General features: G+C 41.3%; 3 protein-coding genes across 8 annotated transcripts; all 3 read right to left on the bottom strand.

The window, feature by feature from the left end:
* Positions 1-77,837: 77,837 nt before the first annotated feature.
* On the bottom strand, positions 77,838-93,249 carry LOC139367544 (PAT1 homolog 2). The gene is made up of 19 exons (XM_071105791.1): positions 93,218-93,249; positions 92,779-92,935; positions 91,948-92,207; positions 91,707-91,772; positions 91,569-91,622; positions 91,234-91,389; positions 90,980-91,051; positions 90,676-90,824; positions 90,389-90,463; positions 88,168-88,291; positions 86,798-86,915; positions 86,573-86,670; positions 86,422-86,475; positions 82,578-82,717; positions 79,075-79,231; positions 78,689-78,835; positions 78,456-78,553; positions 78,158-78,298; positions 77,838-78,024 (listed from the first exon to the last, which is right to left on the bottom strand). The coding sequence occupies exons 1-19, from the start codon at positions 93,236-93,238 to the stop codon at positions 77,991-77,993; spliced, it is 2,121 nt and encodes a 706-aa protein (XP_070961892.1). The 5' UTR covers positions 93,239-93,249; the 3' UTR covers positions 77,838-77,990.
* Positions 93,250-93,584: 335 nt separating this feature from the next.
* LOC139368270 (transforming growth factor beta-1-induced transcript 1 protein-like) lies at positions 93,585-115,448 on the bottom strand. 5 transcript variants are annotated; one of them, XM_071106993.1, is made up of 13 exons: positions 115,147-115,392; positions 112,587-112,637; positions 112,041-112,198; positions 111,572-111,636; positions 102,863-103,002; positions 102,506-102,605; positions 98,746-98,830; positions 97,954-98,046; positions 97,181-97,363; positions 96,664-96,837; positions 96,299-96,380; positions 94,944-95,092; positions 93,585-94,760 (listed from the first exon to the last, which is right to left on the bottom strand). In XM_071106993.1, exons 1-13 carry the CDS (start codon positions 115,157-115,159, stop codon positions 94,494-94,496), a joined length of 1,560 nt encoding a protein of 519 aa, XP_070963094.1. In that variant the 5' UTR covers positions 115,160-115,392; the 3' UTR covers positions 93,585-94,493. The 5 variants fall into 5 exon arrangements, with proteins under 5 accessions (XP_070963094.1, XP_070963095.1, XP_070963096.1 ...); XM_071106994.1 differs by lacking the exon at positions 112,587-112,637 and having other exon boundaries at positions 115,147-115,448; XM_071106995.1 differs by lacking the exon at positions 97,954-98,046.
* Positions 115,449-116,421: 973 nt separating this feature from the next.
* Positions 116,422-138,854, bottom strand: LOC139368272 (elongin-B-like). 2 transcript variants are annotated; one of them, XR_011626941.1, is made up of 5 exons: positions 138,575-138,854; positions 120,892-121,026; positions 119,445-119,553; positions 117,740-118,828; positions 116,422-117,655 (listed from the first exon to the last, which is right to left on the bottom strand). XR_011626941.1 is itself a non-coding variant. In XM_071106998.1 (4 exons), exons 1-4 carry the CDS (start codon positions 138,575-138,577, stop codon positions 118,716-118,718), a joined length of 360 nt encoding a protein of 119 aa, XP_070963099.1. In that variant the 5' UTR covers positions 138,578-138,829; the 3' UTR covers positions 116,422-118,715. The 2 variants fall into 2 exon arrangements, 1 of the variants encoding a protein (XP_070963099.1); XM_071106998.1 differs by having other exon boundaries at positions 116,422-118,828; positions 138,575-138,829.
* Positions 138,855-144,179: the final 5,325 nt, after the last annotated feature.

The raw sequence follows: 144,179 nt of genomic DNA, 5'->3' as shown, positions 1-144,179 counted from the left end.
TCACATTCTTAAAATAAAGTGGTGATTCTAACTGACCTAAGACAGGGAATTTTTACTAAGATATTATAAAAAAAATTAATTATTTTAAATATATTTGGCTAAGGTGTATGTACACTTCCGACTTCAACTGTACATACTGGCACATACACTAAATGCATACGTGCATGATTACATAAATACATTGAGATAAATACATACCAGTAATCAACAGACATGCATACAACACATTATATAAACACATGCATTTAGAATGTTAACATTAAAAAAGGTACACTGACATACAGGTAACTGCCAAAACGAAGGAAACACCAACAAAGTGTCTTAATAGGGCGTTGGGCCACCACGAGCCAGAACAGCTTCAATGCACCTTGGTACAGATTCTATTTTTCAACAAATATTTAACCTTGATTTAACAGTGAAGAACAAATTCTTATTTACAATGACGGCCTACCGGGGAACCGTGGGTTAACTGCCTTGTTCAGGGTGCAGAATGACATCTTTTTTTGGAGGAATTCGACACCATTCTTCCAAGTGAAATTCCATAATTTTGTGTTTTGTTGATGGAAAACGCTCTCAGGCGCCGCTCTAGAATCTCCCATAAGTGTTCAATTGGGTTGGGATCTGGTGACGGAGACGGCCATGGGATATGGTTTACATAATTTCCATGCTCAAAGTTTGGAGCCACCAAGACTCTTCCTAGAGCTCGCCGCCTGGCCAAACTGAGCAATCGGGGGAGAAGGTCCTTCGTCAGGGAGGTGACCAAGAACCCGATGGTCACTGACAAAGCTTCAGAGTTCCTCTGTGGAGATGGTAGAACCTTCCAGAAGGACAACCATCTCTGCAGCCCTCCACCAATCAGGCTTTTATGGTAGAGTGGCCAGATGGAAGCCACTCCTCAGTAAAACACAAGGCCCGCTTGGAGTTTGCCAAAAGGAACCTAAAGACTCTCAGACCATGAGAAACAATTCTCTGGTCTGATAAAAGCCAAGAGTGGCGTCTGGAGGAAACCTGGCACTATCCCTAATGTGAAGCATGGTGGTGGCAGCATCATGCTGTGGGGTTGTACTTGAGCATCAGGGACTGTGAGACTAGTCAGGATCGAGGAAAAGATGAACGGAGCAAAATACAGAGATCCTTGATGAAAACCTGCTCCAGTGCGCTCAGGACTTCAGACTGAGTTTGAAGGTTCACCTTCCAACAAGACAACCACCCTAAGCACTCAGCCAAGACAACGCAGGAGTGGCTTCGGGACATGTCTCTGAATGTCCTTGAGAGGCCCAGCCAGAGCCGTACTTGAACCCGATCAAACATCTCTGGAGAGACCTGAAAATAGCTGTGCAGCGACGCTCCCCATCCAACCTGACAGAGCTTGAGAGAATCTGCAGAGAAGAATGTGATAAACTCACCAAATACAGGTGTACCAAGATTGTAGCGTCATACCTAAAAAGACTCGAGGCTGTAATTGCTGCCAAAGGTGCATCAACAAAGTACTAAGTAAAGGGTCTGAACCTATGTAAATGTGATATTTCTGTTTTTAATATATTTGCAAACATTTCTATAAACCTGTTTTTGGATCATCGTTATGCGGTAATGTGTGTAGATTGATAAAGAAAAAAATGAATGTTATCAATGTTAGAATAAGGCTGTAACGTAATAAAATGGCAAGGGGTCTGAATACTTTCTGAATGCACTCTGTCTGTCTGTCTATGCATGTATATATGTATACAGTACCAGTCAAATGTTTTTATTTGTACTATTTTCTACATTGTAGAATAGTAGTGAAGACATCAAACTATGAAATAACACATACGGAATCATGTAGTAAGCAGGAAAGTTTTAAACAAATCAAAATATATTTTATATTTCAGATTCTTCAAAGTAGCCACCGGGTTACCGGTTACCAGCTTTGACAGCTTTGCACACTCCTGGCGTTCTCTCAACCAGCTTCGTAAGGTAGTAACCTGGAATGCATTTCAATTAACAGGTGTGCCTTGTTTAAAATGTATTTGTGGAATTTCTTTCCTTCTTAATGCGTTTGAGCCAATCAGTTGTGTTGTGACAAGGTAGGGGTGGTATACAGAAGATAGACCAAGTCCATATTATGGAAAGAAAAGCTCAAATAAGCAAAGATAAACGACAGTCGATCATTACTTTAAGACATGAAGTTCAGTCAATACTGAACATTAAGAACTTTGAAAGTTTCTTCAAGTGCATTCGCAAAAACCATCAAGCGCTATGATGAAACTGGCTCTCATGAGGACCACCACAGGAAAGGAAGACCCAGAGTTACCTCTGCTGCAGTTCATTAGAGTTACCAGCCTCAAAAATGGTCAATTAACTGCACCTCAGATTGCAGCCCAAATAAATGCTTCACAGAGTTCAAGTAACAGACATCTCAACATCAACTGTTCAGAGGAGACAGTGTGAATCAGGCCTTCATGGTCAAATTGCTGCAAAGAAACCACTACTAAACAACAACAATAATAAGAAGAGACTTGTTTGGACCAAGAAACACAAGCAAGGGACATTAGACTGGTGGACACACACACACACACACCACACACACACACACACACACACACATATATATATATATATATATATGGGGGATTGGAAATGATGCAGACGGTTACATTGATGGAAGCTACAATTTATCTTCAGTATTAAAGCTGATCTACCCATGAAAAAATACATTTAAATGCTTCAAACTTGAACCAGTGCCTGCAACCTGTAATGGGTGGTGGAGCACATAATGTAATTTATTTGGAACCTTTTTCCTGTATGTGGGTGGCAGAAATATTCACACTTCATGATATTGTTTCACTGTGCGCAACCTCTGCATTTATAGCTACCATTCCGAAGAGGGTATGGACCAATTTATCGCGGAAATTGTGACCTGTTCTATATACAATAAGTGGTGGATTCTTAAATTCAGCTGGCAAAGCTGGGTCTGATGGTAAAACATGCCAGTTCCTCTTGTCAGCATCTCCCACTTTGCGCAAAATCAACATATATGTTGTGGTGAACATTAGTGTTCTTTAGCGCTTATTTTTTTGTAGCATTTCATCTCGTGTTTTCCCCAATGCCAAATCAAGAGCTTCATCCACACATTGTGGAGAGTAGCTTCATCTTAGAAAGCTATTGCGCATCTCCGTTGCTTTTTCTAGATTGTGCCATATATGCCACTCCCACAGAGGACCATCTGAAAAACTGGGTTCTTGGAAGTCCTCTTTATAATTTCTCAGGGAGGAAGCTGTTCCCCTGCACTATACTATTTCTGTCTGTTTCTTTTCTATACAGAGTTGTAAACAAGGTTCCATTTGATTTTTCAATCCACATAGAAGTAATGAGTATCACATTCAATAGTGAATTTTAGATTGGGGTCAATGTCATTGAGTAATGCCGTAAAGTCTGACAACTCTTCTCCCATTCCTCCCCAAATGGAAAAAAAATTAAATAAAGTTTGTTGGTGGGTATTTGTTAGTATCCCGGTCTCTCAAATAGTGAGCACAAAAGCTCTGACGAAGTCCTTGAGGCCGATATGTAAAACTTCTTAAAGAGCAGTGTGTGGGTTTCTTTTTTTTTTTCTCAATTGAAATAAAGTAAAAACGAAACGAAGTGCAGCTAGTTTGTAGTCTTTCCAGCTTGAGTTTGAAGTGATTGTGCTAGCTGTTTGTTGGCTAGCTCTTCTGAGCAACAGTGTCCTGACGAGAGTGCACATTTTCTATGCCAGGCGAAATCGTGTCTTATTAGCTCATTGTTATGGACGTATCCAAATAAATGTTTCTAGAAAACAGCTTAAGCAAATGCAGCTACTTTGGTGTGATTCTGAATGCACTTTTTGACGTTACTGTAAGTTAGCCGTAGTTGGCTAGCTAGCAAGAAAGGGATAAGAACGTTGCCAGCCAGTATGGCAATGGAACATTTAGAACGAATGACTGGGTTGCGTTCATAGAGGCAGAACAAAAAGACAATGACTGGGTCGAGTCTCTAGCAACCAAACCAATAGAACAAACGACCAGCCGGTTTGGGTAGCAACCCTAGATTTGTGTTGGGACTATATCTTGTGGAAGGATGAAATAGTATGAATAAATGTATTGAAATAACATTAATGAAAATGTCAATCATTATTTGAATGTGTTGGTAACCCGTTGTATAAAAGTTATAATACCCTCAAAGCCGGTGTTTTGAGGATATATTGGCATGGTTTGCTGCTAACAACACCCATGCCAATATATCCTCCAAACACTGGCTTCTCAGGTATTATCACTAAAATGGAAGCCCCTCCAACATAATCGAGGTAGAATCAGGACTTCCCCGGGGCAGCTGTCTAGGTCCCTTATTTTTTTAAATCGTTACTAATGACATGCCATTGGCTTTGAGTAAATCCAGTGTGTATGTATGCAAATGACTCAACACTATACACGTCAGCGACTACAGTGAGTGAAATCACTGCAACACTTAACCAAGAGCTGCAGTCAGTTTCAGAATTGGTGGCAAGGAATAGTTAGTCCTAAATATTTCAATTTTATTTGGGACAAATCATTCACTAAATCCTAAACCTCAACTGAATCTTGTAATAAATCATGTGAAAATTGAGTGGACGTGACTAAACTGCTTGGAGTAACCCTGGATTGTAAACTGTCATGGTTAAAACATGTTGATACAACAGCAGCTAAGATGGGGAGAAGTCAGTCCATAATAAAGCGCTGCTCTACCTTCTTAACAACACTATCAACAAGGCAGGTCCTACAGGCCTAGTTTTGTCGCACCTGAACTACTGTACAGTCGTGTGGTCAGGTGCCCCAAAGAGGGACCTCAGAAAATTGCAATTGTCTCAGAACAGGGCAGCACGGCTGGCCCTTGGATGTACACAGAGAGCTAACAATAATATGCATGTCAATCTCTCCTGGCTCAAAGTGGAGGAGAGATTGACTTGATCACTACTTGTTTTTGTAAGAAGTGTTGACAAGCTGAATGCACTGAGGTGTCTGTTTAAACTACTAGCACACAGCTCAGACACCCATGTGTACCCCACGAGACATGTCACCAAAGGTCTCTTCACAATACCCAAGTCAAGAACAGACTATGGGAGGTGCCCAGTAGTACATAGAGCCATGGCCACATGGATTTCTATTCCACATCATGTAAATTATGCCAGCAGTAGAATCAGATAAAAATACACCTTTATGGAACAGTGGGGACTGTGAAGAGACACACACAAGCACACATAAGACACTCACTCATACACATGGATTTTGTATTGCAGATACCTGTATGTGATAGTAGAGTAGTGGCCTGAGTGAACACAATGTGTTGTGAAAAGTGTTGTGAAATGTAATGTCATATTTAAAATGGTATATAACTGCCTTAATGGTGATGGAGCCCAGGAAGAGTAGCTGCTGCCTTGGAAGCAGCTAATGGGGATCCTTAATAAATACAAATCCTCAAGTGTTTACGTTATTTTGGCTGTTACCCGTAGATGCAGCAGGCGTACATATACCATACACATACCATACTTGCCTGCACCATCAGTCCCCAACCCGAGGGGTTGACCACCAAATGGCAACCCCCCAATGCCTGAGTCAGAGCAAGATAATGTATTAGGGCACGAAGCAAGAGAGGGAGTGGACTACTGTTCATTGTGAGTCACTCTGCTGTGATGTTAATGCGAAGCCAAAGACAAATTTCCACATTATGTGGACAATTGCGAATTTCTAAAGCTTGATGAGAAAAAGGTCCACAAAGCGAGGCAGCATCAGTTATACACGTATCTTCCTGTTTCTCGTTATTTTCCTGTTAATATGTATTGTTGGAGAAATGCAACCCTGAGCCCCACCACAAGCAACTCACTCACCATATTTGGCCTGAGATGTTGCCTCTGAGCCCATTCCGAGGGGCTGACCACCATATGGCCCACCCAATCCTGTGACCGACAGAGCAAAAGGGTAAACTCCATTTAAATTTGACACATAAACTCAAAAAAAAGAAACGTCCTCGCACTGTCAACTGCGTTTAATTTCAGCAAACTTAACATGTGTAAATATTTCTATGAACATAACAAGATTCAACAGCTGAGACATAAACTGAACAAATTCCACGTGTATAACAGAAATGGAATAACATGTCCCTGAACAAAGGGAGGGAGGGAGGGGGGGGGATCAAAATCAAAAGTAACAGACAGTATCCGACCACCAGCTGTATTAAGTACTGCAGTGCATCTCCTCCTCATGGATTGCACCATATTTGCTAGTTCTTGCTGTGAGATGTTACCCCACTCTTCCACCAAGGCACCTGCAAGTTTCCAGACATTTCTGGGGGCAATGGCCCTAGCCCTTACCCTCCAATCCAACAGGTCCCAGGCGTGCTCAATGGAATTGAGATCCGGGCACTTCGCTGGCCATGGCAGAACACTGAAATTCCTGTCTTGCAGGAAATCACGCACAGAACGAGCAGCAGGGCTGGTGGCATTGTCATGCTGGAGGGTCATGTCAGGATGAGCCTGCAGGAAGGGTACCATATGAGGGAGGAGGATGTCTTCCCTGTAATGCACAGCATTGAGATTGCCTGCAATGACAACAAGCTCAGTCCGGTGATGCTGTGACACACCGCCCCAGACCATGACGGACCCTCCAACTCTATCCCGCTCCAGAGTACAGGCCTCGGTGTAACGGTCATTCCTTCGACGATAAACACAAATCCGACCATCACCCCTGGTGAGACAAAACCGCGACTCGTCAGTGACGAACACTTTTTGCCAGTCCTGTCTGGTCCACCGACGGTGGGTTTGTGCCCATAGGCGACGTTGTGGCCGGTGATGGCAGTTGTTGCCAACCTGTACCTGAGGTGTGATCTTCAGATGTACCGATCCTGTGCAGGTGTTGTTACACGTGGTCTGCCACTGAGAGGACAGTCAGCTGTCTGTCCGGTCTCCCTGTAGCGCTGTCTTAGGTGTCTCACAGTACGGACATTGCAATTTATTGCCCTGGCCACATCTGCAGTCCTCATGCCTCCTTGCAGCATGCCTAAGGGACGTTCACGCAGATGAGCAGGGACCTGGACATCTTTCTTTTGGTGTTTTTCAGAGTCAGTAGAAAGGCCTATTTAGTGTCTTAAGTTTTTATAACTGTGACCTTAATTGTCTATCGTCTGTTAGCTGCGGGTCTTAAAGACCGTTCCACAGGAGCATGTTCATTAATTGTTTATGGTTCATTGAACAAGCATGGGACCATATCACCTCCACCCTACCTGACACCCTAGACCTACTCCAATTTGCTTACCGCCCAAATAGGTCCACAGACGATGCAATCTCAACCACACTGCACACTGCCCTAACCCATCTGGACAAGAGGAATACCTATGTGAGAATGCTGTTCATCGACTACAGTTCGGCATTTAACACCATAGTGCCCTCCAAGCTCGTCATCAAGCTCGAGACCCTGGGTCTGGACTTCCTGACGGGCCGCCCCCAGGTGGTGAGGGTAGGCAACAACATCTCCACCCCGCTGATCCTCAACACTGGGGCCCCACAAGGGTGCGTTCTGAGCCCTCTCCTGTACTCCCTGTTCACCCACGACTGCGTGGCCACGCACGCCTCCAACTCAATCATCAAGTTTGCGGACGACACAACAGTGGTAGGCTTGATTACCAACAACGACGAGACGGCCTACAGGGAGGAGGTGAGGGCCCTCGGAGTGTGGTGTCAGGAAAATAACCTCACACTCAACGTCAACAAAACTAAGGAGATGATTGTGGACTTCAGGAAACAGCAGAGGGAACACCCCCCTATCCACATCGATGGAACAGTAGTGGAGAGGGTAGTAAGTTTTAAGTTCCTCGGCGTACACATCACAGACAAACTGAATTGGTCCACCCACACAGACAGCATCGTGAAGAAGGCGCAGCAGTGCCTCTTCAACCTCAGGAGGCTGAAGAAATTCGGCTTGTCACCAAAAGCACTCACAAACTTCTAGAGATGCACAATTGAGAGCATCCTGTCGGGCTGTATTTTCCACCTGGTACGGCAACTGCTCCGCCCACAACCGTAAGGCTCTCCAGAGGGTAGTGAGGTCTGCACAACGCATCACCGGGGGCAAACTACCTGCCCTCCAGGACACCTACACCACCCGATGTCACAGGAAGGCCATAAAGATCATCAAGGACAACAACCACCCGAGCCACTGCCTGTTCACCCCGCTATCATCCAGAAGGCGAGGTCAGTACAGGTGCATCAAAGCTGGGACCGAGAGACTGAAAAACAGCTTCTATCTAAAGGCCATCAGACTGTTAAACAGCCACCACTAACATTGAGTGGCTGCTGCCAACACACTGACTCAACTCCAGCCACTTTAATAATGGGAATTGATGGGAAATGATGTAAAATATATCACTAGCCACTTTAAACAATGCTACCTAATATAATGTTTACATACCCTACATTATTCATCTCATATGTATACGTATATACTGTACTCTATATCATCTACTGCATCATTACGTAATACATGTATCACTAGCCACTTTAACTATGCCACTTTGTTTACATACTAATCTCATATGTATATACTGCACTCAATACCATCTACTGTATCTTGCCTATGCCGCTCTGTACCATCACTCATTCATATATCTTTATGTACATATTCTTTATCCCCTTACACTTGTGTCTATAAGGTAGTAGTTTTGGAATTGTTAGCTAGATTACTTGTTGGTTATTACTGCATTGTCGGAACTAGAAGCACAAGCATTTCGCTACACTCGCATTAACATCTGCTAACCATGTGTATGTGACAAATAAAATTTGATTTGATTTGAACCCTTTACAATGAAGATCTGTGAAGTTATTTGGATTTTTAGACTAATTTTTTGCTGAGTTGACATATTATTTAGAAAAGATGTTTGTGTACAACCAACTCACCACCATATATTCCACCTGATTTCCCATCAGGACGTAGGCCAGCGGGTTGAGGTTCAAACTGACTTGTTCCTGTCAAGGAGGAGAGACGCATTTCAGCTACTGTGTATACGAGTGTACACCCACACTGTACATGAGATAAGCACTGTGTATAGATATGGGTGTAATCGTACCATCCAGTCCAGCAGGAATGATTGGTGCTCCACCATAAGGTCCGGAACCACCTGTTAAAGAAAATGAGGGGAATGCAGGCAGTTCTGATTTTGTTTTAAACTATTATTCTGATCCATTCAGTGTTGTCATGCACTAATTTGTTCTTAAAAATTTGAGGGGGCCCTTCTCACCATATTTGCCGCCATTTGCAGGCTCTCCAAGTCCTGCACCAACCCCACCTGCATTAGGATGTATGGATTCATTCGTTGGCATGGATTGATTGCTCGACATGGTGGGAGGCTAGGACTGATGTTGTATTTGTCTATGACATATAGTAGCCTACATACCTGATTTTCCCTCCATACCAGCAGGCACACCTTGATAGAAAGATGAAACGTTTGACATTCACTGTTATTTTGAAAACTAGGGCACTCTCTTGGACTCAATACTGGTTTTTAGTCAAATCAAAATGTTCTACTGTAAAAAAAATTAATATGAATGAATTGTCAAATCCAGTACTATAATCCATCCTAATTTTTCTCTGAATATCTAAAGGATCACAGGTCATTACACATTATAGTTAAATCTAGCACATACAGTGCCTTCAGAAAGTATTCAGACCCCTTGACTTGTCTACAAATTTTGTTACGTTACAGCCTTATGATAAAACTTTTTTTTTTTAAATACACCTCATCAATCTAGACACAATAACCCATAATGACAAAGCAAAAACAGGTTTTTACCTGTTATAAATATACCTCATCAATATGTTAAATACACCTCATGCCTGTTATAAATACACCTCATCAATCTACACACAATACCCCATAATGACAAAGCAAAAATAGATTTAACCTTTGCTTTGTCATTATGGGGTATTGTGTGTGGATTGATGGTGTATAAAAAATAAAAAAAATTGAATTAAGGAATACTTTCAGAGGACAAAAGTGAACACCTGTTTTTGCTTTGTCATTATGGGGTATAGCAAAAAATTAAACAGGAAGCACCAGCGACTCGGTCAATAAAAAAGTGGTCAGATGAAGCAGATGCTAAACTACAGGACTGTTTTGCTAGCACAGACTGGAATATGTTCAAGGATTCTTCTGATGGCATTGAGGAGTACACCAAATAAGTCATTGGCTTCATCAATAAGTCCCCACAGTGACTGTACGTACATACCCCAAACAGAAGCCATGGATTACAGGCAACATCTGCACTGAGCTAAACGGTATGGCTTACGCTTTCAAGGAGTGGGACTCTGCATAGCAGAAATCCTGCTATGCACTCCGACGAACCATCAAACAGGCAAAGTGTCAATACAGGACTAAGATCGAATCGTACGACACTGGCTCCGATGCTCGTCGGATGTGGCAGGGCTTGCAAACTATTACAGACTACAGAGGGAAGCACAGACAAGAGCTGCCCAGTGACACGAGCCTACCAGGGCCACCCCCATGTGATTATGGTAGGTAACAACACATCCGCCACGCTGATCCTCAACACAGGGGCCCCTAGGGTGCGTGCTCAGTCCCCAACTGTACTCCCTATTCACTCATGACTGCACGGCCAGGCAAGACTCCAACACCATCATTAAGTTTTCCGATTACACCACAGTGGTAGGCCTGATCACCGACAACGACGAGACAACCTATAGGGAGGAGGTCAGAAGAGAGACCTGACAGTGTGGTGCAAGGACAACAACCTCTCCCTCAACATGATCAAGACAAAGGAGATGATTGTGGACTACAAGTAAAGGAGGACCGAGCACACCCCCATTCTCCTCGACGGGGCTGTAGTGGAGCAGGTTGAGAGCTTCAAGTCCCTTGGCGTCCATATCACCAACAAACAAACATGGTCCAAGCACACCAAGACAGTCGTGAAGAGGGCACGACAAAACCTATTCTCCCAGGATGAGCCTGCAGGAAAGATACCACATGAGGAGGATGTCTTCCCTGTAATGCACAGCGTTGAGATTGCCTGCAATGACAACAAGCTCAGACTGAAGAGATTTGGCATGGGTCCTCAGATCCTCAAAAAGTTGTACAGCTGCACCATCGAGAGCATCCTGACGGGTTGCATCACTGCCTGGTATGGCAACTGCTCGGCCTCTGACCGCAAGACACCACAGGGGGTAAAGCGTACAGCCCAGTACATCACCAGGGCCAAGCTTCCTGCCATCCAGGACCTCTATACCAGGCGGTGTCAGAGGAAGGCCCTAAAAATTGACTCCAGCCACCCTAGTCAGAGACTGTTCTCTCTGTTACCGGAGCACCAAGTCTAGGTTGAAGAGGCTTCTAAACAGCTTCCACCCCTAAGCCATAAGACTCCTAAACATCTAATCAAATGGCTACCCAGACTATTTGCAAATGCAATACAATTTCTCATTTAGAAGGTTAAAATCACATTGATATGTTTTTACAAATAGTTTCATTTTTAATCATATAAGTTTTACAACATTTAGATGTAACTCTGACATTTACATTGTGAAATCTCCATAAAGTTTTGGGGCAGAGTCTCTGTGGGATATTTGACTTCTCCATATTGCAGTGCACAAGAGAGGAAGTTTACGACTCTCCGGTAGGAGAGAGGGGGTCTCTTTGATCCTCACCCAGGAGGTAAAGCTATGACAACTGTAATATTGAAAAATTATAATATCGGTACCATTGACTTGCATTTGTGCCACAAATTCTAGAAATAGTGGCCAGATACACAAGATCAAGGCAAGAACTGCTGCCATACCTTGTTCATAGACTACTTACAGGGTAAGGAAACCAACATATTTGTAATTTGGGTGAACTAGCCCTTTAAAAGCACTGGAGTAATAAAGCAAATGAGGGCGTACCCCTTCCACCGTAAATCGGGTGCCATTTCCTGAGCATACGTTTAGGGCTTGGCATTCAAGCTGACTAGGGACAGAGGTGGAAAGTAATACCTTCACCTCTTCCCTTTTCAATCAGATCTGTAAATGTTGTATCCCTCAAGTTACAGAGTCTGAAACTGTTATTATAAAAAGACATGGCTAAAGCAGTGTCCTGGTTTGACTCCAGACGTCTGTTCAACATCTTGTGCTCAGTAGGATGCCTCTAACGAGGTAGCATTTATGTAGCTACAGATTGTAGGCCAGATAATGTGATATAAGCAAAGATTTTTGGTGTCCATTACAGGAAAGCCCCATATAAACCGCCACTATAGATTTTTCAACTAACCTCTTCTTGGCAATACTTTCTTAGTTCTCGATTATGTGAAAAAAAGGTAGCTTGGTGGCGTTCCAAAAAATCATAGAAAATTCTGAAATATATTAAATCTATGATTTGTATCCGATGAGATATGCCTCTTGCATGTGTGTATATATCTTTGTTTGGTCACACAATGTGTGACGCTAAACTTACCAATTGCAGGTGCACCGTAGCCATTTCCATTTGCAGCTGCGTCATATCCATAACCAGCTCCATGGTAGACACCTTGACCATAACCTACAATAGTAAAACCATTTTTTTTTAAAAATAGAACCATATGAGAACTTGTATGAAATGTTCTGATGAAGTAATGACATTGTCCAAAAATATAGTTGTTTCTCTAAGTTGTCTTTATGTTCTGAGAACATCTGTAATGTCACAACATTTTGGAGAGCGCTCCCAGAATATAGTCAGAGGTTTTTAAATAGAACCTTTGGGAACCTCTAGGAAACATTACGTTGAAGTACTGAAATTCCTATAAAATAATTATGTTTCTTAAAGTTCTCTGAACAATTTGGTAAAATTAAAGTATTCAGCTCCTTGAGACAATACATGCTAGAAACACCTTTGGCAGCGAGGAGTGGGACAACATTCCACAGGCCACAATCAACATCCTGATCAACCCTGTGAAGGAGAAGTGTTGCGCTGCATGAAGCAAATGGTGGTCACACCAGATACTGACTGGTTTTCTGATCCACACCCCTACCTTTTTGTTGCAATTTATCTGTGACCAACAGATGCATATCTTTGTTCCCAGTCATGTGAAATCCAGAGATTAAGGCCTAATGAATTGATTTCAGTTGACAGATTTATTTATATGAACTGTAACTCAGTAAAATCTTTGAAATTGTTGCATGTTATATTTTTGTTCAGCATAATTTAGGCTTGCTTAAACAAAGGGTCTGAATACTTATGCAACGACTCTACTTATCACATTTTTATTAATCAAACTTTTTTCCCCTTCCACTTTGACATGAGTATTTTGAGTTCATTGTTGACAACAAATGACAAATCAATTTTAATCCCACTTTGTAACACAAAAGTGTGAAGAAATACAAGGAGCATGAACACTTTTGCAAGGCACTGTGTACTTGATCACTCACAAGCAGAGTTTCCTTTAAAAATAAATGTATGCTTCAACTCCAAGTGTATTTAGAATTAATATACTAAATTACAATTAAAGCGTTTGAAATTTTAGTACAGTTTTAATGAGTGTACGTTTAATGATAGGGAACATATCACATACACATACTTTAAGACTGAAAAACAATTAATTTGAAGTACACTTTCAATCAGTGTATTGAAGGTTGATAATTGTATATTTATAGTATACAAAAAAAAACAGAAAAAAACAATGAATTTAAAGTAAACTTTAAAGTGTGTTGAAGTGTAATTATATTATATGTATAGTATACATAAGATATACATCTCATATTTGAAGTATATTATTTTAATGTTTTGTATATTTAAGTATACTTGTAATATAATACAATTAATTGTTTTTCGCTTGGGCATGCTCTCTTAGAATGTTGTGTGCTAGCTGGGTACTCACCACTATGTTGTTTGGGTTTCCCTGCGAAAGGATTTTCACCTGCACAAAGACAATCCATCGAGGAATTTATATTAGGACATTTTAATAGCCTATATTGAATATGTTTTCTTCAGTACAAAAATGGAAAATGGTTCACACTCACAATCATTGTACAGTTAATATTGGCATTACCTGCTCCAGGTCCATATCCATAGCCAGCAGCAACAGGATTATAGCCTCCTGCAAAAGCACCATCACCTATGGATCAAAAGACAACATTTACGACACACTATAGAGAGAAAACACTGCCAGGTGTTAGAAAGGTTGCAAGGCTCATAACTTATTTAAAAACAAGGCGTTTATCTGGTTTGGGTGCATTAGCTCCCCCTCCATTCGGACGTACCCCAGCTCCATATCCTATAACAAATATATCACAAAGTCTGAATATCTTTTACTTAATATCTGAAACAGCAGAACTTAGTCACTGAGTGCAATAGAAAATGGTGCTTGAACCCTGGACAAGCATTTACATGAAATTGAGCAAAATCGGAGACGCATATGGAGATGAATTGTGGCCAATGACACTAGTAAAATGCATTTATTCGGTCAGGGCACACAGATTTACTTGAAATGAAGCCTCTAAAAAGACAATCTGTAAAGGCATTTCCAAAACAGAGCCACTGAGTGCATTGCACAGTCGATAAATGGGTTAGAAACAAATACATTACACACACACACACACACACTTAGACATTTTTTATACATGAATTAAAATTGTGGGGTAATTTAAAATATAAAAGACAACTCCTGCACACTTTATTACCTTTGCACATGTCAACATTTAGGTATGTGACCAAAGACTGAAACGTCAACAATAAATTATTTTGATAATGAATTCAACCCTGGGGGTTTTATTCCAAGAACCACATATGACTTCTTCAAAACAGTAGCAATTTACCATTTGGTTTAGCACCATAGCCATTGGGGACACCACCTCCATTTGGTACACCAGCTCCTGCACCATAACCTAATGACCGTTAACCAAAATCTTAGTGTGGAAGACCTCATTAATGGCATGCACAAGAATGATGAAAACTAAACTTAATATAAAAGTAAACTCCCACAAACCATTAAAATGTCTTATAAAGAAATAATGCCGCTCAATTTCAAAATCATTCAAATAGATAATGAGTATTTCAATCAGCCTAATCGAGGTGTAGATTACATCTCAAATTCCAGTGCTGGAATTAAGACAACAGCTCAACAAAAAATATGAACCTTCATCCTAATTGCACTGGAAAACCTGATGCCACCACGAAATGGCAAACATTTTGTTTAGGCTTAAAACTACACAAGAAAACAGAGTAGGTTTACCATTGGGGTTGGCTCCACGTCCGTTCGGTGCACCGGCTCCGACACCGTAACCTATTCACCATTAACAGAAATCAAAGTGTGTAGAAGATCTCATTGATAGCATGCACAATCATGTAAAAATGTGTACCAAAAACCCCCACTAAAAACACTTATTATAAAAGACAACTCCTGCACACACACCATTATCTCTGCCAAAGTTATTTTATAATGAATTCCGCATTGGGTATTATATCACCACATGTAGTGCACTCGGAAAGTATTCAGACCCCTTGAACTTTTCCACATTTTGTTACGTTACAGCCTTATTCTAAAATGGATTACATTTCCCCGCCCTCATCAATCTACACACAATACCCCATAACGACAAAGCAAAAACAGATTTTTAGACATGTACAAAAATGATAATATGAAAAATCACATTTACTTAATTAAGTATTCAGACCCTTCACTCAGTACTTTGTTTGAAGCACCCTTGGCAGTGATTACAGCCTTGAGTCTTCTTGGCACACCTGTATTTGGGGTGTTCTTCTCTGCAGATCCTCTCAAGCTCTGTCGGGTTGGATGGGGAGTGTTGTCCGGGCTCTGTTTCTTCCAGACGTGATGCTTGGCATTCAGGCCAGAGTTCAATCTTGGTTTCGTCAGACCAGAGCATCTTGTTTCTCATGGTCAGAGTCATTTAGATGGCTGTCATGTGCCTTTTACGGAGGATTGCTTCCCCCTGGCCACTCTACCATAAAGGCCTGATTGGTGGAGTGACGCAGAGATGGTTGTCATTCTGGAAGGTTCTATCTCCACAGAGGAACTCTGGAACTCTGTCAGACTGACCATCGGGTTCTTGGTCACCTCCCTGACCAAGGCCCTTTCCTCCCCGACTGCTCAGTTTGGCCGGGCAGCCAGTTCTAGGAAGAGTCTTGGTGGTTCCAAACTTCTTCCATTTAAGAATGATGGAGGCCACTGTGTTATTGGGGACCTTCAATGCTGCAGACATTTTTTCTTACCCTTCCCCAGATCTGTGCCTCGACACAATCCTGTCTCGGGCTCTACGGACAATTCCTTCAACCTCATGTCTTGGTTTTTGCTCTGACATGCACGGCCAACTGTGGGACCTTATATAGACAGGTGTGTGCCTTTCCAAATCATGTCCAATCAATTGAATATACCACAGGTGAACACCAATCAAGTTGTAGAAAAATCATGGATGATCAATGGAAACGGGATGCACCGGAGTTCGAGTCTCATAGCAAATGGTCTGAATACTTCTGTAGATAAGGTATTGCTGTTTTTGCAAACATTTCTAACAACCTGTTTTCACTTTGTCATTATGGGGTATTGTGTGTAGCTTGATGAGGAAAACTATTGAATCCATTTTAGAATAAGGCTGTAATGTAACAACATTTGGAAAAAGGGAAGGAGTTGAATACTTTCCGAATGCACTGTATACAGTGCCTTGCGAAAGTATTCGGCCCCCTTGAACCTTGCAAACTTTTGCCACATTTCAGGCTTCAAACATAAAGACATAAAACTGTATTTTTTTGTGAAGAATCAACAACAAGTGGGACACAATCATGAAGTGAAACGACATTTATTGGATATTTCAAACTTTTTTAACAAATCAAAAACGGAAAAATTGGCCGTGCAAAATTATTCAGCCCCCTTAAGTTAATACTTTGTAGAGCCACCTTTTGCTGCGATTACAGCTGTAAGTCGCTTGGGGTATGTCTATCAGTTTTGCACATCGAGAGACTGAAATGTTTTCCCATTCCTCCTTGCAAAACAGCTCGAGCTCAGTGAGGTTGGATGGAGAGCATTTGTGAACAGCAGTTTTCAGTTCTTTCCACAGATTCTCGATTGGATTCAGGTCTGGACTTTGACTTGGCCATTCTAACACCTGGATATGTTTATTATTGAACCATTCCATTGTAGATTTTGCTTTATGTTTTGGATCATTGTCTTGTTGGATGACAAATCTCCGTCCCAGTCTCAGGTCTTTTGCAGACTCCATCAGGTTTTCTTCCAGAATGGTCCTGTATTTGGCTCCATCCATCTTCCCATCAATTTTAACCATCTTCCCTGTCCCTGCTGAAGAAAAGCAGGCCCAAACCATGATGCTGCCACCACCATGTTTGACAGTGGGGATGGTGTGTTCAGCTGTGTTGCTTTTACGCCAAACATAATGTTTTGCATTGTTGCCAAAAAGTTCAATTTTGGTTTCATCTGACCAGAGCACCTTCTTCCACATGTTTGGTGTGTCTCCCAGGTGACTTGTGGCAAACTTTAAACAACACTTTTTATGGATATCTTTAAGAAATGGCTTTCTTCTTGCCACTCTTCCATAAAGGCCAGATTTGTGCAATATACGACTGATTGTTGTCCTATGGACAGAGTCTCCCACCTCAGCTGTAGATCTCTGCAGTTCATCCAGAGTGATCATGGGCCTCTTGGCTGCATCTCTGATCAGTCTTCTCCTTGGATGAGCTGAAAGTTTAGAGGGACGGCCAGGTCTTGGTAGATTTGCAGTGGTCTGATACTCCTTCCATTTCAATATTATCGCTTGCACAGTGCTCCTTGGGATGTTTAAAGCTTGGGAAATATTTTTGTATCCAAATACGGCTTTAAACTTATTCACAACAGTATCTCGGACCTGCCTGGTGTGTTCCTTGTTCTTCATGATGCTCTCTGCGCTTTTAACGGACCTCTGAGACTATCACAGTGCAGGTGCATTTATACGGAGACTTGATTACACACAGGTGGATTGTATTTATCATCATTAGTCATTTAGGTCAACATTGGATCATTCAGAGATCCTCACTGAACTTCTGGAGAGAGTTTGCTGCACTGAAAGTAAAGGGGCTGAATAATTTTGCACGCCCAATTTTTCAGTTTTTGATTTGTTAAAAAAGTTTGAAATATCCAATAAATGTCGTTCCACTTCATGATTGTGTCCCACTTGTTGTTGATTCTTCACAAAAAAATACAGTTTTATATCTTTATGTTTGAAGCCTGAAATGTGTCAAAAGGTCGCAAAGTTCAAGGGGGCCGAATACTTTCGCAAGGCACTGTAAGAGTGACTGTTATGTTGTGGGCCTACATGGTAACATTAATCTTTAAATAATCTATAATAAATAGCTACTATGACTGCTTCAATTAACCAGTAACAATTTACCATTGGGTTTTGCACCATAGCCATTGGGGGCACCACCTCCGTTTACACCAGTTCCTCCTCCGTAACCTAATCATCATACACAGAAAGCTGAGTGTGTGGAAGACCTCATTGATGGCATGCACAAGAATGTATGATATTAGGCAAGAATGTATGATATTAGGGCAAATTTACCATTGGGTTTAGCACCCAAGCCAATGGGGACACCAGCTCCTGGACCATAACCTTAAATAACATGGTGTGAAGTGAAATCAGGTACGAGTTAACTGTTCTACAACTGTGTAACTCCTATACATGTCGTATGATATTATTGTGTTCAAGTTAGGTTCAGCGCTATAAATGAACAATTCCTCCACCAGCACAGGTTAACCAAGTGGGACACATCGCAGGTGCTCAACGTGAACAATCTAGGGAAGAGGGGTCACAAGCAGCATGAGTCAAAGGTCATGCACTCAGAGTGAGACTCAACATTCACCGTACAATAACAAAGACATTCCAGCAGTTGTTACCATGCCAGGACAAACAATATCCATGCAAAAACATGAACTGCACAAATAGGCAAAAACAGAAAAACAGCATGCACTTTAAACCATTTAGGTTGAGGTGATTATGGCACATTGTTCAATAAATGCCATTCAGATCACCTGTGAATAACACATAGTACTCTTGGTTTACCATTACTGGGTATTTTCACCCATTGTCCATTTGGCACTCCTGATGGTCCACCGTCTAGAATATCCATGTCAGAAAAATGCAATATAAATAGAATGCCATGTGTTCAAGTAAACAAATGAATAAAATGACAAAACCTAACAAGAATTATACTAATAGCACAATACAAATGCGGTGCTGGGTTAGCAAACTATTTCTACATTAGTTATACTTTGTATTTATCTATGGGTGTATTTATACTGTATATTTTACTAGTAACTGATGTTTACCAGGTTTGGCTGGTTTAGCTCCCTGCCCATTGCCATTGGGGTTCCCAGCTCCTTCACCATCTACTAGGGGTCACAACGGTATCAATAAAACAAGACTGGCAAGGCCGACCTCAACATACATCCCTCAACTTACTCGCAGAGAATTATCAGGCTACACCACAGACTTATCAAGACAAATAACCGCCAGTAATTCAGTCATCGTACTTAAAACGTTGATTTGAAACTGATCTCAAACTAGGGAAACACAAAGAGATGTCTTGTAACAACCAACGACTTCATAGACAGACCACAGGCTTCACACTCAACATCAAACAAATACTTGAACCTACAATCTATATGGTATCATTTAGGTTATTCATGTCCAATAACATTGGATGCAGCCGTGCGCCAGCGGAAGTTCCAACAGACCAACACATGAGAAGTGCAATAAGAAAAAACACATCATGACATTAATATACCTACATTTTCTTAAATTATTTTTGCGAAAAGCCAACACCACAAGAAAGCATGCAACAAAAACATAAAATTAATATGACAACCAACACACTAAAACAATCCAAAATAAATAAATGTGACACACTCAAACAGACCTGACAGTGCCATAAATGATACCAACATGGGATGAACTTGTTGACAAGACAAAACAGAGGACTTGACATGTCACAGAGGACACATGCACTACACATCACACAGGTGCGGGACAGGTGTAGACATATGCAAGGACCAGTGTGACAAACATACACTGTGTTTATATGACAGCACTTACACATCCAAAGACGCAAACAATATCAAGTGTTAGTTTAGCAGGTGGACTCCCAACTTTAGATTCCAGCACCCCATGTTCCACTGCTGATTTTTCAGGTACAACTGCAGGCACAGCCTTTGTAACCATGGGTCCAGTACTTTTAGGCACCTGCGTTTCAGGGTCTACGCCCCAATCACCTTTCCCAGGAGGTGTGCCCGACCCACCATTTTTTTTCTCAGGGACCTCACTTCCAGTGACATAACCTAAGGGCCAAGGTCATCACCATTTACAGCCACTGGTCATTTTAGTTTGAAATTGTAAACAAATATGTAAATGGTCATCTGGTTTCAGTTATTTGCCTAAAATTAAACATTCCCAGTGAAGTTCCCACATTAGGCTCTTCTTTTTAGAACATCAATGGACAGAAACAGTTTGGTGGACACAAACTATGACAGTCCCCTAGTGAACAGCAACCATGGTGTGCAAAAAAAAACGTGCATTGTAAACACTGAAAACACACAGGGTGGAAACCCAACATGAAATCCGTACCCCTATCTTGAAACTTTTCATACATTTCTCTTTGACATCATTTCAATGCATGATCTATGCGAAGATCTGACTTGGTTGCATGGATCTCAAGTTAGGATTCAGCCCAAAATGTGTAAATACAGGCACTGTTAGAGCCTTCATTGTCTAAACTACAGCAAACACCACAAACTAAATCAGACTATGTTAAACACGGTAAAAAAACAACATGTAAACAGATTTAGACATACATTTTGCTTTGTTACAGCCTGAATTAAAAATATATTAAATTGATATGTTTGTCAATGGCCTACACACAATACCCAATATTATCAAAGTGGGATTACATTTTTCAAAATATTAAATTATAAAAAATTAGAAACTGAAATGTCTTGAGTCAGTAAGTATTCAACCCCTTTGTTTTGTTTTGCAAGCCTAAATTAATTCAGGAGTAAACATGTGCTTAATAAATCCCATAATAAGTTGCATGGATTCACACTGTGCACTATAATACTGTTTAACATCATTTTTGAATGACTACCTCATCTCTGTACCCCACACATCTATGTAACATTGCAAAGATCAGGAACTTTGTCCAAAAATGTGGCAGAAAAATTAATCCATGCTTTTGTCACATCTAGATTAGACTACTACAATGCCTTGTAGACCATTTCTAGACTAGCAAATTAGAAACAAGTGATGCAGATTGACCATACATGTAGTATAACACGGCACATGTTAAGAACGCATTAAAACATGAGTACCATAGTAGTAGACTATTATCCGATCACGGGAAAAGGGGTGTAAAAAAAAACCTCAGACTAGAGGGCTTGACTGTTGTCGGGGTTACCTGTCCACAGGATATTGCTGACCCGTCAGTGCTTTCTAAAAGGAGAAGGACCATAGATATCTAGTCCCTAGTACAGAGAATTATCACTGGCTAGACCTTTGCTGATAGAAGATTATATTTGGGAATCTACAATGTGTCAGCTTTTTTTTCACCCATATATGATGCTACTTACAGTATACCAGATTTGAGTGGTGTGAAGCTACTCACTAGCTATGGAAATGACCAGTAACGCAATGGATTATCCTCCCATGACCAGCCGTTATGGTTTGGGATGTTCAATCCAAGGGAGATCATTTTTCAACCAACCTCAACTTGGCGATACTTCCTTAATTCTCGACTTGGAAGGCACATTTGTGCTTTCGAAAAGATGGTGGCAAACATTATACCGTGGGGTCTGAAATGATTGAAACTCTTGATGAAAGATTAGCAAAAAATGACTGAATAAAATAACACATTAAAATACTGAGCTATATTGTATACTAATACAATTGCTCAGAGAAAAGGGAGAGGTAAAAATGATTGACACCCCTGTTCTCAATAGCTCAACTGCGAGGATAATGGCACAGAGTCTTTTTCTAGAACGTTTTATGACTTGGAGAACACATTAGGGGGGTTCTTAGGCCATTTCACCACACAGAATCCTTCCATATCCTTGATATATTTCATCTGCGCTTATGGACTGCCCTCTTCAATTCAATGGGTTTTAAGTCCGGAGACCGAGATGGCCATTGCAAAATGTTGATTTTTATGGCCAATTAACCATTTATTTGTGGATTTTGATGTGTGCTTGGGGTTGTCTTGCTGCAAGAGCCACTTGGAAGCAAAATAGCCCCACAACATCAAAGATCCACCACCATACTTGGATTGGAACAGGGGCTTTGGTCAGATGACATGAAAATAGAGCTCTTTGGCCACGAACACCAGTGGTGGGTTTGGCTTCTCAATTAGAATGCATGAGCAGAAAATAACCACATAGTGGTTCTTCCTTTAAAAGTTGCGGCATACAGCTTGAGGGGTGCCGCAGAATTCTATGGCATGTTATTTAAGTGTCAGCCATTGGTGCCAGAATGACGAAATTTACCACAATCTGTCACCATCTACCACAAACGGTAACAGCATAAACTCAAAACTTTTAAAGGAAGAACCACTGTACCTACTGTAAAATATGGTGGTGGATCTTTGATGTTATGGGGCTATTTTGCTTCCACTGATCCTGGGGCCCTTGTTAAGGTCAATGGCATCATGAACTTTACCCAGTACCAGGATATTTTAACCAAAAACCTGGTTGCCTCTGCCAGGAGACTGAAACGTGGCTGCAAGTGGATCTTCCAGCAAGACAACATCCCCAAGCACACATCAAAATCAACAAAGAAATGGTTAATTGGCCACAAAATCTACATTTTGCAATGGCCATCTCAGTCTCCAGACTTGAAATCCATTGAAATCCTGTGATTTGAATTGAAAGGTGTAGTTCATAAGCGCAGGCGAAGGATATCAAGGATCTGGAAGGACTCTGTATGGAGGAATGGTCTAAGATCCCTCCCAATGTGTTCTCTAAACCATAAAACATTTTAGAAAAAGTCTCAGTGTCGTTATCCTTGCAAGGTGTGGTATTGAAAGTTATTGAAAACAGGGGTGTCAATTTTGACCCCTATATTTTGTGTGAGTACACAATGAGCAATTGTATGAGTATACCATAATATAGTTTCCCAATTTTTTTTTTTGCATACAATAAATATAGCTCAGTATTTGTTGAATTACTTTGTTGAATTACTTCATGGCACAAACATTTATTTTATTTAACAGAGCATTTCCTAAATTCCAAAATGCACCTGCAACTAGCCATAGGAATTCAGAAGACAACGGTTCCTTCCAAGTCGAGAAGGAAGAATCGCCAAGTAAAGGTTGGTTTAAAAATATTCCCCCATGGATTGAACATCCCAAACCATTATCCTGTTTATGTGAGGATATTCCATTTCAATACAGGTTATTTCCATAGCTAGCTACTCACATGCTATAAGAAAATCTGATGCTTTTACACCCCTTGCCCAGTGTGATACAAATTCGAACTAAATACGAAGCATGCTATTAACATGGCACACCATTTCATGGACATGCAGAGAATAGTAGAGTTTTACCCATATCTGGTACTTTGGGACTCTTTCCTTGAGGCACGGCTGGTGCCACTGGCTTTGGACTTTTTGCCTGTGAGGCTGGCTCTGGTGCTAGTTTAGGGTACGTCTTTCCTTGTGGAACCACAGGTGCTGGCATAGGGTACGGCTTCCATTGTGAAACGACAGGTGCTGGCTCAGGGTACGGCTTCCATTGTGAAACGACAGGTGCTGGCTCAGGGTACGGCTTCCCTTGTGAAACGACAGGTGCTGGCTCAGGGTACTGCTTCCCTTGTGAAACGACAGGTGCTGGCTCAGGGTACGGCTTCCCTTGTGAAACGACAGGTGCTGGCTCAGGGTACGGCATCCCTTGTGGAACTGGCGCTGGCTTCGGACTCTTTGCCTGTGGTACTACAGCTGCTGGCTTTGGGGCTGGCTTCGGGTATGTCTTCCCTTGTGGAACTGGTGCTGCCTCTGGTGCTTTGTTAGGGCACGGCTTTCCTTGTGGAACGACAGGTGCTAGCTTTGGTGCTGGCTTAGCGTATGTCTTTCCTTGTGGAACCGGTGCTGGCTCTGGCGCTGTCTTTGGACTCTTTGCCTGTGGTACTATAGGTACTGGCTTAGTGAAAAGCTTCCCTTGTGGAACTGGTGCTGGCTTAGGGTATGTCTTCCCTTGTGGAAAGATTAGAGCTACACCCTTTGTTGGCTCAGGTACTACAAGTCCTGGCTCAGGTGCCGGTGCAAGGTTTAGTGCTTCAGGAGTAAGAACTTCACCTTTGGGGCCCTTTCCATTCGGTGCACCAACACCTTTAGTACCCTGACCATTTGACATGCTGTATCCATTTGGCATGCCGTAACCTGGGAACCAAAACACAGTAACTTTGTACCAACTAAAAGATAACTAATCAGTGAAAAAGTGCAACAGTGAAACATGCAGTATGACAGTATCTTGACATGATCATTTAGGAGATAAAAACAAACAAGGGACGCCTTACCGATTAACACAAACCACGACAGACATACAGCACATGCATAAGTAGAACAGGAAGACATGCTTGAAGTCTGAAATGCAATACTGCTCAATTATTGCTTATGAAATAAAACACATGCACCATAATACCTTAGTACAGTTACTCTGAGACAAACTGTACAGTACAGACCGATTGACACAAATTACAACATGCAAGAAGAACATGAAAACATGCTTTAAACACCATACTACTAGTTTCCCCCATATTAGATCAGAAGACACATATTGTAGGACATGCTGAGACAAACCACATACAAGATAAACTCAACCATACAGAACAAAAATGGACTCATCAAACTGGTTAAGACAGAAAAGCTGAGGCCACAATCAGACAACATGGAGCATTTACCAGTATTGACTACTTTAGCCAAATGTCCATTGGGTACACCAGCAGGAACACCATACCCTAGGAACCACAAGAGTTAAAAAATACTGGCTCACAAATCAAGTGCTCATTTACAATATTCATTGCTTACAAGTTAAGATCAAAGTGGCAATTGATAGACATTGGAAAATGACAGACATCGGATAGAGTGAGCAAATGTTTTATTTTAAATAATACAAACGTTGAAACATACAGTGCATAGGGGCGCGGATGTACACAATCTCAGCTTTTGACAGTGAATGCTTACCACCATTTGGTGCTTTAGCTCCTCCCTTGGACGCTTCAGTTCCTCCAATGGGTGCACCTGCTCCGACACCTTTAGTATTTTGAGGTTGAGGTGATCCATTTCCATAACCTACAACATATCCCAGTAACATATCAATTTGCCACAGCACAATCAAGAAGAGACATGTATTACCTGGGATGGAATCTACTTCCAGGGTAGACTCACCATTAGCTCCTTGTCCATTGGACACACCAGCTCCAGCACCATAACCTGGAAATGACAACAAACAATTACGATTTAGACCTACTGAAAATTCCTAATCGACCTACTGCAAAATCACCATAATAGTTTTAGTGTAGACACGTCCTATTCAACAGATCAGATAGTGCCTTCAGAAAGTATTCACACCCATTTACTTTATTACACATTTTTACACAACCAGAATTTTAAACAGATTACATTTAGATTCTTGTCACTGGCCTACACATACAACACCCCATAATGTTAAAGCGGAATTTTCTTCTTTTTAAAAAATTCTTTACAAATTAATTCAAATTAAAAGCTGAAAAGTGTGTAACCCAACAAGTTCCACTCAGGGATTTCACCATGAGGCCAATGGTGATTTTAAAACAGTTACAGTTTAATGCCTGTGATAGGAAAAAACTGAGGATGGATCAACAACATTGTAATTACTCCACAATATTAACCTAATTGACAGAGTGAAGAGAAGGAAGACTGTACAGATTTTTTTTTTTAAATCTAAAACATGCATCCTGTTTGCAACAAAAGCACTAAAGAAATACTGCAAAAATTGTTGCACAAAAATTTACTTTTTGTCCTAATGTGTTGTAATTTGGGGCAAATCTAATTACAACACATTATGGAGTACCACTCTCCACATTTTCAAGCATAGTGGTGGCTGCATCAGGTTATGGCTATGCTTGTAATCGTTAAGGACTGGGCAGTTTCAGGATAAAAAAAATAAGCAAAATGGAGCTAAGCACAGGTAAAATCCTAGAGGAAAACCAGGTTCAGTCTGCTTTCCACCAGACACTGGGAGATGAATTCACCTTTCAGCAGGACAATAACCTAAAACACAAAGCCAAATCGACACTGGAATTGCTTATCAAGAAGACAGTGAATATTCCTGAGTGGCCGAGTTAGTCTGACTTAAATCTGCTTGAAAATCTATGGCAAGACTTAAATGGTTATCTAGCAATGATCAACAACCAATTTCACAGAGCTGGAAGAATTCTTTAAATAATTGTTGCACAATCTGGGTGTGGAAAGCTCTGAGACTGAATCAGAAAGACTCACAGCTGTAATCACTGCCAAAGGTGCTTCTACAAAGTATTGATTCAGGGGTGTGAATACTTAGGTAAATTAGATATATCTGTATTTCTTTTTTTTCTTTCTTTTTTTAAAATTGGGTATTTATGTGTAGAAAAAATAATATTGGATACACTTTTTCAGTACTTTCAAACACTTAAGCAGGAATTTACCATTAGGTTTAGCTCCATATCTCTTGGGTACACCAGCTCCTGCACCATGACCTTGAGATCAAATATAGCATTAATATAGCATTAATATGTCAACAGTTTAGAGGTGACTCCAGGATGCTGGCTTTCTAGGCAGAGTTCCTCTATCCAATGTCTGTGTTATTTTGCCCATCTTAATCTTTTCTTTTATTGGCCAGTCTGAGATACAGTGCCTTGCGAAAGTATTCGGCCCCCTTGAACTTTGCGACCTTTTGCCACATTTCAGGCTTCAAACATAAAGATATAAAACTGTATTTTTTTGTGAAGAATCAACAACAAGTGGGACACAATCATGAAGTGGAATGACATTTATTGGATATTTCAAACTTTTTTAACAAATCAAAAACTGAAAAATTGTGCGTGCAAAATTATTCAGCCCCCTTAAGTTAATACTTTGTAGCGCCACCTTTTGCTGCGATTACAGCTGTAAGTCGCTTGGGGTATGTCTCTATCAGTTTTGCACATCGAGAGACTGACATTTTTTCCCATTCCTCCTTGCAAAACAGCTCGAGCTCAGTGAGATTGGACGGAGAGCATTTGTGAACAACAGTTTTCAGTTCTTTCCACAGATTCTCGATTGGATTCAGGTCTGGACTTTGACTTGGCCATTCTAACACCTGGATATGTTTATTTTTGAACCATTCCATTGTAGATTTTGCTTTATGTTTTGGATCATTGTCTTGTTGGAAGACAAATCTCTGTCCCAGTCTCAGGTCTTTTGCAGACTCCATCAGGTTTTCTTCCAGAATGGTCCTGTATTTGGCTCCATCCATCTTCCCATCAATTTTAACCATCTTCCCTGTCCCTGCTGAAGAAAAGCAGGCCCAAACCATGATGCTGCTACCACCATGTTTGACAGTGGGGATGGTGTGTTCAGGGTGATGAGCTGTGTTGCTTTTACGCCAAACATAACGTTTTGCATTGTTGCCAAAAAGTTCAATTTTGGTTTCATCTGACCAGAGCACCTTCTTCCACATGTTTGGTGGCTCCCAGGTGGCTTGTGGCAAACTTTAAACAACACTTTTTATGGATATCTTTAAGAAATGGCTTTCTTCTTGCCACTCTTCCATAAAGGCCAGATTTGTGCAATATACGACTGACTGATTGTTGTCCTATGGACAGAATCTCCCACCTCAGCTGTAGATCTCTGCAGTTCATCCAGAGTGATCATGGGCCTCTTGGCTGCATCTCTGATCAGTCTTCTCCTTGTATGAGCTGAAAGTTTAGAGGGACGGCCAGGTCTTGGTAGATTTGCAGTGGTCTGATACTCCTTCCATTTCAATATTATTGCTTGCACAGTGCTCCTTGGGATGTTTAAAGCTTGGGAAATCTTTTTGTATCCAAATCCGGCTTTAAACTTCTTCACAACAGTATCTCGGACCTGCCTGGTGTGTTCCTTGTTCTTCATGATGCTCTCTGCGCTTTTAACGGACCTCTGAGACTATCACAGTGCAGGTGCATTTATACGGAGACTTGATTACACACAGGTGGATTGTATTTATCATCATTAGTCATTTAGGTCAACATTGGATCATTCAGAGATCCTCACTGAACTTCTGGAGAGAGTTTGCTGCACTGAAAGTAAAGGGGCTGAATAATTTTGCACGCCCAATTTTTCAGTTTTTGATTTGTTAAAAAAGTTTGAAATATCCAATAAATGTCGTTCCACTTCATGATTGTGTCCCACTTGTTGTTAATTCTTCACAAAAAATAAAATTTTATATCTTTATGTTTGAATCCTGAAATGTGACAAAAGGTCGCAAAGTTCCAGGGGGCCGAATACTTTCACAAGGCACTGTATGGCTCAAGGCCAACATCCCGGAGTCGCATCTTCACTATTGACATTGAGACTGGTGTTGTGGGTACTATTTAATGAAGCTGCCAGTTGAGGACTTGTAAGGCGTCTGTTTCTCAAACTAGACACTAATGTACTTGTCCTCTTGCTCAGTTGTGCACCGGGGCCTCCCACTCTTTCTATTCTGGTTAGGGCCAGCTTGCGCTGTTCTGTGAAGGGAGTAGTACACAGCGTTGTACAAGATCTTCAGTTTCTTGGCAATTTCTCACATGGAATAGCCTTCAATTCTCAGAACAAGAATAAACTGACGAGTTTAAGAAGAAAGTTATTTGATTCTGTTCATTTTAAGCCTGTAATCAAACCCACAAATGCTGATGCTCCAGATACTCAACTAGTCTGAAGGTGGCCAGTTTTATTGCTTCTTTAATCAGGACAACAGTTTTCAGCTGTGCTAACATAATCGCAAAAGGCTTTTCTAATGTTCAATTAGCCTTTTAAAATGATAAACTTGGATTAGCTAACACAACGTGCCATTGGAACACAGGAGTGATGGTGGCTGATAATGGCCTCTGTTCGCATATGTAGATATTCCATAAAGAAAATTGTTTTTAAAATCAGCCGTTTCCAGCTACAATAGTCATTTTCAACATTAACAACGTGTACACTGTATTTCTGATCAATTTGATGTCATTTTCATGGACAATCTCTTTTTTTTCTTTGAAAAACAAGGTCATTTCTAAGTAACCCCAAACTTTTGAACAGTAGTGTATATAATAATACATAATACAATTTTATAATATATGCCACTAAGCAGACACTTCTATCCAAAGCGATTTACAGTAATGTGTGCATATATTTTCTTATGGTTGGCTCAACATTGTTCCATCTAAAACTCTGTGAAATATCTTTTCAATAACCAAAAATATCCTATTTTCAGCAGTTTGAAGCTGATGTACAAAACAGAATGTAAAAATAAATAAAAAACTTACCGGAAAGGGAAGCATAGAAGTATCGCTCATAAAAAGGATCTACCACTTATCAGACTTGCATTAAATGAGCATGACAGGTCTATAACAGTCGGGTCGTACACGGGTTGGGACGTGTTGTTGATATTTACCTGGTTTGGGTGCCTTTGCCCCACCATTGGGATATCCATACCCTAGGCATCAGAAACAGACAAATGCTTATGTTCTTAGATGGTCATTACAACTGGTTTCATATCAAATGACCATAACTATAGAACAAAAAAGGAATTAATACAACTGAGTAACTTTGCAGTCTTACCACTGGGTCTGGGACCATATCCATTGGGTACACCACCATAACCTGAAGTTATCCCCACAGGAAGAATACATTCAAAACTTTTTTCTTAAAGATGATTGTGACAGATTTCAAACAAAATTGGGTCCTTGAATGACATGGTTCAACAACAACAAATCATAAGATTTAGGAAACTCCTGCAAAAAAAATTCTAGGGGGGACTTACTATTGGGTTTGGAGATTTGTATTACATATTTGAATAATCTAATGTTAGAATGAAACAATCAAGGTCTTTAAACACTTTTTTTTGTAAATGCTTTTTATGGTGTCTGATGGAGTATATTTACAATGTTGTTAATATTAAGATTTGTATTTATTTATTGTGATTGTCCCGTCTTTCAAGAAACCCTGGACTACACGTAGTTATTACACCAGTTCTCATGGTGAACAGTCTCAATAGAAATGTCACTTAATAGCTGTGATTGTAGCACCAATGTAGGGGTTTACATTACCATTGGGTTTAGCTCCTTGTCCATTGGGTACACCAGCTCCAGCACTATAACCTAGAAACCAGACAAATGTTAACTCAAACCAAACTCTGAAAACACAATACTGATATAATATGCTTAAAACACTAACGATAAATTGACAAACACAGAGTTGTTTTGGTTGGACTTACCATTGGGTTTGGCACCTTGTCCATTTGGCACATCAGCTCCAGCACCATAGCCTATAAATAACACAGTTGTCACAACAAAAACAACTAGAAAATGACATTTCCTTTAAAAAAAATATTGCATTGTTGTGAAATAGTAGTAGTGGTAGTGACTCCAGTAGTAATATTAGTATTAGCAATGGTAGTAATAGGGTTGTTATAGGCTTATGGGTTAGTTGTGTGGTGAGCTGTCGTGTGGAGTTACTATAGTGAGTTAGTATAGTAGGCTAGAGGGAGTACTATGGGTGTGTTTGTAAATTCACTCTGGAGTGCCAGAGTGTGCTCAGAGTGCGCTCTGGGCATTCATAAATTCAGAGCATTGTCAGATTGTCTGTAAATTCAGAGCGTTCCGCTCTCAGAGCATTTAGAGCGCACACTGGACACTGGCCGAGGAATAGGATTGTTGATTTTTCAACATTTTGAAAGTTCTGTAGCAGTGATCTCAGTTTAGAACGTTGAAGCCTGCATTCTGCCATTGAAGCGGGAATACAACAAGCTTTATAGATGATAAATTATGAATGGTAGCATAAAGATGTGTTAAAGCAATCTAAGTTGGGTCAGTCTGCATATCTCAACGTTGGTTCGGTGTTTGTAGCTTAAACGGATCAAGAGCAGTGGCGAATTCAAAATGTGCCTTTCTGTAGACTATGGATGCACATTTAAAATAGTGCAAATTTGAAATAGTTCTAGTACAAAAAGTATCAACAATCTTTAGACAAGCAGTTGAATCAGTCAGCACGTCAGCATTGGTTTGGTGTTTGTAACATAAATGGTTCAAGAAAGGTGTCTGATCCAATTTGACCATTGAAGTCTACGGAGCATTTATTGAAAATATGAAATGGTTCGGGTTAAAAGTACAAATAGTATCAACAATCTTTTTTTTTTTTTTACAAGCAATCTAAATTCAGTCAATCTGTACATGTCAACGTTCGGTGTTTGTAACTTTAACGGTTCAAGAGCAGTGCGGAAAAGCAAAATGTGCCAATCGTAGCCTATGGAACTTTTATGTAAATGTAGAATGTTAGTGCAAAAAGTATAAATATATTCCAAAAGCTTTTTAAAACCGATGTTAGTTGAGTTAGTCTACACATTTCAACGTTAGTGTGGTGTTTGTAGAATAAACGGTTGAGCAGTGGCGAATCCAGATACTTCCCAATACTTCCCTTTTATGCAAATTTTAAATTGTTATAGTTCAAATTATAAATAGTAACAAAAAGCTGTATATAAGCAATCTAGGTTTAGTCAGTCTGCACATTTCAACATTGGTTTGATGTTGGTAGCTTAAACAGTTCAATAGTAGATGTGTCTCCATTTTTGTTTACCATTCAAGTCTATGGCCATTGAAATGCATTGGGATTTCTGCAAATATGGTTGTAGTGTGAAAAGTATAATTAGTATCAAGAAGTTTATTTCTAGCAACCTGAAGACAATCAGCTTGTACATTTTATAGTTGTTTTGGTATTAGTAGCTTTGATGGTTTTGGTGCTACAGGTAGCAGCGGAAGGTGAATAATAAATGTCAGATTTCAGCTGTTCTTGCATTCAGCAAGCACACCTAATTATAATATACTGCTAATTCAACATGAATCATCTAGAATGAACAGAAACAGAGCCAAGCACCATGTTTCCCTGACTAAAATAATCCTAAAATACTTGGTTTAACACAAAATTAGCATACCAAGAAAAAAAGGGAGATTTACCTTTGTTTTTTTTAGCACCATTTCCATTTGGCACAGCTGCAGGAGCACCATAACCTAGAGATCAGACAGATTCAAACCAATGTTCATGGTTGTACCACTTAGGCCAGGGGTTCTCAAAGTGCCCTCAGAACAGCCCACAGGGATGCTGGCCCATTCTGACTCCAATGCGTCCCACAATTGTGTCAAGTTGGCTGGATGTCCTTTGGGTGGTGGACCATTTTTTATACACACGGGAAACTGTTGAGCGTGAAAACCCAGCAGCGTTGCAGTTCTTGACACATGGCACCTACTATCATACCACGTTCAAAGGCACTTAAGTCTTTGGTTTTGCCCATCCACCCTGTGAATGGCAGTCACATATAATCCATGTCTCAATTGTCTCAAGGCTTAAAAACATGTCTTTAAACCTATCTCCACCCCTTCATCTACATTGATTGAAGTGGATTTAACAAGTGACATCAATAATAGATCATTGCTTTCACCTGGATTCACCTGGTCAGTCTATGTCATGGAAAGAGCAGGTGTCCTTAATGTTTTGTAAACTCTGTATTTTTCACATTTTATTTTTTTATGAATATTACTAAGAACATATTAAACTAATTTTGTCACAGGGGTCCTTGGAATACGTTTAGAAGGTGTAATACAATGTAATATTATTAATCTACAATTTATGTTCTTAACCTGGGGCACCATGGGTCTGGGAGCCTCACAGGGATATTGGCATCCACAGTACTCCACCAATTGTAACTTTAACTCAACACTTATTGTACTCACCAAAAACATACACAAATGCACTGTAATTTAAGCTTTAAAAAGGCAAAGTTCTCTCTCTACAGAAATGATCCCTGTATGATGCATAGTTTTGATGACATTCTAGACTATTCTGATCTTCCAACTTTTGTGGCAAAAGTTTGGGAAAGACACTTTCCTGTTTCAGCAAGACAATGCCGCCGTGCACAAAGCGAGGTCCATACAGAAATGGTTGGTTGAGATCGATATGGAAGAACGTGAATGGCCTGCACAGAGCCCTGACCTCAACCCCATCAAACACCTTTGGGAGTAATTGGACCACCGACTACGAGCCAGGCCTAATCGCCCAACATCAGTGCCTGACCTCACTAATGCTCTTTTGGCTGAATGGAAGCAAGTCCCCAGAGTAATGTTCCAACATCTAGTAGAAACCCTTCCCAGAAGAGTGGAGGCTGTTATAGCAGCAAAGGGGGACCAACTCTACATTAATGCCCACGATTTTGGAATAAGATGTTCGACGAGCAGGTGTCCACATACTTTTGGTCATGTAATGTATTTAACTCACCTTAGAAGTGTTTACTTTGCAGGCTGACTAGCATCTATTGAGTTGCAATGTCCCATAAATGTAATGTCCAATTCAAGTTTAAGTATGTACAATACATGTGTTGCAGAGACATAATTCAAATGAAAGGCAACAGCTAATCACTGACAGATTGACAAATTATAATTTTGATTCCCATGATTCGATGTACCACGATTGATCCAAACCCAAACGTCCACACTGTGGCGAAGTGAGAAATGTGGTCCTTCAAATAGTCACAAATTATGTGTATAGCCTTACTGAATATCTTAAAACATACTAAAACACAAAATGTACATATAAAGAAAAAGGGAGATTTACCATTGGGTTTAACACCTTGTCCATTGGGACCGCCGTAACCTACAGAGAGAATCACAAATGGTGTAAATAAACAAAAAACACTTTTCATATCAACAGCTGAGGAAGACTTATTCAAACACAATGCTAAGCTTACCCTGCGTGGGTCTTTTTTGGCCTCCTCCATTAGAGTATCCAGCCGAGAGGCCACCACCCAGGCCAAGGCCAGCCCTGGCATAGGCACCATTTGGCCTGTAGCCTGGTTAGACAACGGACAAGGGTCAAAAGTATACAAGGATATACTATAATATTCCAAATGATTAGTTAAAAAAAAAATGTAAATAGCTCAGATAGTTTTGTATTGACTCACCATTCATTGGCTGTGAGCCATATCCATTACCGCCATACACTGGAAACACAAATGACAACATTAATAGTTAGTTAAAACAAGCATCTATAAAAAGTGATTTAATGTACCCATACACAACTTTCAGTTTCTCACTTACCTCCCCTCCTGTTTGTAGCTAGTTGAGGTACCCCCAGACCCTTTCGAGTCCCCACTCCAAGAGAAGCACCTGGTACCAAAACAAGAACAAAGGAGCAAATATGTTGTGATAAATGATAGATTATTATGCTATAAAGAAATGGTGGGTGGTTAGAGAACACAGTACTTTACCTGCACCAAAAGGTGGTCGGCCGTAACCTTTCATGGGTCCTTTCATGCCAGCTGTGAAACACATACAATACACAAAACAACATGATGTGACCCAACTCAAACTCCTCCACCATTTAACACACATATACATGGTGTTACAGCAGTAAGCTTGTAAAATATGAAGAATATGAACACGCAACACACACAACGTGAACACAAAAAAAACACATGCTGTGACTTAACTCCAACTCCCCCCCCCATTAAACGCACACGGACATGCAGAAGTCACCTCGGAAAAGATGAGGAAAGCTACAAGCTACAAGCTAACAAGACTAGCATCCAGTGCTAGTGTAAACTCATTAATTTAGTCATGCTGAATGAATATTGGCAATATATAGGCGGGTTGACAACGTTGCGAAAACGATAACACTCGCTTCAATGGGGCAAAAGGCCGTGTGCTGTTGTGATTCTGATGGCCAGATAGTTAGCAACAATGACAAGAAACTGCCATGTGGGGAATCGTAAGTGGCTCGTTTTAGATAGCTTAACCTTGTTCTTGATACCATGTCTTGTTTTGAGGTGTTTTGACTCATTTCATGTCCACGCTAATATTACTTAAATTCGCTAGCTAACCGACAACTAACAATGTATTTGAGAAACATGGTGCAAATGTATTTATGCTTTCCATTAAACATTGGGGACAAAATATAGCTGACCTGCTGTCAACAATCTAAGCCAACCCAGTCTGTTTTGCCGCATAGTTGCGCAAGTATCGGTTTTTGATGCTAAACAACCAACCCGTCTACATGCCAATTTTAGATGTACAGACTCTGAAGTACAACACATAAAGTACAACACACACACCATTTGGATTCGGAGCACCATGTCCATTGGGTGCACCAGCTGCAGCTCCTTGACCTAGAGGTTTCAGGTAAATGACACCACACAACTTATTCTTATAAATTGATATTTAAACAATATTATAAAATTCTATTGATATTTAAACACACTTTAGAAAATTAATTTAGGCGTACCATTGTGCTTAGCTCCTTGTCCGTTGGGCACAGCAGCTGGAGCAGCACCGTAACCTATAAATAAATTATTAAAAGTAACGGAACCCGAAACAATCGTTCACAGACGGTTTGGGAACAAGTAATCATTTTCAGTCTCAATGAAAATTTACTTGGCAAAGGCATCATTATGAGCTTTGATTGCGGCACCAATATAAGAGTTTACTATACCATTGTGTTTAGCTCCTTGTCCATTGCCATTAGGCACACCGGCACCATAACCTGGAAATAACACAGTTGTCACAACAAAACAATGATTATATACTGCAAATTCACCATGAATGATCTAGATATGGACAGAAACAAAGCCAAGGAGCTTTACCATTGGCCTTGGCACCATTTCCATTAGGCACAGCTGCAGGAGCACCATAACCTAGAGATAAGGCAAATGTTAATTCAAATAAACCAAATGGTACTTGTGCCACTTACTGAACCTCTGAATACCAATATAATTACTAAAACACTAAAGTGATACTCAAGGGGAAAAAACGATTTACCTTTTGATTTTTGACCATTTCCATTGGTTACAGCAGCTGGAGCACTATAGCCTGCAACAGGGACGTCAGTGTTACAGAGAAAGCATGATTGTACCAGATAAACAAATACATCTGATATGGTAGTAGTACAGATAAGGGGATAATTTTACCATTGTGTTTAGCATAACCTAGAGATCAGACAAACTGTTAACTCGAACTGTTAACAGCAGTTAACAACAGCTGTTAACTCGAACCACATGGTAGTTGTGTCACTTCCTGAACCTCTGAAAACCTAATACCTGTATAATTACTAACACACACAATTGACACTCAAAGGGGAAAAAAAAGACGTGATTTACCTTTTGACCTTTGGCCATAGGGTACAGCAGCTGGAGCACCATATCCTTCAACAGGGATGCCAAAGTGTTACAGAAAATGCATGATTGTACCAAATCTCAACAAATAAATCCGATATGACATAGTGCAGATAAGTGGGTAATTTACCATTGGGTTTAGCACCATTTCCATTAGGCACAGCTGCAGGAGCACCATAATAACCTAGAGATCAGACAGGTTAAAACCAATAGTCAAAGTTGTATCACTTACTGAATCTCTGAAAAAGTACTAATGCAGACTACTTGCTTAAGCACAACAACCAAAAATTGGCATGAAAGAAAAAAGGGAGATTAACCATTGAGTTTGGCACCATTTCCATTGGACATAGCTGCAGGAGCACCATAACCTATAGAAATCAAACAAACATTGCATGTAGATTAAATCGCTGCACTCCACAGGTGTAAACCCTCCATATGTCATTTAGCTATTGAATAAACTCAACTCTCATGGAACAACGTGTCACACCCCACCAACCCTGCTGGACAGACACTGATGAGGTGTCATCAATTCAACACCAACCAAAACATGTTCTCCGACTGTAGTATTGTGCAAGAAACATAATGTAAACAGAGAAACACAGTGCAAAGTGAGTATTTACCATTGGGTTTGGCACCGTTTCCATTGGGCACTCCGGCTCCAGCACTGTAACCTAAACACCCAGGTGTTACCAACATATACTGTATAACATATGAAAATTATGAACACATAAAAGGTTAACATTGGCATTGCAGGTATAAAAGGTTATACATCGCGTTATGGTTCGTTCCACCAAATGAGTATTATTGGCGTAGTGTACCCTAAAAAAAGGTTTTATTTCACCTACTTTTAACATGATCATAAAGAGCACATGTACAACTTAATAAAAAAACACATTGTCCCATTTCAAGAGGTTAAATGAAAACATGACTATTGTAAGTGTCTATTAAGTGCCAAATAAAGTAACAGGATTGACGAATTCATCTTAAAATCAGCCATAAATCCCCTTGTGACAGGGGGAATGGAAGCTTGTTGGGTGCAACAGGGAGGGGCAATTGAATGCAAGCTTCACAAAAAAAACATTTCTAGCCTATACTGTATATGGTTAACATCGTATGCTCGACCCGCTCAGTTTTCCACCACAAAACATCAGAAAATGGCCCAAAAGAGTAGAACCAGCTGATCTGCTTTTACACTACGATTCAATGTTTATTTTTTATATATATATATTTAAAAAGGAATCGTGTCACCGTATCCTGAGGGGGAAGAGGCATTGTCGTGCCCTCTTCACAACTGTGTTGGTGTGATTGGACCATGATAGATCCTTACTGATGTAGACACTGAGGAACTTGACGCTCTTGACCCACTACACTACAGCCACGTAGATGTAAATGTTGGCTGTTCAGCACTCCGTTTCCTGTAGTCCAAGATAAGCTCCTTTGTATCGCCCATATTGAGGGAGAGGTTGTTGTCCTGGCACCACTGCCAGATCTCTGACCTCCTCCATATAGGCTGTCTCGTCGTCGTCGGTGATCAGCCCTACCACCGCCGAGTCGTCGGCAAACTTAATGATGGTGTTGTAGTCGTGTGCGGCCACGCATTCGTGGGTGAACAGGGAGTACAAGAGGGGACTGAGCACGCACCCCTGAGACGCCCCACGTGTTGAGGATCAGCATGGCAGATGTGTTATTGCCTACTCTCACCACCTGAGGGCGGCTCGTCAGGAAGTCCAGGATCCAGTTTCAGAGGGAGGTGTTCGGTCCCAGGGTCCTTAGCTTAGTGATGACCTTGAATGGGCACTATGGTGTTGAACGTGGAGCTGTAGTCAATTAACAATATTCTCAAGTAGGTGTTCCTTTTGTCCAGGTGGGAAAGAGCAGTGTGGAGTGCAATAGCGATTGAGTCATCTATGGATCTGTTGGGGAGGTATGCGAATTGGAGGGGGTCCAGGGTGTCTAGGATGATGGTGTTAATGTGAGCCATGGGCAGCCTTTCAAAGCACTTCATGGCTACAGATGTGAGTGCTGCGGGACGGTAGTCATTCAGATAGGTTACGTTGGTGTTCTTAGGCACTTAAAATGAGGGACAGACATTTCATGTGATTAGATGAATCACTAATCACATTAAATAAATAATCATCTTCAGAAAGGACTGTCAATGCAACAAAAATAACGAGGGCTTTACAATGATGAGAATTGGGAGACATTTTGGGGTTGTGGGTTCAAATCTTCAGAGAAATAACAGGGTACACAGTGGAACATGTCAAAATGCAGAATTTTGACACTAGCAAGTCTTCATTCATATGCAAAATCTGATTTATTTAATGTTTCCATGTGGTATGCAGTATATTAAAGGGCACTTCCTTTAATATTCAATATATTCAATACTTAAAATTTCAAAGGGACGCAATAGGTATTTGTTTGTTGGAACGACCCTTATGCTGATTTGACAACGTTTATAAGACAATGATTAGGACATGACACCTACTGGTCAATAGTCAAGCATTCAAGTTGTTGATATACAGTAGGATGTAAACTCTTAGGCTGCGTTTACACAAGCAGCCCATTCTGATCTTTTGCCCAATTATTGGCAAAACGCTGATCTGATTGGCCAAAAGAGCAATTAGTAGTAAAGAAATATCATAAATGTGTGCCTTAAAAAACACACACAAAATAGGGTGGATTTACCATTGGGTTTAGCCCCCTGTCCATTGAGCAGTCCACCTCAAGCACCATTGGGATCATACAGTGTTATACTAAACATGATTATACAACGTCGTTTCACAAACTCGACCCTCTCCGACAAATTAAAGCAGATTCACAATGAAAAAAAAGCATATCCCATTAGGTTTAGCCCCCTGATCCTTTGTTGCACCACTGGGCTCCCGAGTGATGCAGTGGTCTAAGGCACTGCATCTCAGTGCTAGAAGTGCCACTACAGGTTCGATTCCAGGCTGTATCACAACCGGCCGTGATTGAAAGTCTCATAGGGTGGCACACAATTGGTCCAGCGTCGTCCGGGTTAGGGATTGGCCGGGGTAGGCCATCGTTGTAAATAAGAATTTGTTCTAAACTGACTTGCCTAGTTAAATATCCTACAATTAGTATGGCAACTGTTATTACCATTAAACCTAGGTTTCAAATACTTGACAATTGTTTCTAACACTTAGTTTGAGCTTGTCTGACTTAATGCACCAATAGAAATGTCAAAAAATTGCACACCCTGCACTCCAGGCAGACTCAGGAAAATGTTAAAAGTAGTAGGTCAGACTACCATACCAGTTATCACACATTTACCCTAATGCACATAATGTACAGACCAAGCAGCCCACAGCAACCTCTTCACACAACTTACCAATTCCCTTGTATCCATATCCATTGGATGGCATCAACATCCTTCCAACACCCCCACCATTTCCTGAAATGGGAAAATAAAAGGTTTTAAGATAAAGCGTAACGATCTCAAATAGCCTAAGTTGAATTGAGTTGGGTCGAGGGCTACGTCCATCGGGCACAACAGCTGCCGGTGCCAGTCTATATCCTACAATTGGGAATCACAAATGACATCAGCAAAAATGTAAAAGGTGTCACATGTTGACAGTGATGTAATCTCACATTAACGAATCAACATGACATTTGGAGAAACTGATTGGCTACTTTCTAATGTCAAATATAAAAACTATGACATTCCTGTGTGAGTCTGGATTTTGCAGATCATTTAAGGGAAATGAGATCCATTGACACTAGGGGAAAATCCCTCAATACAGGGACTGTGTACAAGTAGTCAAATCTATTTTCTCACAGTGAGATGTCAAATTTAGACTGTCGCTGTCACCAAAGCTTAGCTGCCTTTGATTTCAAGAAAGAGAACCAGTGGAAAAGGAATATGTTTTTTTTTCTCGCACAATCACAAGAGAACTTGAGGGACACAGCAATGCACTTAAGAGTTTCACAGCAAGCATCACTCAGATATTTGTCTTTCTACAGTTTGACATGATCGTTTGAAATGTGACAGGTAAACACCAGCATTTGCTAGAGATTTCTCTCTTCTTTGCCTTCTCTCTTCTTCATTCAGGCATGTGGACTGGACCATTTCATGAAGTAGTACTAGCTCCATCTTTCAACAAAATGACACGTAATTGTGTAGAAACTATTTTTAGTAATACTAATTGTAATTACTATTTCGATACCACTTTACACACAGTAGTTCAAAGTGCTTTGCACACACACAAAAAAATGAAAATATTATAATTTGTAAACATACAATAAACACTTAAATGGGCAATCTGTCAAACAATAACTAGAGATTGGGGCGACAGGGTAGCCTAGTGGCTAGAGCGTTGGACTAGTAACCGAAAGGTTGCAAATTCGAATCCCCGAGCTGACAAGGTACAAATCTGTTGTTCTGCCCCTGAACACTGTTCCTAGGCCGTCATTGAAAATAAGAATTTGTTCTTAACTGACTAGCTTAGTTAAATAAAGGTAAAATAAAATTTAAATAGCATCACCCTGCCACTGATTTGGTAAATAGCTGAGGGATCGGGCTGGAGAAATTGAACCACTCTCAAACTCATTGCCAGAGCTTTGGATATAGGGTCTAACCATCCATGATATCAAGATTATAGTTTTAACCATGTTTTAAGGCTTTACAGTGTTTGTTTACGTTCACAATGTTCACAAACAAAGGAGTAAAACAAGCTCATATTTTGAGTTCTGATGGGGAATGACAATTGAACTAAGCTCATAAGTTATATTCTTCAAGAATCAATGGGTATATATATATATATATATATATATATATATACCCATTATATAAACCAACAGGTGAAGACAACATACAGTGAAACTATCAACGAGTAAAATATAAAAAGGTTAGATAAAACCCACACCAAGTAATCAATACCGTATACTATATTCACTGTGTACATGCCAATCAATTAAAAGCCATCTATTAAAAGTTTGAAAATAGATTTAAAAGAAGACAGACTTTGCCCGTTTAACACCCTTCTTGCAATCATAGGAAATAATGAACAAAAGTAAGAAGGCCTATGCAAACACCACCATCGTAAACTTAATTTATACTTTTGAACAGATCTACAGTATCTGGCATCATTAAAAAAAAAAACTTACATTGAATGTTGTCTTGACTTTCAGAATAATATATTGCATAGAAACATACACTGCATGTGCCCAGCATAATATTTTTTTAATGAATCTCCAGCACCAAAAGGAACACCTATGTGAAAATGCTATTCGTTAACTAGAGCTCAGCGTTAAACACCATAGTGCCCTTAAAGCTCATCAATAAGCTAAGGACCCTGGGACTAAACACCCGCCCCCAGATGGTAAGGGTAGGTAACAACACATCCGCCACGCTGATCCTCACCACAGGGGCCACTCAGGGGTACGTGCTCAGTCCCCTCCTGTACTCCCTGTTCACTCACGACTGCACGGCTAGGCACGACTCCAACACCATCATTAAGTTTGCCAATGCCTCAACAATGGTTGGCCTGATCACCGACAGTGACGAGACAGCCTATAGGGAGGAGGTTAGAGACCTGGCCGTGTGGTGCCAGGACAACAACCTCTCCCTCAACGTGATCAAGACAAAGGAGATGATTGTGGACTACAGGAAAAGGAGGACCGAGCACGCCCCCATTCTCATCGACGGGGCTGCAGTGGAGCAGGTTGAGAGCTTCAAGTTCCTTGGTGTGCACATCACCATCAAACTAACATGGTCCAAGCACACCAAGTCGTGAAGAGGGCACGACAAAACCTATTCCCCCAGCTGCACCATCGAGAGCATCCTGACTGTTGCATCACTGCCTGGTATGGCAACTGCTTGGCCTCCGACCGCAAGACACTACAGAGGGTAGTCCGAACGGCCCAGTACATCACTGGGGCCAAGCTTCCTGCCATCCAGGACCTCTATACCAGGCGGTGTCAGAGGAAGGCCTTTAAAATTGTCAAAGACTCTAGCCACCCTAGTCATTCTTTCTGCTACCGCCCGGCAAGTGGTACCGGAGCACCAAGTCTAGGTCCAAGAGGCTTCTATAAACAGCTTCTAACCCCAAGCCATAAGTCTCCTGAACACCTAATCAAATGGCTACCCAGACTATTTGCATTCCCCCCCTCTTTTACACCACTGCTATTCTGTTATTATCTATGCATAGTCACTTTAATAACTCTACCTACATGTACATATTATCTCAACTAACCGGTGCCCCCGTACATCGACTCTGTACCGGTACCCCCCTATATATAGTCTCGCTATTGTTATTTTACGGCTGCTCTTTAATTACTTCTTACTTTTATTTCTTATTCTTATCCGTATTTTTTAAAACTGCATTTTTGATTAAGGGCTCGTAAGTAAGCATTTCACTGTAAGGTCTACATCTGTGGTATTCGGCGCATGTGATTTGATTTGATATTGTTTGCAGACTCAAGCCGTATTTGAATCGTCATGCAGCATTACCACCCATCTCCAAGTGTTTCAATACCCATGTTACCACACCCCTTTTGTATGATAATCTAAATAGCGGTGCATCTCACATCAGGTCTTAGAGGGCACACATCCCAAATAATGTATACATGTACTGTAGGTGTCTGGCTCCTTAAAAACCAATCCATTTTTTTTTATTTTATTTTTTATGGTAACACATGGTAATTAACTGCTCCGAGTGAAACTGACATGTTTGCCTTCAAACAAATGGAAAAGACCTTTACAACAGGCTCGGTTGAAGATCGTATTTCGACCTAGATAACACGTGTAATGCCTTATAATATGGTCACAACATATAAAATGACTTGTCAAGCATCTATAAACTCCTTGTGTTATCATCATCTTGATCCTCTAATGATCCTGAGTTTTATTATCAACCATTTAGAGTCTGCTGGAAAACTGCCTCATGCTTTTTAAAAGTTGATGTGTGAGGTTTTACACAAGTGGTACTGTATACCAAGTGTAATGTTGCATAAACATGCACAGTATAATGCCTTTTGAATGAGCCATGTGTAGCAACAGGTCATTTACTTAACAGCTGTTTACTTGAACTGAACCACAGAAACCAACATGTCCACATCTTAAGAATTGTAATTGAGTGACACAAGTATACCCACACTGCAAATAGCCAAAAGGTAGTTATGTGGGACTTACACAAACATAAAACAGAGACAACCAAATCAGCGCCAACTGCTACTGAGCCACAGCATCATAACCTGCTGGCCACATGTCTCGACGCTCATAACTCAAAAGCGGTGGGTCATGGAGCGTTGCACCTTCTCATAACAGACATGCCCGTGACAAACTACTGACTTCATGAAATTCTTCAAAGAAAGTTAAATTGTACACATTTACTGTAATAAAATCTATCAGCAATTGTATACTAATCTAAATGATCAAAATGCCACCATAAAAATGTAAGACTAGTGTAGGCTAGCTACACCATTTTCCGTGCATACTGACATCCAAGGTAATAAATCAATATTAAGCCCAATACTATATTTGCAAATGAAGGTGCAATTCAAGACTCAAAGAAAAGCCTCTGTGCAAGAATGTTCAATAAATAAATAAAAAGGAATGTCTAAGAATCAAAAAGATTGTAGAAGGATTTGTAACCAATTACAGGAACAGTGGATTAGCTGCCTATTCAGGGGCAGAACGACAGATTTGTATCTTGTCAGCTCGGGGGTTTGACCTTGCAACCTTACGGTTTCTAGTCCAACGCTCTAACCACTAGGCTACCCTGCCGCCAGTAGGTTGGCATCATGTAGATACTTTTATCCAAAGCAACTTACAGAACTGGCAACATTAACAGTGTCACATACTGTATGTGGCCCATCCAGGAATTGAACCCACAACCCTGGTGTTACCAGCACTTTACTCCAATCTACTTAGCCATCAAAACCACTGATACTTATGAGAAATATGTGACAGAGCCTTTCTCTCTTTCCACAACTCTTCCACTTACCATTGTTCTTCAGGTGCGCACTATGCGCCAGCCAAAGGACCAGCAAAGTCCGTAGAAGTAGCCATCCCAACATGGTGGAGACACAACAGAATAAAAAAGCCAAAAGAGAGAGAGACACCAGCAGAAAAGGGAATGCAGCTGCTCTACTGTTGGCATATTCTGTGCATGTGAGGGCTTCATATACACTCTTGTTTCAGGTGCCCCTCCTCTCATCAGCTCTCTGGCTTTGGACGTTCCCATTTTGGAGATGCTCCTCCCTTTTCTAGGAAACATGACAGCCCCACAACCCAATTCCTTGGCCATGGTGTACACACACTTGGACAGTTAAAGTACATTAACACTTAGACTACGAGAAGGGGGTTCACCAAATAGGACAGTGACTGATGGGCTCCACATGGTGCATCACCAAGGTTGGATACATGGGAAAAAGAAGCCAACAGAGTGCACTTAAACCAAAGCAGTTGCTTAGCACTGACTTGTGGGCAATCAGCCTTAGTAAGCTTGTCTTAACAATGTTTATAATTGGACAAGACATGCAAGCTAAATTGGTCAACTGTACCTTTCTAAAAATGATATGCAGCCTTGCACCAATGAAAGACTTGCATCCCTTCAGTACAACTACAGGGAATATAACTTTTTTACAATAAGGAGCCATATCTCCCAACTACACACTCTACAACCAAGTTTAGTAATTCATATATCACAGACAAAGGGTTGACTATACACCACTTTAAAAACAATATTTTCAACATGGATCAGTCTAGACTCTCGTCTACAGGTAGGAACCTAAGGTGAGGACGTTATTTTCACCTCTTAACGTAACCCAGTGAAAGACAAACTTCCAAACAGTTTACACTTTAAATAATTTCAAATCGACTGAAACAAAACGTTCAGACAACAAGACAAGACTTACACGCAAGTAAATAAAATATACATCTTAAAATATAGTATAAACACAGTCAGGTAAATCAATCAACTATGAAGGCATAAGTCACAGACAAGGTAAATATAAGCAAATAACACACATCAATGACTCAGAAAACTGCACCCACATTTTAGGAAAACACAAATATGAAACAGGAGTTATTTCACAGTACACAGGCAGAATCGCCTATTGAGGACTTGAAAGAGACAGCATCTGATAGAATGATGATACATTTCATATAAGACGCATGGCGGGAGAAAAAACAACATGGAAAGACAACTATCAAATTACCGAAGAACTGTAAAAGCCTGACACACTTGCCTCTCCCTTTCATGGGAAGCTGTACTCTTTCCGCCTGGCTAGACCAGACGCTTAGGAAGGGTTAAACTACACAATTTCACTGGACCACTTTTTTGGGGGTCGTGGAGATGACATAACCAGAGAAGGTCGCTGCTTTAAACACAGATATTCCAGAACTCCTGGCGAAAGAGTCGGTCACAGTAGTTCCCCCAGAGGAGAGAAACAAGGGTCTTTACTCGGCTTGTTTCTTTGTGCCAAATGTAACATTCCCCAGCAAGAGAACCAAAAATTGTCACTCAAGCAGAAGGGGGGGGGGGGGGGGGGGGGACTAATAAAGAGTCACTGGCAACAACCAAAACAAAACAGGTAGGGTTTAGGTGGTGTCCACTGAAAGTTAACTAGCAACAACAACTGGGACCTAAAAGACACCCACCATGAGTACCCACTAAATTTGCCCAAGAAGAAGGAAAACAAAAGAAAAACCCACACCAAACTTAAAGACAGGAAGAAAACCAAAAAGTGGAGCAAAACAAAAACAGGGAAGATCAGATAATGGATTGTTTTTCTAAAAATCAAATAGGGATAGCCAACTAAAGGTGTCAACCCTCCAAATCTCTCAAGACAACTGGAGCACTGGGCCAGCCGCTCTTAAATATCACCTGGGCTAGCACAGGTGAAACACCTTCTGACTAACGAGATGACAAGTCAGCACAGGTGTAACACATACTGACTAAGGAGGTGACACCAATTGGTGCGCCCCACATGCTAATGTGCAACCTCAAAATATAAATGGAAAAACAAAAGCCTGGAACACGATTATGGACCTACACGTTCCAAACAAGAGTGTAGCCAAAAGGCCTTTTCAAATGTTTACGACAAAACGTCTGCCGGAATATATCCACCAAAAATACTTTTGCGAGTATATCAATCTATCAAATGTATTTATAAAGCCCTTTTTACATCAGCAGATATCACAAAGTGCTTATACAGAAACCCAGCCTAAAACCACAAACAGCAAGCTATGCAGATGTAGAAGCACAGTGCCTAGGAAAAACTCCCTAGAAAAGCATCCTTGAAGAAACCTAGAGGAACCAGGTTCTGAGGGGTGGCCAGTCCTCTTCTGGCTGGGTTGGATGGGGAATATAAGAGTACATGGCCATTAGGGCCAGATCGTTCTTCAAGATGTTCAAATGTTCCTAGCTGACCAGCAGGGTCAAATAATAATCACAGTGGTCAGCACCTCAAGAGTAAATGTAAGCCACGAATAGTCGGCAGAACCCAGAAGATGAGGCAGACACAGCAGTACTTGAGACGGTGTATTTAATGAAGTAAAAAGAGAAGTCCTTCAGGAAAACATGTAACTCCACAACCTCAAAAGGAATTCCACAAGAACAAAGGTAATCCTCCAAGCAAAAAGGTAAATCCACAAGGTAATCTCTCGGGGTGGAGGGCCCTGAACCGACGAATGAGGTCAGGGTCCAGTATGTCTTTGGCAGGAACCCAGGAGCGCTCCTCGGGACCGTAGCCTTCCCAGTCCACCAGATACTGCCAGGACCGCTGCACCCGGCGGGAATCCAGTATCCGATGGACGGTATAAGCCGGCTGGCCTCCAATGACACGAGGCGGAGGGGGAGGTCTGTCTGCCGGGACAAGGGGAGAAAAAACAACAGGTTTTAATAAGGAAATGTGAAACGTGGGATTAATCTTAAGGGATCTGGGTAAGTGTAGGCGATAAGAAACTGGGTTAACTCTCCTGGCAACCTTAAAGGGACCGATGTATTTTTGGGACAGCTTGCGAGACTCCACCCGTAGTGGTAAGTCTCTTGTGGAGAGCCAGACTCTCTGGCCGGGGCGCAGAGTAGGCCCGGGACGGCGACGTCTGTTGGCTTGTTGTTGGTACCTCTGTGAGGAACGCATAAGATTAAGACGGGTCTTCCTCCACATAAGCCGACAGCGTCTGACGAACTTCAAGGCTGAAGGCACTCTGACTTCTGCCTCCTGGTCCGGGAACAATGGAGGGGCATAGCCAAACTGACACTCGTGCGGGGACATACCAGTGGAGGAGGAGCGCAAGGTGTTGTGCGCGTATTCGGCCCAAACAATGAAGGACGACCATGTGGACGGGTTGTTACGAGTCATACATCGGAGGGTGGTTTCCAGCTCTTGATTCATCCTCTGTTTGACTGTTGGACTCCGGATGGTACCCTGAAGATAGACTGGCAGAAGCCCCCATGAGTTGGCAGAAGGCCTTCCAAAACCTTGAGGCGAACTGGGGACCTCTGTCAGAAACCATATCTTGAGGAATGCCGAAGACTCGGAACACATGATTAATTACCAACTCAGCAGTTTCCTTGGCAGAAGGTAACTTAGTCAGAGGGACGAACCTGGCCGCCTTAGAAAACCTGTCGATTATGACTAGGATAGTAGTATTGCCATGGGATGGAGGAAGGCCAGTAATAAAGTCCAACGAGATATGGGACCAGGGTCTGTGGGGAACAGGTAAAGGGTGAAGGAGTCCTTGAGGGCGGAGGTGAGAAGATTTGCCCTGGCAGCACACAGGGCAGGCATTGACGAAAGTGGCAACGTCTTCTCTTATGGTAGGCCACCAGAACTTACGCTGGATGAACTCCAAGGTGCGACCTACGCCCGGATGACAGGTGAGGCGAGAGGAGTGCCCCCACAGAAGGACCTGAGTCCTCACTGCCTTGGGGACAAACAACCGATTGGCAGGGCCTCCTTTCGGGTCCGGTTCGATAGCTTGAGCTCGTCTCACGGTATCCTCAACTTGCCACGAGATCGGAGCCACGATCTTAGCAGCAGGAAGGACAGGCATGTCCGTGTCATCTCGAATGGCAGGAGCGTAGACTCGGGACAGGGCATCCGGTTTGAGATTCTTCGACCCGGGCCGATAGGTGAGGATAAACTGGAATCACAGTGGTCAGCACCTCAAGAGTAAATGTCAGTTGGTCTTTTCATAGCCGGGCATTCAGAGGTTGAGACAGCAGGTGCGGTAGAGAAGGCAGGAAAGAGAGAAAGGGAGAGTTGAAAACAGCAGGTCCGGGACAAGGTAGCACATCAGGTGAACAGGTTCCATAGCCGCAGGCAGAACAGTTGAAACTGGAGCAGCATCACAACAAAGTAGCACATCTGGTGAACAGGTCCAAGTTCCATAGCCACAGGCAAAGCAGCAGAAACTGGATCAGCAGCATGACCAAGTGGACTGGATCGGGGACAGTCAGGAGTCATCAGGCCAGGTAGTCCTGAGGCATTGTTCTAGGGCTCAAGTCCTCCGGGAGGGGGGAGAGAGAGAGATGGGAGAATTAGAGGGAGCATACTTAAGTTCACACAGGACACCAGATAAGGCAGGAGAATTTCACCAGACTATTGTAGCATAGATAGTGGCCAGGCTACCAACTGCCTAACCAGTTGTAGCCCAATCTTGGGTGCAATGATCACGTTCCCGCACTGACTGACTGTGTGGAGGCTCATTGATTTAACGTTACATTAGCCTACACGATACACTAGCAAAGTTATAAATGATATAGCTGTCGAGTATATTAGCCATGACTTACTGTTCTTTGTGCAGCTTAAGCTTAATCTTGATATCCTAAAATAATAATTTTGGGTATCATTTTTCCAAGGGCTCCATCTGAAGTCACCCGCCGACGTTCCTCTGCTCTGCCACGCACAACTTTTTCTCACCTGGCACAATTTGATTGGCTGCTGTCCGATTCAAACTGTAATCCGTAAAATGAAGAGTTGATGCGCTGCACACTTTTTTAAATAGCATAATTTTTTATATTTGGGCTTGGAGAGGGTATCAAGGCAGGTCGAGTCAAAAGGCTCAAGTCCAAGTTAAGTCACAAGTCATTGGTGCTAAAGTCAAAGTCGAGTTGCAAGTCATAATATTTGTGACTTGAGTCTGACTTGAGTCCAAGTCATGTGACTTGAGTCCACACCTCTGGATACTGGAGGCTGACCTGAAGCATGCGTACTTCCATGTGCAGGTGCTGCCACGTCACACAAGGTTTCTTTGCTTTGCCTTTCAGGTAGTGGAGTACAACTCAACCTGGAGTATAACCTCCAATTCAGTCATCAAGTTTGCATACGACACAACAGTAGTAGGCCTGATTACCAACAATGACAAGATAGCCTACAGGGAGGAGGTGAGGGCCCTGGGAGTGTGGTGACAGAAAAACAACCTCTCACTCAACAAAACAAAGGAGCTGATCGTGGACTTCAGGAAACAGCAGAGTAAGCACCCCCTATCCACATCAACAGGACCGCAGTGGAGAAGGTGGAAAGCTTCAAGTTCCTCGGTGTACACATCACTGACAAACTGAAACGGTCCACCCACACAGACAGTGTGGAGAAGAAGGCACAACAGACATTTGTCTTGGCACCAAAAACCCTCACAAACTTTTACAGATGCACAATTGAGAGCATCCTGTTGGGCTGTATCAACGCCTTGTATGGCAACTGCACCGTCCGCAACCGTCTGCCCAACGCATCATCGGGGGCAAACTACCTGCCCTCCAGGACACCTACACCACCCGATGTCACAGGATGGCCAAAAAGATCATCAAGAACAACAACCACCCGAGCCACTGCCTGTTCACCCCTCTATCATCCAGACGGCGAGGTCAGTACAGGTGCATCAAAGCTGGGACTGAGAGACTGAAAAACAGCTTCTATCTCAAGGCCATCAGACTGTTAAACAGCCATCACTAACATTGAGTGAGGTAGGGTGGAGGTTATTTGATCCTTGACTAGTCTCTCAAAGCACTTCATGATGACGGAAGTGAGTACTACGGGGCGATAGTCGTTTAGCTCAGTTACCTTAGCTTTCTTGGGAACAGGAACAATGGTGGCCCTCTTGAAGCATGTGGGAACAGCAGACTGGGATAGGGATTGATTGAATATGTCCATAAACACACCAGCCAGCTGGTCTGAGCATGCTCTGAGGACGCAGCTAGGGATGCCATCTGGACCAGCAGCCTTGCAAGGGTTAACACGTTTAAATGTTTTACTCACGTTGGCTGCGGTGAAGGAGAGTCCACAGGTTTTGGTAGAGGGCCGTGTTGGTTGCACTGTATTGTCCTCAAAGCGAGCAAAGAAGTTGTTTAGTTTGTCTGGGAGCAAGACATCAGCGTCCGCGACGGGGCTGGTATTCTTTTTGTAGTCCGTGATTGACTGTAGACCCTGCCACATACCTCTCGTGGTTGAGTCGTTGAATTGCGACTTTACTTTGTCTTTATACTGACACTTAGCTTGTTTGATTGCCTTGAGGAGGGAATAGCTACACTGTTTGTATTCAGTCATGTTTCTGGTCGCCTCGCCCTGATTAAAAGCAGTGGTTCGCACTTTCAGTTTTGCGCGAATGCTGCCATCAATCACTGATGAACTTGCTAATAAACTCACTCACTGAATCAGAGTAAACATCAATGTTGTTGTTCGACACTATCCGGAACATATCCCAGTCCACGTGATCGAAGCAATCTTGAAGCATAGAATCAGATTGGTCGGACCAGCGTTGAACAGACCTGAGCACGGGCGTTTCCCGTTTTTGTTTCTGTCTATAGGCTGGGTGTCATGATTTCTGCCGAAGTCGGTCCCTCTCCTTGTTCGGGCGGCATTCGGCAGTCAACATCACCCGCCTTCTAGCCATCGCCAATCCACTTTTCATTTGTTTTGTCTTTGTCTTACACACCTGGTTTCAATCCCCCAATTACTTGTTCATTATTTAACCCTCTGTTCCCCCATGTTTATTTGTGAGTGATTGTTTATTGTATTGCGGTCCGTATTTGTGGCCTTGGTATTATTGACGTGTATTGTATTTATTATTGAGTAAAATTGTGACATTACTCATATCTGCTGTACTCTGCCTGATTCTTCTACACCAGCTACACACAGACGCATTACACTGGGAACAACAAAATGGAGTCGTGGTCAGATTTGCCGAAAGGAGGGTGAGGGAGGGCTTTGTATGTGTCGCGGAAGTTAGGGTAACAATGATCCAGAATTTTTCCAGTCCGGGTTGCGCATTCGATATGCTGATAAAATTTAGGGATCCTTGTTAAAATCCCCAGCTACAATAAATGCAGCCTCAGGATATGTGGTTTCCAGTTTACATAGAGTCCAGTGAAGTTATTTCAGGGCCGTCGAGGTGTCTGCTTGGGGGAGGGGATGTACACGACTGTGATTATAATCGAAGAGAATTCTCTTGGTAGATAATGCGGTTGGCATTTGATTGTAAGGAATTTTAGGTCAGGTGAACAAAAGGACTTGAGTTCCTGTATGTTGTTATGATCACACCACGACTCATTAATCATAAGGCATACACACTTCTTCTTACTAGAGAGATGTTTGTTTCTGTTTGCGCGATGCGTAAAGAAACCAGGTGGCTGTACCGAGATTCCTCTGAACATGCAGTCCTTGAAGATGGCATTGTTACTTTCCCTGATCTCTGTTAAGCATGTCAGTGACTTATGCACTCTGTCCACGCGACCCGACTGTCTCGCCTCAATGGCGATCTGAACAGGGTGGTGTTGTGTCCTAATCCTGCCTTTATGCCTAACATTATCAAGAGTCCGTACAGATCGCAGATCATTGAGCTATGGGCTTTCTCCCTCCTTTACATGGGGAGGAGAGAGAGGCCCGTTATGTGGAATGCACGGCAACGATTAGGTTGCTTGTTTGTGTGCTATGGCACTGTGGCGCTTCGACGGCCACTTTCCCTTTTGGATATGTCCTCTAGCTCTCTTACACAGTCTGCACTCGGCGTTGCTGCTGGGGCTATGTGGTGGGCTGTCATCGGCATTGCTGCTGGGGCTATGTGGTGGGATGTCATCGGCATTGCTGCTGGGGATATGTGGTGGGCTGTCAAGTGTTTTTCCGGTCAACCCCCTTTTTGTGAGGGACATGTGGGGGGGGGGGTTCATGATTACTGTCTGCAAGGTTCAGTTCCAGTTCATTACCTTTTCTTTTTTTGTGGCGGACTGAATGAGGACACAGTAAGCTGTAGCACTTTGTGTTACATTTCTGTTGAACATGGGCCTAACTTTTCATTATGTGGGAAGTGTTGGGACCGGCAGGGAAGTGCGCTTGCTCTGCCCTAAACCAATAGGAGCGAAGCCCTACTGGGTTACTGGGTAAGTAACTCCAGTTCGATGAGTGGAGCGGAGCCCCATTGGGCTTCAGGCCCTGACCGACCCCCGGCGTCTTGCTGAAGACTTTTCGGGAGGCTGATGTGTAGGGCCAGCTGGGCCCCCATTGGCTGAAGTGCGTGCATAATTATATTTTCAGGCTGTGCTGCTTAGGCAGCGGGATAAACCAATAGGAGCGAAACCCCCTATGGGGCTCCGCTCCACTCGTAGAACTGGAGTTGCATACCAAGTCGTACACATCAGGTACTATATAATCCAATCCAGACTATTCTTCGAGATACTCCGTTAATACTTTTCTGAGCTGTGCATCTCATTGATTACTAGGGAGGAAATGACAACTTGTGACAAATTGGTAGCAATATGAAATTAGATTAACTCCTCTGTCCTCTGCTTTCTTAGCTCATTTCGCATGTGAAAGAATTTCCATGATCTCAGCTTATATACACACACACAGACAGAGGATGAGTGACTCTTTGTATGCTTCCAAAAAAAGGGGCGCAAAAAGAAATATCTCACCTTCAACTTACATTCCACACTGCCTGCCCAGATCCGCATCTTATGGGGTCAAGGGAAAGTTAATGTTTGACTTCTTAACCCCCAACCCAGACCTCTCACCCGCTTGGCTTCCCACCAAGCCCAGTGCTCACCTCTACACACCCCAAGATGGTACAAAAACTCAACAATATCTTGGTAATGACCAGTTAAGGTTGGATTTGTGGATTCCACCCTGCTTCTCTGCCTTCCCACAGTCTCATTCCTCCAAACCAATGGAATAACTGCAAACAGTCAGTGGTTGCTCTTGGCTCTGGATTGATGCCATGTCAACTGGTAACAATATGAGAAATTATTTCATGTTCATTTTTATTACAAGGCACATATGAGAATGCCAGGACATGGTCATGATTTTAAATATTGTTTATATTTTTGTAATCGTGTAAACATTTTTACTATATCTATTGCCAGAAGTTAATCAACCATCATAAATACATCCAGCAATTTAAAAACATGTCAGTCAAGTACATATGGTCCAATATAAACTGGGTGGTTTGAGCCCTGAATTCTGATTGGCTGAAAGACATGCTATATCAGAACGTATACCACGGGCATGACAAAACATTTCATTTTACTGCTCTAACTACATTGGTAACCAGTTTCTAATATCAATAAGGCTCTTCGGGGGTTTGTGATATATGGCCAATAAACCGCGGCTAAGGCGTTGCGTTGTGCCTAAGAACAGCCCTTAGCCGTGGTATATTGGTCATGTACCACACCTCCTCGGGCCTTATTGCTTAAAATAGCACAAACTAAAAGCAGTGTCTTATGCTATTTCCAAAAATCATAAATTATAGTTTTATTAAATATTGCAGAAAAGGCCTGTCTGTGGAGGATGCAGCAGCACAGAGTGTGAGCTGTGAAGTGGTGTTTGGCCGAGCACTAGAATGACGACAACAAATATTTACGGCTGAATTTAAAGTCAGAGGTGTTGTGTTTAAGGTGGGCATTTGGTTTGTTTGTGCCCAATTTTAGTATGCTCGTTAAGAAGGAAGAAAAGTGACACTTACACAGCCAAAGTAAAACAAAGTCGTCAAAGACGAGATGTGTTGGTTGCAGAAGCTAGATTTCCATCCAATTGGCGACAGATTTTCATGTGACTATTATAAAATCTGCATAAAAACAATGTGCATTTTCGTTTCCATCAAACTGACTTGTTGCGGATAAAACGCTGTGGTTGAAGACATAGTACATAGAAAGAATTTGAGGTTAAATTGGCATATACTGAATCAAAAGCCATTTCAACTCTACTGACGGTTTTGTCACAAAAACTGTTGCATTATATAGCAAATGTGCCCACTCTGGTCTGGGCACGTGCACTCTAGCCAACAGCTTGCAAATACAATGCAGCTAGGCTAGCCTACATGATGAGATTATTATGGATAAGAGCAGGATTATTTCTATCTATCAAAGGGCAGCCAGGCATCGATCGCCATGTCACCAGAATAAGACCCCTGATATTTATTGTAAAGGAGCATCAAGCTCATCAACGTGCACTTTAATGACGCTGTGAAGTTCATCAGCATTTATTTAATCTGTAGCCTAAAAAACTGCATGCTCTCCGGGAGGACAACACAACATACAGTATCAGAGTGGCTCCAAGTTTACTTTGATATGAATATTTTCACATAAAGCTATTTCCACCGCCATTTCTCGCATAATATACATTTTACTGACACAAAAAGATCCCACCAAGTCGAAGGAACAAATTGCTTGTCGAAATGTAGGAAATTGTACAGACATTCCCTGTTTCCATGAGCCCGGGCTGTGACTTTGTTCATGCATCAGGTCAGTGGCGGTTCTAGTATGGTTCCCTGGGCAAACCCCCCCTTCAGCGCCAGTCTGCCCTAACTGTAATTTTTATTCAGACATTTGGAACAACACAAAAAAAATAATCATAACATTTAAAACTATATAAATATAAAAAAATATATACAAAAATAAGACTAAGAAATATCAAAAATAAATATCAAAGACAAATAGAAACAAATTTGTGTTGATTTGGCACTTCAGCATCAATACATTACCCATCCCCCAACACTGTCAATCAAGACTAAACCAATTCACCTTGGTGGTGTGCAGACTGGTTTTAAACTCACCAAAAAAAGAAACATCCTCTCACTGTCAACTGCATTTATTTTCAGAAAACTTAACATGAGTAAATATTTGTATGAACATAACAAGATTCAACAAACTGAACAAGTTTCACAGACATGTGACTAACATAAATGGAATAATAAATGGAATATTGTGTTCCTGAACAAAGGGGGGGTCAAAATCAAAAATAACAGTCAGTATCTGGTGTGGCCACCAGTTGCATTAAGTACTGCAGTGCATCTCCTCCTCGTGGACTGCACCAGATTTGCCAATTCTTGCTGTGAGATGTTACCCCACTCTTCTACCATGGTACCTGCAAGTTCCCGGACATTTTTGGGGGGAATGGCCCTGGCCCTAGCACTCACACTCCGATCTAACAGGTCCCAGACGTGCTCAATGGGATTGAGATCCGGGCTCTTAGCTGGCCATGGCGGAACACTGACATTCCTGTCTTGCAGGAAATCACGCACAGAACGAGCAGTATGGCTGCTGGCATTGTCATGCTGGAGGGTCATGTCAGGATGAGCCTGCAGGAAGGGTACCACATGAGGGAGGAGGATGTCTTCCCTATAACGCACAGCATTGAGATTGCCAGCAATGGCAACAAGCTCAGTTCGATGATCCTGTGACACACCGCCCCAGACCATGACGGACCCTCCACCTCCAAATCGATCCCGCTCCAGAGTACAGGCCTCGTGTAACGCTCATTCCTTCGACGTTAAGCGCAAATCCAACCATCACCCCTGGTGAGACAAAACCGCGATTCATCAGTGAAGAGCACTTTTTGCCAGTCCTGTCTGGTCCAGCGACGGTGGGTTTGTGCCCATAGGCGACGTTGTTGCCGGTGATGTCTGGTGAGGCCCTGCCTTACAACAGGCCTACAAGCCCTCAGTCCAGCCTCTCTCAGGCTATTGCGGACAGTCTGAGCACAGATGGATGGATTTCGCACAAACCAGAAAAAAATGCAACAATATGTCTGTGAAACTATATATTCACAGTATTATGAATGAATGAATTGTTTATTTGGTAGCATTTCATAGTGTGACTGATTTTACTAATTGCATTAGTACTGTACATAGTAAGAGGTGCGCTATTTGATAGATTCCCCCGCTCCCCCTACCTCGGGCTTCCAGTGGGGAGACTTGAGGTCAACCTACCCCCGCCCCATCTCGTACTTCTGAGTGGGAGACCTTCCCAGGCAGTAGCCTGCCTAGCTCACAAACTAGAATCAGGGCGCCCACTCCGACAAGGTTAATTGACCCACAGTTCAACAAGGTGACATGATATCATTGATGTGACGTGCAAATGAGCGATAGAAAAAAATATATTTTTAGCAGGCGGCCCGTGCCGCCCCCATCCAGATGCAGCTCTGGGCGGCTGCCCATATCGCTTATACCTAAATCCGCCACTGCATCAGGTAATTCAGCCGCATTAATTACGATTGGATGGAAACCTGGTTACTGAGACAGGAGAGGCTATATGGACACGCTTGGTGCCTAAATTGATGATGTATGTGGCGCAGCTGAGAGTCAAGTGTGGAGATGAATGGATTTGGTTGACTTCAGTCAGTCATCCTGACGTGCGGGATAAATATCATGTCAAATGTATTCGCAAATGTAAATCACCAATCCACAAATGTAAATCACTTTCCACAAATGTAAATCACTTTCCACAAATGTAAATCACTTTCCACAAATGTAAATCATGAATACACACATGTAAATAACTTTCCACAAATGTAAATCACCAATCCACACATGTAAATCACTTTCCACAAATGTAAATCCCCAACCCACAAATGTAAATCACTTTCCACAAATGTAAATCACCAATCTACAAATGTAAATCACTTTCCACAAATGTAAATCGTTATTCCACAAAGGCAATTCACTATCAAACAAACATATTTTGATTTGTAAATTGATATATTGCATTGTATTTTTTTTTATAACTGCAGATATGCAGGTCATTTCCAAGGGCCTTAAGTAAAATGACTGCCATAAAGATTTGCACATAGGAGAGATATCACTTTCTACCAGTGAGAACTTTTTTTCTGTTTGTGAGAACTTTTTTTCTATGCGTGAGAACTTCTTAACTTCTTATCATACTAACCGTACTATTTGTGACGTGAATTAAGTATATAGTATGATTTTTGGTCATATTATGGATATAGTTAGTATGCCAAAAGTTCCCAGATGTCTTACTAAATTCTCCAAAATATTAAGTATACACGCAGAGGACACTATTTCCGTACTTTAGGGCCCATAATGAAATTCTTCAGGAAACATGCGTGGCTTCACATCATTTTCAGATTTAAAGAAAATGCTGGAAAATATGCAGCCAAAGTGCAATGATAGTGGATACAAATTCATTGCTTTAACTAATTATGACAAATGTTAACAAAATGTTGAGCAATGTAATAAAGTAAATACTTTTCAAATAAGTTACCTTACACGTTGTTGGCTGACAATTTGTTAGCTACACTGTCCTTACAAACCACATAGCATATAAGTACAGCAGTATGCACCAGTATGTTAGCTAGCTACCTAACGTTAGCTGGCCACTTATACAGTGCCTTGCGAAAGTATTCGGCCCCCTTGAACTTTGCGACCTTTTGCCACATTTCAAGCTTCAAACATAAAGATATAAAACTGTATTTTTTTGTGAAGAATCAACAACAAGTGGGACACAATCATGAAGTGGAACGACATTTATTGGATATTTCAAACTTTTTTAACAAATCAAAAACTGAAAAATTGGGCGTGCAAAATTATTCAGCCCCTTTACTTTCAGTGCAGCAAACTCTCTCCAGAAGTTCAGTGAGGATCTCTGAATGATCCAATGTTGACCTAAATGACTAATGATGATAAATACAATCCACCTGTGTGTAATCAAGTCTCCGTATAAATGCACCTGCACTGTGATAGTCTCAGAGGTCCGTTAAAAGCGCAGAGAGCATCATGAAGAACAAGGAACACACCAGGCAGGTCCGAGATACTGTTGTGAAGAAGTTTAAAGCCGGATTTGGATACAAAAATATTTCCCAAGCTTTAAACATCCCAAGGAGCACTGTGCAAGCGATAATATTGAAATGGAAGGAGTATCAGACCACTGCAAATCTACCAAGACCTGGCCGTCCCTCTAAACTTTCAGCTCATACAAGGAGAAGACTGATCAGAGATGCAGCCAAGAGGCCCATGATCACTCTGGATGAACTGCAGAGATCTACAGCTGAGGTGGGAGACTCTGTCCATAGGACAACAATCAGTCGTATATTGCACAAATCTGGCCTTTATGGAAGAGTGGCAAGAAGAAAGCCATTTCTTAAAGATATCCATAAAAAGTGTCGTTTAAAGTTTGCCACAAGCCACCTGGGAGACACACCAAACATGTGGAAGAAGGTGCTCTGGTCAGATGAAACCAAATTTGAACTTTTTGGCAACAATGCAAAACGTTATGTTTGGCGTAAAAGCAACACAGCTGAACACCATCCCCACTGTCAAACATGGTGGTGGCAGCATCATGGTTTGGGCCTGCTTTTCTTCAGCAGGGACAGGGAAGATGGTTAAAATTGATGGGAAGATGGATGGAGCCAAATACAGGACCATTCTGGAAGAAAACCTGATGGAGTCTGCAAAAGACCTGAGACTGGGACGGAGATTTGTCTTCCAACAAGACAATGATCCAAAACATAAAGCAACATCTACAATGGAATGGTTCAAAAATAAACATATCCAGGTGTTAGAATGGCCAAGTCAAAGTCCAGACCTGAATCCAATCGAGAATCTGTGGAAAGAACTGAAAACTGCTGTTCACAAATGCTCTCTATCCAACCTCACTGAGCTCGAGCTGTTTTGCAAGGAGGAATGGGAAAACATTTCAGTCTCGATGTGCAAAACTGATAGAGACATACCCCAAGCGACTTACAGCTGTAATCGCAGCAAAAGGTGGCGCTACAAAGTATTAACTTAAGGGGCTGAATAATTTTGCACGCCCAATTTTTCAGTTTTTGATTTGTTAAAAAAGTTTGAAATATCCAATAAATGTCATTCCACTTCATGATTGTGTCCCACTTGTTGTTGATTCTTCACAAAAAAATACAGTTTTATATCTTTATGTTTGAAGCCTGAAATGTCGCAAAGTTCAAGGGGGCCGAATACTTTCGCAAGGCACTGTACATCAAACTTGCCAGTATATTAACTATAGGCTAACTAACTACCCACCCAATGTTTATTGACTTGATTATTCCCGCCATTCTTAGCTTAGCTAAATGGTATTGTCGTTGTGCAATGGACATTCGGGTGCTTTCGTAAATTCCCTCTGGCTATCTACTCCGATTTCAAAGCACTCTCGTCTGAGTGTACCAGAGCGCAGAATAATGAATTTATGGTTGAATATGGCCGGCGTCAGTTAACGGGAAAAGTGTCATTCAATTGTTACCAGCAACACATTTATTCACCAACTCTAACCAGCTCTGCTAGGGCGAGAAAAAATGGTCAGAGTGGTCACTCTCATTTGTGCCTAGAAGTAGATAGCAAGCTAGCCAACGTTAGCTTGAGTGCTTGACTGCTGTTGTAAGGTCAGAACGCTAAAATCAACCCTACTCCATGGCCGGAGAGCGAAACGCTCTGGATTTACAAACGGACAATCTGACAACTGAATCTACGAGTACACTCTGGCACTCCAGATTGAATTGAAGAACACACCCAAAGTCGTAAAATGTTTAACTTGTAATTTGTTATGCTACCTAGCTAGCAAGAGGTTTAAATTATTTTTCCAAGATTGCGCAGCAGTAAGACGTATTTGTTTTTGTTCCATGTAAATATTCAGTATTTTTCTTATTTTTTTGTATACATTTCATTATATTTCAAGTTCTTTTTTCCATTTTCGAATTAAATATACCTTCCTGCAACCTGCCTCACCCAATGTGGTATGGATCTGCATTTTTTTTTAGACCTTATAACAGGAAACTCCATCAGAAGCTAGTCATCAGAAGTTGGCAGCTAAATAGCTACTAGCTATTAAGTCATTGTTAGCCACTGCTAGCGGTGTTTACCTTTAGCACGGACACCAGCCGCTTTAGCCCGGATAATGCCTGCCAGTCTGCACAGCGCGATATCAGCCCTGAGCATATCGGACTGCTTTTTCCCCCCACTACATCATCGGATTCCTGCTGCAAGCTCTGGACCATTACACTGGCTCTTCACAGTCAGCTAGCTGCTAGCGAGTGGCTATTGTGGTTAATGCCCTTGTCCAGAAGCATGCACCAGTTAGCCTCGAGCTAGCCTCAAGCTAGGCCCATCTCCCGGCTAGCAAACGAAGTACACCAGCTACAATACCTCTTGCCAATTTGGCCTGGAGCCTTTGTCGAGACGGAGCCCCGCAGATCCATCACGACTGGTCTGCTGATCTGCTGACGTAACTCAGCCGATGTGCTCTCAACTGGCCTCTGCGTCGTGGATGTGGTGAAGATCCATTTGCTAGCCCCGGCCTGCTAGCTTCCTGAACACTGTGTCTCCCGCTCGCCTAGTGTAGTAATCGACTACCGAACGGCTGCGTTTCATCTGCTGCTGCTCATTGGACCCTATGATCACTCGACTACACAGCTGATGCCTGCTGGACTGTTCATTAACACGATACTAAATTTAGTTTATCTGTCGGCTCCAGTCTCGAACTCAGGCCCTATGTGTAGCTAACTGACCCTCTCTGCCCATTTATCGCCATTTACCTGTTGTTGTTGTCCTAGCTGTTTACCTGTTGTTGTCTCACCCATTGTTGTCTTAGCTCTCCCAATCAACACCTGATTGCTTTATGCCTCTCTCTAATGTCAATAGGCCTTATATACTGTTGTTTAGGGCAGCTCTCATTGTTTTATTTTACTGCGGAGCCCCTAGTCCTGCTCAACATGCCTCAGATAGCCCCCTTGTCCCACTTGCCACACATGCAGAGACCTCACCTAGCTTAACTGGCGCCTCCAGAGATGCAACCTTTCTCATCGTCACTCAATGCCTAGGTTTACCCCCACTGTACTCGCACCCGACCATACCCTTGTCTGTACACTATGCCTTGAATCTATTCTACCACGCCCAGAAATCTGCTCCCTTTATTCTCTGTTCCCAAAGCACTAGACGACCAGTTCTTATAGCCTTTAGCCGTACCCTCATCCCACTCATCCTCTGTTCCTCTGGTGATGTAGATGTTAACCCAGGCTCTGTGTGTCCCCAGGCGCTCTCATTTGCTGACTTCTGCAACCATAAAAGCCTTGGGTTCATGCATGTTTACATCAGAAGCCTCCTTCATAAGTTTGCTTTATTCACTGCTTTAGCACACTCCGCCAACCCTGATGTCCTAGCCGTGTCTAAATCTTGGCTTAGGAAGGCCACCAAAAATTACAACATTTTTCGTCAAAACAGAACTGCTAAAGGGTGCGGAATTGCAATCTACTGTAGAGACCGCCTGCAGGGTTCCTTCATACTATCCAGGTCTATGTCCAAACAGTTTGAGCTTCTTCTTTTAAAGATCCATCTCTCCAGAAATAAGTCCCTCTCTGTTGCCGCTTGTTATAGACCCCCCTCAGCTCCCAGCTGTGCCCTGGACACGATATGTGAATTGATTGCCCCCATCTATCGTCAGAGTTTGTACTGTTAGGTGACCTAAATTGGGATATGCTTAACACCCCGGCCGTTTTTGGGGGATTCAGTTCATTTGCATGGCACCCTCATAGATATCATCCTGACCAACTTGCCCTCTAAATACACCTCTGCTGTTTTCAACCAGGATCTCAGCGAACACTGCCTCATTGCCTGCGTCCGTTATGGGTCTGCGGTCATCGCGGACCACCCCTCATCACTGTCAAACACTCCCTAAAACACTTCAGCGAGCAGGCCTTTCTAATCGACCTGGCCCAGGTATCTTGGAAGGATATTGACCTCATCCTGTCAGTAGAGGATGTCTGGTTGTTCTTTAAAAGTGCTTTCCTCACCATCTTAAATAAGCATGGTCCTTTCAAAAAATGTAGAACTAAGAACAGATATTGCCCTCGGTTCACTCCAGACTTGACTGCCCTTGACCAGCACAAAAACATCCTGTGGCGTACTGCACTAGCATCGAATAGTCCCCTGAGATATGCAACTTTAAGGGAAGTCAAGAACCAATACACACAGTCAGTTAGGAAAGCAAAGGCTAGCTTTTTCAAACAGAAATTTGCATCCTGCAGCACAAATTCCAAAAAGTTTTTGGACACTGTAAAGTCTATGGAGAATAAGAGCACCTCCTCCCAGCTGCCCACTGCACTGAGACTAGGAAACACTGTTACCACTGATAAATCCATGATAATCGAGAATTTCAATAAGCATTTCTCTACGGCTGGCCATGCTTTCCACCTGGCTACCCCAACCCCGGCCAACAGCTCTGCACCCCCCGTACTGTACTGTTGAGCTAGCTAGCAGTTGAGCTAGCATGCTCAACTGAAAGGATACGGTTCCATTTACAGTACAGTCGTGGCCAACAGTTTTGAGAATGACACAAATTTTAATTTCCACAAAGTTTTCTGCCTCAGTGTCTTTAGATATTTTTGTCAGATGTTACTATGGAATACTGAAGTATAATTACAAGCATTTCATAAGTGTCAAAGGCTTTTATTGACAATTACATGAAGTTGATGCAAAGAGTCAATATTTCCAGTGTTGACCCTTCTTTTTCAAGACCTCTGCAATCTGCCCTGGCATGCTGTCAATTAACTTCTGGGCCACATCCTGACTGATGGCAGCCCATTCTTGCATAATCAATGCTTGGAGTTTGTCAGAATTTGTGGGATTTTGTTTGTCCATCCGCCTCTTGAGGATTGACCACAAGTTCTCAATGGGATTAAGGTCTGTGGAGTTTCCTGGCCATGGACCCAAAATATCGATGTTTTGTTCCCCGAGCCACTTAGTTATCACTTTTGCCTTATGGCAAGGTGCTCCATCATGCTGGAAAAGGCATTGTTCGTCACCAAACTGTTCCTGGATGGTTTGGAGAAGTTGATGTCAGAGGATGTGTTGGTACCATTCTTTATTCATGGATGTGGTCTTAGGCCAAATTGTGAGTGAGCCCACTCCCTTGGCTGAGAAGCAACCCCACACATGAATGGTCTCAGGATGCTTTACTGTTGGCATGACACAGGACTGATGGTAGCGCTCACCTTGTCTTCTCCGGACAAGCTTTTTTCTGGATGCCCCAAACAAATCGGAAAGGGGATTCATCAGAGAAAATGACATTACCCCAGTCCTCAGCAGTCCAATCCCTGTAGCTTTTGCAGAATATCAGTCTGTCCCTGATGTTTTTCCTGGAGAGAAGTGGCTTCTTTGCTGTCATTCTTGACACCAGGCCATCCTCCAAAAGTCAGCTGGTTCTTTTGTGGCAGGACTGAAATGCAGTAGAAATGTTTTTGGGGGATTCAGTTCATTTGCATGGCAAAGAGGGACTTTGCAATTAATTGCAATTCATCTGATCACTCTTCATAACATTCTGGAGTATATGCAAATTACCATCATACAAACTGAGGCAGCAGACTTTGTGAAAATTAATATTTGTGTCATTCTCAAAACTTTTGGCCATGACTGTATACTAAAATGAACTAATAGTATATAGAATGTAGTATGTACTCATTAAGTATGCAGTATACAGTATGTTAGTGTGGGTATTCGAACACAGGTCTTGTCTTTTTCTTGTCATCAAATCACTGCCAAAAGTCAGGTGACCTAAGCGCTACCAAATATGGAGTTGCAGGTTTGCCATATCTCTCCTATGTGCAAATCTTTATGGCAGTCATTTTACTTAAGGCCCTTAGAAATTACCTGCATATCTGCAGTTATAAAAATGTTTTTAATGCAATATATCGATTTACAAATACAAATCAAAGGGTGTTTGTTTGTGGATAGTGAATTGCATTTGTGGATAGCGATTTACATTTTTGGAAAGTGATTTACATTTGTGAAAAGTGATTTACATTTGTGGATTGGTGATTTACATTTGTGTATTGGTGATTTACATTTGTGGATTGGTGATTTACATTTGTGGAAAGTTATTTACATGTGTGGATTGGTGATTTACATTTGCGGAAAGTGATTTACATTTGTTTATTGGTGATTTACATTTGCGAATACATTTGGCATGATGTTGATCCCATACTGATGAGCCCTTCCAAGCTAGCTAGTTTGGGAAACGCATCAACAACAACAGCATAGCTCTAGTTAAAACTTTTAAAAGAAAGTAATGTTCATATTTTGACGGGCGTGGGAGAAATAACTTAGTATTGGTCACCATCTGGATGTCACCGTGACATGCCAATTTTAGCTAACATAACAAGCCGGTGCGAGGTGCTTGCTGATGTTGTGTCTCGCTTCCCACTGCGCAGCTGGAGGCTATCACGTCGCGGGCTGTAGCTAACGTGGCCAATTTGATGTATGTGGAAACGGCGGTATGCCTTCAAAATAAAAGTCCCAAATTGAAACAAGCAAACGGATAAAAGAAATTGTGGAATCATGTCACAATTGGAATATATAATGCTAAACAACTTTAGAATGCGATATAAATTCAACGAAATACAATAATTTGTTAATTTGACACAAAAGGGGACAAATCAGCTGAAATCGCACTGTGGTTGTACTAGACTTCAGAATTGCATTGAGGACATACTGAACAGCCATACCTATAGATATTGGGTCCATGAAATGTGGGTGTCACTTAGTAGGCTGACACCTATGGATCTTGGGTCCATGAAATGGGGTAAGGCTGACTGCCAAATTCATTTTAAATTTTATCTGAATAGTTAGGCGATTTCCCACAGTTGAAGTCATGCAATAAGAGCTACGAAGCTAATATTTGTGTAAACTCTTCAGAATTGTAATCAGGGGGGTGTCACAAAGTAGGCTTATACCCCATTTTGTGGACCCAAGATCATGTCAGTGAATACAGGTATGCCCCCAATGCAATTCTGAAGTCTAATACATCCACAGTGCGATTTCAGCTTTGTTTTTGTCAAATTAACTAAAGTGTCTTCTGTTGAACATTCCAAACTTGTTTAGCATTATATAGTCCAATTGTGGCATGATTCGATCATTTCTATCCTTTTGAATCGGTTTCAAATGGGGGACTTTTATTTTGAAGGTGAACTGCCGATTCCACTATTGTTGCTCACACTGTTGTTATTCAAGACACAGTGGTACAAATGTAATTTTGTTCTATCCCACTTGAGTAGGATAGAAGCCTACACGATAAATAATTTGTAATATTGGTAGTAACCACCTGGATGTCACCGTGATACAGTCTACTGCTCAATGGAGAGAGTTTGCGCTGCAAGCCGGCAACACAACAACACCTGGCACAGTGTCCTCCGCTCGCAGTTGCTAGAGTAAGGAGAGGGAAGTAACTAGATAGGCAATATCAGGTCAGGGTGACCGCTAATGCACATTTATAATAGTTATTTTCACCGAAAATGTACAACTACGACATTAACGTCTACATAAAAAACAAATAAACAATTCCAACTGAATGAACCTAAACAAATCTCCCATGTCCCAGCTTCGGCAGACAAGTTTAAAATTCTCAATAAAGTTTCTAGCCACAAGCATAAACAAGTTAGCTGGGAAGTGCTCATCAGGACGACTGACTGAACTGAATCAGTTGGTTTCCACTCGACTCTCGAAATACTGTATGTCCGACAAAACCAAGTCTGTCACATACCTGCTGCTGGGAGTGTCGGTCCTTTTTATTGGTGTCCTGGAAAAAGCCTGTCTGGCTTTCCCTGGCTCTGTATCTGACAGTCTTGTCTTTCACAGCCCCACTCTTAAGACTACTGTACTGTGTATCTAATACCATTTTCACCTTGAAGACATTAAAGTTGTGTACAGTTAAATTAAAGATTCACATAACAAATAGGATGTTTAGACAAAGTAATCCTACAATGACAGTTTGGTCAAGTCAATATATTCCAAAATGTTGAGGGTTTGAAAAAACATTGTCCTTCACGCGTTCATATATCAGCCTGGTCTCATAGACTAGACGTAACATTATTATTATAATTAACCATTATTTAACTAGGCAAGTCAGTTAAGAACAAATTCTTATTTACAATAACCGCCTACCCCTGCCAAACCTGGACGACGCTGGGCCAATTGTGCACCATCCTATGGGACTCACAATCACAGCCGGATGTGATTCAGCCTGGGTTCGAACCACAGCCTCTTGCACTGAGATGCAGTGTCTTAGACCACTGCGCCACTCGGGTGCCCCTCATAGTAAATGTTAATCCGGGACACTTAAATTAGTCTGTCATGTTTGGTATGGTTACATGAGTTGAATCTCATCATGGACAACTTTAGAATTTTAGCTAATGAACAACTTTGCAACTACTTAGCATGTTAGCTAACCCTTTAACCTAACTCCTAACCCTAGCCCAGCTAATGTTAGCCACCTAGCGAATTTTAGCTTTAGCCACCTAGCTAATGTTAGTCACATTGGAATTCCCAACACAAGCTTCCTGCGATCCAGGACCTCTATACCAGGCGGTGACAGAGGAAGGCCCTAAAAATTGCCAAAGACTCCAGCCACACTAGTCATAGACTGTTCTCTCTGCTACCGCACGGCAGGCGGTACCGGAGCGCCAAGTCTAGGTCCAAGAGGCTTCTAAAGGCTTCTACCCCCAAGCCATAAGACTCCTGAACATCTGATTAAAGGGCTACCTCTTTTATGCTGCTACTACTCTCTGTTATTATCTATGCATAGTCACTTTCATAACAATGACCTCAACTCTGTACAGGTACCCCCTGTATATAGCCTCTCTATTGTTATTTTACTGCTGCTCTTTAATTATTTGTTACTTTTCTTTCTTTTTAGGTATTTTTCTTAACTGAATTGTTGGTTAAGGGCTTGTAAGTAAAGATTTCACTGTCATGTCTACACCTGTTGTATTCGGCGCATGTGACAAATAAAATTTGATTTGGAATCGGGTTGAGGTCGGGTGATGGTGGAGGCCAGGTCATGTGATGCAGCATTCCACCACTCTCCTTCTTGGTCAAATAGCCCTTACACAGCCTGGAGGTGTGATAGTCCCTCTAAGAGCAAACCAGATGGGATGGCGTATCGCTGCAGAAGGATGTGGTAGCCATACTGTTTAAAAGTGTGCCTTAAATTCTAAATAAATCACCGACAGTGTCACCAGCAAAGCACCCCCACCTCATCACACCTCCTCCTTCATGCTTCACGGTGGGAACCACACATGCTGAGATCATCCGTTCACGTACTCTGCGTCTCACAGACACGGCGGTTCAAACCAAAACTCTCAAATTTGGACTCATCAGACCAAAGGACAGATTTCCACTGGTCTAATGTCCATTGCTCAGGTTTCTTGGCCCAAGCAAGTCTTCTTATTATTGGTGTTCTTTAGTAGTGGTTTCTTTGCAGCAATTCGACCATGAAGACCTGATTCAAGCAAAACCCTCTGAACAGTTGATGTTGAGATGTGTCTGTTACTTGAACTATGTGAAGTATTTGGGCTGCAATCTGAGGTGCAGTTAACTCTAATGAACTTATCCTCTGCAGCAGAGGTAACTCTGGGTCTTCCTTTCCTGTTTTGGTCCTCAAGAGAGCCAGTTTCATCATAGCTCTTGATGGTTTTTGCGACTGCACTTGAAGAAACTTTCAAAGTTATTGGAATTTTCTGGATTGACTGACCTTCATGTCTTAAAGTAATGATGGACTGTCGTTTCTCTTTGCTTATTTGAGCTGTTCTTGCCATAATATGGACTTGGTATTTTACCAAATAAGGCTCTCTTCTGTATACCACCCCTACCTTATCACAACACAACTGATTGGCTCAAACGCTTTAAGAAGGAAAGAAATTCCACAAGTTAACTTTCAATAAGGCACACCTGTTCATTGAAATGCATTCCAGGTGATTACCTTATGAAGCTGGTTGAGAGAATGCCAAGAGTGTGCAAAGCTGTCATCAAGGCAAAGGGTGGCTACTTTTAAGAATCTCAAATATAAAATATATTTTGATTTGTTTAACACTTTTCTGCTTACTACATGATTCCATGTGTTATTTCATAGTTTCGATGTCTTCACTATTATTCTACAGTGCAAAAAAACTTTTCATGAGTAGGTGTGTCCAAACATTTGACTGGTACAGTATATATATATTATCCTAAATAACAACGTTGAAACAATATTCTAACATCGGCTGATAAACTGTTAAGTACATATCTTCCCAAAGAGCCATGGACCTCCGGCCGAGAGGCAAGAAGGATGACCAAAACTTTGTTGAATCCCAAGATAATGATAACACCACAGCTAGCAAGATTAGCATTAGCCCTAATAACTCAGATGACAGTTCCACACTGTTCCTCTTAAGCAGCCTCTTTCGAGTCTTCCGGCATGCTTGTTACTCTCCTCCTAGAAATTCAAGATGTAAAAAGGTCTTTCACTGAAAAATGATAAGAAATTGTCTGAACTTCATTCTTCCATTGACTGCGTGAAATCTTCCCTGAATTATCTCCTTTTGACAATTGCAATTCGTAACATATCATACAAAATAAATGAACACACCATACGAAACGTAGCATATCATACTAATTGGAGTATCCCGGATTTACCGTTACTATGTTACGTCTACCACTGAATACAGGTTGCATATATACATCTCCAATAAGGTATGCATATACATAAACATATCATGAACATTTATGCAGACCTCAGACACAGACAGACACGTGTTGTCAGTATGGAAACTTTTCAGGCACAGTAAAGACAAATAATCATAGCCAAATTCCTTCTCCCTGACATACCCTCTCTGCACTGAACTACAGTGTGTGGTGGGTTTAGGCTGTGGGTGACAGGATGTTAATGTACCGCTCTGTGTATCGTACAAAAAAATTGGTCCAGAGAACACAATGTTACCATAGTTTGGAAAGGGATTCTCCAACTCTCCACTCCGGTCTCTTCGCTCTGTATATATAGCCAGGTGTAGGGCTTGTATGGCACTGGTGGTGGGGTTGCCGACTATGCTCTGATCCCGGAACCCTTTGGTTCTGGGCCAGTCCAGTCTGCCAGCTCTTTGAGACTGACACTAAATGGCATTGCAGAATCAGTTGAACTAGCCTGTGATCCTTTACAATTAATTGCAAAAAAGCCTGCAGGAATGGCTTTGAAAGCGCCGTAGGAGATCTGGCGAGCATTTGGAAACAAAGTCAGTATGGCTTCCATGGTATTTCCCTTAAAATTGAACCTCGGGGGGGTTAAGATGGTCATACCATGGGTAATTTAGCTCTTTTATTTAGGTATACTTAAAAAAAAAATAGGGGATAAAATATTGAATTTGGCCTTTAATACTTAGTCCATAGAAACAACACATTCATAAATGGCAAAAAAAGGTCAAACTGTTAATTATAAGGAATAATATTTTGAAGTGTCTGTCCTATATCTAAGAAAGCTCAGGATTATAAATATTTTGACACATTTAACCCCGTATTTTTGTTAGCACAAAACTACCTCCATATGTCCATTCATTTTTATGGGTTACCTTCAGACAAGTCCCGTAACACTTGTGGGGGTCCTAGAGCAATGGAGAATACTATCGTGTTCGTGAGAGTCTCCCCTTTCCACAATGAGGTCATATTAGTTTATAGCTCAAAAGGTTTGGAAGCTACAGACAGAAGTTGGCACATCTGCGTTACCGACTTCAGACGAGTCCATGGGGCTTGTAAAGGTCATAGAGCAAATCGGAGAACACCATCATGTTCGCAAGAATCTCACCATTCCATAGCGTGGTATTAGTTTTTAGGCCAAACCATACAGACATTTTCGTGGGATGACCGATTTTCAGGATGTGCCATGGCCTGACAAACACTGCTGTAGCTCGGCCACCTTTCCACCGCAGATGTAGGGAGGCTGACATAGTGGGATGCAGTGGATGGCGATTCAGGCCCATGCAAAAAAAACATTTCTAGTTTACATATTTAACTGACAGATTTTTTTTTGTTCATTTAAAAAAAAAAAATTTACCCCCTTTTTCTCCCCAATTTCGTGGTATCCAATTGTTGTAGTAGCTACTATCTTGTCTCATCGCTACAACTCCCATACGGGCTCGGGAGAGACGAAGGTTGAAAGTCATGCGTCCTCCGATACAAAACCCAACCAAGCCGCACTGCTTCTTAACACAGCGCGCATCCAACCCGGAAGCCAGCCGCACCAATGTGTCAGACCTTGGTTAGCGCGCACTGCGCCCGGGCCGCCAGGAGTCGCTGGTGCGCGATGAGACAAGGACATCCCTACCAACCAAGCCCTCCCTAACCCGGACGACGCTAGGCCAATTGTGCGTCGCCCCACGGACCTCCCGGTCGCGGCCGGTTACGACAGAGCCTGGGCGCGAACCCAGGGACTCTGATGGCACAGCTGGCCCCGGGAGGCCCTAACTGACAGATTTTGATGGGGATTATTTTATTACGCTACTTCAATTGTAGAACGGGTGCGTCAATAGACAAACGACTCAGCGTTATGACATTGGCGCAAGCAGCAGGACGAACAGCAGATATTGCAGATGAGCACGATGCAAGATGTTGCAATCGCAAACAAATATCACTGCATGTGCACGGGTGTGTGTCACGCAGCCACAATGTGATAGCTGCAGGCCCAAAAACAGCAGAGAGGTTTAGCCTGGCGATTCATTTTTAGTTGTTGCAGAAGTCAGCCCAATATTGTTGTTTATGCATCACTGACTATACCTTTAAGTTCTGTTGCACGGAAGATGATCTGCGGACGTGCTTTGAGAAGTACAAAAGAAGTTCAGACCCTGCAACTTACTTGCTCAACAAATCATGTAAAGGAATCCTTTTTCTTGTACAAACGTTTACATTTCATCGTCCCTTATGCAGATTCGCATATCATATTTTAAAAGACATTTGTTCATTTTGTCTAAACCTTGCTTAAAAAAGACCAGAGCTTTGGGTATCTCGATCCATCCATTACAGTACAGTCATGTCACATTATAGTCATTTCAAGTTGGTGATATAGGCACAACTATTTGTCTGGATGGCCACAAAACCTGCCGGCCATTGTCACTCACCCAGAGTGCCCTCTTCAGTGAAGGGTCATATTTGGGGCCAGAGGGCCTCCGTGAACAAACAATCCTATAGGATCGTCCAGACAGGGTGGTGTGAGATGATGGGATAGCTAGCTGAACACAGAGATCCAGGGGTGAGAGCAGCCATGATTGATAGCTCTGGTCAATAAATACGATAGATTGATAGGGAAATTCTTACATCAAAGACCAGTGACCGTAATCCCATGAAGGCCAAGCATACTGTACATATGAAATTTGAACCATTTGAACCAGCAGATGCTAAATGTGGTTGTCTCATCTAGCTACCTTATGATGAAGTCACTGAGTAACTTTAGATAAGTGTCAAATGCTAAATGACAAAAATGTAAATGGCAAATTCTCTAACCCAGAGCAACTTGTGTTTGTGAACGTGTCAAGCACTAGCACCTCAACCCTCACGCTATACATCTGTCAAACAGTTGGTATTAACACAATTTGTTCCCATGATAACTGTCAGAGGAGACTTTGTGCATCTACAAGAGAAATCGGGACAACAGCAAACACACAATACCTTTCAATCATGGCAACGCAGGGATTAAGAGAATATCAAAAATGTGATATCTTGAAATGTTCATTGCCTCTCTGCTGTACCTGCCTATACCCCACCATTCCAGTTTCTCCCATCTGTTCAATTTAAACATTCCACACGGATACCCACACAGTTTGTCCCCCGGTCCCACATTCCAACTCATTTCCAGACAATGGGACAATATTGTCTCTGTCTGCCAACTTAGGAATTGATCTAGACCGTCTGTAGATGTAACACACACACACACCAAAATGGGAGAGACATTATGTACATTCTTATGTCCTGAGCGATCTCAATAGGTATTTCTTACAAGAAAAGCTAGGAGTGTGTTAACGCAGTAGCCTACTTCACTTCACAGACATGGCTCAACCATGTGGCCAGTAAAAAGCTGCCATGTACCTGCTTCAGTCTAAGTATCTTTCCCATGGATTACCCTGGCCCTTTCATATCCCATCCTAGGGCAACATCATGTCCTGCCAATCACCGGTTCCCCCAGTAGAAATTTCACACAGTGGCGTTTCTGCACAGTGCAGGCTTATCACTTTGGTTAGACCCCCCCCCAGTGACCCTCTCTGCCAAAAGCAAGAGAAAGAGTGACAGGACTTGTGGGGCAAAAGACAGCATTAAGTCGATGAGATTCACTCCAAGCATGAGATTATTCAGTCACTAATGGTTTACAGAAAAACTGTTTGCGGACCAAGTTAAAGAGGGGTGCAAGTTGAGCTTTTGTTGTAAAGATGGGAAAAAAGGTTAATGACTGACAGCGCGTTACACATGACCTAACCACGTCAATGTGTTACAGTGGTGATAGAGGACTAGCATATCATGCCAAAACAAACTGAATATTATAGTTCGTACATCAGCATAGAGGGGATGTTTCACCTAGCGCCATACATAGCCTTTAACTCCTCTCTCGCTTCCCCTCAAAAACAAACAATTGAAGGCAGCGGTGCAAATGGTCAGATGTACAAAACTCTCATTTGCACTGTGTATATATATGTACACACACACACTGAACAAAAATATAAATGCAACTTTTATAGTGTTGGTCCCATTTTCATGATCTGAAATCCCAGAAATGTTCCATACCCACAAAAAGCTAATGGCACAAATGTGTTTACATTTCTGTTAGTGAGCATTCCTACTTTGGCAAGATATTCCATCCACCTGACACCTATCAAGAAGCTGATTAAACAGCATGATCATTAAACAGGTGGATCTTGTGCTGGGGACAATAAAAGGCCACTAAAATGTTGATGAAACTGTTGGTTTGCACAACTGAAGAATTTCTGCACAAACTGTCATAAACCGCCTCAGGAAAGCTCAAACTGTGGGTTTGACCCAAGTTAAACAATTTAAAGGCAATGCTACCAAATACTCATTGAGTGTATGTAAACGTCTGTCCAACTGGGAATGTCATGAAAAAAATAAAAGCTGAAATAAATCATTCTCTCAACTATTATTCTGACATTTCACAATCTTAAAATAAAGTGGTGATCCTAACGGACCTAAAAAAGGGAATTTTTACTGGGATTAAATGTCAGGAATTGTGAAACACCTTAGTCAAATACATTTAAAATCAGTTTCTCATAATTCCTGACACTTTTCAGAAGTTTACATACACTCAATTAGTATTTGGTAGCATTGCCTTTCAATTGTTTAACTTGGGTCAAATGTTTCAGGTAGCCTTCCACAAGCTTCCCACAATAATTGGGTGAATTGTAGCCCATTCCTCCTGACAGAGCTGGTGTCAGGTTTGTAGGCCTCCTTGCTCGCACACGCCTTTTCAGTTCTGCCCACAAATTTTCTATAGGATTGAGGTCAGGGTTTTGTAATGGCCACTGCAATACCTTGACTTTGTTGTCCTTAAGCCATTTTGCCACAACTTTGTTAAGTATGCTTGGGGCCATTGTCCATTTGGAAGACCCATTTATGACCAAGTTTTAACTTCCTGACTGATGTCTTGAGATGTTGTTGATGTTCAATATATTCACCTACTTTTCCATCCTCATGCCATCTATTTTGTAAAGTGCACCAGTCCCTCCTGCAGCAAAGCACCCCATACAACATGATGCTGCCACCCCCGTGATTCAGGGTTGGGATGGTGTTCTTCGGCTTGCAAGCCTCCCCCTTTTTCCGCCAAACAGTTCTATTTTTGTTTCATCAGACCAGAGGACATTTCTCCAAAAAGTACGATCTTTGTCCCCATGTGCAGTTGCATACCGTAGTCTGGCTTTTTTATGGCGGGTTTGGAGCAGTGGCTTCTTCCTTGCTGAGCGGCCTTTCAGGTTATGTCGATTTAGGACTCAGTTTACTGTGGATACAGATACGTTTGTACCCGTTTCCTCCAGCATCTTCACAAGGTCCTTTGCTGCTGTTCTGGGATTGATTTGCACTTTTCGCACCAAAGTACGTTCATCTCTAGGAGACAGAACACATTTCCTTCCTGAGCGGTATGACGACTGCGTGGTCCCATGGTTTTTATACTCGCGTACTATTGCTTGTACAGATGAACTTGTTAACGTCAGGCGTTTGTAAATTGCTCCCAATAATGAACCAGACTTGTGGAGGTCTACAATTTTTTTCCTGGGGTCTCGGCTGATTTCTTTTGATTATCCCATGATGTCAAACAAAGAGGCACTGAGTTTGAAGGTAGGCCTTGAAATACATCCACAGGTACACCTCCAATTGACTCAAATGTCAATTAGCCTATCAGAAGCTTCTAAAGCCATGACATCATTTTCTGGGATTTTCCAAGCTGTTTAAAGGCACAGTCAACTTAGTGTATGTAAACTTCTGACCCACTGGAATTGTGATACAGTGAATTAAGTGAAATAATCTGTCTGTAAACAATTGTTGGAAAAATTAAGTAGATGTCCGAACTGACTTGCCAAAACCATAGTTTGTTAACAAGAAATTTGTGGAGTGGTTGAAAAACGAGTTTTAATGTAACTTTCGACTTCAACTGTATATACACAGTGGGGCAAAAAAGTATTTAGTCAGCCACCAATTGTGCAAGTTCTCCCACTTAAAAAGATGAGGCCTGTAATTTTCATCATAGGTACACTTCAACTATGACAGACAAAATGATAAATAAAAATCCAGAAAATCACATTGTAGGATTTTTAATGAATTTCTTGCATCTTTCTGTTGGTGTTCTTACAGAATCAGTAGAAAGGCCTCTTTGGTGTCCTACGTTTTCAATACTGTGACCTTAAGACACTAACAGCTTGCAGACGGTAGGAAATTAACGACCATTCCACAGGTGCGTGTTCATTCATTGTTTATGGTTCATTGAACATGCATGAGAAACGGCGTATAAACCCTTTACAATGAAGATCTGTTAAGTTATTTGGATTTTTACAAACTTTTCTTTGAAAGACAGGGTCCTAAAAAAGGGACGCTTATTTTTTGCTGAGTTAAAAAATCTTCACAAGGAATTTACCAAGAACTACACAGAACGGTAGTATGCAATGGGTTATTTTTAAAATAAATACTTTGAAGGGCTTAACATTGAAATGTCCTCATGTAAAGCCTTCACTTTCACTGTTTATCCAGTCTTGAATATTGTCATAACTTGCCAATGTGTCCTTCAACATCCATCGGCAGACATTCTGAAAGTAGCTTTGTGATACTTGTCAACTCCTCATTGCACGGGTTCAACACCAATATGGCGTCAGTGAAAGTACCTAAGAGTATGTGTCCATGGTCACCTGAGGGGCGTGAGAAAACAGTAAAAAGGTTGTGCTTGTCAAAAGCAACCAGAGGACCTGGCAGTTTGATTTGGTGTTCAGTGGAATTAAAATCAGGGCTCTGTGCAGGCCAGTCAAGTTCTTCCACACCGATCTCTCCATTTCTGTATGGACCTCGCTTTGTGCATGGGGGCATTGTCACACTGAAACAAGGGCAGGCCTGCCCCAAACTGTTGCCGCAAAGTTGGAACAGTCTAGAATGTAATTTTATGCTGTAGCATTAATATTTCCCTTCACTGGATCTAAGGGGACTAGCCAGAACCATGATAACAGCTCCAGACTATTATTCCTTCAAACTCTGCAGGTAGCGTTCTCCTGGCATCTGCCAAACGGTGAAGCGTGATTCATCACCCTAGAGAATGCATTTCCACTGCTCCAAAAACTAATTGTGGCGAGCTTTACACCACTCCAGCTGACGCTTGGTATTGCACATGGTGATCTTAAGCTGCTTGCCCACGGAAACTCATTTCATGAAGCTCCCGACGAACAGTTTGAGCCGATGTTGCTTCCAGATGCTGTTTGGAACTGTCGTGAGTGTTGTAACTGAGGACAGAATTTGTATTAATTATTATTTTTATTTTTTTACACGCAACAGCATTCTGTGGTCCCGCTCTGTGAGCTTGTGTGGCCTACCCCTTCACGGCTGAGCAGTTGTTGCTCCTAGAGGTTTCCCTTCACACCAACAGCACTTAGTTGACAGAGGCAGCTCTAGCAGGGCAGAAATTTGACACCGACTTGTTGGAAAGTTGGCATCTTCTGACAGTGCCACGTGGAAAGAGAGCTCTTCAGTACGGCCATTCTACTGCCAGTGTCTGTCTATGGAGATTGCATGGCTGTGTGCTCAATTTTACACCTGTCAGCAATAGGTGTGGCTGAAATAACCAAAGCCACTCATTTGAAGGGGTATACACACAAACACACTCACGTTGAAAATATATTCACAGTTAATTGTCCAGTAGCCTACACAAAGAGATCTATATCTAACAGACAACACACGGGTCATCAACCCAAGTCTACTCTTGCAGAGCAGGTTTTGGGGTGTGTACACAGTTCAAACTAAAGACAAATTATTTTTAAAGAATTTTATTTCTTATGTTGCAAGTGCTATACAAGAGTGATTATTCTGTTTCCAACTAAACTGATTCAATTTGATCAAGTTACAACTTAAATATTCAAATAAATATTGAAGAAAGCATATGGCACATGCATAGAGGGTACATTTTGGAAAACCATATACATTTATCTTTTAGAAAGAAACCAAACTTCCAAATATTTTTTTTAAGTCAATTTGATTTTACGAAAACACATTTTTCTATGACAAAATGTAACCTACACACGTACTAACAAAGTGCAACTGCACAATCCTCCATGATTCAGACACCAATTTCTTTTGAGAAGACCGTTTAAATCATGAAAATGATAAATGACAGCTTACTCTTCCCGAAATGATATTACACATCGATTGATATTTTCATTTTGACTTGAATATTAGGCAGGTTAGCTGGAGAGTGAGAGCTGACGTATCAATCGCTCAGCCCCATCTACTGGCTGTTACATCATAGGACTAACTTATGTCCATTACACCACATTGTGGTACTATGGTACTGTAGCAGTTAAACCTATGGACTGGATTATAGAGTTTAAAAATGAAGAGAATTTGGGACTAGAGAGCAAATCTGAGTTGCTGGACTGGAGACTAAGAGGAGGAAAGTAGGAAATAAAAAGGAGCAGATAAAGGAAACAGATCGAGACAACGGAATGGTGCAAAAAAAGTGAGGGAATGAGGGAAGAAAGAAAGGAAGGAATAAGAAGAATGGCATTCATGTGTTCTAAGACAACACATTTTGCATACAAGGAGAATGCATGGGTAGCATGGGTAGCATACTCAGGTAGGCCAAATCTGATATTTTTTCCACTAATTGGTCTTTGACAAAATCACAGATCTTTTCACATCAAATATTTTTCAGCGCTGATCTGATTACTCAAAAGAGCAATTATTGAAAAAAATAAAATAAAATCAGAATTGGGCTGTCTGTGTAAATGCAGCCATACTGTGGTACGTCTAGGCAGAGGGAATACCTCAGGGTATGCATGCCCACTCGTTTTCATTTTGGTGCTCATTACATTCTGTACATTAGCCAAAACACAGTCTCTGCTTCAGATGTCCTTGCCTACTACGACGGAAGAGCCAGGTATCCAGTCGCAGATCTAGATGAGACAAGGTTTTTGAATGAATACACCTTGGGATTGGTTACGATTAACTATTGTTTTTTTTAATGTATGCATAGAACATCTCTTAAATAAAATAAAAACAGAATGTGCTGTCAATTCTGACACTCACTCCATATTGCTCTTCAGCTGGTGGATAGTACGCTTGTCCAGGTAGCGGCAGAAGAGTGTGAGAAGGTTCGAGGGTAGGAGAAGGGGCTCCACCAGAGCACTCTGGGATAGCTGCGAAGCCACCAAGAAGACTGTGTCTGTCCTGGAGATAAAGTTGACAAAAATGGTCAATATGAACAACAAGGGGCAAGGACCATGTACAGACACGGTTAACTGTAGCCTAGGAGTATGTCTATTTACAACTTAGGGACAGTGTTGCATGTGGACAAAGATATTGCTCGGAATGAAGGCAGTTGTACCAGGTTTCAAAGTCACCAATGCTGGGCTCCAGAGGAACATCAGAGGACAGTAGCCTCTCTCCTTGGGACAGCAGAGCGTAGAGTAAGGAGAGCCCAAACTGAAAGGTAAAACGGGAGAATGACGAACAAGACAACAGGGCAGCGCAACACACAATAGTAAAATATTGGATAGTCAAATATTGTAGCCTAGCATACCATTCTTTGTATGTGAGAAAGTGAAAAGCGTAACAAACCTTGCTTTGGCAGACAAGTGAGAGGCACACGCTGCCATCGCTGGAGTCGGGAAGTGATGCCGTAAAGTCTTTAAGGACCCCAATAAGCTGACTGAAGGTCATGCCTCCGATCACAATTCGAAGAGACGGGTACAAAACCGGAAGAGACTACAGTGATGTGTGGAACCCCACGGTTGTGTGGAAGTGAGAGTATAGATTATTCTTCAGTCAAGCAAGCAGCATTTCATACACAAACAGTGCCATGTTCATTAGGCAAAACTAAAATAACTGACTTGATTCCTTACTCTACAAGTCAGAGGCATGTTTGTTCTACATAATATATATTTAAACGTTCCACAACACTAAGTCAAACACCGGAACATTACTTTTAAATTTTTTTAACTGACCTCATCTGCGTCTCTGCTCATGAGTACAGGCAGGTGAGATGTCACCATGCTTAAGACTTTCAACGCAGCGTCATGAGAAAGGAAGGGGATGAGTCGAGCCAGTAGCTGCTTTCCTTTGGACACCAGGAGACATGGCAGAAATTCTTCCCCTGCCTCTCTAGGGTGAAATATTTGTCAAATACTTGACAAGTACTGAATCACTGTATAACAATAATTTATGAGAAAATCTGAAACTTAAGAATTTCTAAATGGATGCGGGGATTACTTGTTGAATTTGGAGTTTAAAGTAGACCAGTGCCTTCAGAAAGTGTTCATACCCCTGGACTTATTCCACATTTTGTTGTGTTCCAGCATTAATTAAAAAACAGATTAAACAGATGGGTGTGGAAGAAAAAAACTTATAATGGCAAAGTTTTCGGAAGGGGGAGGTGGGGCGCAACACAATATTAGTAAGGTGTTCTTAATGTTTTGTACACTGTGTGTAGACAGGCGTTTCTAAATCATGTCCAAACAATTGGCCACAGTTGGACTCCCTGCCATCAGAACAGCCTAAATTCATCAGGACATGGAGTCTACAAGGATGCTGGCTCATGTTGACTCAAGTTGGCTGGATGTCCTTTGGGTGGTGAACTACTCTGTTGAAACTGTTGAGTGTGAAAAACCCACCAGCGTTGCAGTTCTTGACACAAACCGGTGCGCCTGGCACTTGCTACCATATCCCGTTCAAAGGCACTTTAATCTTTTGTCTTGCCCATTCACCCTCCGAATGGCACACATACACAAGCCAAGTCAAGGCTTAAAATATCCTTCAACTTGTCTCCTCCCCTTCATCTCCACTGATTGAAGTGGATTTAACAAGTGACATCAATAAGGGATCATACTGTAGCTTTCACCTGGTCAGTCTAGGTCATAAAGAAGGCAGGTGTTCTAAATGTTTTATACAACCAGTGTATAAGGTTACAGTTGACAGTGCATGTCAGAAACATTACCATAATTATATCTCTGTAGATCTCCGAGAATTATGACGAGGCATATACTACCGTTCTAAAACTTTTGAACACCTACTCATTCAAATGGTTATTTTTACTATTTTCTACATTGTGAAATAACACATGGAATCATGTAGTAACCAAAAAAAAAGCTTTAAACAAATCAAAATATATTTTATACTTGACTATTTTGAAAAATCTCACCCTTTACCTTGATGGCAGCTTTGCACATTTGGCATTCTCTCAACCAGCTTCATGAGGTCACCTGGAATGCATTTCAATTAACAGGTGTGCCTTGTTAAAAAGTTCATTTGTGGAATTTCTTACCTTCTTAAAGCATTTGAACCAATCAGTTGTGTAGTGATGAGATAGGTAGGTATACTATTATGGGAAGAACAGCTCAAATAAGCAAAGAAAAACAGTCCATTACTTTAATGCATGAAGGTCAGTCAATCCAGAAAAATAAACTAAGTTCTTGAAGTTAAGTGCTGTCGCAAAAACCAAACTCTATGATGAAACTGGCTGTCATGCATGAGGACCACCACAGAAATGGAAGACAGTTACCGCTGCTCAGAATTTGCATTCCAAATAAATGCTTCAGAGTTCAAGTAACAGACATCAACATCAACCGTTCAGAGGTCATAGTCAAATTGCCGCAAAGAAACCACTACCAAAAGGACACCAATAAGAAGACTTGCTTGAGCCAAGAAACACCAGCAATGGACATTAGACCGGTGGGAATTTGTCCTTTGTTCTGGAGTCCAAATTAGATTTTTGGTTCCACCTGCTGTGTCTTTGTGAGGTGCGGTGTGGGTGAACAGATGATCTCTGCATGTGTATTTCCCACCGTAAATCATGGAGGCGTTATGGTGTGGGGGTGCTTTGCTGGTGACACTGATGTATTTGGATTTCAAGGCACACTTAACCAGCATGGCTATCACAGCATTCTGCAGCAATACGCCATTCCATCTGGTTTGGGGGGACTCATTTGTTTTTCTACAAGACAAAGAACCAAAACACACCTCCAGGCTGTGTAAGGAGTATTTGATCAAGAAGTGGAGTGCTGCATCAGATGATCTGGCCTCCAAATTCACCCGGCCTCAACCAAATTGAGATGGTTTGGGATGAGTCAGACTGCAGAGTGAAGGAAAAGCAGCCAACAAGTGCACAGCACATGTGGGAACTCCTTCAAGATTGTTGGAAAAGTATTCTTGGTTAAGCTGGTTGAGAGAATGCCAAGAGTGTGCAAAGCTATCAAGGCAAAGGGTGGCTATTTGAAGAATCTCAAATATATTTTGATTTGTTTAACACACGATTCCATATGTGTTATTTCATAGTTTGTCACTATTATTCTACAATGTAGAAAATATAAAAAATAAAGAAAAACCCTTGAATGAGTAGGTGTTCTAAAACTTCTGACCCATAGTGTATATCTGGGGAAGGGTATAAAACAGTGAGTGTTGAAAGTTTCCAAAAGCACAGTGGTCTCCAGCAAAGGAAAATTGAAAGAAAATATGTGGAACTACCCAGACTGCCTAGAGCTGGCTGTCCGACCAAACTAAGCAACCAGGCAAGAAGGACCTTGGTCAAGGAGGTGACCAAGGACACTGACAAAACAGAGTTCCTTGGCTGATATCGTAAAACCTGCCAGAAGGGCAGCAGTCTCTACAGCACTTCAATCTGGGCTTTATGGGAGAGTGGTCAGACTGAAGCCACTCCTGAGAAAAGGGCAAAGGACAATATGCCTGGAGTTCACAAAAGGTGCATGAAAGACAGATCATAAGGCAAACGACTGTGGTCTGATGAGACAAAATTAACTTTGGCCTGAATGCAAAGCACCATGTCTGGAGAAAACCAGGCACAGCTCATCTCCCATCTAACACCATCCCTACCGTGAAGCATGGTGACGGCAGCATCATGCTATGGGGATGCTTTTGAGCAGCAGGGACTGAGAGCCTGGTAAAGATAGAAGGAACAATGAATGGAACCAAATCCTTGATGAAAACCTGCTTCTGAGTGCAAATGACAGACTAGGGTAAAGATTTACAGTCCAACAGCAATGACCAAGAATAAAGCCAAATCAACACTAGAATGGCATTAGAACAAGAACATGATAGTCCTTAAGTGGCCCAGCCAAAGACCTGACTTGAATCCCATTGAAAATCTGTGTTAAGACTTGATTGCTGTTCAAAGAAGAATGATAAAATACCCAAATCCAGATGAAGCAAAGCTGAAAGAAACATACAAAAGACGACTCAAATCTGTACTCGTCCCAGGGGTGTAAATACTTATGTAAATGAGAGCAGATTTATTGAAAATGCTTAACATTTCTAAAAACATGTTTTTTCACTGTCATTATGGGGTATTCTGTATAGATGAATGAGAATTATATTTAATCCATAATTCAGGGTGTAACAAAATGTGGAATAAGTCAAGAGTTATGAATACTTTGAAGGAACTTTAGCTCAAGGTGACTTGATACAACCGGCAGAGAGCAGGACTCGCAGGACTCACAGGTCGGGATGCTGTAGCTGGGAATAGATGTACTCCACTTTTATCTCAGTTTTCTCCATCAGCCCCTTCTCCTCACCCTCCCCCAGCACCTGTGCCTTCATCCTCTGCCCCTCTTCTACCTCCAGCAGCACCATGAACAACTACAGGAGACAGTGGCATATTGAAATTACTTATTGATTTTTTTTTTTTTACATATGTAAATGGATTTTATAGAAGTTATGGAGAAAATTGCACTGTCATAATACTGTAATTGCATCAAAATCGATGTTTCATGCAATAAGAATAGAGGGTTCTTCACTCTGTGCAGACTGAAAGTGGGCCTCGGAGATATAGCACAAATAAATGTAGAACCTTTTGTTTGATTAAGGGTGAATTCGTGTGAGATATATATTATGTATAACCTACCTAAAAAGAGATCACTATGTGCACAGGTAAGATCAGGGATATTGCGTATTGAAACAGGTCAGTGTTGTGGTGAAACGGAAGAGGAAAGACTACGTAATTATGACTTGGATAAATTAGTTTAATTCTTCCTCCATTGCTCTTTCTACCACGATATACTCTTGCTCTAGAAAGCACACCAGATATACCCTGGCATTATGTGGCTGAGTAAGGAGGAGAAATTGAAATTGTTTTTGTTGTTTGTGTATTTCCATTTACGCAATATTTAGATGAAGCCTGGAATACATACATACACATATATATATATATCTTTTTTTTTAAGGGCTACCTATAATTGTAATTAAAAAAAATTGCTTCTGTGGTTAATGGTGTGTATATAAATTGTGTATAAGCTTGTCTACCATATGAATCTTGTGTCAGACTGGGTTCAAGTGACTTTAAAAAAAATGTATATGGTATGTATATATGCAGTGTGTATGTAAACTCAAAAAAACTATTTCAGGTAATTCGTAAAATCCAAATAACTTCAAAGATCTTCATTGTAAAGGGTTTAAACACCGTTTCCCATGCTTGTTCAATGAAACATAAACAATTAATGAACATGCACCTGTGGAACGGTCTCTGTTCCTGTGGAACGGTCCACAGGAAAAAGTATTTTGGCTTGGAGAATCTATGCGAAATGCCAGCGGAATAGATTCTAAAGAGGTAACAAAATAGAATTATTTGGCCAAACACTCCTCGCAAACTCAGAAAACCTTGGGGGGGGTTTTAATCTCGTGAGACATTTTACATCATTTTATTGTGAAATAGATTTATATAAATGGACGAAAGTGAGGAGGGGTCACGAGGAATTTGCATTGGTTACCAACACTAACATTTATTTAACATTTATTCGTTCATGAACATTGAGGTGCAGTGGTTATGGAGAATCATGGGGAAGAGAGACCAGTAAATCGTTAAATTCGGTGACAAGATAGTTGCCATGTCTAAGGGTAGTACATGCTAAATAAAGGGGTGGATTAAAACAAACATTTAATGAATGGAGTAATCCATTATCATGGATTGCTGATTAAGATGTAGCATAGTGAATGCTAACAAAATGTACACTTTATTTTCCAGAATAGGTTTCATTATCTCTTTGGAATGTTTCCCGAGACTGGTCTTGGAGAGAGCAGCGGGTGAGATTGAGGCAGTAAACTACCAAATTAAATAAAGCCTGGCCATTTTGGTTTTTACCATAAGGTTTGCAAATAGCCACACACTTATGACTATTTGTTGGCGTTATAAAAAAATACTGTTCAATTTATTGTGAGTGTTGTATTTCATTTGGGTTTAGTGATTTTTCCATTTGTCCCAATGCAAAGTCATCTTAAAAAGGTGCAGACACATCGAATTTTCTGAAGTTTTTTTTGTTCCGAGTTAACAAAATAATTTACACGTGTTTAAGACATGTAGGATACGAAAATGTATGAAATGTTTAACATTTAATTTGTCTAATATAGTAAGAAACACTTATTTGAAGGGTTTGTATGACCTCTGACATGACTTTCCAGTGTGGTTTGATCACCCTCACTGGAAAGCCATTTGGATAATGAAGGTCATTTGTAATATTGATAATTATGGATGAAGTTCATAGTTCTTAGCCATATTTGTGATTTGGACCAACAGGAAGAAGGATAGGGTGTTGCCTTTGACTAAGGGTAGGCTGTATTAAGTCTATTTTCCTATGACCATATGGGTATAAATATATACAGTTGAAGTCGGAAGTTTAAAAACGAGTTAATAACTCCAACATAAGTGGATGTAAACGTCCGACTGCAACCACACACACACATTCATGGAATTATTGAGGGTAGTGTTTATTCTTCTATTTTGACCATTGTTCCATTTTTTTACTCAAATTGGGAGTCGTACCTCCCCCATTTTGACACAAGTTTTGGATTGAAGTTCACACAGTGAAATGTAAGGAATGTATTAAGTGATGTGAAGGAGTGTACTGTCATGTTGCTTATTCTGTTTTTATACAAATCTTACCAGATTAGGACTGCTGGATTGTTGGGATTTATCCCGATGGGTTAGAGGTCTAACTTCCTGATCCTGTGGCTCTGCGATGAAGTTAAGTGTGATGGGGAGGATAAGCCAATTTGAAAAAAATTGTTTCAATAGAATGTGTTATTCTCTTTGACATATGTTTAGACACTGGTATTAAGAATTGGTTAAAGTAATCATTTAAAGTCAACGCTTGTCTGGATTTCCTGAATCGGAAATGAACTGTTATTCTGATCTTTCCTCTTGAGGTCACAGTTGGTGTCTTAATGCATGGAAGGGATAATTTGACCACGAGGACAGTGTGAGAACCGCAAAACCTGGTGTAACTGGCTGAAGAAAAGTGACAAAGGCTTTCAATATGGCCCTGTCCGCACCACTTCTACCGAGACCCGAGTCAGATCCAGCAACCGCTTACAGCATCCAATCTAAGCTATCAACAGTTTCTTCTCTCATGTCTTCTCTCCCTGTGGACTCCTGTCATACTCCTGAGAGAGATGTTGCCGGTATACCGAGAAGCAGGCGCCTCAAATCCTCAACTGGAAGCTTCATTAAATAGTAGCCGCAAAACACCAGTCAACATCAACACTGAAGTGGCTGAAGGCCAGCATCCCGGAGTCGCCTCTTCACAGTTGACTTTGAGACTGGTGTTTTGCGGGTACTATTTAATGAAGCTGCCAGTTGAGGACTTGTGAGGCGTTTGTTTCTCAAACTACACACGCTAATGTACTTGTCCTCTTGCTCAGTTGTGCACCGGGGCCTCCCACTCTTTCTATTCTGGTTAGAGACAGTTTGCGCGGTTCTGTGAAGGGAATAGTACACAGCATTGTACAAGATCTTCAGTTTCTTGGCAATTTCTCACATGGAATAGCCTTCAATTCTCAGAACAAGAATAGACTGACGAGTTTCAGAAGAAAGTTATTCGTTTCTGGTCATTTTGAGCCTGTAATCGAACCCACAAATGCTGATGCTCCAGATACTCAACTGCAGGAGGCCAGTTTTATTGCTTCTTTAACCAGAACAGTTTACAGCTGTGCAAACACAATTGCAAAAGGGTTTTCTAATGACCAAGTAGCCTTTTAAAAATGATAAACTTGGATGAGCTAACACAACGTGCCATTGGAACACAGGCGTGATGGTCGCTGAAAATGGGCCTCTGTACACCTATGTAGATATTCTGTTAACCTGCCTTTTCCAGCTACAATAGTCAGTTACAACAATGTCTACACTGTATTTCAGGTTATTTTAAAATGGATGGGGGGAAAAAAATGCTTTTCTTTCAAAAACAAGGACATTTGTAAGTGACCGCAAACTTTTGAAAGGTTGTGTATACATACATTTTTGGGATGAAAATAAAGTGGAACACTCCTTTAAGATGCCATTTGCTGTACTTTACCTTTTCTATTTTCTTTAGGACATCCAATCGCTGTTGCCTGATGTCTTTTAGTTCCTGCGGGAAGAGACCATTCAGAGAACGCACACTTGCAGTTTAACTGTTGTACTTTCTTCAAAAAGGGTTTCAAAAAGTGCCCAAAGTATGTCCTCACCTCATGTGGACAGTGGGCTGCAACTGCATTGATCGCTCGTCGAGGAGAGAAACACGTCGACACGGCGACCTGGCCTAGGGAACCCTCGATGTGCACCACTGAAAGAGCAACAGCATCACTCCGGTTGAAAAAAAAAAACATTCAGCCGTATACAAACAATGCTCACTTCCAAAGTACACTTCAGCACCATGCACAGACAAGTGCATGGGGGGTATATGGAGAAACCTGGGGTGTAAGAGTCCATCTTGGTGACATAGGGGGTGGTGAGTTTGGGTGGCTCCCTCTTGCCCCGCATGCCCAACTCCTCCTCTGCCAGCTTGGCCTCCATTCGCCGATAGTACTCCTACAGGACAATGTGAGAGGAGAGCCATCATGCATCTGGAAATCATTCCAAAAGTAAACTGTGGTTATGGTATAAAGAAAGAACATGCAGAAAGATAGCTGTGGGGATTTTAGTAGAGAATTGGGTACCAAGTTATTGGAGGAGAATGTGGAACTAAAATCCTATTTCGGAGGATTGAAGGTTAATCTTGATACTACCCATCCCGGATCCGGGAGCGTAATCATCGCCTCAAACTAATTAGCATAACGCAGCGGACATAAATATCCCTAGAAAATGTTTCTATTCATGAAAATCACAAATGAAATATATTGAGACACAGCTTAGCCTTTTGTTAATCACACTGTCATCTCAGATTTTCAAAATATGCTTTACAGCCAACGCTAGACAAGCATTTGTGTAAGTTTATCATAGCATTATGCCTTGCTAGCAGCAGGCAACATTTTCACGAAAATAAGAAAAGCAATCAAATTAAATAATTTACCTTTGAAGAACTTCGGATGTTTTCACTCACGAGACTCCCAGTTAGATAGCAAATGTTCCTTTTTTCCAAAAATAATATTTTTGTAAGCGAAATAGCTCCGTTTGTTCTTCACGTTTGGCTGAGAAATCGACCGGAAAATGCGGTCACTACAACGCCAAACAATTTTCCGAATTAGCTCCATAATATCGACAGACACATGGCAAACGTTGTTTAGAATCAATCCTCAAGGTGTTTTTCACATATCTATTCGATAATATATCCACCGGGACAATTGGTTTCTCATTAGAAGCGATTGGAATAATGGCTGCTTCTGTACTTTACGCAAGATTTTCTGGGGGAGCCATCATGTGACCACTTGCTCAATGTGGTCCCTTACGGCTATTCTTCAACATAAATGCGTAACAAGACATATTGGGGGAATACGTAGAAAGCGTAAGCTCATTCGTAGCCTATTCACAGCCATTAGGAGTCATTGGCATGCAGCGCTTTCAAAATATGAGACACTTCCTGATTGGATATTTATCTGGGTTTCACCTGTAACATCAGTTTTGTTGCACTCACAGACAATATCTTTGCAGTTTTGGAAACGTCAGAGTGTTTTCTATCCAAAGCTGTCAATTATATGCATAGTCGAGCATCTTGTCGTGACAAAATATCCAGTTTAAAACGGGAACGTTTTTTATCCAAAAAGGAAGATACTGCCCCCTAGTTACAAAGGTTAAAGACAACAAAGAATGAGAGGAGTGAGAAGTGCCAGCCAACCTACAGTACCTGGTAGTAGTAGTCGTCCAGGTGGGGATTCTCGCTCTGAAGCTGAATCATCTGTAGTCTAATGATCCACTCTTTCTCTTTAGCCGACATGAGGTTACAGTAGGGGTCCCAGCTGTCTGGTTTTCTAGAGGGCGATCAACAAGTCATTGTAAGCTTCAATTATCAAAGCAAAGCACCTTCAAATTCCTTTGGGGCAGGTTTATGGGAGACCGAGCAGGGTTTAGGCCAATTATGAATTAAAGTCGCAAATTGCTCTAATTCTGATTCAATTCTTGAATTTACCACACCCCACAGGAAGGAGAATTGGAATTAAATGAGGTAGAATTTAATTCAATGAAATTCAAACAGGCTAATTTAGTCAATACATCACTAAAAACATTTGTATTTTGACATTTGGTGACCAATACTATGTCATTTTATTTATAGACATTCTCCTTAAACAAGTTAAATCATTACAGTAGTCTGGAAATATTCTAAGACCTCTATAATGATCAATAATAATAACTCACTTACATGTTAAATACGAAGGAAAAAACTATTCCCAGAATGTATCAAATCTAATACCATGACAAAAATACAAACACTGACATCGAGTTGCAATCAAGCTAATATATTTGAAGTGCTTCCTGTATTTTTTGCATTAAGGGACAGATGCTTTTGGTAAAATAATTGTCAAAGGAATGAGACTTTCATGAATCATGTCTCAGTTTAATTACATTCTACATCATTCTAATTAAATTCAGCTTCCTGTGGAATGTGTCCAATTCGAATTTCAATTCATGCATGGAATTTAATTAAGTTCCGAATTGACCGCAACGCTGACAGACTAAAGCCCCATTTGGACAGGACTAGTATTACTAGACAACAGTGGTTACGTAATTGTTACCCCAGCATGCGTTATTCCAGAGGACGATTCACACAGGACTTGTTTTTCCAAACTTCCCCTTGTAATTTTTAATTGACTCAAGACAGAAGCCTGGAGGTTCTTATTCTAGCTGGGTTTAGACGATAATGGGCTACACCGATAACTTGTGCTTGGCTGTCAAATGTAAAGGTGTCCATAATATTTACATTTTGTGATCATAATCATTAGGGCCATTTTAGCAATCCATGGTAGTAGTCCCTCCATCCTGCTGATGTGCAAATTCACTGTTCAGAAGCACATGAGACGCATTTAAGGATGAGAAAGAGAAATTGAAATTTCCAAAATGTTTCTCAGTGGGGAGTCAGTGATGCCCTGCTTTGTCTACATCAACAGTCAGGGTTTCATTAAATGGGTACATGGGTACAATACTTTATTGCACATTTAGGCCTTACCAAACTGACAAATTAGCGATGTTGAATTTCAATACATTGGCACAAATTGTATAATCAAAAGTATTCACTGTGCAAGTTGATAATGCATGCCATTCATATGAAATTGTGCAGCACTTTGTTTTAAGAATCAATTTATCAAATCAGTTCTTATTTTCTTGCTCAAACTGGGGCGGCAGGGTAGCCTAGCGGTTAGAGCGTTGGACTAGTAACCTGAAGGTTGCAAGTTCAAACCCCCGAGCTGACAAGGTACAAATCTGTCGTTCTGCCCCTGAACAGGCAGTTATAACCCACTGTTCCTAGGCCGTCATTGAAAATAAGAATTTGTTCTTAAATGACTTGCCTAGTTAAATAAAAGGTAAAAAATTACAATTAAAAAAAACTGCTAGCAGCACCTGTCAAACTCAAATGTCTCGGAAAACAGAGGGATGTTAATGCACACAGGCCTAGTATTATTAGAGGACTTGAGGTCACCGAAAAACAGCTGGACTTGCTTCTATTCCACCATGTAAAAATGACTGACAAGGCAGATACGCACAGGATTGAAATTAAAATGTTGTGTTTTATGCTCATGCACATAATTACCCGACCTCCCCAGTAAAATGAATACCGTCCGAATAGGGCTCAAGGATATCCTGTCCTAAAAAGCTAGTACAATAGAGTATCTCCATTGAAAGCGCTTTATTCCAGGAATAGGGTCTGGGAAATAGGTTAGTTTTTAAACTAATGCATCCAAGAAGCAACATATTTGCAGAAATATTAAGCGCAACCATGCTGAATATGATAAGAGTTTCTTTGATCTCTGGACATAACTCACTCTAGGACTGGTCAAGCAACCACATTTTAGACATAGGGTAATAATATAAAATATAAGTCCATTTAAAATAAGTAGAATCACGTGCCAAACCTTTGGGATCTCTGTTGCCTTTGACTCAACAGTCGTCTGTGTTGGGGGTGAAGCTGTGTCACTGGATCAGGGAACCTGTTGGGGAGATACATATGTGATTATAGGTCAAACCTTATTCATCTCTAAGAAAACGCAGTACAATTGTAAGCCATTTGATAGAATAGTGAGATACATTCGCTCATCAGATTGTGGTCAGAGACAAAAGAACGAGAGCAGGTGTCCAACTCTTGTCCTTGTAGGTTCTTCACTCAGAAAGGTACGGAACAAAATCTAATTACGACACAGACCTGAATCGCTGCACACGATTTGACGAGGGGCTGTAGAAGGGAGAGGGTCTTGGGGAGTTTGCACCAAAGCGAAGCTGCATCATTTTCGGAGTTAAAGGTTGAGGGGTGGAGGGGCAGGGACGTGGCGAGGGCGAGAGGAAGCCCCCCACCTGAGTGAACAGAACATCTCACACCAACATAACTAGAGAATAACATCTCCCTACATGCTTCTGGTATGCAGATACATTAATAAATTCATACAAATTGTGAGCAGATCATTTCTAAATGTACACAACAGGGGAACTATTGATGGGAAGGCAGGAACCTGGTTATATGGCTGTTGTGTGGTGAAAGGTCGCCGGGAGACGATGGGAGAGCTGGGCAACATGGTATTAATCTGCAAGGGAAGTTAAACAAATACATGTACATTTGCCATCGGCCGTAGACTGGGCAGTGTGTTCCATTGTCTTTCAACAAATATTTACCAAAGATTCAGGTCAACTACCCAGCGATAGACCATCTTTGGCAATCTCTCCCTTGTGCCCTAGTCTTCAGACAACTACTCTACCAGTCAATTACCTGAGATGGGCATCTTTGCCCAAATGGTCTACTTGAGTATGACCCTCTTAGGCCCCCTCTCCTCCCACTTGAGTTGGAGAACGGGTAGTGAGAGTCCAGGTAGTTCGGTCCTCTGCCAGGGGCATGACTGTCCATCACACACACAATGGCCGGGTCCTGTCGAAAGAGAACACCCAAATGTGCTAAACTAATCATTAGGGTCTAATGCTACTAAACGTGGCATAATCCCCTTCATTTTCATTATCAGATTTCTTTGAAAAAGTGGCATTATCAGATTTATTTGAAAAAGTGGTATTATCCTGTGTTGGTAGTCTTCCACATGTAACGCCCACTACCTGCAATACTGATCCAGAGGCGTGTCTGGTTCTCTCATAAGATGATAACATCCACTGTGAGAGAAAAGAGGAGCAGAGTAGGTCAAATGACAGTAAATATATTTTGTCATCAGAACAGGGTTGTGACAAATGACTCACAGCATCTGGATCTAGATCATCCCAGTAGGAGACGCTCCCAACGTCCACTATAGCGCTGTCTAAGCTCTGAGGAAATAACAAATGGTAACGTGCAAACTAGAGACCGTAGAATAAAATGGTTGAATGAGGACATGTTTTGCAAAAGAAAACGTGTTTTATTGGACAAGTTCAGGTAGTACATCCAGTTTAAAAACATTTTATTCCTACTGGATACAACGGACCTCGCAATAGTAGTAATCACCTGCAAACTTGGTCGCCCCTCCACAGTCCTCACCACAGCTGGGTCTTCAAACATCTGCGCCATGGCCTGACCTCCCCTCTGTCCCCTTCCTCGTCGGCCCGGAGGGCCCTGGACCCGGAGTTGTGGCCGGGCCCTGGGAGAGAAGGGGGGGGAGCTAGGGGAGAGGGATGGCAAGGCAGGTGGGGCAGGTGGCTTCTCTCCAAATTGGAACAGAGGGTTAGTGGGATCCCCTTCCGTGTCCCCGACTTCTGTATCCATATCTAGAGGCCCATTGTAAAACATTTAAATAGAATAATTTACGTCGTAACTGAACCCATTTAGTTTTATTCTTGGCACTTGCGGTCACCGTTCTTAACCTCTAAGTCTAAACTGTTGGGGGGGAATAAGATTTTGAAGAGTCTAACCTATATCTAGGAGACATAAGAAATCTCAGGAAAAATCAGTTTATTTGGCCACATACTTAACCCATTTGTTTGCACAAAACTAGCTCCATACTGCCATTCATTTGTATGGGTTACTTTCAGAGGAGTCCCATGACACTTGTGGGGGTCATAGAGCATAGTGTTCGTGAGTCTCCCCTTTGGAGGCTACAGACGTTTTTGTGAAAAGACCGATTTTCAAGATGTCTCATGGTCTGACAAACACAGCCACCGCACATGCGGAAGGCCGACATAGCGGATGCGGAGGATTGAGACGCAGCCCATGAAAAATAACATAACTATTTCTAGCTTAAATTGACAGCTTTGATGGGGATTTTTTTGTTAGTTATATTGATGCATGGGTGCATCATTAAACAGTTAAAAAAATAATAAAAAATAAAAAAAAACATACCCATTCCAAACGTCTCATTGTTGTAGATATCTATTTCCTCATCCTCCTCTGCCATCTCTGCCAATCCACACTCGTCCATGCCTGCCCCCCCTTCTTCATCGCTCCATTGGCCTCCGTTCTCTGGCCACTGAGGTTGAGAGACTGCGGTTTCAGTCTCCTGAAAGAACGTACAGAGGGAGGAAAATACAAGGGTGACATCTGCTGTCGATAGTACCGCCATTGACTAACTTGACATACAATTTAGAATGAACTAGACTCGATGGCTACTACAACTTTGACGTATGAACAGTCGCGTGTATTCGACGCATGTGATGTGATGCAGCACGTGTATGTAGGCTGGTTGTTTTGAGAATGATGAGAGGTTTAGCCGAATGTACTTTAAACAACACATGTGTATCTCAGCTTGGCACACGAAGAAGCGCAACAACGGTCAACTTACTGGTTGTTCTGAGTCACTCATTTGAATAGTTTCTGAAAATATTACACTTCTATTCGTCGGTTTACCTTCCTGTTACCTTTATCTTTTTAGACATCTTTGTATGGTCATTAGCGTTTTAAATGACCACACCTGTCGGGGGCGGGGCCTCTGAAAAAAAAATATATACATGCGCATTCCCTCTGTGAATCAGAAAATGCCTGTTTGCACGCAAGATCCATAATTATGGTACAGTCTAAAATATTACTGGTAATAAGGATGTTAACAACAGTCAGAACAAAATGACAATCACGTCCATTGCTTGTTTCTACGTGCAAATTAGAACGGCTGTTTATTTCTTGAAACAGAATAAATTCCCTCAACACCAAAGTCAGGGCAGAACAAAATTGTGTTTATTTTACTCTTTGGTATTCTTTATACATAATTGCATAGCACAATGGTGGAAAAAAACATTGTAAAATCTTTGGCACTACAATTGCGATACATGGTAGCCTCAAATTTAAAATAGACAATATATCAGTATAGAAATGCAATAGCAGTGATAATTATACTTTGCAATGTAAAGCAAATATATTAAATGGGTTTTTATTAAAGATCCTTCATCAAAATGTTCATAAAAAGGTTCCATTCGATACCATCAAAAATGTCAATTTCAAATAATTCAGTGGTCAATATTCCATTTGATAGGTCATGGATTTACATACACCATGTGATAACAACTTTCTATTATTTTCTCTTTGGAAAACTTCCTCAAAAGTTTAGCTATGGCTTCTGCATTGGTCATCTATGTGTCTTGGAGATCTATGCTCCCTTCTCACCCAAATATTTTTGTTGGCCTCTGTGTACCCTGCGGACAAAACTAGTTGAAATGTTCATTATGACATAATTTCAACCAGTTTTGCCTGCATGGTACCAGTCTAATAGAGAATTGGATTGTCTTAGACTTTTCTCTCTATCCCTTTATCTTTCTAGTCGCCAATGTTGTCTTATAACCCAGAAAGAGTCCAGCTCTGATCTCTCTCTCATTCTCTGCGACAAAACAAAATGGCTGACAGATATTTGTTCAACTTCGCAACTAGAAAAGAGCTGGGTCGTATTCATTAGGCGCCAAACGCATTGAAACAGGGACGGACCTGGACTTGTCCAATAAGAAATGCTCATTTACGTTTTCTGTTGCAAAACATTTAAAATTGTTATGTGCCCTAATGAACACGACATACACCTGGTATGGGAGTTATGGAAGAAGAAAACATAGGATGGGCAGCGTCCTTCTCGGTGCTCAGCCGAAGAGTTTGATGAAGCAGGGATGGCAGTAGGGCTTGTTCTCCTGCTCTTTGAAACAGCCCTTGCTGAGGGGCTTGAGGCAGAAGTGGCACACCAGGTGGTGCGGGTGGAATTTGGCACCCATGGCGGTGACGCAGCGGCCCAGGATGGGCTGTTGGCACGCCTGGCACATGCTGCCGCGCGACTGGTGGTAGTGGGCCTCGCACAGCGGCTGGCCCTCGTGCTCGAAGAAGCTGCCGTTGACGAAGGGGCAGTAGCACTCCTGCAGACACAACAAAAGGCAAAGGGAGTTGAGTTGGAGATGAACATGTGATACAAAAAATGTGTGGTGCGTGGTTTGTGTGGTATTCGATTCACATTCGTAACAAGTGTCCATGTTAGGCCAATCTTTGTCCTTATTGACATAAATACACAGACCCCACCCCCGACACACACACACACTTACCCTGCACACAAAGCACTGCGGGTGCCACAGGGAGTTGAGGGCAGAGATATAGTTCTCCAGGATTGGTTGGGTGCATCCTTGGCAACGGGAGGCGAAGAGGGACAAGAAGCACTGCTGGCAGTACTGCTGACCCTCGCGGTCATGGAAACCTACAGAGAGGGAAGGAGACACAGGCGGTTAAGTATTATGTAAAACAAATCAAGAAACATATAGAAAATGTATTCCAAATACATGGTAGTACATTTACATTCATTTACATTTACATTTACATACACTCATTGAAATATATGCCAAAATACATGCCAAATTGGAAGTAATGAAGTAATGCGTGTGTAAGCCTCAGTAGTAGGGTCATTCCATGAAGAGGGCCTTTGCGTAGTGAAATTTGTGTAATATTTTTTTTATTTCACGTAATTTTAACATTTTGTTATAAAAATGGTAAACTTCATAAAAAACACGAACAAATTCTCTAAAATCACCCAAATACATAATTTTAGAAATGGCAACGCTCTCAGTATAGTGATGCAGGTCTTTAGATGTTGTACACATGAAATTGTGTCATTCCGAACTTTATCCGTAATGTTATATTCCATTTTGGTGGACTTGAGCGATAGTTTTCCGTATGGGAGCATGCACATGCTTTCTCATTTCCATTGTAGTGATAGAAAGCAAGCTTAACAAAAAGACCAAAGTTGTTCAAACATTTCTATCCCGTCTATCTATGGGTAATAGGGTTGACATGTTATGCTCAACGCTTTCTACCACAAAACACCAGCAAATGTCCAAAACGAGTAGAACCAGCTCACCTGCTTTTTACACTATGATTTGACTCTTACCTGTTCAATGTTTCTTTTGAATATTTTTTTTAAAGGAATGGTTTCCCTATATTAAAACGAGAGTTCAGTTCACAAAACAGGATGGACCTTAAAATGAGGGACAAATGTAAATGAATCACTTATCATATAAAATAAATGATCATCGTAAAAAATTACTTTGTCAAAGCGACAAAAGAACTAGGGCAAAAAGAAGATGAGAACCAAAGAAGATGGTGAATACTTGGGGAAATGTAGGGGTTAAGTGGGTTAAAATCTTCCTTAAGTCAAGAAAAACAGGAAAATATATTTATATTATTAAAAGACACTTCATTTAATATAACAGGCTTTTAAAATTCAATATTGGTGCACAATTTTTTTTTTCAAATATCAAAGGGCTGCAAAATGCACTCTATTTGTGGAACAACAAAGTAAGTGTGTTTTCTGGTGTTGTATTGCTGAGGACCATGGAACAAAACAACCTATAGTTCATTATTGTCTACATCCCAGTGTGGCCCTTGGCAGGAAGCGTGGGTTTATTACCTTCCTCTCCGAATGCCCGGCTGCACTTGACGCAACAGAAACACTCCGGGTGCCAATTCTTGTCCAGGGCGGTGACCATTTTCTACACAGGCAACACAGAAAACATTTTTTTATGGCTTCAGGTGACATACACACTTTGTAAGGGCTGTATAACTAAGGCTAATATCACTGGACATGTTAATGAAACAGTGTGAAGGAGTGTAATGGTGGAAATTAGTTATATACAGTAGGTAAACACAATGTATTAATTTTGACACCATTTTATGTAAGTACATAGACATTTGTGGTGAAGTAGACAGTATACACACACACATGCACGCACACACACACTCCTGCACACACACAGTGTCAGGTGGAGGTTTTACATTGAGTATAGGCTTGTTGCAGTGTGCGCAGTGGGGAGAGTAGAGGGTAAAGTAGTCCGACTCGCAGTACGGCTGACCATCCTTTTCGAAGAAGTTCCGGCTGCCCAGTTCTGTCTCACACTCCGAGCACACAAAGTGTTCCGGGTGCCATACCCGCCCCAGAGCAGTCACCACCTGGAGGGTCAAAGGTGGTCAGTCATTTAATGGCTATTCGCACTACTGAACCGAGAATCGAGCCAAACCAAACTGTACTGAGCTGGCTTGGTTACGCATACACCATAGTTACTGGAACCATGCTGGACAGGACAGTGTTAAAAGAAAACATTCGAGCCAGCACAGTGGGGTTTGGGTTGGCACAAGTGTGAAAACGGTACTGGCTTGCCCATAGATCAAGCACAAATGTGATGCATTTCATGTGAAACAGAACAAAGTTAAGAACTTTCTTAGCAAAAATGGTTATGTTCTACAAGGTACAGGAAGTATCTCCACAATGGGACAGTGTTGAGCAATCGATCACCTGTCCTACAACCGGTTTCTGACAGGCCGAGCAGCTACCCTTGGAGGATGTGGGGACTCCCTGCCTGGTTAAATCCGATTGGAGGAGCCCCAGCATGCTGTCCAATGAGCCGCCGGAAGAGGCTTGTGGGGGCGGGACCGGATGCTGTGGTACTGTGATCACTGGTGTGACAGCTGGAGCTGGCTAATAAGAGAGAAGGAGAGTTAGATAACATACCAGTGATCACCTGTGACACAAATGTCAATGTGATTAGGATGCATTAGGACCAGAGAGTGCATGGTGATTCTTGTCATGCTTTTGAATTAGTTGAACTGAACGGGCGTTCCGAGTTGTCTATGTTGCAGTCGCACTGCACTGATTATTAGATCTCACAATACCCGGTGAAGTCATCAGGCATTGTGAGATGTGAACCCATATTCACATAGCATCTCAGAGTATGAGCACTGATCTTTGATCAGTTTTGCCTTTTAAATAGAAATGAATAAGAGGGGGGACCTGATCCTAGATCAACACTCCTACTCTGGGAAGCTTTGTGAATACTGCCCTGAGACCAGTTACATCTCAGGGAACTAAATTAATATGATATGGCAATCGTCTGAGTCATTCCGACTCATCGACTGCAATAGAGACGACCTGGAACACAACCGTTGACACTGGCAAGCAGACAGGGAAGGACAGAGACAGACAAGCATATACTTGTAAACAGAGAGTAAAGCTCAATTCAGAGTGCACAGCCGCAGAGACGCGACAATCCGCGCGGCCCATTTACGAACCTCATTTAACTGGCTGTTATCAAGTCGCGGGCGACGTACGTCACAATAGACCGCATGGCTCTGCGGCTCCGCAGTTTTGAACTCTGTAGCGTTCTTAATGCGTAGAGCATGAGTGGATAACGATAGACAAGCAGAGAGAGAAAGAGGACTATATATAAATGCAATGCATCAAGAACATTGTACTGTATACACAGTATTATAAGATGATCTGCAATATTTTCGTGGTGCAAAAGAGCATAGATCTATGAAAAACAAATACAGTAAACATTATAATCTGGCAGCGGCATTTCATTTTTTTACAACAATGTGTATTCGGCAAACTGAGCGGTAGCCTAGTGGTTAGTGTTGGGACAGTAACCGAAAGGTTGCTGGATCGAATCCCCGAGCTAACAAGGTAAAAATCTGTCATTCTGCCCCTGAGCAAGGCAGTTAACCCACGGGCGCCGAAGATGTGGCTGTCAATTAAGGCAGCCCCCTGCACCTCTCTGATTCACAGGGGTTGGGTTAAATGCAGAAGACACATTTCAGTTGAAAGCATTCAGTTGTAGAACTGACTAGGTACCTCCCTTTCCCCCCAATGCATAAAGAGATGTCACCTGATCACACACGTTGTTGAAGGAAAGTTTAAAGTTCAATTACACTGCCAGATTATAATGAGGTTTAAAGTATTTTTGCACAAATCTGTTCTCTTTTGCGTCACAAAAATGTTGCCCGTAGTGAACTAAACTGTGCAGTAGCGTACAGGCTGTAGTGTTTAATGTGAAGTATACAGGTTGGTAGTGGGGCTCTTACTGTGCTCTGGACTCTGAAGTCAGACAGAGAGGCCATGAGTTTGTCCAGCTCAAGTGTAGCTGAGGTGGCTGACGGCTTCACCGAACTGAATGAATTAATACATTTATTTTATCATTCAAAACACAGGTTAAGCTTTTCCAGTTGGAGAGACAACATTAGAGACATAAAAAAATGATAACGGATGAACACAACTAGAGTACAGGATCGTGTTCATTAGTCAAACGGAAGAAAATGGCCTGAAACAGGGAGAGACTACCTTGACTTAAGAAAATAATAAACATACATTTTTCATAGCAAAACATTTGCAAAAGCACTTCCTTAATGAACACAACTTTGGAAGGAGTTAAAGGGGCAATCTGCAGTTGCTACATCCATATTTGGGCTTATACATTAATTATATATACCCATTGATTCTTGAAGAGAATCTAATTTATAAATGCCTCATGAGCTGATTTCAACTGTTGTACCCCATAAGTACCCAAAATATAAGCTTGTGTTACTCCAATGTTTGAAATACTATAGAGCTTCAAAACATGCTTAAAACTACCATTTTTATATCTTGGATGGTCAGTGATTGCATCCATAGCTCGGTCTAAGAATTTGAAAGTGATTACATTTCTCCAGGCCCATCCTTCAGCTTTTTACCAACACTTTGTTATTGCTTCAACTGCTGATCGGTCGTTTAACTGAACACATAGCACTATACACACTTCAACTATAGTAGAAGCACTAAAAAGACAGTATCCTGGAACAAAATAGAATGCATTCCAAATGGCACGCTGTTCCCTATATAGTGCACTACTTTTTACAAGAGCCCTAGGGTCCCTGGGCAAAAGCAATGTACTATAAAGGGAATAGTGTGCCATTTGGGACGCAAGCCATTATTTACGCCTTTGGGGCAGGGTTCACCAACTGGCGGCCCAAGAGAGATTTTACTTGGTCCCCCAAGTTTTATGAACACTTTTGTATAAATACAGTGGCATTTTTCCTATTTTGTTGCCTTACAACCTGGAATTCATTTTGGGGGGGTTTGTATCATTGGATTTACACAACACAACACTTTGAAGATGCAAAATATGTTTTATTGTGAAACAAAAAAAAATAAGACAAAAAAAACAGAAAACTTGAGCGTGCATAACTATTCACCCCTCCAAAATCAATACTTTGTAGAGCCACCTTTTGCAGCAATTACAGCTGCAAGTCTCTTGTGGTACATCTCTATAAGTTTGGCACATCTAGCCACTGGGATTTTGCCCATTTTTCAAGGCAAAACTGCTCCAGTTGGATGGGTTCCGCTGGTGTACAGCAATCTTTAAGTCATACCACAGATTCTCAATTGGATTGAGGTCTGGGCTTTGGCTAGGTCATTCCAAAACATTTAAATGTTTCCTCTTAAACCACTCAAGTGTTGCTTTAACAGTATGCTTAGGGTCATTGTCCTGCTGGAAGGTGAACCTCTGTCCCAGTCTTAAATCTCTGGAAGACTGAAACAGGTTTCCCTCAAGAATTTCTCTGTATTTAACACCATCCATCACTCCTTCAATTCTGACCAGTTTCCCAGTCCCTGCCGATGAAAAACATCCCCACAGCATGATGCTGCCACAAACCACGCTTCACTGTGGATGACATTCTCGGGGTGATGAGAGGTGTTGGGTTTGCGCCAGACATAGCGTTTTCCTTAATGGCCAAAAAGCTACATTTTTGTCTAATCTAACCAGAGTACCTTCTTTCATATGTTTGTGGAGGCTCCCACATGCCTTTTGGCGAACACCAAACGTGCTTGATATTTTTTTTCTTTATGCAATGGCTTTTTCCTGGCTACTCTTCCGTAAAGCCCAGCTCTGTGGAGTGTATGGCTTAAATGGGTCCTATGGACAGATACTCCAATCTCTGCTGTGGAGCTTTCAAGCTCCTTCAGGGTTACCTTTGGTCTCTTTGTTGCCTCTCTGATTAATGCCCTCCTTGCCTCTGATTAATGCCCTCCTTGCACTCTGAAAGTTTTTTTTTTCATTTGACTTGGACTATTTTCATTTCACCTATTTTGTGTATGTCCATTACATGAAATCCAAATAAAAATAAATTTAAATTACAGGTTGTAATGCAACAAAATAGAAAAAAAAAACAAGGGGGATGAATACTTCTGCAGGGCACTGTATACAGTACCAGTCAAAAGTTTGGACAAACCTACTTATTCAAGGGTATTTCTTTATTTTTACTATTTTCTACATTGTTGGATAATAGTGAAGACATCAAAACTATGAAATAACACATATGGAATCACGTAGTAACCAAATCGAAATATATTTTAGGCAAATTTTAGGCTTCAAAGTAGCCACCCTTTGCCTTGATGACAGCATTCTCTCAACAAGCATCATGAAGAATGCTTTTCCAACAGTCTTGAAGGTGCTCCCACATATGCTGAGCACTTGTTGGCTGCTTTTCCTTCACTTTGAGGTCCAACTTATTCCAAACAATCTCAATTGGGTTGAGGTTAGGTGATTGTGGAGTCCATTTCATCTGATGTAGCACTCCATCACTCTTTCTTGGTCAACACAGCCCCTACACAGCCTGGGGGTATGTTAGGTCACTGTCTCGTTGAAAAACAAATTATATTCCCACTAAGCACAAACCAGATGGAATGGTGTATCGCTGCAAAATACTGTAGTAGTCATGCTGGTTAAGTGTGCCTTGAATTCTAAATAAATCACAGACATTGTCACCAACAAAGCACCCCCACACCATCATACCTGCCCCTCCGTGCTTCACAGTGGGAACCACACATGTGGAGATCATCCGTTCACCTACTGTGCATCTCATAAATACCAAAAATTGAAAATTTGGACAGATTTCAAAAATTGAAAATCAGACCAAAGGCTTGTGTTTCTTGGCCCAAGCAAGTCTCTTTTTCTTATTGGTGTCCTTTAGTAGTGGTTTCTTTGCAGCAATTCGACCATGAAGGTCTGATTCAGTCTCCTCTGAACAGTTGATGTTGAGAGCAAGTTTCATCAAAGCACCTGATGGTTTTTGGGACTGCACTTGAAGAAACCGACCTTCATGTCTTAAAGTAATAATGGACTAACATTTCTCTTTTCTTATTTGAGCTGTTCTTGCCATAATATGGACTTGGTATTTAACAAAATAGGGTTATCTTCTGTATACCACCCCTACCTTGTCACAACACAACTGATCGGCTCAAATGCATTAATAAGGAAAGAAATTCCACAGATTAACTTTTAACAAGGCACACGTGTTAATTGAAATGCATTCCAGGTGACTACCTCATGAAGCTGGTTGAGAGAATGCAGAGAGTGTGCAAAGCTGTCATCAAAACAAAGGGTGGCTACTTTGAAGAATCTCAAATATAAAATATATTTAGATTTGTTTAACACTTTTTGGTTACTACATGATTCCATGTGTGTTATTTCATAGTTTTGATGTCTTCACTATTATTCTACAATGTAGAAAATAATAAAATACTCTAAAAACACCAGAAAATCAGCTACCAGTAATTTTAATTATGAAAATCTGTTCCCAAGTATTGAATGCATAATAGAGAGACATGATCATATACAAATGTCAGCAAGGTTCGAAATTATCGTTTTAGTCAAATATTATATCTGTTTGAGAATCTTGCGGTCAATTTGTAGTCTACAAATTATGTTCCGGCCCCCCGACCATCTGATCAAGAAAAAAATTGACCCGCGGCTGAATCTAGTTGACGATCCCTGCTTTAGGGTATATGGAGGGTGTATATGGGTACCTGGGGTAGGGTGTTGTGACCTTGTCCTTGGACCCCTGGAACTCTTTTATCTTGTCCCTCTCATCCTTCTTAGTGGTGGGAAACTGGGCCAGAATCTCATCTACCAACAGACAAAGACGAGCACACAAAGCATGAATACCACATGTTGAGAAAATGCTGCTCGCACACAACACACACACACACACACACACACACACACACACACACACACACACACACACACACACACACACACACACACACACACACACACACACACACACACACACGGTATGAAGATGACCTTGTTTACATCATCAAACATTTAGCAAACACTGTCCAGTGGAGACTTATGAGGGCAAGCCTATTCTGACTGACCTGTGATGTTGAACTGGGTGGCGTTGAGCTCCTGCAGAAGGTGGTCCAGTTCGCTGAGACCCCCTCCTAACACAGAGGAGGAGGAGAAGGCCGGAGGGGGAGGGTCGGCCGTGCGGGGGGAGCGAGGCTTATTCACTGTGCTGGAGGGGAGATAGGGTGAGAGAGGGTGAGAGAAAGAGAGAGTGAAAAGGAGAGAGCGGGAGATGGGGAAAGAATGGTATAACTCAAACAAATTAATGGGGGGGTGGGGGGACTGAACCAACATTCATACACTACCATTCAAAAGTTTGGGGTCACTGAGAAATGTCCTTGTTTTGCATCAAAACTTACATGAAATGAGTTGCGAAATGAATAGGAAATATAGTCAAGACGTTGACAAAGTTATAAATAATGATTTCTAATAATTGTGTCCTTCAAACTTAGCTTTTGTCAAAGAATCCTCCATTTGCAGCAATTACAGCCTTGCAGACCTTTGGCATTCTAGTTGTCAATTCGTTGAGGTAATCTGAAGAGATTTCACCCCATGCTTCCTGAAGTACCTCCCACAAATTGGATTGGCTTGATGGGCACTTCTTACGTACCATACGGGCAAGCTGCTCCCACAACAGCTCAATAGGGTTGAGATCCGGTGACTGTGCTGGCCACTCCATTATAGACATAATACCAGCTGACTGCTTCTTCCCTAAAATAGTTATTGCATAGTTTGGAGCTGTGCTTTGGGTCATTGTCCTGTTATAGGAGGAAATTGGCATACAGAGTATGGCATGGCATTGCAAAATGGAGTGATAGCCTTCCAAGATCGCTTTTACCCTGTACAAATCTCCCACTTTCCCACCCCCAATGCACCCCCAGACCATCACATTGCCTCCACCATGCTTGACAGATCAAATCAAATTCATATATAGCCCTTCTTACATCAGCTGATATCTCAAAGTGCTGTATAGAAACCCAGCCTAAAACCCCAAACAGCAAGCAATGCAGGTGTAGAAGCACGACAGATGGCGTCAAGCACTCCTCCAGCATCTTTTCATTTCTTCTGCGTCTCACAAATGTTCTTCTTTGTGATCCGAACACCTCAAACTTAGACTGTCCATCCATTACACCTTTTTCTAGTCTTCCTCTGTCCAGTGTCTGTGTTCTTTTGCCCATCTTAATCTTTTATTTTTATTGGCCAGTCTGAGATATGGCTTTTTTTTTGCAACTTTGCCTAGAAGGCCAGCATCCCAGAGTCGCCTCTTCACTGTTGACATTGAGACTGGTGTTTTGTAGGTACTATTTAATGAAGCTGTCAGTTGAGGACTTGTGAGGCATCTGTTTCTCAAACTAGACACTCTAATGTACTTGTCCTCTTGCTCAGTTGTGCACCGGGGCCCCCCACTTCTCTTTCTATTCTGGTTAGAGCCAGTTTGCGCTGTTCTGTGAAGGGAGTAGTACACTCTGTTGTACGAGATCTTCAGTTTCTTGGCAATTTCTCGCATGGAATAGCCTTCATTTCTCAGAACAAGAATAGACTGACGAGTTTCAGAAGAAAGTTCTTTGTTTCTGGACATTTTAAGCCTGTAATCGAACCCACAAACACTGATGCTCCAGATTCTCAACTAGTCTAAAGAAGGCCAGTTTTATTGCTTCGTTTAATCAGAACAAGGTTTTAGCTATGCTAACATAATTGCAAAATGGTTTTCTAATGATCAATTAGCCTTTTAAAATGAGAAACTTGGATTAGCTAACACAACATTCCATTGGAACACAAGAGTGATGGTTGCTGATAATGGGCCTCTGTACGCTTATGTAGATATTCCATAAAGAATCTGCTGTTTCCAGCTACAATAGTCATTTACAACATTAACAATCTCTACACTGTATTTCTGATCAATTCGATGTTATTTTAATGGACCAAAAATGTGCTTTTTTTTCAAAAACAAGGAAATGTCTTAGTTACCCCAAACTTCTGAACTGTAGTGTATTTTCAACAATATGATTTAAATATTTTATAAACATTCATAAATATAGTGTATCTACAAATGTACCTGATGCCCTGCTGGTTTGTTACAGGAATGCACATTCTTGGCACCCAAATAATCCGGAACCTGTTTGCAAACCCTCTTAGGGTAAAACTACTGAAAAATAACCCTATCATGTATAAAGTGTAAACTCCACAGTGTAGCATTTACATTGGGACACCGCTAAACCAATATTCGGAAGCCAGTCTATGGCTGGTTTTTCACATCAACAAAAGACCATAAATCAAAATAATTCAATCAAGTTGGGGGGAAACCATGCAATGTCTATCTAATCTGATATCATACCCATGTGAACCTCAATGGATTATTATAATTTGTGAATAACATGGGTTCATGCAAGGCCTATCGAAGCAAATACATTTTCAAGAGAGATTGGGTTGGCAGGATCCCAAATGATCCAGATTTGAGAATATTAGCAGAATATCCAGAGACCAAAAAACTGAAGGGACATGTTTCATTTGCAAGGGCTATTGAGTTGAGGATTGTGTGGTGGTCGCTTCATTGCATGCTTCTATCCAACTGTTGCCAATCGTAGGTTATGTATCCTACCGCGTCAGACAGGGCAGACTATATACCAAAAGACCAAAGCTTACCAAAAGCAACATTTGAAGAAAGCGGCAATATAGCCCAATGATGATAGTAAAATTATGCTTTGTTACATGTAACCACACAGTTTGGCAATTTTGGACTGACAGTGAAGCAATCACCACACTCAACTCAATACCCCCTGCAAATAAAGAATGTGTCCATCTGGTCACGCTTCCACCGACCAACAGCGAGGTGGAGCTCCGGCTGGAGGCCCTTGCACCAGCGAAGAATGAGGTGGAGCTCTGCCTGGAGGCCCTTCCACCAGCGAAGAACGAGGTGGACCACCAGCTAGAGGCCCTTCCACCAACAAACAATGAGGTGGAGCTACGTCTGGAGGCCCTTCGACCAGTTAAGAACAAGGTGGAGCTCTTGTACATTACTGTACAGTAATATACTGTTAAACCAAGTTTCTTTGGAATTTACAGTAACAAACTGCAACGTTTTTACAGTAACTTACAGGTAACAGCTGACAGTAAGTTACAGTAAACACAAGTTACGGTTTAAACAGGGTAATGTACTATTATGATGATGACTATTATGACTTTATTTCACATTAAGTTATAAAAAAAATCTGATATTGACAAGATTAGAGATGTATGTCACAAAGGCAACCCCATTACAGTAAACATGTATCCAAAATGAAGTTACAAGCATCTTTTTACTGGGGGGGGGGGGGGGGGGGGGTTCCACGCTGATGTACTAAAATTGCGTTGGGCAACGCAGTACTCAAATAGAATAATATATGCCATTTACGTAACAGCCGCTTTTATCCAGTGACAACAGTGAATCCACACATTTTTATATGTGACCCCAGTGGCAATCGAAACCACAACTCTGGTGTTGCTAGTGCCATTCTCCTACTAACTGAGCCACACAGGACCACTACAATGCATAAGTACAATACAATACTGTAAAATACAATACAGGTAGAAGGTCTCCATGAGTGTGCCAACCTCCTTCAGGCCATGGATGAGGCATGCAATGACATCAATCCCGACCTACTGTGTCAGGCTTGGATTCTCCATGCCAAAAGATTTTTCTCAAGATGCATGAACAATGAGGACATTTACTGTGATGTCGATGAGAACCTATGCCCAAATGCTCATGACAGGCTTGAACCAAACTAGTGCCTGCTAATAAAACATTATTTATTTTAAACCTTGTTTCTTTCAATTATTTCATTTGTTTCATTTGATTACAGTACACCTAAAGTGCCTTCAGAAAGAACACTGAACAAAAATATAAACAAAACATGTGAAGTGTTGGTCCCATGTTTCATGAGCTGAAATACAAATTACTAGAAATGTTTCTTCTGAACAAAAAGCTTATTTCTCTCAAATCTTGTGCACAAATGTTTTATATCCCTGTTAGTGAGCTTTTCTCCTTTGCCAAGATAATCCATCCAACTGACAGGTGTGGCATATCAAGAAACAGCATGATCATTACACAGGTGCACCTTATGCTGGAGACAATAAAAGACAATAAAAGGCCACAAAAGGCCACTTTATGCTGGGGACAATAAAATACCACTTTTTGTAACAAAACACAATGCCACAGTGCAATTGTTTTGAGTTTTGAGGGAGAGTGCAATTGCCATGCTCACTCCTGGAATGTCTACCAGAGCTGTTGCCAGAGAATTTAACGTTAATTTCTCAACCATAAGCTGGCTCTAACGTTGTTTTATAGAATTTGGCTGTACGCCCAACCGGCCTCACAACCGCAGACCATGTGTAACCACGCCAGCCCAGGACCTCCACATTCGGCTTCTTCACCTGTGGGATTGACTGAGGGAGTATTTCTGTCTGTAATTAAGCCCTTTTGTGGGGAAAAACTCATTCTGATTGGCTGGGCCTGGCTCACCCATGGCTACACCAGTGCCCAGTCATGTGGAATCCATAGATTAGGGCCTAATTTATTTAATGATTTGCGTATATGAATTGTAACTCAGTAAAATATTTGAAAGTGTTGAATCTTGAGTTTATATTTTTTCTCACCCATCAACACACAATACCCCAGAGATCATCAACTAGATTCAGCCGCCATAAGATTTTTTCTTGAGTGGATGGTCAGGGGCTGGAACATAATTAGAAATCATTTGTAGACTGCAAATTGACCACAAGAAGCCCAAACAGATATAATGTTTGACTAAAACAATCATTTCAAACCTTACTTACATTTGAATATGATCACGTGTCTCTATATTATGCGTGGGAATACTTGGTAACAGTTCTCTTAAATTAAAATCACTTGGACCTGATTTCCTGGTGTTTTTCTCTCTTTTATGCCAAGCAACGAAATTTTACAAAAATACAAAAATATATACAGTACCAGTCAAAGGTTTGGACACACCTACTCATTCAAGGCTTTTTCTTTATTTATTGTAGAATAATAGTGAAGACATCAAAACTATGAAACAACACATTTGGAATCATGTAATAACCAAAAAAGTGTTAAACAAATCACAATATATTCTTCAAAGTAGCCACACTTTGCCTTGATAACAGCTTTAAATACTCTTGGCATTCTCTCAACAAGCTTCACCTGGAATGCTTTCCAACAGTCTCGAAGGAGTTCCCACATATGCTGAGCACTTGTGGGCTGCTTTTCCTTCACTCTGCTGTCCAACTCATCCCAAACCATCTCAATTGGGTTGAGGTCGGTGATTGTGGAGGCCAGGTCATCTGATGCAGCACTCCATCACTCTCAGTCTTGATCAAATAGCCCTTACACAGCCTGGAGGTGTGTTGGGTCATTGTCCTGTTGAAAAACAAATGATAGTCCCACTAAGCGCAAACCAAATGGGGTGGCGTATCGCTGCAGAATGCTGTGGTAGCCAAGCTGGTTAAGTGTGCCTTGAATTCTAAATAAATCACTGACAGTCTCACCAGCAAACCATCCCCACACCATCAACTCCTCCTTCTCCATGCTTCCCGGTGGGAACCATACATGCAGAGCTCATCCGTTCACCTACTCTGCGTCTCACAAAGACAAGGCGGTTGGAACCAAAAATCTCAAATTTGGACTCTTCAGACCAAAAGACAGATTTCCACCAGTCTAATGTCCATTGCTTGTGTTTCTTGGCCTAAGCAAGTCTCTTCTTCTCATTGGGGTGCTTTAGTAGTGGTTTCTTCGACCATGAAGGCCTGATTCATGCAGCCTTGTCTGAACAGTTGATGTTGAGATGTGTCTGTTACTTGAACTCTGTGAAGCATTTATTTAGGCTACAATTTCTGAGGCTGGTAACTCTAACCTTTCCTCTGCAGCAGAGGTACCTCTGGGTCTTCCTTTCCTGTGGTGGTCCTCATGAGAGCCTGTTTCATCATAGCGCTTGATGTCTTTTGCGACTGCACTTGAAGAAACTTTCAAAGTTATTGAAATTTTCCGGATTGACTGACCTTCATGTCTTAAAGTAACGATGGGTTTCTCTTTGCTTATTTGAGCTGTTCTTGACATAGCACTATTTGGTAAAAGAACAAGTCCTTGTTATCTCTGTATACCAACCCTTCCTTGTCACAACACAACTGATTGGCACACCTGTTAATTGAAATGCATTCCAGGTGACTACCTCATGAAGCTGGTTGAAACAATGCCAAGAGTGTGCAAAGCTGTCATTAAGGCAAACTGTAGATACTTTGAAGAATTTTAAATATAAAATATATTTTGATTTGTTTTAACACTTTTTTGGGTTACTACATGATTCTGTATGTTATTTCTTAGTTTGTGATGTCTTCACAAAATAGTAAAAAATAAAGAAAAACCCTGGAATGAGTAGGTGTGTCCAAAACTTTTGACTGGTACTGTATATATATACTTTTTTTGGGGGGGGGGGGGAACCCTGCCATACCCCATAATGACAAAAGTGAAAACATGTTTTTGATAAATGTTTGCAAAATATTGAAAATTAAATACAGAAACAACTCATTTACATAAGCATTCACACCCCTGAGTCAATACTTTGTTTAAGTATATGGGTTAAATAAACAAAAAATAAACAAAAACTACTTGAAAATCTATGGCAAGACCTGAAAATTATCCGCAACAGAATTTTGAAAAGAATAATGGGCAAATGTTGCAAAATCTAGGTGTGGAAAGCTCTTAGAGACTTACCCAGAAAGACTCACAGCTGTAATCGCTGCCAAAGGTGATTCTAATGTGTATTGACTCACGAGGTTGAATACTTATCTAATCAAGCTATATTCGTGTTTTATTTGTCATATTTTTTTAATATATATTTTTTTACAAATGTTAGAATATTTCTTCCACTTTGACATTACAATATTTTGTGTAGATTGTTGACAATGAAAGAACCAATGGGATGCTCGGGGGGGAGCAGAGGGCGTTCCTGCAGGAATGCCCACACGAAGGAACGCCCCGAAATGCAGGCTGCAGCTGCACATTATTGGTGAAAATAGCACCAAAGCTAATAAAAAAAACTAGAACATAATGGGCTGTTGAGCTAAGGAAAGCTCACACTTTTTTTAACACATATTTATTGGTAATGTTCAGACTCCCATCAGTGCTTTAGCTGTGGCACACGCTCAGTACGTCACCAAAAGTAAATCATTAAGATTTAATCTGTGGTGTAAAACAGATAAGGATGTTTTTAAAAGACAGTAAGGGAGGGATAGTTGGATATTTCTTTACAGTAAAGTAAATTAAATTAATATCGTTCACTCAATTATTGACTGTTACAACTTCTTCTCTTGAGTGTTACAACTTGGACTCTGAGAGAGCAAAAATGTATCACCAATATTGCTGTCTGTGAATCTTTCTTGTAAAATCATCCAGTGTTTCCGCTGCACTCGAGGGGCACCACGGAAAAATCATTGACGCCACGCAACAACAAAAAATATGGAACATGAACAAATATTTCTGCTGAGGCGCATTTTGAATATGCTAGAACATTTCACATGTATTTTTTCATCTGCAAACAAAACAAGAAATTATAATAGAAAAATCTAATAGTTTATATATTTACCTAGTAGGCTTGTTGTTGTGTTCTATGCTAGATAAATATTCCTCCCATGGTGCATTCATGTAATAAGTGCCATAGGGAGGGAAACATGCATTCTGACAAGCAGGACAATGCACAACAATTCTTGCAATCGCGAAAACATTAGTTTGAATGGCTTTTGTTGAAAAGAGGGGAATCCCAGCTTTCCATTCCTACTTTATTTATTCCTCAACTCCTAAATATGCACGAACTGCACCATTTTAAACCCAGGATTTTAGCAGAAGCATGTTTTCAAGCACATTAAGCTCCGCAATTCGCAGTGAGTGTATAGGGGAGAGTGAGACAAAAAGTAACACCGGTCACTTGTAGGGTGACTTGGGGTACAACGCCTCTCAACCTCAAAATAATTGATTTGGAATGACTTAAAAAAATGTGATGAGACAGATAAACAGGGAAAGTGTTGGTGGAAAAATTGTGACAAAGTGGTTTCTGTGAGAACCCGGGTGGTGAGTTACCCCGAGTTACCCTAACAAGTAGGCCTACATTATATTCAGCTTTATGCAAGTGTTTTTGGGACATACAATTCATTGATATGAAAATATCTAGTTAAAAAGATCACATTTGAGATCTGGCTAATGATTAGCCCAATAGGGTAAATGCAGATAGGCAACCCAATGCATCAGCCTATTTATTTGCACTTTGCTGCATCAGTTGGGCTAAAGGTGATCATGTTTATTGCTAATAGCATACCTGATAATATGGACCATGCATAGGCATATTGTACATGGCCCAATATGTTAAAATCATTTTAGCAAATCATTTCACCAATGTGTTATTGGGCTAATTTCTGGAGGAGGAAATTATATTTTAGATGGTGTCAGCATACTTATTTTCATTTATTTTGGGAGTAGAATGTCCTTTTTGTCCAGAACTGAGCTCCTTAGTGCTTCTAAAAAATAATTTAGAACCCCGACCATATCCCCCCCAATGCATAAGAATGTAGAATTCACAAAAAAAAGCCAGGGCCATAAACATTATTTCATATAGGGCTGTAAAATAATAGCCTGGTGGAACCAGCTTAATCGCTGCAGCTTTGACCACTCTGTTTTACTTAGTAAAGTAACTCATAATAAAGGAAAATAGTACCTGTACAGTTGTTTGTCTGGGTTTGGGTTCTGAGAACCATTGGACTTCATTGCAGCCGACACCGTCTAAAAGAAATGTTTGCACATTATAAACATAATTCACTTGTTGTTCAACCAGAAAGTCAATCTTCACTTTTGCTCTGAACTCAACGCTCACCCATCAACACAATACGAGTTACGGTACTTCATAACTATTCTATAAAAACATTTAACTTTGACAAGTTGAGTTTCTAAGCAGAGTCTGATCCCTCCTTACTACCTATCCTCTTTAGCATTTTATAATTATCTACAGTATTAGACACTTCCAACAGCCTGTTCTATGTTGACTTCTCTCTTTTACCTCACCTGGAGAAGGCTCAGGTATATTTCCACCCCTCCTAATGGTTAAGATTTGGGGCAAAGGTAATCTGATCCAAGTTGTTAAGTCTACCTCAAAACTCTTAAAATGTTTCCTATCTCAAACCTCTTACCTGCTGGGGTGTGTAAGCTGGAGGCGGTGGCCTGGTCTGGGCGTTTTCCTGAGGGCTGGCAGGCGCGGGGTCAGATGTCGCCGGGGGATCAGAGGTAAGCAGGACTGGGCACCTGGCCAGGGGAGAGCTGGTGCTCTCTAGGTCAGCGAGGAGGGCGTCTACAGAGTCAGAGAGGATGGGAGTGTGCATAGAAATATAATCTATAGATTTTTTGAGATTCTATTTCAATGGGAGTCTTTGTAGAGGAATTCAAGATGCTGTCATTCATACTGTGCAGTCATTCATTTTGCCTCGGAGGGTGGTTAGTACACAGGTATTGGCTGATACCTATGTTGATGGTTAATGCTGGTTAAATACAAGAAATTGGAGAAATGGGAATGGGAGTGGAAATTATAGAAGGAAAATAGGAGGCAAAAAAGACAAAATAACAAAGGGACACATGGAGGAGGTGAGGACATAGAAGCAAAGTATTTTGACACACTGAGATACTACAGAAAGAGAGTGAAACACACAAACAAACATACATACATACAGACAGTTACGTACCAAACACAACAATACGAGGACTGAGAGGGTAGTTAGGTGAGTCAGGAACTCCTGAGGGTAGACAGATGGACTCAGTGACCAATCAGAGAGATGCAAATCAGACGCAGGCAGCAGAGAGGACACAGAGAGGCAGGCCAATTAGAGCGAGAATCACACATTGACCAATCAAAGCAAGGGACATCAAATGAGCAAACAAGCTAAAGTCACATGAAAAATATAACATTTCTGTAGACCTTTCTGGACATGCCAAAGTGATAAGGAAGCAGTGGAGGAAGGGTGTTTGTCAACTGATATCGAACTCAAACCTCATTTTCACGAGAAGTACAAGCCATTTTAGTATTCCTCCATGGCATACTGTATTTTACAACACATGATTGACATCATGGATGTATCCCTTTTATGGCCAAAACCAGGACAATGTGTCTTATTGGATTATTAGACAAGCTTTTCTCCTAATTTACATGGTTTACTTTTGCAAACCATGCAGAATCTGAAACAATACATGAATTATCAAGCCATATTTCCAGGAAAATCTATTTTGATAATAATATTTGTGGAAGATGCACAGAGCATCACTTCATACAACTTTTGAGCAACTTTGAAGCAACTTCAGAGCAAAATAAGGATATATCGGGAAAATGACTGCTTTACATTTTCAAAATTGAATATTTAGTTGAGGTCAGTGTATTTATTTTAGAGCTAATTTGGTATTTATATGTACGTCACATTCATAATTTCTTGGTAAGAGTTAGACATATTAAACCTACATATGACTGGGGCTGGTGAGACTGCCTTTTATCATCACAGTCTGTGGTCATTTCTCCCACTGATGATTCACATTGGTACAAACATGTGGAGAGAATGTTGTTCGCTCACACACACACACACACACACACACACACACACACACACACACACACACACACACACACACACACACACATTCTTTCTTTCTCACTCTCTCCCTCTCTTATACACACACACACTTACAGACTGGACTGCTCATATAAGGAGTTGAAATTCTCTCAATGTGAAATATGACCATATTTAGAGCTCTGCCTGCCGACTGTTTGACTTGGCCATAGCCTCTCTTAACAAGTGGTCTCGCTGAAAACCCCCACAAGTCACACCAACCAAAGACATCAACTTACAACATAACACACAACACTACAGCATAAACACACTGACATAAACACTGTCCCCCTATTTGAGAAACAAGTCGCCAGTCACCCGGCAACAACTGAACCTTGAAGTGCAATCCTATCCAGATGTGCTGAACCAGATGCAGACATTCTTCCTCATGCTTGCTAAGCATAAAATCCCTCCGTTTTGAAATATGTTGCACACACTACTCTTCGAGCGAGTAGGCCACAAGAGCAAATGCTTTGTTCTCTGGCCTGGTACAGCACACAACCCTCCTATTTTCACTGAACTTCATGAGTCTTGGTGAGCCATCGCGGCCCTAGGCTATTTCAGTGCTAGTTGAAGAGGGCTGGGACATTGCTTTCCATTCTGAAAGTTGCCACCATTTTTAAGAAAAGAGGGATATATGTATTCCTCAACCTCTGTATCAATAGTAATTTGAAAGGGGCTCTTCTAACTATTAAATCCACCCAGTAGTTCACTAACACTAATGATAGTCACACTCTTTTCCCCTGATGGCTGAATGAAATACATTGAGATCTTTATTATGTTATGAAGCTCACTAAAGTCCATCTCTGACTCATCGATAGCATTATAGACAGAGAGGGCCTACAGAGGACGTCCAAGATCTAATTTGGATTGAATTTGTGGTTAGAGCTAGAAGCACTGCATGTTGACATAGGATACAGTTACATTACTATACTCCTTGTTTTCCTGGCATAGAGTTAAAGAGAGCATGCTGTTTTACATTGCTGGAGTTGTCAAAGAAAAATGTCACAAAATTAAGCTTTTCCTGATCTTCTTTCCTCCCTTGAAAAAGAGGAGCACAATGTAGAGAAAGCAAGATTTGAGTTGGAAGATAATATTTGAGTTGTTCTATGGTTAAAAAGGTTATTCAATTGAGACTAGCGGATTTTCACTAGATAACAATCTCTCGTAAACATGGATTATAAGAGACCACCCATACAGTAGCTACTAGCTAGGCCTAAATCTAATGTAGTCGATATACTGATCAATTCAAAAGCTGACTCTATAGGCACAATAACAAAGACTTGAGGATAAGGGCTGTTACTTTCAAGTCTAAAAGGACCTGCTTATAAGTAAAATGTTGCTTGATTAATAGGAATAGGACCCCAGATGCATTTTCAAACCTCATACTATTTATAGGTAATATCTTATGCCTAATCATGTTCCTATCTATTATCATAGATTATAAGAAAACATTGTTTTCTAAACTATTCCCTTTCAATGTGCATTTACCTTTGTTCCAAATTCCAGCAAAGATGGATCTCTTTCAAGAAAACAAAATTTTTACTTTTTTCATTGCCTCAGTACTCCAACCATCGTTCTTCAATGCCATTAGATAGCGGAGCACGTAGCTACAATGTTTCAAAGAGGGTCAATTATCAATACATACCCAAATCATCCATGGTCAATTCTGAAATTAGCTTTTTTCCTCTTGATGTGAGAAAAGATTAATATAATCAGCATCAATCAGCTTGTAGTGGATGGTTTATTCTATTGAACCTTGTTCGTCAAACGTCCATGGAATGGCTGGATATAGTATCTCTGTAACAGGGCTATTGTCTGCGTTGGCCCCGAAAAACTTTTTGGATTCCGTTATCTACTAACTATGCAAGTATAAAAAAAAAGGGCGTCCCGTTTCTTTTCCTCCACGACTCTCTTCCTGTATTATGCCTACTGGTACCACAGACTGGAGAAGGCGTAGTTAAATTACTGCGGTTACAACCAATGCGTTATATATACACACTAGATGACAGCCAAGGGCGATGCTTTGAAGCCACCACGCCTCCATCTTGGCACTCCCCTTAACGCCGTAAAACATATTTTGGAAGCAATAGAAATGCATGAATTAAAGTGAACATTTGTTTTTGACACGTTTATTACATTATAGACACCTTAATGCATACTTTCAAAGTATATTCTCTGAGCTAAACATATAAATAAAAAATTAACAAATTTAAAAACAATTTCCTTAAAGTATACTTTAAAAAAAAGTTATGTTATTGTCCCCACTACAATTATTATTATGTTTTACTTAAATACATGTTATTTTGTCCATTTTATTTAAATAATGGAGAATTCCTTCTTCTGGGGAGTGCCAATATGGCCGACCGGTGCCTTCAAAACCTCTCATTGGCAAATACATAGTATTAGCAATCCAGGTTTTATATACACCACTTGTTACAACCCCCCCATTTCCCCGACAAATGAGGTCACTTTTTACATTCCTAGTCCATATTTGGGATAGAACATTTGAGATTTTTGGCAAGCGCCAAACTAACGGTAATGATGTAGCTGTGAAGTGGTGTTGTTGAGCATTTGCACTATCTATTTCAATTGGTGTCCTTCACATCGTGTCTGCCAGGATAAAAAATTGTGACAGTTACACCCATTTAATCTAATCTAGAAACACACCTGGTTAGAGATGTCAAGCTTCATTCACAAGGAATAAGTACGGGAATTGTTGCTACAGAACTGAGAATTTCACTCCTCTCCTCAATAGTGGATGTGACCAAAAACATTGAAAAAGCAATATTTCAATTCTGAATTGACTAAGCAATGAGCATGACTGACTATGGTTTACAATGACATTCCTCAACTAAATGTTAGTCATGTATTAGGTATGCCACTAGTAAGTTATATAAACATTGAAATACTGACAATTGAATAGAAAATAAACAAATGTTTATTTAAGCTCACAGTTACAGTCTATGTTTTTTCATTTGGGGCGGAAACTGATGTCACATGACCTGATGTATGGCAGGCCACCCCAAAGACCAGTCCAATGCTGATAACATCTTTTGCAAAGTTTTGCTTTAAATGTCACAAAAAGATGTCCTCAACCAACCGGTTCTCCTGCTTAGTCCAGGAGTTCCAAGCATTTGGTCTCAGTGCAAACAAACAAGAGTGAAGGGGCTGAAAATGTAAGAATTTCCACATTACATAAAATAAACTATAACGATGCTATAATGAAGTAGAACAGCATTTACCTTACAGTGTAAATTAGTTTTCCTTCCAGGTCTAAGTGTGAAAAGAAATCTATTCAGAAAAGCACACTGGAACTGTGTGTTCAGATAATAATATATGATGTGGAACAAACATGCTGCTCTTTGTGTAAAATAAGCCATCACGTCAGATCTATTCATGACAATTCTATCTGCAACCGTTCCACAACATCCACGACTATTTTGAATGTAGCCCAGAGAAGAGAACTGAGGAACACGAAGATAATTTATGATGAAAGACTATAAGATGGTGGAGATTTTAGCGTTAGTCTTTTTTCTTGTTCTTTACAATGGGATTCTCTCATGCATGTTTGCACGTTTTAACGTTTAACTCCTAACCCATGCACATTTTTTTCCAGTACATTGTTTGTTACACACAAATGCTACTTTGCCATTTTAAAGGAAAGTTTCACCCATTTTGAATGTTTTTGTGCATCTCTGAGCGATGTTCTATCGATTACCAGGGTCTTATCATGTTATCTTGTTTATCTGAGCTATTTCCGTTCAAGCAGGCAGGAATTTGGCCGGTAAGACATAGCATTGCGATAAAGCCGCTCTCATTACACTGGAAGTTAATAGGAATATGACTTTCAGATCGCGAAAACATCTATCATACGTCAGATTTCAATACTTCCCGGTGTCATAACGCAAGGGGTAGTCTTCTCTTAAATTAACCACTGATCATAATTTAGCAACAATCCTACCTCGAGAAATGTGTAATTTCAGAGGGTCCAGCACATTTCTCATATTTGTCTGCCTCTTCAGTCCAGGGAGTATTGCATGGTGCCGTTGCGAATGTCAGACCTCTGTGAGGCACATCGATCTGCATGTTGAACATGGTGATATTGTAGATTCCTAAATTGATAGTGCAGTTTCTTTAGGCGAATTTACAGATAACTAGCTACTTCACATGCTGATATTGACTTTGGTATTATTGTATGTAGCTACGTTTGCTTGCTTGCTAGCTACCTAGCTACCTACCTAGCTACTGTAGCCAGCCCATAGAGACCATTCCATTGGGGGTTTTGTAGTCGACTTGAGCTGCAACAGATTTCCACAACGATTTCCACCTCTTGCTACCAACCTTATTATAACGACAAAATTTAAAATATTGTTCTCACATAGTGTTCTTTTAACACTGTAAATTATAAGAATTAGCGGTTTTGGGTAGATTTTTCCTTTAAGAACAGTAATAGTAAGAACAATAATTATCTAACACTTATACAGGGTGGTAAATTAACACCAACCACATGCTGGTAGTTTGGCATTGCCTGGAATAATGTCTATTCTTACCAGACACATTGGCGGGTGGTTTATACAGAGCATTTGAGTGCATTTTTCTTTTCTAAATCCAAAGCCCACATGTAAAAAAAAACATTTAAGTGTGAAAATGCGTGTCAACTCTGGAAAATAGAATCTCAACGCTACAGTGGTGAAAGCATGATGGGGTACAGTCTTTTCTGTGATTTACATTTTTTCAGGGGGAAATGTGGCTGGTGAAAAATGTGAGTGGCTGGTAAAATTCGGGCATCCACCAACCACTACGTCTGGTGGACCAAAAAGTGAATTTCACACCCTGCACACACACACACAGAGTCACACTCAAAACCAACACAGAGTTATTCATTCAAATGAGAGAATTTGAGCCTGACACTCATGTGTCAGACTCATTCCCAAAGTGTTTGAACAGAATGGTACACCTGACAAGAAGGCTGGGGAGCAAGGAAGGGGGGGTTCTTATCATAAAGTAACTGCTGTTTGCAAAGCATTCACAGGGATCCAGGAGTGTTCGGTTAAGGTGAAGGTGGTTGGTAGTAACCTGGTTTGGTTACACATGCCCCATCCCATCTTAACCCAAAATTATGGTACATATCCTCTACCCTGCCACCTATATACCTCCTTGGCTGTTTTTGTAGACAGCCCTCTCCCATCCCCGATCCCTCCATGCCTCCCTCCATCACTGCACAGTCTGTTCGTTGGCAGTGCTGCCAGAGTCTTGGGGTTTCATGACGTCAGGGAGCTCTGGAGGGCTGGAGAATGCCCCCACCTGCAGCTGCTCAAACATCTCATCTGAAGAGGGGAGAAAGAAAGGGGGCTCAATAACACAGCGTACTAACATTACAGCCTACTGAGGACAACAGAGGACAACAGACTGAAACGGTGGTCAGTAGTAGCTGGACTAGCGTTGGACTAGTAACCGGAAGGTTGCAAGTTCAAACCCCCGAGCTGACAAGGTACAAATTTGTTGTTCTGCCCCTGAACAGGCAGTTAACCCACTGTTCCTAGGCCGTCATTGAAAATAAGAATTTGTTCTTAACTGACTTGCCTGGTTACATAAAGGTAAAAAAAAAACAGTTCATTCACTGGTCAACTGACTAATCAAACAGTCAAAGCACACCTGTCTATATCTAATCTTCGTTTTCAATTGGAAGATCCTTAACGTCCCCAACTTTCCTGAAGGACAGCACAACAAAATCCTAGCCCCTCCCCAAACGTACTGCTCTCATTATAAACAATCGAGTTGCTGTTTTTTAAACGCACCCTGTACCTTGTTAGATAAGAATATTTAAAAATCAGAGGAGCCTGAAGCTCTCAAATCTTGCATAACTAATCCAAATCCAATAGAGGGGGACTACACTGGGACTGGTAAAGTAGCTGGAGGAGTAGTTAGTGTAAATGAATGTACCACCCATTCGGAAAGCCAGTCCAACAGTGCATGGGGCCTGAGGTCTTGCAGTCTGGTTGGTGAAGCCGCAATCGCCAAGAGTTTTACTGTCTTCTAGCAACTGGTCATCCTGGGGAAAGAAAGAGATGATTATATTTGCTAATGTTACTGAAATTCATGAGACACTAAATTATGTTGTAAAGTGACGACTAAATCTGACACTGTTGGTGGTGGACCCAAAAGCAGATTTTTTATTATTTTTTTTACATTTACTTGACTGTTTAAACTGAGGCTAGCTCACATTTGATATAAGTTAAAGAAGTTAACTTTCTGGTGAGATGGAGATCCCTCTTGAAAAATAATATAGCTAACAAAAACACATTACATGGCCAAAATGTGTGGATTCGACTATTTCAGCCACACCCATTGCTGACATGTGTATAAAATCAAGCACACAGCCATGCAATCTCCATAGACAAACATTGGCAGTAGAATGGACCATACTAAAGAGCTCAGTGACTTTCAACGTAGCACCATCATAGGATGCCACCTTTAAAACAAGTCAGTTCGTCAAATTTCTGCCCTGCTGGAGCTGCCCTTGTCAAATGTAAGTGCTGTTATTGTGAAGTGGAAACGTCTAGGAGCAACAACGGCTCAGCCAATAAGTGGTAGGCCACACAAGCTCACAGAACGGGACCGCCGAGTGCTGTAACGTGTAGAGCATAAAAATCGTCTTTCCTTGGTTGCAACACTGACTACCGTGTTCCAAACTGCCTCTGGAAGCAACGTCAGTACAATCATTTTTGTCGGGAGCTTCATGAAATGAAAATGATTTTCATGAAGCTCCCGACAAACAATTTGTGCGCAATGCCAGATCAGAGGCAATAGGGATGACCAGGGATGTTCTCTTGATAAGTATATGAATATGACAATTTTCTTGTCCTGCTAGCCATTCAAAATGGAATGAGTACTTTTGGGTGTCAGGGAAAATGTGTGGAGTATAAAGTACATTATTTTCTTTCAGAATGTAGTGAAGTAAAAGTAGTCAAAAATATAAATAGTGAAGTAAAGTACAGATACCCAAAAAAACTACATGAGTAGTATTTTAAATAACTTTTACTGAAATACTTTACACCACTGCCTACAGAGCCCTGACCTAAACCCCATTGAACACCTTTGGGATAAATTGGAATGCCAACTGCGAGCCTGGCCTAATCGCCCAACATCAGTGTCCGACCTCACTAATGTTCAAGAGGCTCAATTGAAGCAAGTCCCTGCAGCAATGTTCCAACATCTAGTGTAAAGCCTTCCCAGAAGAGTGGAGGCTGTTATAGCAGTAAAGGGGGGACCAACTCCATATTAATGTCCATGATTTTGGAATGAGATGTTGGACGAGCAGGTGTAGTGTATTAATAATCGCGTAACTCCACCTCAACCCAACTCACTACTAAGGTAGAACCTGTGATACCTTGAAGAGCCTCTGTTCCTCAGGCTCTCTCTTGAGAATTCCCTCTACAATGCGCTTCAGCTCGTAGACGGTGGTGGACTCTTTGGCATCTGTGAAAATGGTGGTCTTCTGACGCCGGATTATAAGGAACACATCCTGAGAGAGAGGAAATAATAGGGGTGTATTAATTAATTATTAATTACATCTTGCAATGCAAACCGTTTACCGTTTACCGTTTACCGTTTACGAGACAAACGGAAGCAAACAGAGCTAACGGAATGAAACTGTGAGGGACCTACCTGAATTTGTCCAATTAAAAAAGAAATGTTTGGAGTAAACGGTTTCTGTTGCAAAACGTTTTGCAACAGACAGCATGTTTTGCAACAGACTCTGAGTAATGAATACACCACAGGAGAAGGTGTTGGTTAAGTATACACACAAATACAGTGCACATCAACAGGTTAGCATTTAGTAAGCCTGGAGAGAGTTATTTCAGCATTATGAGTGACCCAATTATGACTCATGATACATGATACAGCCCATAAAATACATTTTAGGCTGACAAATTAAGTGTTAAGTAGAAAATAGATAAGTAAAAAAGTGTTAAACAAATCAAAATATATTTTAGATTTTAGATTCTCCAATTATGTTAGCACAGCTGAGAACTGTTGTCCTGATTAAAGAAGCAATAAAACTGGTCTTCCTTAGACTAGTTGAGTATCTGGAGCATTAGCGGGTTCTATTACAGGCTCAAAATGCCCAGAAACAAAGATCAGACAGATCAGACTCTTCATAATTAATTGATCGTCCTCCAATAATCTCAGAAGGATATTTTGGTATAATTCACCTTGCTAACAAAAACAAAATACCTAGTGTTGCAGTCTCCCTCAACACCGAAAAAGCCTTTGATAGGGTCGAATAGCCATATGTCTTTTGTGTTTTGGAATCGTTCGGTTTAGGCACGGTTTGTAAACTTGCTTTTACAGTGCCTTGCAAAAGGATTAATCTCTCTTGGCGTTATTCCTATTTTGTTTCATTACAACCTGTATTTTAAATAGATTTTTATTTGGATGTCATGTAATGGAAATACACAAAATAGTCAAAATTGGTGATGTGAAATTATAAAAATGACTTGTTTCAGAAAATTCAAAATATTGTAAAAGTGGTGCATGCATATGCATTCAGCCCCTTTGCTATGAAGCCCCTAAATAAGATCTGGTGCAACCAATTACCTTCAGAAGTCACATAATTAGTTCAATAAAGTCCACCTGTGTGCAATCTAAGTGTCACATCTAAGTGTCACATGACCTCAGTATACTGTTCTGAAAGGAACACCACTATGCAAGGGGCACCATGAAGACCAAGGAGCTCTCCAAACAGGTCAAGGACAAAGTTGTGGAGAAGTACAGATCAGTGTTGGGTTATAAAAAAAATATCAGAAACTTTGAACATCCCACGGAGCACCATCAAATCCATTATTAAAACATTTAAAGAATATGGCACCACAACACACCTGCCATAAGAGGGCGGCCCACCAAAACTCACGGACCCGGCAAGGAGGGCATTAATAATAAAGGCAACAAAGAGACCAAAGATAATCCTGAAGGAGCTGCAAAGCTCCACCGAGGAGATTGGAGTATCTGTCCATAGGACCACACTCCACAGAGCTGGGCTTTACGGAAGAGTGGCCAGGAAAAAGCTACTGCTTAAAGACAAAAATAATCAAACATGTTTGGTGTTCGCCAAAAGGCATGTGAGAGACTCCACAAACACATGGAAGAAGGTACTCTGGTCAGATGAGACTAAAATTGAGCTTTTTGGCCATAAAGGAAAACGCTGTCTGGCACAAACCCAACACCTCTCATCACCCTGAGAACACCATCCCCACAGTGAAGCATGGTGGTGGCAGCATCATGCTGTGGGGGTGTTTTTCATCAAAAGGGTCTGGGAAACTGGTCAGAATTGAGGGAGTGATGGATGGTGTTAAATACAGAGAAATTATTGAGGGAAACCTGTTTCAGTCTTCCAGAGATTTGAGACTGGGACAGAGGTTCATCTTCCAACAGGACAATGACCCTAAGCATACTGCTAAAGCAACATTTGAGTAGTTTAAGGGGAAACATTTAAATGTCTTGGAATGGCCTAGTCAAAGCCCAGACCTTAATCCAATTGAGAATCTGTGGTATGACTTAAAGATTGCTGTTACACAAGTGGAACCCATCCAACTTGAAGGAGCTGGAGCAGTTTTGCCTTGAAGAATGGGCAAAAATCCCAATGGCTAGATGTGCCAAGCTTATATAGACATACCCCAAGAGACTTGCAGCTGTAATTGCTGAAAAAGGTGGCTCTACAAAGTATTGACTTTGGGGGGGTGAATAGTTATGCATGCTCAAGTTTTCTGTTTTTTTGTCTTATTTCTTGTCTGTTTCACAATAAAAAATATTTTGCTTCATCAAAGTGGTAGGCATGTTGTGTTAATGAAATCATACAAACCCGCCCCAAAAAATCTATTTTAATTCCAGGTTGTAAGGCAAAAAAATAGGAAAAATGCCAAGGGGGGTGAATACTTTCGCAAAGCCACTGTAGATCATGTTAATGACCAATGATTGAGAACTGTGTTTTATATAAGCAAAATCTTACCGTTGTCTGTCTTTGACCATCAAGCATAAGATTTATTTTAGATGGTCGCCTATGGGCTTCACATAATAACATGAAGAACCTCTATAAACTCAATCTGTCCGGCTTGTTGCAAAAGGTGGCGGGTGACATGTGTAAATGGATTGACTTGCCTCTCACTCCACTGGGTAGAATTCATGTAATTAAAAACGAATGTTCTGCCCAGATTTCAATCTCTCCCCAATCCCTGTGCTTGCAGCATTTTTTTACTCTCTCGACAAGCTGACCAGATGGTTTATCTGGCACGGCAAAACTCCTAGGGTTAGCATGGACAAACTGACCTTTAATTACGGTCACCGAGTCAATGTGTGGAGGTACAGGTTAGTCGAGGTAATTTGTACATGAAGGTAGGGGTAAAGTGACTATGCATAGATAATAAACAGCGAGTAGCAGCAGTGTAAAAACAATGGGGGGGGGGGGGGGGGGGTTATGCAAATAGTCCGGGTTCCATTTGATTAGCTGTTCAGCAGTCTTATGGCTTGGGGGTAGAAGCTGTTAAGGAGCCTTTTGGACCTAGACTTGGCGCTCTGGTACCGCTTGCCATGTGGTAGCAGATAGAACAGTTTATGACTTGGGTGACTGGAGTCTTTGACAATTTTTTGGGCCTTCCTCTGACACCGCCTAATAAATAGGTCCTGGATGGCAGGAAGCTTGGCCCGAGTGATGTACTGGGCTGTACGCACTTCCCTCTGTTGCGCCTTACGGTCGGATGCTGAGCAGTTGCCATTTCCTTTGTTTACGATGCTCTCATGTCAGGATTACCACTGGCTGAGCTAGATAAACATCTTAGATGGGAAAAGATATGGGTCTTAATCTTGAAGAGGGACTATGGAGTGACCTATGCAGGGACGGTGTTACATCCACATTGAACTCCAGATACAGACAGATCCAGTTTAATTTCCTCCATCCGCTCTATGTCACCCCATCTAGATTGCACAAGTTAAATCCTGGTATCTCCTCCCTATGTTTTAGATGTGGCTCAGATGAAGGAACATTCCTCCATTCCACTTGGCAGTGTTCAAAACTACACAATTTCTGGCAAGGGGTATGTGATACCATATACTCAATTCATGGGGCTGCATTCCCTTCAGACCCTGAAGTCTGTCTACTGGGTAACTTTACTAATTCCAATCTTAGGCAAAGTCATACTATAAAGCTAACAGAAATTTAGCAAGTGATTGCTGCTAAGAAATGTATTGCCTTGAAATGGATATCAGATACCCCCCTGCCAGTTGCAATGTGCTATCTGAAGTTAATAGTTGTATCCCACTGGAGAAATTTACTTAGTGCTTGAAGAATAAGTCAGAGGCATTTTACAGAATTTGACAACGACCTTTATGGATTTTATGGAGAGTCTCCCCTCACATCACATTGATTGCATCTCTGTATAATCCTCATGTAATGTTTCACACTTAATGTATAATATGTAGCCTACTAAAGGTGACCATGTCTCTTCTTTTAATATATATTTTTTGCATTTAAATTTGTGTTTGTTGTCTTTAATGCTATTATAACGTTGTTATATTGTTGTCTGTCTTCTCATTTTAGTTTTGAATGTTCTTAATTGGAAAATGCAAAAATGTAATATTCAACAACAACAAAAAGAAGCTGATTAAACAGTATGATCATTAAACAGGTGCACCTTGTGCTGGGGACATTAAAAAAGGCTACTATAAAATGTGCAGTTTTGTGACACAACACAATACCACAAATGTCTCAAGTTTTAAGGGTGCGTGCAATTGGCATGCTGACTGCAGAAATGTCCACCAGAGCTGTTGCCAGAGAATTGAATGTTCATTTCTCTACCATAAGCTGCCTCCAACGTCATTTTAGAGAATTTGGCAGTAGGTCCAACCGGCCTCACAACCGCAAACCACATGTAACCATGCCAGCCCAGGACCTCCAAATCTAGCTTCTTCACCTGCGTGAACGTCTGAGACCAGCCACCCGGACTGCTGATGAAACTGTGTGTTTATCGATGGCAATGGAGCTCTGTTTCCCCCAGTAATTTAATCCTCCCTTGTATGATAGTTTTTGCCTTCCTCACTAATGATGCCTTTTCCCTATTCCCTGCCTGTACATTAGCCTATCAGATTTTCTGTTATCAACCTATTGCCTGATCTCCCGGATGACGTTACTAGCCTTTTCCCTGCCTGTACTGTCGTCTTTTTTGGACCCCTGTGTATGACCTTCTGCCTGCCCCTGGACCCAACTACCTGCCTCCTCCTGTGGTCCTTTACAAATAAACACCTTCTGCGCCCTGCGCTTGAAACCAGCTCTCTGTATACCATCGTGTTCATTACAGTCACCAACCTTTTCTGAGTCAAGATTACTTTAGCAGTCAAAAAGCAAGCCGAGATCTACGAATCAAATAATTATTTTAACATGACTTAAAAAGATTTATGCCATGCAACATTAACCAAATAAGAACAGTTCTGTAGGAATGAGGTTAGGGCAGTAGGTCTAGGGATGTAATGGATCGCCGAACCCATGGTTCGGTATGTATTGTTGTTTTGGGGTCACGGTTCGGTTTCAGTACAGTGGGAAAAATGAAATGCCAGCAGTTACTGTAGTTCATTTTTATTTTGGCAAAATATATAAACTAACCCAGGAACATATAAAATGGGTTTCATTTTTGGCCTAATTCCATTATTTCATTCTAGGTTTCAGATTTGGATTGATTTTCAAGTTTCACACTTTTTTAAATAGAGAAACAACAAAATTGGTTCTAAGTCCACAACAATGCTTAAACCACAGGACGTGTGTAATTCCCCTCCATATAATACAGTATGATACAATACAGTACAGTAATACAGTTCACACTCAAAAAGATTAGCATACTAGAGCAAGTGTAATTTATTTACCCAAGAGACCATACAGCTGGCTACATCTATGGGCTTTTATGTTTTTCTGTCTTGCATAATGTGCAGTAGCAACAAATATTATATATGTAGCCTATTGGATAACGACACAATCATTTGGGCTTTTTTGGACTTGGGCTCATTAAATGTATTTAATGTATGACTCATCAGGCTCAGGTAGCATCAGGCTTTAATTTTCGATTAAAGCGCTAATCAAATCCAGACATAGGCCTATTTAGATTGCTTTTGAATGACACTTCCGGTTTAGGCCAGAAATACCAGGTTACCAAGGAGAAAAGTGATGTTTTCTACGGATGGAACATTTGTAAAATAGTGGGCACATACTCAACCCTAGTAGGCATAGCCTATAGGCCGAGTGTTAGGCTATAGGCCTAGAATATACACTGCTCAAAAAAATAAAGGGAACACTAAAATAACACATCCTAGATCTGAATTAATGAAATATTCTTATTAAATACTTTTTTCTTTACATAGTTGAATGTGCTGACAACAAAATCACACAAAAATTATCAATGGAAATCAAATGTATCAACCCATGGAGGTCTGGATTTGGAGTCACACTCAAAATTAAAGTGGAAAACCACACTAAAGGCTGATCTAACTTTGATGTAATGTCCTTAAAACAAGTCAAAATGAGGCTCAGTAGTGTGTGTGGCCTCCACGTCCCTGTATGACCTCCCTACAACGCCTGGGCATGCTCCTGATGAGGTGGCCTGGACTAAAGCATCCGACAACTCCTGGACAGTCTGGATAGAGCGAGACATGATGTCCCAGATGTGCTCAATTGGATTCAGGTCTGGGGAACGGGCGGGCCAGTCCATAGCATCAATATCTTCCTCTTGAAGGAACTGCTGACACACTCCAGCCACATGAGGTCTAGCATGGTCTTGCATTAGGAGGAACCCAGGGCCAACCGCACCAGCATATGGTCTCACAAGGGGTCTGAGGATCTCATCTCGGTACCTAATGGCAGTCAGGCTACTTCTGGCGAGCACATGGAGGGCTGTGCGGCCCCCCAAAGAAATGCCACCCCACACCATGACTGACCCACCGCCAAACCGGTCATGCTGGAGGATGTTGCAGGCAGCAGAACGTTCTCCACGGCGTCTCCAGACTCTGTCACGTCTGTCACATGTGCTCAGTGTGAACCTGCTTTCATCTGTGAAGAGCACAGGGCGCCAGTGGCGAATTTGCCAATCTTGGTGTTCTCTGGCAAATGCCAAACGTCCTGCACGGTGTTGGGCTGTAAGCACAACCACCACCTGTGGACGTCGGGCCCTCATACCACCCTCATGGAGTCTGTTTCTGACCGTTTGAGCAGACACATGCACATTTGTGGCCTGCTGGAGGTCATTTTGCAGGGCTCTGGCAGTGCTCCTCCTTGCACAAAGGTGGAGTTAGCGGTCCTGCTGCTGGGTTGTTGCCCTCCTACGGCCTCCTCCACGTCTCCTGATGTACTGGCCTGTCTCCTGGTAGCGCCTCCATGCTCTGGACACTACGCTGACAGACACAGCAAACCTTCTTGCCACAGCTCGCATTAATGTGCCATCCTGGATGAGCTGCACTACCTGAGCCACTTGTGTGGGTTGTAGACTCCGTCTCATGCTACCACTAGAGTGAAAGCACCGCCAGCATTCAAAAGTGACCAAAACATCAGACAGGAAGCATAGGAACTGAGAAGTGGTCTGTGGTCACCACCTGCAGAACCATTCCTTTATTGGGGGTGTCTTGCTAATTGCCTATAATTTCTACCTGTTGTCTATTCCATTTGCACAACAGCATGTGAAATGTATTGTCAATCAGTGTTGCTTCCTAAGTGCACAGTTTGATTTCACAGAAGTGTGATTGACTTGGAGTTACATTGTGTTGTTTAAGTGTTCCCTTTATTTTTTTGAGCAGTGTATATACACTACCGTTGAAAGGTTTGGGGTCACTTAGAAATGTCCTTGTTTTTTAAAGAAAAGCACTTTTTTTCCGTTTAAATAACATAAAATTGATCAGAAACATAGTGTAGATATTGTCAATGTTGCAAATGACTATTGTAGCTGGAAACAGTTGATTATTTATGGAATATATAAATAGACATACAGAGGCCCATTATCAGCAACCATCACTCTTGTGTTCCAATGGCACTTTGTGTTAGTTAATCCAAGTTCATCATTTTAAAAGGCTAATTGATCATTAGAAAACCCTTTTGCAATTATGTTAGCACAGCTGAAACCGGTTCTGATAGAAAAAGCAATAAAACTGTCCTTCTTTAGACTAGTTGAGTATGTGGAGCATCAGCATTTGTGGGTTCGATTACAGGCTCAAAATGGCCAGAAACAAAGAACTTTGTTCTGAAATTTGTCAGTCTATTCTTGTTCTGAGAAATGAAGGCTATTCCATGCGGGAAATTGCCAAGAAACTGAAGATCTCGTACAACGCTGTGTACTACCCCCTTCACAGAACAGCACAAACTGTCCCTAACCAGAATAGAAAGAGGAGTGTAAGGCCCCGGTGCACAACTGAGCAAGAGGACAAGTACATTAGAGTGTCTAGTTTGAGAAACAAACGCCTCACAAGTCCTCAACTGGCAGCTTCATTAAATGGTACCCGCAAAACACCAGTCTCAAAGTCAACAGTGAAGAGGCGACTCCGGGATGCACACACACAGAGCATTCGGAAAGTATTCATACCCCTTGACTTTTTCCACATTTTGTTACGTTACAACCGTACTCTAAAATGGATTTAATAAAAAATACTCAATCTCCCATAATGACAAAGAGAAAACAGGGTTTTAGATTTGTTTTGCTAATGTATTAAAAATAAAAAACATATATACAAACGTATTCAGAGCCTTTGCTATGAGACTCGAAATTTAGTTCAGGTGCATCCTGTTTTCATTGATCATCCTAGAGTTATTTCTACAACGTGATTGGAGTCCACCTGTGGTAAATTCAATTGATTGGACATGATACAGAAAGGCACACACTTGTCTTTCTAATTGTCCGTAGAGCTCCGAAGGTCCCCCACTGTTGTGTTGGGCACCTTCAATGCTGCAGAAATGTTTTGGTACCCTTCCCCAGATATGTGCCTCGACACAATCCTGTCTCGGCGCTCTACAGACAAGTCCTTTGATCTCATGGCTTGGTTTTTGCTCTGATATGCACTGTCAGCTGTGGGACCTTACAAAGTGGGACCTTTTATAGACAGGTGTGTGCATTTCCAAATATTTTTTAAATAGAGTTGTAACGTAACAACATGTGGAAAAGGTCAAGGGGTCTGAATACTTTCAGAATGCACTGTGTAGATACATATTAGTTAATGATTTGGACACTTTAAAACTGTGTTTTGACATTGGGCTATTTTTCAAAATGTCTTGTCAACAGGAAGTAGAAACAGCATCATTTTCAACCTACGTTTTTGAAATATAAATTTAACTTTCAACATTAATTTCCAATGGTATAGTACTTAATCAGGTGAAAACAGCTGCATCCGTCCAAAAACATGCTGTGATTGATATATTTGAATGATATACCAGAAATCACCAAAACGAGTTTGCTCTGCCTACACTGAAGATGTTTGATCATTCTTTAATAATTGGCAATACTAGCCAAGTGTCAAGTCTATCACGCTGGCTAGCTTGCCACTTAACTCTGTAAAAAATATGGAGGAAGCCATTGATGTCATCACCCCATTGTTTCATATGACAATTCTCAGTGGCCCGTTTGAAGATCAGGAAGTGTCATTTCAGCGTGTCACTATCTTGCTACATGGCAGAGCTTTCAAGTATGGGTAGCTGTAGCCCAATATGGCGACCAGAGTATTGGCGTGTCGAACAGAGTGGGTGTATGGAAAGCTTATCAGCTAACTGGGCAGATTTGTTGCCACTCAATGTTTTGCGAGTCTGATTGGTTGCACGACGAGTAGATACGCAGGCGACTTGAGGTGCTTCCTTACCTGTCGGGAAGTCTGCGGCATTTCCCGTATGATCGGTGAGAATTTACATATGGCAAATGGACAGTCCTTTACTACTTGGTATCACGGTCGTGTCGCCGGCAGTAGCTAATGTGGCGATTTTGTTCTCTCACACAATTTTATTTCAAGTAGGAATACCTACACAAGAAATAACTAATAACTAATATTGATTACTATCTAGATGTCACCTTGATAAATATCCAACATACAGTCCACTACTCAATGGGGAGGTCATGAATACCAACACCTGGACAGTGCCCTTCACTCCCACTTGACAAGCACTACTGTCCTGCAATGGTGTGATCCCAATAAACCAATATCAGGGTTACAGTCACAGTAAGCACACAAACGCATGAAACAAGAGTACACCAAACATAAATAAAAAATTAACAATCGTCAGTTTTATAACTATTTACAAATTAGTGTAAAACAGTGAAATATGACTCAAGACATCCTCTGGTTTAAAAGGCCAAACTCTCGTGGTACGGTAGCTCCATGTACTGTAGTTGCGCGCTAAGAAATTGATGATTTAAAAACTTTAAATGAAAACCGTCCTAACCTATTGCAGCAAAGTTCTTCGACACACCCACTTTCAACACGCCAAATACTTTCCTGGACACCCATTCGCCCATACTCGGGTTGCAATATAGTCCAACACACACATAAAACCTAGCGGTAAAACCCGGTAATGGTTCCAATCGTTTATGCGTTTGGGATTTTAGAACTACTTCATATTTTTAAAAAAAGGTCTGTATTTCGTGTAGGCTTACCCAAGTGGGACATTTTGATAACCATTAAAATCTCTCTCAGACAAGGTGAGTTGTATCAATATATTCGCCTCTTAATTTTTTTAATATGTGAAACGCTAATTACCAAAAGAGAAGACCTGAGCAAGACCACAAATTCCTGCACGTCATCTCTAGCCGACACGGTCAGCTACCGTTCACCAGCAAGATCAGAGACCTGTGTCCAATCCATTAATTTGTCCCCCTTCTGTTTTTAACTAGCCACGGACTACACTTTAGCTAACTAGTTAGCACAGCAGTAGATTACAGGATTGTTTTACTCAGCCTAGATAATTGTTTATGCAGTATGTCGACTTGGCCATTTCAGCCCTTATAGCATTTTTAAGGATAAGCATAAGAGCATTAAAAGGGGAGAAGACCAATATAAAGGCTTGCCATGTGGAGAAGTGCATTTTAGCCATACAATGTGTTCTATACAGCTGTTAACATAACGAAAGAGCCATTTAATTATATAATCATTAACCAGATTACCCCAGATACCAGACGAAGTAATAACTCAATATAAATATCTAAAAATCATATTGACATTCAAAATGGGATGTTTAGACATTAGCCTCTATTTTCATGACCAGAGACAAATCTACAAACGGGCACACTATTGATCTATTAGTAGTGGTACATGCATTAACAATCTTGATTTATAGGATCCTTCCCACTATATGACATGTCAAGTGATAAAATCCCAAGTTATCAATTTAAAAAAATTATCGATAAACTTAACTTGTCCTCATGTGAAAGTTAGTTTATTAAATATTCTACAGCTGTAATGTCAATCAAATCATACTTTATTTATAAAGCACATTCCTTACAACGAATGCATTTCAAGGTGTTCAGTCATTGGATGGGGTGTCGTCTACAATGGGCCACAGATAACAAAGAGCACATCAATGCATTAAAAATGGCCACAGGGATGGATGTGCAGGAGTCAGGGCTATGGGTCACAGGGTCTGGGATCCTCACCGGATGGTCTGGTGGGCACCACAGTAGTGGTATAGGTAAAGTGTCCCAATGGTGCAAGGGACCTTACCATTGAGGCAGTGAAGTCGAAGGATTTCTATATCAAGGAGGATATTTCAGCCTCTGAACACCATCCTTACTAGCATCAGGTCCAAGATCAAGCTCCACATCACTGGAAGGGACACCTGCTTCATTGTGTGGACCACCAAAGCCTCCATAACATGACAAACTCTGGCAGACTCATATTGCTCCTCCTGCCAGTACCTGTTTTCAGCAAAAATATTTCACATAGTTCATACACACACGGTTCACAAAACAAGTTCCATTACAAGTTTTGCTCAAAGCAGCCAATGAAAGTAATGTAAAATAAAATGTTATTGGTCACATACACATGGTTAGCAGATGTTATTGCGAGTGTAGAGAAATGCTTATGCTTCTTGAGCCGACAGTACAGCAGTATCTAACAGGTTATATCTAACAATTCCACAACAAAACCTAATACACACAACCTAGTAAAAGAATGGGATGAGAATATGTAAGTATAAAATATGGATGAGCAGTGAGAGCAGCTAAGATGCTGAAAGATACAGTATATAAATATGAGATGAGTAATGCGAGATATGTAAACATTTATTTATTTTTAACCTTTATCTAGGCAGGTCAGTTAAGAACAAATTCTTACTTTCAATGACGGCCTAGGAACAGTGGGTTAACTGCCTTGTTCAGGGGCAGAACGACAGATTTGTACCTTGTCAGCTCGGGGATTTGAACTTGCAACCTTCCGGTTACTAGTCCAACACTAACCATTAGGCTACCCTGCCACATGCTTAAAGTAGCATTATTAAAGTGACTAGTGTTCCATTTATTAAAGCCAATGATATCAAGTCTGAAGGTAGGCAGCCGACCCCCTCTGTGATAGTGGTGGCTGTTGAACAATCTGATGGCCTTGAGATTGAAAAACAGCTTCTATCGCTCTGTCCCAGCTCCTATCGCTCTGTCCCAGCTCCGATGCACCTGTACTGACCTCGCCTTCTGGATGGAAGCAGGGTGAACAGGTCATGGCCCGGGTGGTTATTGTCCTTGGATCTTTTTTGCCTTCCTGTGACATCAGGTGTTGTAGGTGTCTTGGAGGGCAAGTAGTGGTTAACTTTATCATGGGCACAGTGGGAATTTATACTGTTTCTGTGATGTTTAAATGATTTCTTACTTGCTGAAGGCCCCGGTCATCCCTGACTATCTGATATTGTTGAAAAAGAAGTGAACAATGAATAAAGATCATTCACAAACAACTAGAATAGTTTATATTACATTCAAGTTTTCCTCAAAGCAGCCAACTAAAGTAATGTAGTTATCATAAGTTCAAATCACAACGGATGGTCTGAATGCATCTCCACAGTTTCACAACTCGCATTACATTTTATCATGGGCACAGTCGGAATTTATATCTATGACGTTTAAATTATGTATTACACCCAGAGTGAGAGAGTACATCACTCCCAGCAGATCCCCTTGCAGAGGGTGGCGTTGATCATGCACTGCTTCTCGTGGGGTGAGTCTGACATTCTGCATGCCACGCCTTATGTTTAAAAATGGGTACAAAGTCAACATTCTGATGCATCTACAAATTCAATGTTTCACACAATATTGTATCATATTTGATGCGTTACGGACCTGTCCGGCCACAGGCTCGATTTACTGGAGTCTCCACAACTGGATCACACTGGCACAGGATGTCCATGCACCGGATGGCCTGAGGGATGCACTCCTGTTGGACTGAAAAACAAAGACATTTGTTCAGTGGTAGGTATTTTTCAATGCTGTATCACCATCTTTATCTGGACAGAAAACATATCGTTTATAATACTCATTCATCATCGTTTGTTCTCGTTTCCCAATCAACAGTCTGAATCTTCCTCTTCTGCCATGGTGGATGTGCTACCTTTTCTGGTAATTACAGGGCCATTTCTTTTTCCCACCAGAAAATGACAGCTGTCACTGGGTTTCCAGTCCATCCATCTGAAAAACACCACAGGTTAAGTTACTTTTACTAGCTAGGTTGATTACTAAAATCATATCTACAGTATATATACACAAAAGTATGTGGACACCCCTTCAAATGAGTGGATTCCGCCATTTCAGCCAAACCTGTTGCTGACAGGTGTATAAAATTAAGCACACAGCCATGCAATAACCATAGACAACATTGGCAGTAGAATGGCCTTACTGAAGAGCTCAGTGACGTTCAATGTATGCCATTTCTCCAACAGGTCAGGTCACCACATTTCTGCCCTGCTAGAGCTGCCCCAGTTAACTGTAAGTGCTGTTATTTTGAAGTGGAAACCCCTAGGAGCAACCGCTAAGCAGCAAAGTGGTAGGGACTGCCGAGTGCTGAAGCGCGTAACAATCTGTCCTTGGTTGCAACACTCACTACCAAGTTCCAAACTGCCTCTGAAAGCAACCTTGAGAGCTTCATGAAATGTGTTTCCATGGCCGAACAGCAGCACACAAGCCTAAGATCACCATGTGCAATGCCAAGTATCAGCTGGGGTGCTGTAAAGCCTTCTCTGAAGTGATGAATCACGCTTCTCCATCTGGCAGTCTGACGGACGAATCTGGAGAACACTACCTGCCCAAATTCATAATCCCAACTGTAAAGTTTAGTGGAGGGAGAATAAAGGCCTGGGACTGTTTATCATGGTTCAGGCTTGGCCCCTTAGTTCCAGTGAAGGGAAATATTAACGCTAGAGCATACAATGACATTCTATACAATTATGTGCTTCCAACTTTATGGCAACAGTATAAAAAAGGATCTGACCCACCCGCCCTCAACCCTATCAAAGGCCTTTGGAATGAATTGGAACGCTGACTGCGAGCCAGGCCTAATCGCCTAACTAACATCAGTGCAGGACTGCACTAATGCTCATGGCTGAACAGAAGCAAGTCCCTGCAGCAATGTTCCAACATCTAGGGGGAAGCCTTCACAGAAGAGTGGGGGCTGTTATAGTAGCATATTAATGCTGATGACTTTGGAATGAGATGTTCGACGAGTAGGTGTCCACATACTTTTGGTGATGTAGTGTATATTAAAATACCATAACCAAGACTTGACTATAGTTACAGTAAAATAGACTGGGCTTTTGACTATCTGCACATCTAAAATCCTACTATGTGGATGGGACATTTCTACTGGGATGGAGGAATCTGGAATGCTCAACTAGATGATCAGGACAGTCGATGGTACTATTTGCCCAAAGAGGTGAAGTATTGCGATGAGTTATACAGTTGTATGTCTGAGTAATTCTAAAGAGGCAAGTTAAAAAACCTCAGCCATACAGTCACTAAGGAGGACTAAGAGTGATAGGGGGATCATCTGAAAGGGACTGACATTCAGGGATGGAAGATAAGGATTTTGTGCACTGGCCAGCTGGCCGTGATTTCTACATTCAGATCCTAAATCTGTGGCATGTGATGTTTATAAAGGAAAAATGTCACTGCTGTGTCAGGCTAGTTTGGCACATTGTCTATTGCCCAGTCTGAAAAGTAATAGCATCGGGCTAGCTTAAATTCCATCCCTGTTGACATTTCTAACTGACTTCACAGGTACTATGATTAGTCATGTACAGCAGATGCACTCGTTGAACAAAACCGTTTGTGTTTCCTATGGGGAAAACATTGAGGTCACAAGTAATTTGTGAGCCAGCCAGCCAACGTTAGCTAATAGAGCCAACTTGCCTACTAGAGCATAACATTTAAACTGGCCACCCACCAAATGTGGGTAAAGTTAAGTATTGGCAGGTAAGAATATCTATTTCACCATCCACGTTAGCGGGTGATCAATTTGCAGGTCTCTACAGTGAAAACTTTACATTAGCTGAACATTTTTTTTGTCAAGTATGAGCACGTGTGAGTTTTAGGGTTAGAAAAACGCTGAGGTATATGTTTAAGTATTTATGCTGTTTTCTTTAATAGCTAGCTGCAAATTGCACAAAAATCCTAAATCCCACCTCGCGCAGAAACATTCCCGGGTAGGGGAGCTGTGCGCAATGAGTGAAGTACTGATTTGATTCATTTTTGGAGGCGCTGCACACAGGGAAAAAAGTTGGTCTAATTTACTCAAGTCGACAAAGTGAGACTTCGTCGTGTTTCTTGGTCAATTACATTATTTTGTTCACAAGCCTGGTTGATTGTCAACATTAGTTTGAATCTGTTGCTTCAGAGTGAAGAACCCAAAACTCACACGTGACAGGTTGAGTGGCCTCGTTACCACGGTGACCCCCCCGCCCTTAAGGGTAGCATAACATTGTGTGCCATTTTGATTCGTGACAAAATACCACATTAATTCTTACTAATATATATTTTTTAGAAATATTAAATAGCATGGTCATCATTTTTTAAATGTAATTATGGCAACAAAAATCATTTTTAATCTACCTGCCACAGTGGCTGATGGACCCAAAAGTTACTTTACCCTGTAGCCAACCAATGTGCCTAACTAGCTAGCCCACCAGGCGATATTTAGCTAGATAACTAACCGTTTACTGTTCATGTAGTCAGTGTTTTAAGTGGTGACATGCTAGCTAAGCAACTACTCTTGCCACGGTGCCGGCCTAACATTAACTAGAAAGTCTCAGCTAGCTAAATATCCCTTCCCTTGTGGGCTAACGCTAGCTAGCATGTCACCACATGAGAAAAAGTAGCTGGCTAGCTCACTAAAGACATGTCAATAAAAAGGTCACAACAGTCATTATGCTAGCTTTATTTTTAACTTGTAATTAAGGTAACGTGCATTGTACAAGTAACTAACACTAGTCGGTGGTTATCTAGCAAATTTTCATAAGCACCTAGCTAAACAGATCTTTGATCTAACCAAAATTGCTTGTTAGCAGCTAGCAAACAGGGCTTACCTTATCACATGGCTCCAGCGACGCCTTTCACTTAGCGGTCGGAAAACGATTTAAAAAAATGCACGTATGCTTATTGGAGTTGTGGTTACAATCGGGTACATAGCACAGATGCTTCTGATCAACGGAGAGACCAAAGGTTCGCTACAAAAAGAGGGTAATTAATAAATTATAGTAATTTTAAAATGCTACGGTAGTTAGCTAGATCATTAAAAAAATACGCACAATAACAATTATTTACACGAGAAACTAAAAATGCTACGATATGTACGTTATTTGTTAGGTTACTTGCTACTTAATGAGTATGTATGGAGAAATGTTCATTGGGGCTGATGTCAAAGCTTGCGACAAGATTGTGTAGTATGATAACAAAATGCTTATGTGGCTTTTTGGGGGGGTAATTACAGGCGAATATTTGTTTTAATGACCTTGTCTGAGAGATTTGCACGGTTATCAGAGTCACGCCAGGGTAGGTTTACACGAAACACACCGTATATGAACTATTTCTAAAAACACTTAACGAAAAAAAACTATTGGAACCATTTCCAGGTTTTACCGCTAGGTTTTATGACTCATACTGTGGTATTCAATTAGGATGCACCCTCTTCTCAGTTCTTGGTCACATCATATGCAATTTTGTAAACTATTATACGAAGTGATGTTGCAAGCTAGCCCAGTGTTGCCCCCTCATTGAGTCACTTTACCCCTACCTACATGTACAAATTACCTCGACTAACCTGCACATTGACTCGGTACCCCCTGTATATAAACTTTATTTTATTTAGTAAATATTTTCTTAACTGCATTGTCGGTTAAGGGTTTGTAAGTAAATATTTAACGGTAAGGTATTCGGAGCATGTGACATAACATTGATTTGATCTCGTTGAAGGCCGAACAAGGTACTACAGGCTGCAATTAGCAACTAAATTATACTTTTAAATCACACAGATAAAGTTAATGAAATACATCTGGTGAAATACAAGCGATTTTTGGAAAAATGATCATGTTAGATGTTTTTGTATATATTCACGAATACTGACCACGAAGATCGTAATTTCTCCATTCACTATAATGGGGATTCTGTTTTAGGAAAGAATGCGATTAGTTCAACCGTCGGCCTTCAATTTGAAATCCTCAAGGCGAGGGGGCAGTCGTTCTCTAGATTGTTTGTTTGGTCAACAAGCCTGGCAAAAGCCTTGTTTCCCGTCATTTAAAAGCCTGAGCCTGATGCAACTAGCTGGTTAGCATCTCGCCTAGCCACAGACTTGCCATAACCAAGACCACTTATAGTTAACTACGCATTTGTAATATTATTTTCTGTTTGCCACAATACTGACTTAATTTTGGCTAGCTAGCTTTAACTAAAAGCGTTAGCCTAGCAAAAGCTAGCTATCAAGTTATTCGGTAAACTAAACCAAAAATAAGGCTGCTGATTCAATAATACCACATTCCCAAAAACGTTAGTCTCCTTAAATACAAAAATGTTCCTAGAAACTACAGGCAAGCTTTCTTGAAAACTCACCATTTCAAGTAGATTGTTGCGACAGTCGCCTCAGGGTCAGTTCTATGCAGAATGCTTGAGTCGTCCCTAGCCTTACATTAACCATTTGAAATGTCAACATCAATTAGGTAGGGACGTCCGGAGGATCCCTGATAACACCGCCCGTAGCCCCAGACTGCACTGCGCGGCCAAAGAGACGTTAAGGTATAAACAAAGATTTTGGATATACTGACAAGATACTTCTCTCTCCGCCCTAACAATGGGAGTCATTGTCCACAAAGAGGCATGTTGGGCTCCGCCCATTTCTCTCTTTGGATTGGTGGTTGTCTAATTATTTTAATAATATTTAATGAGGGTTGTTGACGTCAACCCCCTGTATAAAATGGCGAGAGATGCTATGCTACCTGCTTTCATATGCATAGCCATCTCGAGACAACTCCGATATTAACCCATTTAATCCCGATTTTTCCCATACATGAAAATATCCAAATCCTGTGTCATTAGTAATCCTTTGAAATAATCTATCATATTTTTATTTTTTTACATTTTCATGGAAAAGTAGGTGAAAAAGTGTGTTTTATGGTTGGTCATGGGATAATGTAATGTATAATGAATTAACATATTTCTCCTATGCAGTCATCAAAATTCTTAAATAACCCAGCCCAGTTAACACATGTAAAACTCTCTCACTGGCAGTCCCCAGCATTGCTACTAGAATGCCCCATCACATTCCCCTGTGACTATTTTACATATCAAAAACCCTAATGCAACACCGATAGGAATACTGAGAACAAAGACAAAAAACAACCATCAACATATTTTAACATTGTTACTTTAGTACAACATGTACTGAAACATTAATATTGTAACTTTATTGTAACATTTGAAGTTGTACTTTAGTGCAATATTCATTATAACATTGTCATTGTGACATTTTAGTGCAACATTCACTAACAACTGTATAGCAGTCGTGTGATTCATTCACATTGAACATACAGGTAACATTTAGGATCGAGGTAGCCTGTAGAATATGCATTCAAGTAGAGGCCTACACTGAACAAAATAAAATAATATATCAAAGGTAGGCTTCAGAACCAAGTGCATGATTAGTTTGTGCATCACTATTTTGAACTACGATCATTCAGACCTACTGTCAATACAGTACGTCTTGAATCAATTGACCTTTTTTTCCAAAAACATTTCAGTCATTCTGATTTTTTTTTTTTACTTTTCTTTTTTTCCTAGAGTCCGTTGTACTGCTTATCCTCACCCTTTGACTTTTCCATTCTTCTTTTATTGGCTTTTTCATTCACTCTTATCTTCTTTTCCACTGTCCGTGGTATATCTCGAAGCACTCAATGTGCAGTGGCGCTTTGCATTTCTGACATGCATAGGTAGTGCGTTTGTCACCATTTGTCACATCTCTGGAACCGGTGCATCGTGTTGATTTGCCAGTGAGAAGCTTTGTCATATCTTGCCTAATCTTCAACACTAGCAGCCAGTAGAGATCTCCTTCCGTGACTCAGTGGTTTTGGACCAAACTTTTGCATAAGAGAATGTGCCCCTATCCGTGAGAAGGTCAATGGTCTCTCCCATAATGTGTCTTTAAAATAAATGGCTGTTTATGAGTGCACTGTTGAGAGACCATGCAAAGATGGGCCACCACCACTTCTTAGACCTGATGGAGATATGGTATCTTGAAACCTATAGGTCGTGAAGGTCAACACCACCTATGTGCTCATTGTATCAGTTAATGCATTTTGGTTGTGGGACTTTGTCAAAGGCACGTCGCTCCTTGTTCCATCTCTTGACAGAGGTCTCACTGTATTTCTCCTCCATGTTTGTTGCCACTGTGTGACGATCCTCCCACTCTGTCTGCCGTATTCTTTCTCTTTGCTCTTGTATTCCTTATTAGGATGCAGGTGGGTGGAGCTGGGAGGGTCATCAGCGACATGGGACACACCTGGGCCCGGGTGTGTCCCAGGATAAATACACCACTTCCCCATTCATGGAGGAGACTCTCTCCATGCAGACACCTTTATATATATTTTGTTTTGGTGTTTATGTGGCTGTTTGTTTGCTTTGGCACCTTTCAACACCCTGCATTATCACATTTATGCATGCAAACACTGACTTACACAACATTGTTAATTGTATTTAATAAATATATTTTGTTGTTCCTTGTCTCCACGTTGTCTCCCTTTTGTTACAAACTTTGAGTCATTTCGTGACAACTGTGACAATGTTATTGTCTTTCCAACGGACCAGCAACTTGTCTCCTCGGGTTAGAACCTCAGGTTCCCCGGGGTAACTTCATGAAGTCCTTCTGTGGTTTAAATGGGACATCAAACAGACAATTTGGCCTCATCAATCCAGAGCTCCCATATCCTCTTTTTGTCATTTCATCGAGGAGTGCAAGCAAAGTGAAGAGGTTATCATGAAGGAACTTGCAACCTTGAGGCGCCTGAGATTGCTCTGCAAGACCGAGAACAACACTGGATCCCTGAACCAACCCAGTCTCAGGGAGGAGTGTGTGGGATCCATCATATGGCTACATTTGATACATGTAACCACTGGGTGAGGCAAGGCTCCATAGTTGTAACCAAAACGGATTGGTTTAGTTCTAATGAATTGCTTACATCCATAGTATAGGATCATGCTCATCCACTGACAGCCATTCCTGAAATGGCATGACTTTGTATGACTGATTGAGCTCGGAAAGATGGGCCTAACCTTAAAAAATTGGTCGTCAGTGTTCTTTGTGTTGTCAACCACACAAACTGAGGCCATTATTTAATCAAAGTGATTTATCTGCATTGCATCTGAAATACTTTCATTATGTACATCACTGTCAAGTGACCAGTACATGTGTCATCTTGGAACTGAGCTGTACCCAGATGGTACAAGGATCCCATAGAATGTAAGGAGCTCATCCATACTCAGTTGCTTGTCCTTGGTCTTGGTGGAGTAGAGATTGGACATTTCAATGGTGATCTCTCTTAGGGTGGATGGATACATTAGTAGGAAAACATCCATTGGGTTGGGGCAGCTTTGTTTTACACATTCTGCAGCATTTGGGCTGTATACTATGTGTTTTGGAATCACAGCGGTGGTAGGCCTCTTCGATCGTTTGAACACTCAATCTTTATTGTTGGCCACTTGCAGCTTTGCCCTTAGCTCTTCTGAATGGACCCTCTGGCGAGTAGAGGCCGTTGGCTCTTCATTATCAACGGTGGTGAGGGGTAGGTCATCATCACTGATAACGTTGTTCCTGTCATGATCTGTTTGCATACGGTCAGCATATGCATTTAACAGCCTGGCTGGCAAATGGCCTGTCTCCCCCTCATAGTCCATATCTGACCCATCGCTATCACAATCACGGAGGACAGCATCTTTCTCATTTTGAGGGATACCTGCAATGTTGCACGCCTTGTCTGGGCGGTCACCTAGATCCAACATATCCAGAACTTGACTCAAAGTAAAACTAAAAGAAAGAACAGGGTAGAAGAACAAGAGCTGTGAGTATGTGTTTACCTAGATGCACTGTTATCTCGCCGGTCACTATTGTTGCCATCAACATGTTTACTCATTCTATGACCACACCGAACAAAGTCGAGTCATTTCAAATGCATATATCAATACTAGACACCTTAAAGATGATGTGTACCAAACATCTTTGTCCTATCTTTATGTTAACATACTTTACTAACCTTTTGTTTGGGAGCTTTGATGCAGCCATCCTCTTCTCATGGTGCAACCAGGAAGTAAACAGCTCTGGTCATGTGACAATTTACACTTAACATGTGACATTGCACATATTTCATTGAGACCCTCTTTTATTTCAATATTTGCTGGAAATGCATTGATATATCATTCAGTAACATTTTTAGAGCCTTATAACTGAAAACGTTTTTTACGGTCACTATTGTGACTGATGTGATTAAATAGGTTAAGTGTTCTTTCAAAGTTGCCGGAATGTCACGTGTCCTACTTAAGTATTACGAAACTTCTATTATATCAAATAAACCTCACTAGCAAATAAGCCATTAAATTTTTTGTTGACCAAATTCGACACTCTCTCAATGACCTCCATACCTAAACTCCTCCTTTGGTGAGTCAAAAAACAACGCTACCAGCTGGAGGGCCTCTCTCTTTGCCTCTTCCTCTCTGGGAATAATAAGAACTGGAGACTGTGTCCAACATCTCCACCTGTTGTTTTAAAGGTATTCTACTCGCGTTCGCATATGCCAATTATGAACCGTCTAAAAGCCAATTTATGCTTCATACAAAAATGTGGTCTGAGGCGCCGTATGGATGGTGTGATGCAATTGTGGTGCCTCCAGAGGCATGCAGAGGCCAAATTGAGCTCTGTACCGCATCGCTGTATCCAGAGGGCTCCATATGTTTTATTTTTTTTCCCCACCTTTATTTAACCAGGTAGGCTAGTTGAGAACAAGTTCTCATTTACAACTGCGACCTGGCCAAGAGAAAGCATAGCAGTGTGAACGGACAACACAGAGTTACACATGGAGTAAACAATTAACAATTTAATAACACAGTAGAAAAAAAAGAGAGTCTATATACATTATGTGCAAAAGGCATGAGGAGGTAGGCGAATAATTACAATTTTGCAGATTAACACTGGAGTGATAAATGATCAGATGGTCATGTACAGGTAGAGATACTGGTGTGCAAAAGAGCAGAAAAGTAAATAAATATAAACAGTATGGGGATGAGGTAGGTAAATTGGGTGGGCTATTTACCGATAGACTATGTACAGCTGCAGCGATCGGTTAGCTGCTCAGATAGCAGATATATGAAGTTGGTGAGGGAGATAAAAGTCTCCAACTTCAGCGATTTTTGCAATTCGTTCCAGTCACAGGCAGCAGAGAACTGGAATGAAAGGCGACCAAATGAGGTGTTGGCTTTAGGGATGATCAGTGAGATACACCTGCTGGAGCGCGTGCTACGGGTGGGTGTTGCCATCGTGACCAGTGAATTGAGATAAGGCAGAGCTTTACCTAGCATGGACTTGTAGATGACCTGGAGCCAGTGGGTCTGGCGACGAATATGTAGCGAGGGCCAGCCGAGTAGAGCATACAGGTCGCAGTGGTGGTTGGTATAAGGTGCTTTAGTAACAAAACGGATGGCACTGTGATAAACTGCATCCAGTTTGCTGAGTAGAGTATTGGAAGCTATTTTGTAGATGACATCGCCGAAGTCGAGGATCGGTAGGATAGTCAGTTTTACTAGGGTAAGTTTGGCGGGGTGAGTGAAGGAGGCTTTGTTGCGGAATAGAAAGCTGACTCTAGATTTGATTTTAGATCAGAGATGTTTGATATGAGTCTGGAAGGAGAGTTTACAGTCTAGCCAGACACCTAGGTACTTATAGATGTCCACATATTCTAGGTCGGAACCATCCAGCTCCTCATTGACATGATTGGTTAACGGTAGGTGAGGGCGGGAGGTTCTGTATACAGCTCTGCACTGCTCCACGAAGCGCAAGAAGTATGAATGCCCTGATTTGTGCTGAGGCCATTCTTGCCCCGACTTCTACTGAGGCCATACCACCGTAAATGCTGCATGGCCAATGCACACTTCTGATTGACCATGCGCCCAGATGCAC

Source organism: Oncorhynchus clarkii, chromosome 16 (genome assembly GCF_045791955.1).
Source record: "Oncorhynchus clarkii lewisi isolate Uvic-CL-2024 chromosome 16, UVic_Ocla_1.0, whole genome shotgun sequence".
NCBI lineage: Eukaryota > Metazoa > Chordata > Actinopteri > Salmoniformes > Salmonidae > Oncorhynchus > Oncorhynchus clarkii.
The sequence above is the reverse complement of the archived record's forward strand: the minus strand, read 5'-3'. Positions and strand labels throughout refer to the sequence as shown.

What these genes read in the sequence shown, in the direction of transcription:
- LOC139367544 (XM_071105791.1), bottom strand. Translation starts at nt 93,238, where the DNA reads ATGAGTGACTCAGAACAACCA. An exon ending in AGGGGCGACCAAGTTTGCAG is followed by an intron (nt 91,773 to 91,947) that starts GTGATTACTACT and finishes TTATTTCCTCAG; the next exon opens with AGCTTAGACAGCGCTATAGT. An exon ending in CACTTGTCTGCCAAAGCAAG is followed by an intron (nt 78,554 to 78,688) that starts GTTTGTTACGCT and finishes TTTACCTTTCAG; the next exon opens with TTTGGGCTCTCCTTACTCTA.
- LOC139368270 (XM_071106993.1), bottom strand. An exon ending in CCAGACAAACAACTGTACAG is followed by an intron (nt 103,003 to 111,571) that starts GTACTATTTTCC and finishes TCTCCCCTCCAG; the next exon opens with CACAGTGAATAAGCCTCGCT. An exon ending in CACCCAGTTCAACATCACAG is followed by an intron (nt 102,606 to 102,862) that starts GTCAGTCAGAAT and finishes GTCTGTTGGTAG; the next exon opens with ATGAGATTCTGGCCCAGTTT.
- LOC139368272 (XM_071106998.1), bottom strand. An exon ending in AGGAACAGAGGCTCTTCAAG is followed by an intron (nt 119,554 to 120,891) that starts GTATCACAGGTT and finishes TTCTTTCCCCAG; the next exon opens with GATGACCAGTTGCTAGAAGA. An exon ending in ACTGGCTTTCCGAATGGGTG is followed by an intron (nt 118,829 to 119,444) that starts GTACATTCATTT and finishes TCCCCTCTTCAG; the next exon opens with ATGAGATGTTTGAGCAGCTG.